This window comes from Gorilla gorilla, chromosome 3, assembly GCF_029281585.2.
Source record: "Gorilla gorilla gorilla isolate KB3781 chromosome 3, NHGRI_mGorGor1-v2.1_pri, whole genome shotgun sequence".
Classification (NCBI taxonomy): domain Eukaryota; kingdom Metazoa; phylum Chordata; class Mammalia; order Primates; family Hominidae; genus Gorilla; species Gorilla gorilla.
In genome coordinates, this window is record NC_073227.2 from 176,668,233 (window position 1) to 176,801,144 (window position 132,912).

Consider the following 132,912-nt stretch of genomic DNA (forward strand, 5'->3'; position numbering starts at 1 on the left):
CAATCAAGTTCCACTTCTCCACTTCTCTTTCTCACCCCCCATCTCCGTGTCCATTACTGGCCATTTTAGTATTGTGAAGTTGATACAGCAGGATTCACTCTTGGAGATGAGAATTCTGGTAAACGGTGGCTTGAACATAGCTTCTGCTTCTAATATTGATAAAAATGATAAGTGGCTTACAATATTAAATGTAATATTAATATTTTAATTTGAATATAAATTTCATAGTTAGAAACTTAGTAACTAAAAGAATGTACAAGCACAAGTTTTTGGTTAAGAGTCTATCTGAATTTTTAATAACTTCATGCAAAATTTTAAGACCTAATCCAAAATCATGGAGCAATTGTGGCTCTTAGAAGTTTAAGTTATTACATCTTTGTAATTCTCAGTTTTCTCATCTGTAAAATGAGGAATGAGAGCCCATATTATTTAACATGAGTCTATGATCAGTCTGAACTTAAGAAAAGTTTATCAAAACCTGTATTCTGTACCTGGACTTGGATACCACCACAAGAGAAATGTGAGGTGGTCATTTATTTATTTGTCATATGCTCAAAATTAATAGTAAAGGCTGAATGTTGAAAGTGGTGACATCATCAGTGGCAAAGCATAGGGATGTTTTGTCTCCTTTATCTACACCTGAAAATGTATGCAGGGAAGGGTATTAATGCTAAAGTAGATTTTATACAAATGGGATTTGCTTGGAAGGACAGGGAGACAAATCGAAACTTGTCAGTAAAATGATTTGAAGGGACATGACTTGTAAGGTTTATAGAGCTGGATAAGTATTATTTAGTTTTGGAGACACAAGCAAAATTCATTCTAATATGAGTTGTCCATGGAATCTACACAGCTATGCTTAGGGCAGTTAGTCATCACTATCTCTCTGAAGTTTGAACACTAGCACAGACCTGTTTCAACTGCTATTATACTATATCAGCAGCTGTGTTTTTTTCTCTTTAAATATACATGTTATTTAATTTTTCAAAAAATTATTAGCTTAAGATTTATTAATTTAAAAATCCTATGCAATTGAAATTTAATGTCATTATTTATTTTTCCCTAGTAAGAACTAATTAGTGTGAGAAAGCTTTGTTAATGCTTATCAGTAAATTAGACAGGAAGAAAATGTCCTTTTTTTTTGCCAATGCTGAAGTTGTTGGTCATAGATAAAAGACAACTGGTATGCTCTTATGCCAAAGTTAAAAAAATATTCTGTTTATTTTTTGATTAGGCCTGATCAAGATCAAATATTTCATACAAGTGTAAATCAAAAAGTGTCTGAAACAGGTCTCAATTAATTTAGAGATTTATTTTGCCAATGCTGAGGGCATACCCAGGGAAAAGAGACACATGTCACAGTAGAATATGTGGCTTGTGCTTTCACCAAAGACGGTTTTGAGGATTTCACTATTGAAAGAGGAAAGAGAGGGCAGGAAGGAAAGAGGAACAGTCAACTACGTACTCAGTCAATCTGCATTTAACATAAGATAAAATAAACATAGATTAGAGGAACAAGTCAAATATACATTTGTCTCAGGGTGGGCAGAGGGATGATCTAGTCTTGTCTTTGTCCTGTACCTGTGAAGATAAGCTGTTCTTTACATTGTCAGTCTCACCCCCAGTGGGAAAGGAGTGCAGTTTCAATCTTCAGCAGTAGCTTCAGCAACAAAACATCTGCTAACAGCAAACTACTCTCTCTTTTAATTTCTACCTCTTTTCTTTACCCTTTTTCTATTTTTATTTTCCCTTTTTCTTTCTTTTCTTTCCTTGTCATTTCCTTTTCACCAGATGTTCACTTTCTCCTGTTCTCTTCTCTCTCCCTATCACACCGCATCTTCTTAGTTCTACTTTTTTTTTTTTTTTTTAACTTATTCGGCTCTCTATAACTTCTTTCTTTTTCACTTCTACCTTCCTTTTACTTTCCTTCTTTTTTCACTTTGAGCACTCCAGTAAAACACTTATCATTCAAAAGGCAACATTTCACTGTGCATATACAGAAACACTAAACAAACTGTATTTAGGGAGGAGCATATATTGTCTAAATCCAGTTTTTCAAAGGCAGTTTCTAAAAACAAAATTCATATCAGAGAATGTAAAGGTTTGGGTGGGAAATGCTGTGTCAAATTGTCAGTTGTCTTTATAACCTGACATGAAGTGTGTATTAATGAATTACACAAAATCAATACAAAACAAATTGCCTTTCATCTTCTCTTATGGGTTTCAGAGCTGTCAGAAGATTCAGCAATCTATAATTAGAATGAAAACAAGTCCAGCTTCTCTAATTTTCTTTTCTATTTCTAACAGAAGAATTGATTCTAGACAGTTAACTATAAAATTCAGTAGTTATTAATTTTTCCACCCAAAAGAAATTTTATGTATCTTCCATTTCTTCTAACTTGTTATTTTTATCTAAGAAACATCTTTATTTATACCAGAGTCAATGAGTCAATCCTGAAACTGCATTATTTCAATGAGGTTAATACATATTGTAGAAGACAGATAACTTTGCGCCTTTTCATGAGCAGTAGCTAAATAAAACATATTTAAAAAAGACATTTTTAGTAAAAAGTATGTATGGCCTGTTTATTCTCATCAAATTGTAGACTTAGTATCTGATCTTAGCTCCACACTCTCTGGCATTCCTGTTTGCTTACTGTCAGAGGACAAGTAACAGCAGTCCTTGGTTAGCAAGGAAAAAAAAAATACCCAATCCTCTCTAGAAATATTTCAAACTTTCTAAAGTAGGATTAGTGGGCTACGAGGAAAAATTATTAGCTCTTGGTCAAAATACAATTAATTCAAAACAGACTTACGTCAGGGCAGCCATAGGCATTGGGTTAAGAAGAGGAAAAGGAAAATAAAGAAATTGTTTTGGATTTCAAGTTTAGGGAATTTATTTCAAGTCTAAAAAGAATAACCAAAGGAACATAAAGCTTAAAATGAAAATAACAGCAGTATGATTCTTGGAAAAGAAACAATATTTTTTCAATACAGTGATCAGTACACATGAGGCATCTACTATACCAACAATGCTATAATATTTATATCGATAAATTAGAGTGACATAGAGCAATGTGTATATTGGACCAGAGTTGTGCTAAAATAAGGCAATGCAGTGCATGGTTAACCTCAGAGAAGTTATTTCACACTGTAAGTATCCATTAAAAACATCAGCGATAATGTCATCAAATTGGCCCTTGATTTGAGCTGGAGCAATTATTCCTACAATTTAGTTTCAATAATTTACATTATTTAGTAATATTATTTTAAGTCAACTTCCAAATAATACATAGGAATGCCAAATTAATGTAGCTTTATGTTTCAACTAAAGACAATAATACATAAATTTTTATGAAATGTTCTATTCCATTAAGAATCTTCTCTGAAGAGTCAATGAAGACATGAGATCATACATGTAAAAAAACATATTAAGGGCTTATTGTATAATTGACCTGTTATATTCTAACTGAAAAATATGGTGTCTCTAAAGCCATATAAATATCTTTGCAGAAATATATTATAATATTAACTTTTTATTTACTTAGTAAATATCCCAACCATTTGTAAGAAAGAATAAACTACTTCCTTTGGGTTTTGATAACAATCTATATCAGAATTCCCAAATTAATGGAACAAAATAGGAAAAAGTACTTGAAACCATAATTTATATTTAGGTATTTGTCAGGAAGCCAGATTCCACGGGTTTTGCATATCTGACCCTTTGGCATCTTCCCACATAATCAACCCTTTAACCCAGACTTGGAGTAAAGGGAATAACAGTATTTTTTTTTTCCCTTCTCTGTTTAACTTGGCTTAACTTTCTGTAGAAACTCCTCTTTCCCACAGCCTAATTCCAAACAAATTGTGATGTTAACAATACCCTTACTGTGGTAATTTCGTCATGTTGCCAGTTAGCCTGATGAAAGGCCAACAATTAGATGTCATTTTCTATTTAGGTGAGAAAGTAATTAGAAATTTCACCTAAGATTGACTTGTATTCTTATTTGTGAATTTCCTTTTTACCCACTCCCACTGAACTTCAGCAGAAATTCCAGTCAAGGGAAAATCCTAACAAAAGACCGTGAGGGAGGTAGTAACGAATGATCTAGAAAAACATACCTTTTTCCCTCATAGGTAACCAATAAGTAATAGGATGCTAAGAAATAGACCACAGATAAGTACTTAAAACTGTAATTTTTTCAGGAGAAATTTGAAAGGGTCAAATAAACTTTTTTGTAGGTCTCTAGTATACCAACAATGCTATATTGATAAATTAGAGCAACATAGAGCAGTGTGTATATGTATATTGGCCCAAAGTTGTGCTAAAATAAGGCAATACAGTACATGGTTGATAAGAGAGAAAATACAAAATAATTTTAAGAAATCGTTACTTTTCCTAAATTAGATGAGAATAAAGTAAGAAACTTATCTGTGATGCTTTCAATAGAAAGTGGAAAATAAGGCCTGACACAGTGGCTCATGCCCGTAATCCCAGCACTTTGGAAGGTCAAGACCCAGGAGTTTGAGATCAGCTTGGGCAACATAGTGAGACCCAATCTCTACAAAAACTAATAAAATAAATTAGCTGGGCATGATGGCACACACCTGTAGTCCCAGCTACTTGGGATGCTGGGGTGGGAGGATCACTTGAGGCTGGCAAGTCAAGTCTACAGTGAGTCACAATCGTACCGCACTCTAGCCTGGGTGACAGAGCAGGCTATATAAAAAAATTTAAAAAAATAGAAAAAAGCGGGCGATTTTTAAAAACGTGGAGAATAGCTAGGAAGCAAGACAATCTGATCTGTATGAGGGAAGGAACATGACACTATTGGGGATGAGTGATTTCAATCATGCTCCAGGTCATCTGAGGTCATTTGACCAAATAGCAGCAACCAGGAAATATTTCAAAAGCCTGTAATAGGGAACGGGGAGTGCTGGGGCTGCAGATCTTTTGGACACAACACGGGGCAAGCAGCAGCCTTTGTGTCAGCATTTGCACATCAAGATTGGGAAACATTAAAGTTTCATAAAATATTTAGATGGTGTCCACAGTGGTGAAGGTGGGGAGTGGTGGGTAACAGGGCTATATGATTAAACATGCTTTAGAAATGCTATTAATTTATCGATGATTTGAAAATTCATTGTGCTAAACAAATGCTTTGGCTTTATTCAATACAGCATTTCTCAAATGTACTTCAGCTAAAAACTTTCCTCCCTGCCACATCCTATACATGCCTACCCCAAAACAACTCACAAGACAATGTATTTTGTCCTGCAAAAATCCATTTTGGTAAATGATGATCTTTATCACTGCTAATTGTTTGAACCAAGGATCAAGTGGATTGGAGAAAAAGATGAGAAATAGTGAGGACTTTGGAGGTCTCAGGATATATTCAGTGGTCTAACACTGTTGATGAATCCTAAGGAAAATATCAAAGGCTAATTCCCCAGGTACTTAAGAATGAATCGGCTGGGCACAGTGGCTCACGCCTGTACTCCCAGCACTTTGGGAGGCCGAGGCGGGTGGATCACGAGGTCAGGACATCGAGACCATCCTGGCTAACACGGTAAAACCTCGTCTCTACTAAAAATACAAAAAAAAAAAAAAAAAAAAAAATTAGCCAGGCGTGGTGGCAGGCGCCTGTAGTCCCAGCTACTCGGGAGGCTGAGGCAGGAGAATGGCATGAACCCTGGAGGCGGAGCTTGCAGTGAGCGGAGATGGTGCCACTGCACTCCAGCCTGGGCGACAGAGCGACACTCCATCTCAAAAAAAAAAAAAAGAATGACTCATAAGGACACTTAACATTCAACCATTTTTAGTGTCCTATGCTGACTGGTAGAAAAATGGGATCTTTTCTTCTCTGTATCCAAAGCAGATATCTGACATTCTTACTCAAGGTCGACAGGTATTTAAAGACTTTTCTTTCTCTCTTTGTTTATCCAGTTAATTGGCTAAGATCTCCTCTAAGGCACTGGAGATTTTCTATTACTGTAGTTCTTCCTGATTTCCCCAATTTTAGATAGGATCCTAGGGGTGGTGGTGGGAGAGAGAGTGAGAGAGAGAAAATAGACCCTAGAAAGATTTATTTGATAAGCTTTGCCTCTTTACACTGTAGCATGGAAAAAATATCTGGAGAGGGCAAAAGCACGTTGAAGATATTACAGTATAGGAAAGGGTGTAACCCATGAAATCTTTTGAAAGACTCCTCTGACTTTCAATGGAAGTATTTTATCGCTCAATCCTGTACGTTCCAAAAGAGTTATAAAATAGCCCAGTTGTCAGCCACTGCTTTTGGTCATTTTTGTTTCTGTGCTATCTCTATATTTCGAGGAACCACACTGTGGCTGGGACATAAATGGCCAATCCTGACACATGTAACAAAAGTATCTTCTCTTTATTGCTGTCAGAGAAAAACTATATGGAAATAATGTCATTTTACTCTTAACATCATGACCTGAAAATAGCAGTCATTTAATGCTGCTGTTAAAAATCTCATTCATGTAAAAGTTAGGAGAGTCGTCACTCCCGTTACTGGAAGATACTGAAAGGCCTCGTAGTATGCATATATGTTCTCACTCATAGGTGGGAATTGAACAATGAGAACACTTGGACACAGGAAGGGGAACATCACACACCGGGGCCTGTTGTGGGGTGGGGGTAGGGGGGAGGGATAGCTTTAGGAGATATACCTAACGTAAATGACGAGTTAATGGGTAGAGCACACCAACATGGCACATTTATACATATGTAGCAAACCTGCACGTTGTGCACATGTACCGTAGAACTTAAAAGTATAATTTAAAAAAAAGAAAATATGATGTATATATTGAGCATTTATTTAGTAGACATGAATCTCTAGTATTAGTCCCTAATTTGTTTATTAGTTCTATGACTGTAGTATCAAGTCCACTGCTCCTTATGATATTCTGATATTTTATTTCTAAACTGAAGACAATAATACTTTCCATGTTAAAATGTAATTTTATGGAAATGTTGTCATGATATGATGCATTTTTAAAAAAATGCAAGTTGATATATTTCTTTAAGATAGTATTAAACCAATTTTGTTGATCCTTTCAAAAAACCAGCTCCTGGATTCGTTGATTTTTTGAATGGTTTTTTGTGTCTCTATTTCCTTCAGTTCTGCTCTGATTTTAGTTATTTCTTGCCTTCTGCTAGCTTTTGAATGTGTTTGCTCTTGCTTTTCTAGTTCTTTTAATTGTGATGTTAGGGTGTCAATTTTGGATCTTTCCTGCTTTCTCTTGTGGGCATTTAGTGCTATAAATTTCCCTCTACACACTGCTTTGAATGTGTCCCAGAGATTCTGGTATGTCGTGTCTTTGTTCTCGTTGGTTTCAAAGAACATCTTTATTTCTGCCTTCATTTCGTTATGTACCCAGTAGTCATTCAGGAGCAGGTTGTTCAGTTTCCATGTAGTTGAGCGGCTTTGAGTGAGATTCTTAATCCTGAGTTCTAGTTTGATTGCACTGTGGTCTGAGAGATAGTTTGTTATAATTTCTGTTCTTTTACATTTGCTGAGGAGAGCTTTACTTCCAACTATGTGGTCAATTTTGGAATAGGTGTGGTGTGGTGCTGAAAAAAATGCATATTCTGTTCATTTGGGGTGGAGAGTTCTGTAGATGTCTATTAGGTCTGCTTGGTGCAGAGCTGAGTTCAATTCCTGGGTATCCTTGTTGACTTTCTGTCTCGTTGATCTGTCTAATGTTGACAGTGGGGTGTTAAAGTCTCCCATTATTAATGTGTGGGAGTCTGAGTCTCTTTGTAGGTTACACAGGACTTGCTTTATGAATCTGGGTGCTCCTGTATTGGGTGCATATATATTTAGGATAGTTAGCTCTTCTTGTTGAATTGATCCCTTTACCATTATGTAATGGCCTTCTTTGTCTCTTTTGATCTTTGTTGGTTTAAAGTCTGTTTTATCAGAGACTAGGATTGCAACCCCTGCCTTTTTTTGTTTTCCATTTGCTTGGTAGATCTTCCTCCATCCTTTTATTTTGAGCTTATGTGTGTCTCTGCACGTGAGATGGGTTTCCTGAATACAGCACACTGATGGGTCTTGACTCTTTATCCAATTTGCCAGTCTGTGTCTTTTAATTGGAGAATTTAGTCCATTTACATTTAAAGTTAATATTGTTATGTGTGAATTTGATCCTGTCATTATGATGTTAGCTGGTGATTTTGCTCGTTAGTTGACGCAGTTTCTTCCTAGTCTCGATGGTCTTTACATTTTGGCATGATTTTGCAGCAGCTGGTACCGGTTGTTCCTTTCCATGTTTAGCGCTTCCTTCAGGAGCTCTTTTAGGGCAGGCCTGGTAGTGACAAAATCTCTCAGCATTTGCTTGTCTGTAATGTATTTAATTTCTCCTTCACTTATGAAGCTTAGTTTGGCTGGATATGAAATTCTGGGTTGAAAATTCTTTTCTTTAAGAATGTTGAATATTGGCCCCCACTCTCTTCTGGCTTGTAGGGTTTCTGCCGAGAGATCCGCTGTTAGTCTGATGGGCTTCCCTTTGAGGGTAACCCGACCTTTCTCTCTGGCTGCCCTTAACATTTTTTCCTTCATTTCAACTTTGGTGAATCTGACAATTATGTGTCTTGGAGTTGCTCTTCTTGAGGAGTATCTTTGTGGTGTTCTCTGTTATTTCCTGAATCTGAACGTTGGCCTGCCTTGCTAGATTGGGGAAGTTCTCCTGGATAATATCCTGCAGAGTGTTTTCCAACTTGGTTCCATTCTCCCCATCACTTTCAGTTACCCCAATCAGACGTAGATTTGGTCTTTTCACGTAGTCCCATATTTCTTGGAGGCTTTGTTCATTTCTTTTTATTCTTTTTTCTCTAAACTTCCCTTCTCACTTCATTTCATTCATTTCATCTTCCATTGCTGATACCCTTTCTTCCAGTTGATCGCATCAGCTCCTGAGGCTTCTGCATTCTTCACATAGTTCTCAAGCCTTGGTTTTCAGCTCCATCAGCTCCTTTAAGCAGTTCTCTGTATTGGTTATTCTAGTTATACATTCTTCTAAATTTTTTTCAAAGTTTTCAACTTCTTTGCCTTTGGTTTAAATCATGCTGCTATAAAGACACATGCACACGTATGTTTATTGCGGCATTATTCACAATAGCAAGGACTTGGAACCAACCCAAATGTCCAACAATGATAGACTGGATTAAGAAAGTGTGGCACATATACACCATGGAATACTATGCAGCCATAAAAAATGATGAGTTCATGCCCTTTGTAGGGACATGGATGAAATTGGAAATCATCATTCTCAGTAAACTATCGCAAGAACAAAAAACCAAACACCGCATATTCTCACTGATAGGTGGGAATTGAACAATGAGATCACATGGACACAGGAAGGGGAACATCACACTCTGGGGCCTGTTGTGGGGTGGGCGGAGCGGGGAGGGATAGCACTGGGAGATATACCTAATGCTAGATGACGAGTTAGTGGGTGCAGTGCACCAGCATGGCACATGTATACATATGTAACTAACCTGCACAATGTGCACATGTACCCTAAAACTTAAAGTAAAAAAAAAAAAAAAAAAAGATAGTATTAAAGCATAGCTTTTCTACAAGTTTAGAACCATGCCAAATGACATTTTTTCCCTTTTCCTCCTCACTGTATCTTTCTGACTCAGCTTGGTCAAATCATAGCACAATTTTTAAACTATTCAGTTCTTAGAAAAAACTCTTAAAGGAAGTAAAGAAAGAATTTGTTCACCCTCAAAGGGCTTCAAACTTGTTTCTATATGTGTAGTGTCCTGGATCATTAAATAATGATATTCATGTTCAAAAGTAATTTAGTATTATGAAAGTGAGGTGATTCTTAAGTTACAAAAAAAAAACTCCCGCATGATTAGTTTTAGTTTTGTTAACTTATTACACAGGGCAACTTTAAGATCATTAAACAAAGACCATTAAACAAGTTTCTTTAGCATTAAATATATGTAAAATTGTGTGTACATATATATATGCACACACAAGTATATATAGTGTGTATATATATGATATATATGATAAAGATATATATATATATAACCAAAAACATCCTACTGAAAGGTTAGTATTCCATGCTAAATACAGAGATTGTTTTTGAGACAGAGTCTCGCTCTGTCGCCCAGGCTGGAGTGCAGTGGCACTATCTCGGCTCACTGCAAGCTCCGCCTCCTGGGTTCAAGCCATTCTCCTGCCTCAGCCTCCCAAGTAGCTGGGACTACAGGCGCCCGCCACCACACTCGGCTAATTTTTTGTATTTTTAGTAGAGACAGGGTTTCACTGGGTTAGTCGGGATGGTCTCGATCTCCTGACCTTGTGATCCACCCGCCTTGGCCTCCCAAAGTGCTGGGAGTACAGGCGTGAGCCACCGCGCCCGGCCAATGCAGAGATTCTTAATGGTAGTCTATGTGGCAAACTTCAGATTTCACAATTTTGTAGAGATAAAGAGATGACGACTTATTGCACCCCTGGAATTTATATGTAGTGAGTTGAAATTATAGAAACTAGTTACATAGAAGTCATAGTCATGTAATCAAGAAAATTTAGACACCATTTATCCATTTATTTATTCATTTTCTTGTCAGTACTTATTGAGTACTTATCATGTGTCCAGCACAGTGTCAGGTGCTAAGAATAAAATGGTAAACCTAAAAGAAAGACTAGAGGCACCGTAAAGCCTTGGGCTGTATTCTGCATGTTGTATGTAGTCTCATGTTGAAGCTGCATGTCAAGTAATTTACTGAAAAAAATAACGTTTCCTTTTAGTGTTTGCTTTATTTTAGATTTTATAATGTTAAAACATTTTTTCAATCTTCTTTGGACTTTAGAGTTTCTTTACTTCAAAGCAATTCAAAATATATTTAACATAGCAAAACAAACAAGACTTTTTACAGAATTGCTGAAAGTAATGTTTTATGAATTTATTGACAACTGTGAAATAGCAACATGCTAACCATCCCCCACAAAATATGGCCAATCTATCTGTAGTAATGGCAAAAGAAAGAAATTAAAGCTATTCTATGTTTATTCATGTTGCCACTAAAGACATATGTAACAAAAACATCATTTCTGATGGAAAAAAATTAATGAAATCTGCTAAAATATATCAAGAAAACTAACCAGTACATCAATATTGATTTTCATATTCAAGAGGAGCATATTTCCTTAATCCCAAATAAGGAGTTTTCAAAGATTAAAAGTAATATTTCACAATTTGGGTATCTGCAAGAATTGCGGGGGGGAATGTTCTCTCAATCATGGGCCTACTTTCATTGATTTTTCTTTTTAATGTCAACAATACTGATGATAAGGCTGGGTAGTGGTACGCACCAGTATTCCCAGCTACTTGGGAGGGTGAGGCAGAAGGACTGCATGAGTCCAGGAGTTCGAGACCAGCCTGGGTGACAAAGTGAGACCCCCTCTTCTCAATTTTTAAAAACTGATTATTAACATAATCCCTTCAAATTTGTTAATGGTAGCAATTTCTTTATTTTTTTCCTGCTGTAATATAACTTATTTCAATTGTAATAGTGGTACAAATTAGGAAGATCATAGTAAAAACCCAGCACATTGTCGTATGTGATGTGTTGGAAGTAATTCTGTTCATTCAGTGGCTATAACAGGTTCCTTCTCCACTAGGCCACCCCATCCCCACCAACACATTTTGTTACGTGTTTGCTTGATTTGCTCTAAGTGCCATGTTTGATTTTCTCACATTTCTCCCCATGACGTTTGTACCCTACCTCTCATACATGTACATCCTGTCCCCGTAACCAAATATGAAGATCTTTAGTATTTTAGAATTGCTTAAATTTGCCTGTATTTATAGCCTCCTTCAATTCACCAGTTACTCATTTACTGATCTGCTACAATGGAACATCTTACCATCCTCAGGCTATTGAACTTGACCCCTTTAAGATGACTGAAGACATTTTTATCTTGAAGTACAGTTCCTTTTCCATCTCTGCCATCCCCAGTATGGAGTCTACTTACAGAAATCAATATCTCTCTAGGCTTTCATAAATAAGATGAAGTTATCCTGTGTGTCATATAAAGTGCTTGGAGGCAAGCAACAGAAACTGATGCTGGCCATCTTAAATATGAAAGACAATTTTTAGCAGAATGGAAGAACTCATAGTTAATGGGAAGCTGAAGACTGGCCAGGAAAACTGGCAGGAATGAAGGGATCTTGGCAGCAGGATCCACAGGCAGCCAAGTGCTTGTGGCTGAAGCAGGTTGATGTTCTCACACCCTAGACACTACACTCATTTCAACCTCTAGATTTCTTTACGCAGGAGTCAAATCTTACTTCTTCAACTAAGAATCAAAGTCCTAGAAAGAACATCTGGTTGGATAAGCCATATAACATTTCCACACTTCCTGCTACTCCCAATCCTGGCTGTTCCTGCAGAATCTCTCTACTTTGGGATTCCAGGAAACTATATCACTGTTATTCAGAGAAGAACACGTCTGGCTGTTCCTTCTCTGCTTCCTTTGCTAGAAGTGCTAATTTTGACCACAGGCTCATCTCTCTTGCCTATCTCTGTATTTTCTCTTCACAGTCACACTCACTGCTTAAAGAGCCTCTTCCTATCTACATCTTTCATCAGTCCTGATTTTTCTTCTTTTCTTGTATCATCATCACTGTCTATTAGATATTTCCATTTGGATACATTACTATCATCTTAAACTCTGTTTATTTAAACCTAAGTTTATCATCTTTCCTCTCGCCTCTCCCAAAAAAGCCTTAGCACTGTGTTACCTCAAGCGCAAGCACGTACATACTATCTGCCTGCCTTCCACCAGGCTGAAAGCCTTGAGCCATTTTTAATCCCCAGTTAACCACTGCTCTAGTTCCTATGTTCTCTTCCAATCCATTCATCTAGGAAATCAGTTTATGAAATTTACTATTCATTAGTGACCTCACGTGCAACATGCCTGGTACTGTACAACAGATCCACTGATGGGCTTCATTTAAAATGTGAACTGCAGTAAGACCAATGAAGTTCAGAAACTATATGAGAAATAGGTACTGTGATAATGGAAAGGAAAGGAAAAGAAGAAAGAAAAAGAAAGGGAAAGAAGAGAGAAAAAGAAAGAAAGAAAGAGAAAGAAAGAAAGGAGAAAAGAAGATAAAGAAAAATAAAACTACCATTTGGGTACTATCGCCACTACCTGGGTACAATGTATCCATGTAACAAACATTCACATGTAACCCCCTGTATCTAAAGTAAAAGTTGATTTTTTTTAAAAAAAAAAAAAAAAGAGAGACAGAAAGCAAAAGATAGAAAAGTCTAAACAAAAGAGTACTCAAAAGTTTAGAAGACTTAGTTTCTACTTCCTCACTTTCTACTTATTAGCTCTAATAATAAGTAAACCATTAAAGTCTCTGGCTTTAAATGTCTTCATCTAAGAGATGAGACATTAGTCTATGTGTCATAAGAGGTTTTCAGGCCTAACACTTTATGACTTTGGTTTAGAAGCCTCTGTTTTCCAGGTTGTGACATTAAAACTAAATGTTCAGAGTCCCTCAGATCAAGCAGAATTCTCAACAAGGCCCAAGTGGTGCTCCAGGGTGCTGGAGGGGGACAAAAGAACATATAATCCTCAATTTTTTCCTCCCCAAGTAATCAGGAATAAAAATACTGAGCCAGAGTTGGGGGTGCAGTATCTGGGAGCCTGGGTCAATTATAATTTAAGGCATCTCTTGCCCATGGACTAAAATGTGTGGCACAGAGGGGTAGTCCAAGATGTCATTTTAGAAAGAATCTGAGTCAAAAGCCTAGATGACCACCCAAACAAACAATCTAAAAGGGTTTGGCAAAAAGAAGGAAAATACATGAGGCTGCTCTGAGCTCTTTTTTTGTGATGTTCAATAAAGTGCAGCCATGAGACAAGACCCAGGAGAGGTACAAGAAATTAATGTTTGGCTGGGCCATGCACGGTGGCTCAAGCCTATAATCCCAGCACTTTGGGAGGCTGAGGCAGGTGGGTCACTTGAGTCCAGAAGTTTGAGACCACCCTGAGCAACATGGCGAAACCCTGTCCTTACAAAAAGCACAAAAAATAGCCAGCTGTGGTGGTACCTGCTTGTAGTCCCAGCTACTGAGGAGTCTGAGACAGGAGGATTGCTTGATCAGGAGATTAAGGCTGCAGTGAGCTTTTATCACACCACTGCACTCCAGCCTGGGCAAGAAAGTGAGACTTTGTCTCAAAAAAAAAAAAAAAAAAAAAAAGGAGGAAAAGAAAAGAAAGTTTATTTTACTCGCATATTCTCGAGAGGGGGTCATTGTATACTATACAGGATCACTGGGGAAGCACCAGATTTAAGTCAGACGGCAGAGGGCAGGAGTCAGGGGGAAAGCATAAGCATTAGTCCAGAGCCTTTACTGGAGTTTCCATAGGGGGTTAAAAAAAAAAAGGCAATGAAGAGAAAACAGTTTAGGCCTGGGTAATAATAATGTCAGTGGGCTCTGAACTATAGGGGTAGTCCCTAGTTGCCTGGTACCTGGCCCTGGGATGATTAAGGCAGAGAAATATTGCCCCCTGGGATGCACAGGCCAGATAGAGGAGGCATACCTCTGGATTGCTGAGTTTGGATGTGAAAGGCACACTCCTGCTTTAGATCTCTGAGAACTGACTAGCTCCAGGAGGGGCAGTCTTTTCCCCAACCAGGAAGGTTTTTAAGATTTTCTGTGTATCATAATATACAGAAAATTAAAAATATATGCAATATAGAAACAAATTTTAGAAAGTTTAGTAGACCTTTGTCACTGGATTTCATGGCCTCAAGCCAAAATATATGACCTGGCCTCTGTGTGTGTGTGTGTGTGTGTGTGTGTGTGTTTGTGAGTTTGGGTAGAGCATTAAAAGTAAAAAGTAAGAGATGTTAGAAAATGTAGGTGAAAATATATAAAATATTATTTTAATGTTTCAAAGAGACTTGACAGTGAAGGAAAAAATATAAGCAGTAGTAAGAGGAAGGTGTAGATTGGAAATAAAAATTTACTGCAAACCTATTGCATACATGACACTTATTCTAGGAAGTCAGTAGCATATAACACAACAAACTAAAACTGTCCTGTGATTTCATGTAAAACGAAAATTGCCACAATTCTAGATTAAAATCTCACTGCCTGACGTCTTTGATAAAAACACACATAATAAAGAAGAGAGAATATAAATAATCCAGATTAAGGAAGATTGTTACCCACCAAGCTTCCTTGAGAAAAAAAATTCTATAGGTTTGCCTGAAATTGAATGGCCCCATTACTGTCTCACATTTGTGATCTTGAGATAAATTGTCCTTTATTGCTAGTGGAGCTGTTACGGGACATGACTACCACAATGAAATTGAACACTTTCAAGGGACTCATAGAACAAAAATGTAATCTAGACTACAATTTATAATTAAAACTTTTCACAGAGCTCTGTAGTTTGCAAATGTGTGATAACAGAAAGTGGCACTGGTATGTGTTAAATGTCAATGATAAGTTTTCCTTTCAGTGTTCCATCTGTTACCACAGTAAAGAAAATTTCCAATTATGGCTCTTGCTTATGCAGTTTTGAAGCTGAAAATCTTTCACAGTATTTGGGGATGTGAGAATTTATTTACTTTTGACTACTTTTCCTACATTTATTTATTTATCATTCTTTCATACAACATAGTTATTGCATAACATTCGTTTACTAGGTACTAAAAGATACGACTAAAATGATAAACAAGAAAGAAATGCATCATGCCCTTGCAGAGTTGGCCATCTAGTAGGGACACAAACAATAACCAAGAAATTGCAGTGCGGTGTAATCAACAATATTAGAAGTACAGAGTGACACAGAAACACAAGAGTGCCATTCAGCCAAGGAATTAGAGATGGATTACTAAGAGAATGAAATCTCAGCTGAGACAATGGATGGGAGTTAGCTGGTCAAAGAGGGGGAAGAAGACTTTCCAAGGCAGAAGTAACAGTAAAAGCAGGCTAAGCCATGCTGAGAAAACAAAAAAGACATCCAAGTCTCAGTAGTTTAGAACTAGAAAGGTTTATTTTGTATTCATTCTATGTCCGTAAGGTTTAACGTAAAACTAAAATTTTCACAATTCTAGAATTATATTGTTCAACATCTTTGATGAAAACACACAAAATAAAGAAGAGATCATGCAAATAAGCCAGATTAAGGAAGACTGTTATTCCTCAAACCTCCTTGTAAAAGCTTCTGTAGGTCTGCCTGACATTGGATGACCCTTACAATCTCACATTTGTAGCCATCATGTGCTGACCACATCTCTGCTCCATGTCTTCTTTCCAGGACATAGGCTGATGAATTATCCTCCATGTGGGACATTGCCTGTCTTGTGGCAGACTGAAGAAAGATCACACTGAATGGCTCTTAAAGCCATTATCTTTAACATGGCTTTTAAAGGTATCCTCCAAAAATGATAGATGTCACTTTTGTTTACATTTCCCTAGGCTAAACAAATCACCTGGCTATGTCTGCAGGACAAAGAGGTATAATATTCCAATGGGCAGAAAGGGACACCACACTGTGAAAAACTGGACATTATGGCAGACTAGTGTTACCATTTATGAATGGCATAAATAAAGGAAGAGTCCCAACGTGAAACTCAGTATAGCTTAAGACTTGATTTTTATATAGCTTGAGCTTAGACAGTGAGGCAGAAAGAGATATAGCATGAAGCTGGGTCAATAACCATGAGCCAGATGGGGCAAGCTCTACAGGCCACTTTATTTATTTATTTATTTATTTACTTACTTACTTAAGACAGGGTCTTGCTCTGTGACCCAGGCTGGAGGGCAGGGGCACAGTCATGGTTCACCACAGCCTCCATCTCCTGGGATCGAGCACTCCTCCTGCCTCAGCCTCTCACATAGCTGAGACTACAGGCCACATTAAAGAGTTAAAACATGATCATAAATCCTTTGGGTAGCCATTGATGGCTGACTGTAATGTGGAAACTGAGTGAGAAACAGGACAGATTGCAAGACGAAGGGCCAGTCAGAAAGTGTAGGCCTAAATCTAGGGGAAAAATCATGGAGACCTGACCTAGATAAATGCAGTAAGAATGGAAAAGGCCCACAGGATTTAAGAAGTGTTAGAAAAACTGAATCATCAGCAGCTGGAGAGTGCGTGGCTATGAGGGATCACAAAGAGGAAGAAATGATGCAGTTCAAGTTTTCGTTTGTTTAGTAAAGGATGACATGAATCCCCATACAGAAAACACAGAGGGGAAGCAGGTGTGGAGGGAAGACGGTAAATTCCTTTTGGAACAGTTCGACTCTGGCTCCACTGGAAGGCATTCAAGTAGAGGTATCCAGTAGGTGGATACACATTTAGGTTGGAAGCTACAGAAGAAGGGAAATCTGAGCTGCAGATACAATGATGGGAGTCATCAAAGTACAGGTGATCAGCAAAGCTGTGGAGGGACTGAAGTCATTCAGGGAGATGGCATGAAAGGAGAAAAGGAGAAATAATAAAAAGATTATGCAGCACAACACTAAAACTTTTTCTGCAGAGAGATTTTCTGGGGCCTTTATTAAAAGCTTGTATTCCAGCCAGGTGCGGTGGCTCACGCCTATAATCCCAGCACTTTGGGAGGCCGAGGAAAGTGAATCATGAGGTCAAGAGACCAAGACCATCCTGGCCAACATGGTGAAACCCTGTCTCTACTAAAAATACAAAAACAAACAAACAAAAAATAGCCGGTCATGGTGGTGTATGCCCGTAATCCCAGCTACTACAGAGGCTGACACAGGAGAATTGCTTGAACCCAGGAGGTGGAGGTTGCAGTGAGCTGAGATCTCACCACTGCACTCCAGCCTGGCAACAGAGTGAAAGTCCGTCTCAAAACAAAACAAAACAAAACAGCATGTATTCCTATACCTTTATTATTCTGTAGGTAGAGGAAGGGCATTTGTTCTTAAAGAAGAGTCAGAAGTCATACTCCTCAAGACCTCCCATAGCATACCACATAAAGTGGTCTGGAAAACAATTCATCAGTGAGTCAGACAGTTTGGGTTTTAGCTCCCTACTTTGCCTCATAGCAACCATGTGTCCTTGGAAAACCCCTTAATCAGCCATGTCTTAATGCTGTCATTTGTACAACGAGGATGCTGGCACCTCCGCTCCATATTGAATCAGGTTGACAGGATTAACAAAGCTACATAATATAGGTGAAAAGCCCTTTGGAAGCTGAAAGATCTTTTAAAATAATTATAGTTAATATCACAATGTTCACTCTAGAGCAGGAGTGGGTGGGGGGGAGTTCCTAAATCTATTTTGAGATCTCATAAAATATGGAGAAAATAGAAAGTCCTTTGCCAAACCTCATAAAAGCAAAACTGACAACATTTCTGACATGACTCATTCTTCCTTTGAAAACTAACTATCAAATCAGATAAGGGTCAACTCATTTTAAATAGAAGCTTAAGGAACATAAACCTTTTTTTAAAGTATTTTCAAAATGAGACTGCTATTCTTTTTCACATTGCTCATTTGGGAGGTGTCTATTAGTTATACATAAGTTATCCTATACATAAAGCTCTAATCTCACCCTAGTCCTAATGTTTAAATTTTCCCTTCAGGCAGATACATTTGTATGGTGGCAAAAGTAGTCAAATTTTCCAATTATGTTTCTCAAATCTTCAGTGATCTTTCTTGTGGTGCTCTCAGTATTAACCAAAAGCTTTGAAAATCCTTACATTTATTTTTTAAATTCCAGAAGATTTATCTAGAGATGAGAGGCATTTGGAGTTAGAATGTTTATACTGTCAATGACTCAAGGAATGTATTTTCTATAACTTACATTTTCAAGCTGTAATTATAATTTTTTTCAACCATTTTTAGCTATTTGGATTACAGCCAGTCTTCACTGTCACTGTTTATGTGTTTGAGTTCTTGTAAACTCTGATTTAGAAACACTCTAGAATTCACTATCCAAGCAGTTTATAGGAAATTTGACTCTTGGTTCGTATGTATGTTAAGTGGTTTTTTATAAACTCTGCCAAGAGTAGGACTTATGCTTTCTGCTATCATCTCTCCACTTTATTTTTCTAACTGAAAACTGTCCCAAACATGAAAACATTTTGCAAGGCTCCATGTACCACAGAAAGTATTACCTATGATTTTTTTTTGAGACAGGATTTTGCTGTCTTGCAATCATAGCTCACTGCAGCTTCGACTTCCTGGGTTCAAGAGATCCTCCCTGCTTTAGCCTCCTGAGTAGCTGGTACTACAAGTGTGTGCCAACACATCCAGCTAATTTTTATAATTTTTGTGGAAACAGGGTCTCGCTATGTTGCCCAGGCTGGGCTTGAACTCCTGGTCTCAAGTGATCCTCCCACCTGGGCCTCCCAAAGTGCTGGGATTACAGATATGAGCCACTGGGACTGGTCATTAGCTATGATTTAAAGGGAGAAAAATAAAACCTTCACTGAACATTTAATTAAATTTCTTTAGGTTTTGTGTGATAGAATGTTAAATATATATATTCAGGGATATATAAATAATATAATTTGTTTTGACTTTTCAGTTAATTTCTAAGCTGTATTAGTCCTAAGGATAGTAAATATTAGGTACTTAGATGGGCCATCACTCACCACCCACATCCCAAACATCAGAAACCCATCATTACACATTTTCTCAATGAGGACTCAGAATGTTTCTGAACACAGCAGCTCAGGCAGCATCTTTTTTTTTTTTTTTCCCCCCCTCAGACAGTGTCTCGCTCTGTCGCCCAGGTTGGAGTGCAGTGGCGCGATCTCGGTTCACTGCAAGCTCCGCCTCCCGGGTTCACGCCATTCTCCTGCCTCCGCCTCCCGAGTAGCTGGGACTGCAGGCGCCTGCCACCACGCCCGGCTTTTTTTTTGTATTTTTAGTAGAGACGAGGTTTCACCATGTTAGCCAGGATGGTCTCTCTCCTGAGCTCGTGATCCACCAGCCTCGGCCTCCCAAAGTGCTGGAATTACAGGCGTGAGTCACCGCGCCCAGCCGGCAGCACCTTTTGATCAACTAGAATTTTCACATAAGTTGACACCTATTTGCCACCCTGCGGCCAACAGTCACGATAAGTAATAAATACCAATAATCATATATATATTTCATCCTACTAATCTACAGCAGACATATCTTATATGGAAATTTTATCTTTGCATATTAAAAATCTTACTTGTGACTTAATTTATGCTACAAGTACTTAGACAACTACCTATTTTTCTATAGGTATTAACACTATGTATAGCATAATAAATTATTACCATTATACCAGTACTCTCTCTATAATCCTTCATTATCATCAAAAAACAGTGGAGTGTCTTCTTTTGAAAGATGTTCACATATACTATTTGAGGGATGGTTACACTAAAAGCCCAGACTTCATCACTACGTAATAGATCCATGTAACAAAACTGCACTCGTACCCCCTAAATCTATAAAAATGTTACAAAGACAATGAAAGTGCTGGGTTTTTTTTTTTTTTTTTTTGAGACAGTCTTGCTCTGTGGGCCAGGCTGGAGTGCAGTGGCACAATCTCGGCTCACTGCAGCCTCGGTCTCCTGGGCTCAAGCAATTCTCCTGCCTCAGCCTCCCAAGTAGCTGGGATTACAGGTGTGTGCCATCACACCCAGCTAATTTTTAGTAGAGACGGGGTTTCACCATGTTGGCCAGGCTGGTCTCAAACTCCTGGTCTCAGGTACTCTGCCTGCCTTGGCCTCCCAAAGTGCTGGGATTACAAGCATGAGCTACCATGCCCAGCCCTGAAGTGTCTTTTTAAAATTGCTAAATGAATTGCTAAAATAAAATGAATTGCTAAATACTTGTAGAGCAATTATCACTATACTTATTTCAAATAAACTGGTAATTTAGCAAGGTAAGAGTATGTTGATTTTAAGTCTCATGTGAACTTTGTTTTATCACTTCCGTGACTACAGTCTATTTTTTCATATTTCTGCTAATCTTTTCATTTCTATTTGTAAAGCAATAACAAAATGGACAGTTATTATGCACCGATGTTGAAAGTTATCATTATTCTTCTAGAACACATCCATTTGCCTCTTATTGAAGGCATTTTCTTATTTTTTAAATATTCTTTTGGACCTCTCCAAATGAAATGCTACTAATTGCATTGTTAAGTCACATGATGTAGCCTTTGAGATTATGCAGATGTGTGTTGACAAAATAACTATTTCAAACATTGTACATGGCCTAGAAAAAAGCGTTTTAATGACTAGGAAAAAAGATTCGCTACGGGAAGCAAGTTGATGGTAAGCAGCTGTTTCTTTTTTAAACATTCCTTCTGTTGGACTACATTTTATATCTGTCTGCCTTTTCAAGTCCGATCTTCAACAGGTTCATCTTAGTCATTATTCATTTAATAGTAAATGTCTGGTAGGATCCAGTTTTGATATGCTTCATCATCTGGTTAGTAGGTAATGTATGTGGTATAGTACTCCTGGCCGGGAGCATTGGACAGCTTTCTTGGAATACACAGTTCTTAGTTGACAGCATGAAATCGAGTTTCAGCCACCATGGACAAATGTGATATCTCATTATCTACAGAACTATAATGTGAGATCTTAGAAATTCAGTTCTTAGAAACACACTCATAAAAATAGTAGCACTAGAGGTGTGTTTTGTACCAGCAAATAATATGTCTCTCTGTAGAGAGTCTACATTTGAAACTTACCTTGAATTAACTTAGGCCTTGTTATAAAAATCTGGGGCTCTTATGTAAATAATAGTTATAATAGCTTATTAAAAATTTACTTTTAACAGGATTCATTTTTTAATTCTTTCTGTTGATAAAATTAATTGAACAAATAAGCTTATCATAGAGAAATTGAGTAGAGAGAATCTTATAGATTCTACTATAGAAAATATGCCGCCACACCAGAAAGGTTCACAATTCCTGGGCTGGATCCTAGTGCTTTTAATCTCTCTTGAATTGCCACATATCTCATTTGGGAAATAAAATGACCTATACTATAATTATATAGTATTGATGAACACTAGAGAGTTTAAGAGGTTTAATTCCCATCATTCAAGCATATTGGTTGGGGAAAATGTATGTTTCCTTCTCAGAGCAGAAATCAATGACTCTATAATTTCAAGATGAATTATATGACATGTAATCAGGATTTTATTAGATAATAATAAAACTGGTGAAATGTCAGCACATAGCAATCATTTAAACCAAGAACAAATTAAATGAAAAGTTTTAATATGTTCACTGATATAACAGAACCATAGTCAATAATTTGATTTCTTAAGTAATAGTCTCATCAATAAAACACAGAAATCTAATATAATGAATAAACTCAAAGCTGTCTGGTGTCTGATATTGGTAAATCAATGATCAATAACTTGGTATTGATGTATCACAAAATACCTCAGGAAGGTCTTCAGAGCATAAAACTGTAAGGTTAAACTGCACAACAAGTAAACAGCACATGTAGTTGACTAATACTCCTGGAGTTGCATAGTTTGCAAACTTCACAACACTTGGCTGCTCTGAGAGCCCATAAATAGCATCATATTAATGTTTTAATCAACAGTTTTGATGATAGAAATGAAATAGTCTGACCATGATATGATTCTCACTTTTATGTCAAGATTAGCTCTAAAACAATGGTTTTTTATTTTTTATTTTTTTTGAGATGGAGTTTCACTCCTGTTGCCCAGGCTGGAGTGCAATGGCATGAGCTCGACTCACCACAACCTCCGCCTCCTGGGTTCAAGCAATTCTCCTGCCTCAACCTCCCGAGTAGCTGGGATTACAGGTACCCGCCACCACACCCAGCTAATTTTGGTTTTTTTTTTTTTTTTTTTTTTTTTAGTAGCAATGGGGTTTCACTGTGTTGGCCGGCTCCTGACCTCAGGTGATCTGCCCACCTCGGCCTCCCAAAGTGCTGGGATTACAGGCATGAGCCACCATATCCAGCCAAAGCAATGTCTTTAACAGTTTGGTAAGAGAAGATTTACTCAGCCCATGTCTTCCCCATTCAAAGTGACTATATTAAATGAGATAGAAATTAAACATTTTAGTTTGTCAAGATCATTTGTGAGTTGTGTTCAAAAGGTTACTAATTTTAGTAAAACACTCCAATGTGTGTGAGATTTGCCTGAAAAATAAATCAGAGTGGATTCAAGGTCATCCCTGCAACAGCGTCACTCTCATGTGCATTTCAAAGTGTTTGCTTCAGTGGAAGCAGAAGAATGACATCATAGCGAGTACCATTAGGACTCCATCCAAGCTGGGCTCTGTACCACAGTCCATAACAGAGGTGGACCCATGGGAACGTGTGGCGGGGTACACATCATTTTCTGTGTGCTAGGGCTGATGAAGAAAGAGCAGCTTTACTCTGAAGAATGGATTGAACTCTCAAATATAGACTAGCTCAAAGAAGTTCATGTATTTTTGTGAAAATGAGAAAGTGGGGAAAAAAAAAAAACACCACAGGCCGGGCACGGTACCTCACTCCTGTAATCTCAGCATTTTGGGAGGCCGAGGCGGGCGGATCACGAGGTCAGCAGATCGAGACCATCCTGGCTAACACGGTGAAACCCCGTCTCTACTAAAAAAGAATACAAAAAATTAGCCGGGCGTGGTGGCGGCCGCCTGTAGTCCCAGCTACTGGGGAGGCTGAGGCAGGAGAATGGCGTGAACCCGGGAGGTGGAGCTTGCAGTGAGCCGAGATCGCGCCACTGCACTCCAACCTGGGCGACAGAGCGAGACTTCGTCTCAAAAAAAAAAAAAAAAACACACCACACACACACACACAAAACACCCTTGAGGCCTGGAGTCACAGGCAGCAGATGTGGCACACCACATTTCTGGTCTGATTAGGTTCCCCCCTAACCACTTGTCAATGATTATTGCAAGGTAAGACCACCTGCTATCTGGGCTACTCATCTCAGATAAAACTTAAAGGGAATGAATTCAGCATTGAAGTTCTAATTCGTGAGTGATTACATCAGCTTTATTTTAATTATCTGTTCAATAAGTATTTATTAATTCCTAATAAACAAGATATGGTCCTTCCCTAAAGAGCTCATAGTGATGTAGCACAAACAGATGCAAAGAAAATACTGCAATATCACATCCTAAGTCCTGCAATACATTTATGAGCAAGCCAGATGAGAAGCGTGATCCGCTTTTGTTCAGGGTTTGGGCATAGAAGGAAAGGCCTCATATCTGAGAGTACGCTAAAGGAGGCAGTAGAAGTGGGGCTGGGACCCAGGAGGATGTCAGTACCAGTTTGGCCTCTCTGATCTTTGGAATATGAAAATAGTAAGTCTCCATGGAAGAGCCTACAAAGAGCTGGGGCTGGGGTTTCCTTACAATACAGCCAGCTTCGTTTACAACCAAGGGTCACTATGCCTTCTAGAAAGAGGCACAGACGTGTAAGGTTGTAGAGCACAACAGGGGTCCAGGGAGATATGGAGGTAGTGGAATGTGACCTCCTTTTCCTCCCTGGACCACTGTACTTCTAAATGCAGCCTAGAGTAAGAGAAGGGTGTTTTGATCCATTGTCAAAAACATGGTTTCTTTCTCCCTATGCTCTTCACTCCAGCTACGCTCATCTCCTTTCGGTTCTTGCAACATACTACGTTCCCGGTCCTCACAGCTCTCACACATGCTGTTCCTCCTGTCAAGACCATCTTCCTTGCCCCGAAACTCCCCTCAATTCTCATGCACACTTCACATCTCAGCCTCAACTTCACTCCCTCTGGGACATGCCCTGACCACATTTCTACCTCCCATCTGAAGAGATCAGATTCATCTTTGAGAAGGTCTCTACTTCTCTGTACTTTCCTTTCATAGCACTTATAGCTGTTCTGAATCATATATTTAGCTATTGTTTCCCCTCTCATGGGCTATGGAGCAGTGGCCAAAATATCAACCTATTTTGCTCATGACTGTATATCTACTGACCTGGCAAAGAACCTAGTGCACAGCTTGTGTGCAAAATATACCTGTTGAGCAAACAAACGAATGGACTCTCATTCTCAGTGCAGCAGAAGTAAAGCAAAAGCAAGGGACTGTTTTTTAAGTTAATTGACATATTGTCTTAGTCCCCCTCCAGCTAATTCTGTACACTGATGGAAAATTTATGATGATTAATTTTTAATGAGCTTTTTAAAATTTTAGAGTAGTCTTAAGTTTACAGAAAAACTCCCACTCCCAGTTTTTCCTGTTATTTACATCTTACGTTAGTATGGTCTAATTGTCACAACTGATGAACCAGTACTGCTGTATTCCTAATAACCAAAGTCCTTTCTTTGTTAGAATTTTCTTAGTTTTTACCTGATGTCCTTTTTCATGTTACAGGACCCTATCCAGAATGTCACAGTCTATTTAGCTGCCTTGTCTCTTCTGGTTCTTTTTCTTCTTTTTTGAGACAGGGTCTCACCCTGCCACCTAGGCTGGATTGCAGTGGCAGGACCATAGCTCACTGCAGCCTCAAATTCCTGAGCTCAAGTGATCCTCCAACCTTAGCCTCCTGAGTAGCTAGGACTATAGGCATGAACCACTATGCCAGGCTAATTTTTAAATTATTTGTAGAGATGGAGACTCCGCGTGTTGCCCAGGCTGGTCACAAATCCCTGGCCTCGACTGATCCTCCCATCTCGGCTTCCTAAAGTGTGGGGATTACACATGTGAGCCACTGTACCCAGCTCAGGCTCTCCTTAACTGTGACAGACTACCTTTGCTTTTGCTAACCTTAACAGCCTTGCAGAGTATTGGTGTTTTTTTGTCGTGGTTGTTTTTGTTTGTTTGTTTGAGATGGAGTCTCACTCTGTTGCCAGGCTGGAGTGCAGTGGCGTGATCTTGGCTCACTGCAATCTCTACCTCCTGGGTTCCAACGATTCCCCTGCCTCAGCCTCCTGAGTAGCTGGGACTACAGGTGCGCACCACCATGCCTGGCTAATTTTTTGTATTTTAGTAGAGACGGGGTTTCACCATATTGGCCAGGATGATCTCCATCTCCTGGCTTCGTGATTCACTGGCCTTGGCATCCCAAAGTACTGGGATTACGGGTGTGAGCCACCATGCCCAGTCATTGGTCACATATTTTAAGGACTGTCTCTCTGCTTGTATTTCCTCATGGATAGACAGAAGTTGCCAGTTTTGGGGAGGAAGGCCACAGAGGGACAGTGCCATCCTCATGGCACCAAGGATATATATTGCCAACACAACTTATCATGGCTGATGTTGTCCTTGACCATCTGGCTGAAGTACTGTTTGTCAGGTGTCTCCACTGTACAGTTACTAACTTCCCCCTCTTTCCAGATGGAATTCTTTGAAAGGGAGTCATTACACAGCCCACACTTAAGGAGTGGAGAGTTACATTCCAGCTCCCTCAGGGTATGGTATCTACATCAATTATTTGGAATTCTTCAATATTGGGCATTCATCTATTCTCACCCACTTATTTATTATTCAATCAATTATTTATATTAGTATAGACTCATGGATATTTATTTTATGCTTTGGGTTATAATACAATACTGCATTTTTTAATCTTATTGCTCAAAAAAAGCCCATTCAGATGGCTCCTTTGTCCCATGAACATAGGTCAACTGTTTGTTTGCTTGTCTTTAAAGCATTTTCTTACTTTCTGGTAGAATAAGATGCTCCGGTCTCATCTTGTATATTCCCTGCCCCAGCCCTGGAATAGCCATTTCTGCATGGAGCTCCGCTTTATTTTGTTAGAGAGTAGAATTAGAAACTCAGATTTGGGAACTAGATGATGATTGCTTTTTAAAACAACTAGTTCAAATTTCAGACTTATTAAATTTATTTTTATGGTGGAGTCAACAACATTGTGTAGATGTTTCCTTAACATTGATATAATATTATGCTTTCTTAATGTGCATTTAGTCTTGATTTTATATGCAATAAATAATAATAGGTAGTACATTAATTTGATTTTTGTGCATGTTTCATTTGTACAGAGACAGGGTCTAGCTCTGTAGCCCAGGCTGGAGTACAGTGGCACAATCATAGCTCGCTGTAGCCATGAACTCCTAGAATCAAACGATCCCCCCACCTCAGCCTTCTGAGTAGCTGGTATTACAGGTGCAAGACTGTGCCTGGCTGGTAAATTTATCTGTGAAGTTATTGTTGACATGCTCCTTTATTGTGCCTACTTCAGTGATATCCTTCATTTCTGAATCTCAAAGAACTCAAAATAGACGTGTTAGTTCTTTTCCAATGCGCCCTCTAGTCTATAGTTTCAAATACTCAAAGGCAAAATTTCTGAAGCAAAATTTCTTGCTTTTTAAGAATGACTTAAGTGTTAAACACTTTTTTTCAAGTGTGTAACATCTACTTTTTCATTTTTGCTGTTCTTTTGATATATCTAACTTGGCAGTTATAGAAAATGTCATCTGAGAAAGAAAAGACCTCTGAACCACTGGCCCCTCTAATGTGGAGCAAAGGAAATTTCTGTTATAAACAGAGGAAGTCAGATGTTTCCTTTTCCCTAACTTCTAAGAAAATTATTATTGCTAACATCTACTCCCACCTAGGAATAAAAGTAATTTAATTCAAATCAAAGAAAATTCCTCATCACAGAAATGTATTTGGTTTATCTAGACAAACAGATGTTAAACAACATTCTCATCAACTTGATGGGGATAACTGCTGTTTGTACATGACATAGGTAAGTATACTTTAATCATTGTGCAGTCTATATTATTTACTTCTAATACAAGGACATGGCTGTATTTTGGAACATATTTGAATCTTGCAATAACTGGACAGTGAGTCTTTATAAATGACTATAAGGTACTAAAGGCAAACACTTGCACAGGGCTTTATAACTATAGGTGCTTGAGTTTTCTCAGAGTTTATTTGCACGTTTGAGAAATATTTTCAAATGATACCTATTTTCAAAAACATTTTAAAAAATTAAAAGTAGGCCGGGCACGGTGGCTCACACCTGTAATCCCAACACTTTGGGAGGCCCAGGTGGGCAGATCTCATGAGGTCAGGAGTTTGAGACCAGCCTGGCTAACACAGTGAAACCCCGTCTCTACTAAAAACAATACAAAAATTAGCTGGGCATGGTGGCAGGTGCCTGTAATCCCAGCTACTCCAGCTGAGGCAGGAGAATCGCTTGCACCTGGGAGGCGGAGGTTGCAGTGAGCCGAGATCATGCCACTGCACTCCAGCCTGGGTGACAGAGCAAGACTGCATCTCAAAAAAAAAAAAAAAAAAAAATTAAAAGTAGCAAAGCTATATACATTAAAGACAAATTAAAAGCTATATACATGAAAGATAAATTATATTTTAATATTTTGTTATTAACTGTTTTGAATATAACATAAATAGGACTTCCACTTTCAGATTTGGTGTGTAAAAAGCTTGGAAGCTGTCACTTCTGCCTTTACAAGAAGAAAAAGCTGACAAAGTGAAAAACAACTACTTTTTTTAGACCCAACAGAAAGCTGAAGTGGTGTGGCAAACCACAACAAGAAAATCTGAGAATCTAGAGGATCACAGATAAGCAGCAGCCACTGGAAACACAAACTTGTAGAAATATTTAAGTGGCAATTTTGATGAATTTGTAGACACTGTGTGTGGCCTAGGGTGACAATGAGGAACTTTTGGGAGCCACAATCTTGGAAGAGTTTTCACACTTCTGTATGAAACTAACCAGGAAACTAACCAGGCTCTCACTGTGAATATTTAAGAAAAATCCCCTCTGGGCTCTGGTAGGAAAAGTGACAGAGAAGTTATTGTGAAATAGTCACAGTGGCTTCTCCATAAAAATGGCCTAGTCTATAGAGAAAAGGATTCACCTTTTTAAGTGAAGGCTTTCCTCCAACTCTAGCCTTCCTGCTTCACATTGGGCAGGGAAAAAACAAAACAAAACAAAACAAAACAAAAAACCATGCCACTGAAGAAACACTTGTGAAAGTCACAGCCCTGAGTCACAGATCCACTCAAAGACTGAAATTTAATTGTGAGAGTATAGAACTCATTCCATCTCCCACACCTCACCTGCACACCGATAGGGTTTCTGTATAATATTAGTGGATTATTGCTGAAATTGCTGCAAGAAACAGGCACTCTCTGAGGAGGAGTGGTTAGGAAGCTCAGAGTCAAGAGAGGGGATAAATACAAGAACAATAAAGGATTTGAAGCCTCTGGCACCTAAAGCTAAAGCACATGTCAATCACAGTTCAATACCAACCCTAACGCAAATCCACAAACTAAATGGCCATTTTCCTCAGTTCCTACTACAAAATACAACACATCTAGCTTTCACCAAAAATTACAAGGCGTACCAGAGAAAGGAAATAACCAAGCAAACAATGAAAAACACAATCTGAAGAAACAAAGCAAGCATCAGAAGCAGACTCAGATGTCAAACAAATGCCGGACTCATCAGATCAGGAATTTAAAACAGCCACAATTAATATGTTAAGATCTCTAATGAAAAAAATTGACAACATGCAATAACAGATGAGTAATGTAAGCAGAGAAATGAAAGATCTAAGAATCAAAAGAAAATGGTAAAAGTCTAAAAAGATGTTAACAGAATAAAGAATGCCTTTGATTGACTCATCAGTAGAATCGGGCCTTGCCAAAGAATTAGGGAGATTGAAGATAGAACAATAGAATCTGTCCAAACTGAGATTTAAAGAGAAAAAAGATTGAAAAAAAAAAACAGAATAGAACATTTAAAAACCACGAGTCAGTTTCAAACTATCTAAAACACATGTAATTGGAATAAAAGAAGGAGAAGAAATAGAATGGAGCAGAAGAAATATCTGAAGTAATAATGATCAAGAACTTTCCAAGGTTAATGACACACTTCAAACCACAGATCCAGAAAGGTTAGAGAACACCAAGAAAATAAATATCAAGGCTGGGTGCAGTGGCTCACGCCTGTAATCCCAGCACTTTGGGAGGCCAAGGCGTGCAGATCACAAGGTCAGGAGATGGAGACCATCCTGGCTAACAGGGTGAAACCCCATCTCTACTGAAAATACAAAAAATTAACAGGCTGTGGTGGCGGGAGCCTGTAGTCCTAGCTACCTGGGAGGCTGAGGCAGGAGAATGGTGTAAACCCGGGAGGCAGAGCTTGCAGTGAGCCGAGATCGCCCCACTGCACTCCAGCCTGGGTGACAGAGCGAGGCTCCGTCTCAAAAAAATAAAAAATTAAAAAAAATTAAGAAAATTTACACCTAAGTATATAATATTTAAGCTGCAAAAATATAAAGACAAAGAAAAATCTTGAAAGAACCTAAGGGAAGTGAGTGAACAATATCTATAGAAGAATAAGGATAAAAATTACAGTGGACTTCTGATCAGAAACTATGCAAGAAGGCCAGGTGTGGTGTCTCATGCTTCTAATCCCAGCATTTTGGGATGCCAAGGCAGGCAGATCGCTTGAGGTCAGGAGTTCAAGACCAGCCTGGCCAACATGGTGAAACCCTGTCTCTACTAAAAATACAAAAAAATTAGCTGAGCATGGTGGCAAGCGCATGTAATCCCAGCTACTCAGGAGGCTGAGGCAGGCGACTCACCTGAATCTGGGAGTGGGAGGCTGCAGTGGGCCGAGATCGTGCCACTGTACTCCAGCCTGGGCAACAGAGTGAGACTTTGATTCAAAAGAAAGAAAGAAAGAAAGAAAGAAAGGAACTATGCAAGAAGAGGGTATCATGAAGTGTTGAAAGAAAAAAACCTGCCAGCCTGGAATTATATATTTAAAAAATTTAACCTTCACAAATGAAAGAGAAATGAAGACTTTCTTAGACAAACAAAAACTGAAAGGATTCATTGCCATCAGAACTATCCTGTAAGACATGTAAGAAGTTATTCAGGGAGAGAGAAAGTGATGCAAGTCAGAACTTGGATCTACATAAATAAAGGACAGGTTGGAGAAAAAATTTAGAAAGTTTTTTTTCTCTTTTTCTTAAAATAATTGAGCTAAAAGATTAACTATTTAAAGTAACATTCTATCAATGCAATGAGTAATTATGGAATATGCATCAATGACAAGAATGACATTGATGTCATAGGGATAGGAGGGAAGAATTGGGAATATTCTGTTATATGGCACCTACACTAACATGAAGTGGTAAAGTGTTACTTAAAGGTAAACCCAAATTAGTTAAAAATGTATGTTGGAAACTCAAGAGCAACTACTAACACATTTTTAAAAGAAATATGATATACCAAGATAGGAGGAAAGATGGAATCATGTAAAATGCTCATTAAAACCAGAAAAGGCAGAAAAAAGGAGGAAAAGACACAATAAAAAATGTAATGAACAGAAAACAATGAAAACATGGTGGATATTAATTCCAACTACAGTCATACCTTGTTTTATTGCGCTTCACTTTGTTGCTCTTCACAGAAAATACATTTTTTTAAGAATTGAAGGTTTGAGGCAATTCTGGGTCTAGCAAGTCTGTTGGCAGCATTTGTCCAACAGCATGTGCTCACCTTGAATCTGTGTGTCACATTTTGGTAACTCTCAAAATTTTTTAAACTTTTTCATTTTTATTATATCTGTTGTCATGATCTGTTATCAGTCATCTTTCATATTACTGTTGTAATTGTTCTGGAGCATTATGAACTGTGCCCATGTGAGACAATGAACTTAATTGCATAAATGTTGTGTGTGTTCTGATTGCTCCTTGACTGACTGTCCCCCCAACCCCACATCTCTCTCATTCTCCTCAGGCCTCCCTATTCCCTGAAACACAACAATATCGCAATTAGGCCAATTCATAACCCTACAATACTCTACGAGTTTTGAAGTTAAAGGAAGAGTCACACATCTCTCACAAATGATTAGAAATTATTATGCTTAGTCAGGAAAGGACATCAAAAGCTGAGAGAGGCCATAGCTAGGTCTCTTGAATCAAACAGCCAAGCTGTGTACACAAGAAAGTGTTCTTGCAGGAAATTAAAAGTGCTACTCCAGTTAACACCTGAATGACAAGAAAGCAAGACAGTCTTATTACTGACATGAAGAAAGTTCGAGTGATCTGGATAGAAGATAAAACCAGCCACAACATTCCCTTAAGCCAAAGGCTAATCCAGAGCAAGACCCTAACAATTCTGCAATTCCCTGAAGGCTGTGAGAGGTGAGGAAGCTGCAGAAGAAAAGTTGGAAGCTGGAATAGGTTGGTTCAAAAGGTTTAAGGCAAGAAGCTGTCTCCATAACATAAAAATGCAAGGTGAAGCAGCAAGTGCTGCAACCAATGTGCAGAAGATGTAGCAAAAATAATTGATGAAGGTGGCTACACTAAACAGATTTTCAGTGGGGACAAAATAGCCCTATTTTGGGAGAACATGCCATCTAGGATTTTCAGATCTGGAGAGGAGAAGTCATTGCCTGGCTTCAAAGCTTCAAAGAACAGGCTGACTCTCTTATTAGGGGCTAATGCAGCTGGTGACTTTAGATTGAATCCAAAGCTCATTTACTAATCTGAAAATCCAGGGTCCTTTAATAATTGTGCTGAATCTACTCTGCCTGTGCTCTATAAATGGAACAACAAAGCCTGAATGACAAGGCATCTGTTTATAGCATGGTTTGTTGAATATTTTAAGCCCACCATTGAGAACTGCTCAGAAACAAAGATTCTTTCGAAAATATTACTGCTCATTGACAATGCACCTGGTCACCCAAGAGCTGTGATAAACATGTACAAGGAGATTAATGTTGTTTTCATGGCTGCTAATACAACATCCATTCTGCAGCCTATGGATCAAGGAGTAATTTTGAGTTTCGGTTCTTATTATTTAACAAATACATTTTATAATGCTGTAGCTGCCATAGACAGTGATTTCTCTACTGAACCTGGGTATAGTAAATTGAAAACCTTCCGGATAGGATTTACCATTCTAGATGTCATTAAGAACATTTGTGATTCATGGGAGGAAGTAAAAATACTAACTTTAACAGGAATTTGGAACATGTTGATTTCAGCCTTTATCATGATTTTGAGGGTTTCAAGACTTCAGTGAAGGAAGTAACTGCAGCTGTGGTGAAAATAACAAGAAAACTAGAAGTGGAGCTTGAAGATGTGACTGAATTGGTGCAATCTCATGATAAAACTTGAACAGATGAGGAATTCCTTCTTAGGAAGGAACAAAGAAAGTGAAGTGGTTGGTTAAGATGGAATCATCTCCTGGTGATGCTGCTGTGAACATTGTTGAAATGACAACAAAGGATTTAGAGTATTACATAAACTTAGTTGATTGATAAAGTGATGGCAGGGTTTGAGTGGATTGAGTCCAGTTTTGAAAGAAATTTTACTATGGATAAAATGCTATCAAATAGCATTACATGCTGCAGAGAAATCTTTCATAAAAGGAAGAGCTGACTAATGAGGAAAACTTCATTGTACTCTTATTTTGAGAAATTGCTGGCTGGGTGCAGTGGCTCACACCTATAATCCCAGCACTTTGGGAGGCCTAGGCAGGTGGATCACAAGGTCAGGAGATCAAGACCATCCTGGCCAACATGGTGAAACCCCATCTCTACTAAAAACACAAAAATTATCCGGGCGTGGTGGCATGCGCCTGTAGTCCTAGCTACTCAGGAGGCTGAGGCAGGAGAATCACTTAATCCCAGGAGGCAGAGACTGCAGTGAGCCGAGATCATGCCACTGTACTCCAGCCTGGTGACAGAGCATGACTGTCTCAAAGGAAAAAAAAAAAAAAGAAGAAGAAGAAATTGCCATTGACCACCCAAATTTTCAGCAATCACCACCCTTATCAGTCAGCAGCCATCAACCTTGAGGCAATCCCTCCACTAGCAAAAAGATAATGACTCCAGAAGGCTCAGATGAGTGTTAGTATTTTGTAACAAATTATTTTTAATTAAGGTATGTACATTTTTTAGACATAATGCTATTTCAAACTTAATAGACTACTATATAATATAAACATTGATATGCACTAGGAAGTAAAAAACTTGTGTGGGTCTCTTTGTTGCAATATTTAGTTTTTATGATGGTCTGGAACTAAACCTGCAATATCACCAAAGTATCTGTATATCAAGAAACACCTTAAATGTGAATTATATAAATATACTAATTAAATACAGTGATTGTCAGAGTAAATGTCTTTAAAAACCCAACTATGTTGTCTATAAGAAACCCACTTTAAATATAAAGACAAATACAGGTTAAACATTAAGTGATAGAGGAAGATATACCATGTTAACACTAGTCAAAGAAAGCTGTAACTGCTATATTAATTTCATATAAAGCAGACTTCAGTATGGGTAAATTATCAGAGATACAGTGGCCTTAGATCATGTTAGAAGGGTCAATTCTTCATGAAGGTGGAACAATCCTAAAGTTGAATGTGCAGAAGACAGCATCAAAATATTTAAGGCAAAATATGACAGAACTGAAAGGAAAAATAGACAACAGATTGTTTAAGACTTCAACATCTTTATTTTGGTAATTAACAGATTAAGGAAGCAGAACATCAATAAGGATATGGTTAACCCTAAATAGATTAACCCCATTAATTAGATTAATTTAATCATATTGACATTTATAAAAGAATCTATTCAAAAATAACAAGTATACATTCTTTGTAAGGCTCTGTAGACCATACACCAAAATAAAACACATTCTTGGCCACAAAACACACACTAAAAGGTTTAAAAGAATATAAATAATAGAGCAGATGCTCCTAGACAGAAATAAAATTAAACTAGAAACTAATAACAGAAACGTCGCTGGAAATTCCCCCAAATATTTGGAAATTAAACAATACATTTCCAAATATGATGAGTCGTGTAAGTCTCAAATGAAATTTAAAAATATTTTTAACTAAATGAAAATCAAAGCTAACTTACCAAAATTTGTTTAGTCTGTGGAATACTACTTAGTCATAAAATGAAATGAAATAATGGCTGTTGCAGCAAACTGGATGGAGTTGGAGGCCTTTATTCTAAGTGAAATAACTCAGGAATGGAAAACCAAATATCGTATGTTCTCACTTGTAAGTGGGAGCTAAGCTATGAGGACGCAAAGGCATAAGAATGTTATAAGGGATTTGGGAGAGAAGTAGGAGATAAAAAAACTACATACTGGATACAGTGTATACCCCTTGGGTGATGGGTGCACCAAAATCTCAGAAATCACCACGAAATAACTTATTCATATAACCAAAAACGACATGTTCTCCAAAAACTATTGAAAATTTTTAAAAAATGTGTAGTAAGGTGAAAGCATGCTTAGACAGAAATTTATACCATTAAATTCATATATTTAGATAAGAAAAATGATTTAAAATAAATAATCTAAGCTTCTATATTAGGAAGCTGAAGAAAGAAGGGAAATTTAAGCCTAGATCAAGAAGAAGAAATGGAATAATAAAAATTAGTGGTGTTATTAATAAACTGATGAAACATTAAAGTCAATAAAACCAAAAGCTGATCTTTAAAAAGACAAATAAAGTTGAAAATCTCCCTAACCAGTCTAATGAAGACAAAAACATTGAAGACACAAATTACTAATATCAGAAATAATAAAGGTTTATAATTACTGATCTTGTGGACATTAAAAGTAATAATGAAATATTATGAATAACTCTATGCCCAAAGTATGGATATACTTAAATGAAATGGGCCAGTTTCATCTAACATATAACTTAGATGAGGTGGATAGATTCCTGGAAGGACAAATTACCAAAATTTCACATAAGGAAGGATAAATACATAACATGATGGGCCTTTATCTATTAAATAAGTTTAATAAATAATTGATAACCTTCAAAAAAGAAATTACCATGCCTAGATGGCTAATTCCATCAAACATTTAAGAAATAAATGATAACAATTCTCTACAATCTCTTTCAGATAATAGAAGCAGAAGGGGTACCTCCTAACTCATTCTATGAGGCCAGTACCACCCTAATACCAAAACCAGATAAAGACACTTTAAGGCAGGCGTGGTGGCTCACGCCTGTAATCCGGGCATTTTGGGAGGCCAAAGTGGGTGGATCACCTGAGGTCAGGAGTTCAAGACCAGCCTGGCCAACATGATGAAACCCCATCTGTACTAAAAATACAAAAAATTAGCTGGGCTTGGTGGAACCTGTTATCCCAGCTACTCAGGAGGCTGAGGCAGGAGAATCATTTGAACCCAGGAGGCGGAGGTTGCAGTGAGCTGAGGTCACGCCATTACACTCCAGCCAGGGCAACGAGAGTGAAACTCAGTCTCAAAAAAATAAGACACTTCAAGAAGGGAAAACTATAGACCAAAGTGTATAGGATACAAACAGGATATTCTGTATAGGATTTTAGAAAAGAAACAAATATTACATTAAAACAAAGAATATGAATAAACTACGGAATTTAGTTAAAATAATTTATCAATAGCGATTCATTGATTTGTACCAAATATAGTTTATGTAAAATGTTAATAATAGGGAAAGCTGTGTGTACGGTATATGGGAACTCTTTATACTAATTTCTGATTTTTTTCTGTAAATATATAACTGTTTTTTAAGATAAAGTATTTTTAAAAATAATCTTGACACTGGAAAAAAAATGAATAAAAAAATGAAAAGATGAGTCTCAGACTGGGAGAAAATACTTACAGATGATATATCTGACAGTACTACTTGCTGGTGAGGATGCAGAGCAACAGAAACTCTTTTTTATTGCTGATTGCAATTCAAAATGTTACATCCACTTTGGAAAACAGTTGGCAGTTTCTTACAAAAATAAACATAATCTTTCTATGCCATCCTGTAATTGCATTCCTACGTACTCAACCAACTGAATTGAAAATTTAGGTTCACATAAAAACCGCATGTGAACATTTGTAGATACTTTATTCATAATCACCAAAAACTGGAAGCAACCAAAATGTTCTTTTAGAAGTTAATGGATAAACAAACTGTGGTCCATCCTGAATACTATGGAACATTATTCAGCAATAACAAGACATGAGCTATCAAACAAACAAATAAAAAACACATAGCTGAATCTTAAACACAAATTGCTAAATGAAACAAATCAGTCTGTATCAAGCTACGTACCGCATGGGTTCAATTATATGGCATTGTGGGAAAGGCAAAACTACAGAAACAGTAAAAACATCAATTGCTTCTGGAGGAAGGTTGCATAGGTGAAACACAGGGGACTTTCAGAGCTGGTTATATGATAGTGTAATAGAGAATGCATGGCAACACGCATTTTCACTAAGAATTTTACAGCACAGAGAGGGAACCTTAATGTATGCAAATTAACATAAAATTATTTATGAGGGTGGGGGATCCCAGAATGGAATGCACAAAATGACACAATAATCTAACTGTATCACAAATGTATGAAAAGGCTTCACTGAATGAGGTCGGGAAAACAGGTGTTGACCTAAGTAACTCTGCCTGGAAACAAGTAGACTGTAAGACTAGGCAAAAGAAACTACATAAACACTGTGCTTTAGTTGATAAAGCTTTTTTTTTTTTTTAATGGGGATACAGATTACTAATACTGCAATTGAGCAATAAAGCAAATGAATGGCAGTTTGTTCCCGCCATTTTTCTCTGTTATTGGTTACAATAAGCAAAGGAAAGGGGCTAGAATAATCCATGTGGTAACGGATTAGAATCAGAGACAGCACTAGGAACTCATGTTTAACTGAATATAGATATAGATGACTAACTATGGAAATATTAATAGATACAGGTATATCCAGTGGTTAGTAAGCACACACATATTTCCTTGTTGTGTCAGCTGAGGGGCCTAAAAGCAACAAACAAACCTAGTAGCAACAAACAAAACTAGTGCCCACATTTTGGAACCCAATATCATTCCTCAATGAAGAGCAACCAAGGCTCCTTGGAGATGCTTGAATCTAGGACTGCAGCAGAAAATATACAACATTACAACATTAGCTTGTAGCAGCTTCTACTGTCAATAAGTAAGGAAGTACTCACAAAACATTACAACAAATGTATGGTCAAGAGACAAAGCTGGAAAATTTTGAGCAACAGAATAAATAGAGTAGTATCAGATTATACCCAAAATATAAAATACATATGGATGAGTCCACGCTGATATAAATAATAGATTGAATAAGTGAATAAATGGAGGAGGAAAAAGCAAATTTTCCTACAGTATTTCAAATAATTGATGTAGATACTCCAGCCTCGAAGAAGTACAGCTTATTTCCTCAGTCTTTAAGTGTGGCTGCACATAGTGACATCATCTCAAACTAGAAAGTATGGAAAGGGGGAGAAGAGTAAATTTTCAGTGGAGAAACCGGACCAACGCTACCTCAATCAGGTGATCAAGGTTAAGATCAACAGGATGTACCCTTGATACGATGTCATGACAATGGCACTTTACCTCTGAGATTCTTTCCAGAAACACATAACCCTCAATCTAATCATGAGTAACGTATCAGACAAATGAAAACGAGGACCATTCTACAAAATACCTGCCCAGTAATTTTTGAAGCTTTCAAAGTCATTAAAAAAGGGAAAGTCTGAAAAACTGTGAAACCCAAAACAAACTTAGAGACATGACTAAATTTAATGCAGTATCCTGGAACAGGAAAAGAAAACAGACAGTTAAAAGCTAAGGAAATGGCCCGGCACGGTGGCTCAAGCCTGTAATCCCAGCACTTTGGGAGGCCCAGGCGGGCAGATCACGAGGTCAGGAGATCGAGACATGGCCAACATGGTGAAACCCTGTCTCTACTGAAAATACAAAAATTAGCTAGGCATGGTGGCATGTGCCTGTAATCCCAGCTACTTGGGAGGCTGAGGTAGGAGAATCCCTTGAACCTGGGAGGCGGAGGTTGCAGTGAGCCGAGATCGCGCCACTGTGCTCCAGCCTGGTGACAGAGTGAGACTCCAGTAAAAAATAAAAAAAAAAAAACCTAAGACAATCCTAATAATATATAAGCTTTAATGTATCAACATTGGTTCATTAATTATATCAAATATACAATATTGATGTCAGATGTAAATAATAGGGGAAATTTGGTGTGGAGTACATCAGAACTCTGTACTATCTTTGCTAGTTTTCTGTAAAACCTAAACCTGTTCTAAAATAAAAAGATGATTTAAAAATAGCATAAGCAACATGTAATACAAATGTAACTGGTATAGTTTCACCAGCTTCAGTCAATTTCTTATCTATTTTGGCTTCTATTATGTAACTGGATGCTTTTTAAAGAATTTGCCTTTATAATACATTATTCTTACATTTAATTATTTATGAAATTACCTACAAACTACTTCAAAATATCAATTTATGGTCTGGGCACATGTCTTTACCAGCTAGTGCCTTCATAGCTTCCTTGAAAGAAAGATATCAGTCATTTTGCATCTGAAAACAGATAAATCATTGCCTTTCAGATTTATCTACATGTTAAAATAAAAAAAATTTTTTTTTTTTTTGGCAATAGGACACATGTATTAGTCTGTTCTCACACTGTTAATAAAGACATACCCAAGACTGGTTAATTTATAAAGGAAAGAGGTTTAATTGACTCACAGTTCCACATGGCTGAGGAGGCCTCACAATCATTGTGGAAGAGCAAGGGATGTCTTACATGTCGGCAGGCAAGACAGAATTTATGCAGGGGAACTCCCCTTTATAAAACCATCAGATCTCGTATTATTCATTACCACAAGAACAGCACGGGAAAGACCTGCCCACATGATTCAATTACCTTTCAGCAAGTCCCTCCCTCCCATGACACATGGGAATTGTGGGAGCTACAATTCAAGATGAGATTTGGGTGGGGACACGGGTAAGCCATATCAATACACATCACTGTCACGAAGCATAGCAGAAGCTGTAAACACAAAGTGGAGGTCTGGCACATTATAATGATTTGTGATCATTAAAATGCAACTACTACTAATAACACTGTATTTCAAAATATTAAAAAATCTCAACAAAGGCTAATCCAGATGTGACAACCGAACAACAGGCATAAATAAAAATGATCACATGTAAAGTGTGACATTCCTGGGTAAACCAGAACAGTTATGCATCATTTAACAATAGGGATATGTTCTGAGGAATGCATTCTTAGTCAATTTTATGATCATGCAAACATCATAGAATGTACTTAGACAAATCTAGATGGTATAGCTTACCACATACCTAGGCTAGATGGGATAGCCCATTTTTCCCAGGCTACAAACATGTACAGCATGTTACTCTACTGAATACTATGGGCAACTGTAACACAACAGTAAGGATTTGTATACTTAAACATATAGAAACACATCTAAACATAGAAAAGGTACAGTAAAAACATGATGTAAAAGATAAAAACTGGTACCATGAATCGAGGTATATTGCAGGCCAGGAAGGTGCTCTGGGAGAGTTGGCGAGTGAGTGGTGAGTGAATGTGAAGGCCTAGGACATGACTATGCTACTGTAGACTTTACAAACACTGTATGCTTAGGCTACACTAAGTTTATTTAATTTTTTTCCTTCTTCATTGACACATTAATCTTAGCTTACTGTAACTTTTTAGTTTATAAACTTATTAAAACTTTTTTACTTCAAGTTTGAAGGTCTGAGAGTGAGGGGTTGGGTTGGGGTGGTGGGCAGGTAATGGTATAAGTCCCAGTCTAAGTGTAAAAGCCCAAAAACCAGGAGTTCTGATATCTCAGGGCAGAAAATGGATGTCCCAGCTCAAGGAGAGAGAGAGAATTCGCCCCTCCATCACAGAGTGTGCCCACTCTCACACTGATGAGAGCAACCTTCTTTACTCAGCCTACCAATCCAAATGCTAATCTCTTCCAGAAACACCCTCACAGCCACACCCAGAAATAATATTTTACCAGAAATATGGGCATCTTTTGCCAAGTCAAGTTGACACAAAAAAATTAACCATCACGTCATTGTTTATTTGCAGTTGATGAATTTCTTTAAAATCGTGATATTCTAACCACACGATTAGATTTCCGAGAAGAGATTGAACATTTTAATAAAATGGCAAACTAGGTTCAGAGAAAAGGAAAATATAAAGAATATGTTTGATTTTCATGTTCTGTATATAGCACAAAACGAAAGGATAACATTATGAGACCATAAATGTTGCAAATGACATAATGGTTAACGTGTCTATGACAAAACAGCCCGGGGAACATTCACCAAAAACTCATGCAACGTGGAGTTTACATAGAAACTGTTCAGTTATTGACAAATATAGTATAGTGTGTTGAATTGTGGCTCCCCAAAAATATTTCCACCAGGAACATCAGAATGTGACCTTATTTGGAATAAGGATATTTGCATATATCATTAAGGTAAGGATCTGGAGATGAAATCATCCTGGATTAAGGTGGCCCCTAAATTTAACAATGAGAGTTTATGAGAAACTTAAACAGAGAAGCTATGGAGACATAGAGGGAAGGTCATGTGAAGATGGAGACAGGGACTAGAGTGGGGCAACTCTAAGCCAGTGAATACCAAGCATTGCCAGCAGCATCGGAAGCTCGGAGGGAGGCTCAGAAAGGATTCTCCCTCAGAGTCTCCAGCGGGAATCAAACCTGGAGATACCTTGATTTCAGAATACTGGGCTTCTGAACTGTGAAAGAAGAAATTTCTGTTCTTTAAAGCCACCAAGTGCACGGTAATTTGTTACAGTGGTCCTAAGAAACTAATACAAATAATGATTTTCATGGAATGGTTTATAGATTTAAGATTCTCTAGCAGCTATCCTAAGGTGGAATGGAATATGAGTGAAGTCACATAGTCATTAAGAAAAGACCTACATTTATCTTGCTGTCTTTAAATATCCAAAACAAGAGGCTGTTCTAATGGAGATTTTCAGTTATCTTAAGCCTAATGCTCATTTGATTAAATTAAGTTGACTAAGATGAATGCTGGGGATCTGAATAACTCAATTTTGCTATCTGTACAGCCTAAGCATTTGTATAATTGTGATATCTCCCTTTTTGTGTTGTGATGAGTAAACGGCCTCTTCAAATGGTGAGATTCATGCCCTATGACCTAAACAAGTTACAGCTTTCTGATAATTGCTTTATTACCAGTAAAATAAGCATTTATGCAAACTTTCCATACTAGTGATAGGCATTTATATAGGTATTTATTTTCACTACCAATTTCTGACTACAGAAGTGGGAAATGTGCAGAAAACCTGAAATTAGACAGAGAACACTTGAAAAATGAGTTAGAGCTTTTCCTAAAATTACAGAAAGCATTCTTTCTTTCCTTACAGCAATTAAAAAGTAAGTAGATGAATTCCAAAGGTTTCTATGACTAGTCAATCTACTAGGAAATTTAAATAATCCTTAAGAGACTTCAACTGTAAGAAGGTACAATGATTTAGAAGAATTTATTTCACTTAGTTTTGTAATAAAACCAAGGTTAAAGTTAGCAAGATCTAAAAATAAAGTTTATACTGAAAGACTCAAAATTTAGATTGTTATAAATCCTATTTTAATTAATATTTTATCAACTCGTTGTAGTTGCCCTTGTTCTTTTACCAAAGTATAACATTTTTAAAGAAATGAAAAATTTAGAATATGCTTCTTCTTGAATTACTGTTCCTAATAGTCACTGTTGCTTGAACTGTTCTTCCCCTCTGAAAGAGATGTGTTAAAAAAAAAAGTGTACAAAGTCTGTGTATTTATTTCCGTATAATTGAAAGAATGTCTATTGGAAGAATTGTCTACCTGTGAAAAGATTGAATGATAAGACAAGTTTTACCCTATAAGTCCTTTTTTTTCTTTTTTTATTTACTCATCTTAACTCCAAAAATTAAACAAACATTATTTGCAGAAGGAAAGCAGATAGCTAACGAGATAAAAATGTTCCCTCCACTTCAGTGTGGTTAAAATAGGTAATATCATCAGATAGCTCATTAAAAGTGCCTGGACATTGGCCATTTACTTTCCATGGCCTGTAGGCTCTAATTATTGTTCTGTAAAAGGGATACAAGTAAGATTGGAAGTCCAATACAAATAAGATTGGAAGTAAGTCTGTTCTTACATGTTTCATCTCTGACTTAGATGACAAACTTCAAGGATAGCAGATATGAAATATTTGGGGCTTCTTAATAGTATTTGTTGAATTATCAAAATGCACAAAACTACAATTAAAGTTTATGGATACAGTCATGTTTTCTTATAAGCTTTTTCCTTGTCTTCTTGGTTCCCTTTATTCTAATACCTAACTTAATTATGTGTGGATTTTAAGAAGTTCTTAATTTTTGTGTTTACGTTCATTGTTGGTATTGTTTGACAGGTTACTATTACAGTAAGAATTTTACTCTTTTCCTCCTAAAACACATCATGAGACTTTAAAAAGAATCTGAATCAAGCGAAAAACATCTGATTTTCTGAAATTTGAAGATACCAATCTTAGAAAACTTTAGTAAATACAATCATACCCTCATACCCTATTCTCTAGTCACCAAATCACTCCTCACCCTTCCCTTCCACACATTCAACAAATCTTAACATTAGAAACTCCTAATCTGCATCAGTCACTATGCTGGCACGCTGTATGACTTCACACATTTAGCCTCTCTGAGCTTCAATTTCCTAATCTGTAAAATTGGACTATTTATACTTCTATTTGGAAAATTACTAGACAGCACTGAATTCTCAATTGAAACATCAACTCTTCAAAATTATTCGTGGCCCTTTATGAGTTCCCAAAGCACCCTCTGAGCATTTCTATATCATTTGTATCATTATGCTGCAATTATTTTTCAAATTTCCTGTCCACCTCCAGACTGTGAAGTCCTGGGGAACCACGATTAGATCACAGTTTTAAAAAATCCCCAGTGGGCCAGGCTCGGTGACTCATGCCTGTAATCCCAGCACTTTGGGAGGCCGAGGTGGGCAGATCACGAGGTCAGGAGATGGAGACCATCCTGGCTAACACGGTGAAACCCCGTTTCTACTAAAAATACAAAAAATTAGCTGGGCATGGTGGCCGGCGCCTGTAGTCCCAGCTCCTAGGGAGGCTGAGGAATGAGAATGGCATGAACCTGGGAGACGGAGGTTGCAGTGAGCGGAGATCACATCACTGTACTCCAGCCTGGGCAACAGAGCGAGACTCTGTCTCAAAAAAATAAATAAATAAAATAAATTAAAAATAAATAAATCACCAGCGGTTAGGTTAACAAAGAATAAAATATAATTGAATCAAGTGAGGAAAGACTGAATAGATAAATTAATATCCATTCATGATATCCATATCATTAATTATATTAATTCATCTCATGGAAAGGTAGAATAAATATTTAAGTGTGTGAAGTTAATGAATATACAATATATTTGATTGAATTAATATTCATACCACTCTAATTAAACTTACCTAATCGAATCATAAAGAAATTGCAATAGAACTATGTTTCCTCTCAGTGCCAACTCTACCTCTCTGTGTTATTCATTATTTAGCCTGCTTTTTTTCTAATATTATCTCTCTATGCCTCAAACTTCTGGTTAATTATCTCAAAGCTGGGGAATTCATTTACAACTTAGATAGGAAAATTTAATAATCTGTAATAAATGTATGAACTAATTGGGCAAAAACAAACTTTTGCATTATTTGTGATAATAAATGTATTTTCAAACTTTGCTGCTGTGTCAGATTGCTGTTAGCAACTCTGCATCATTCTTGCTCCTTTGTAAACTTCCTTTTTCTCTATACTTTCTTTTGCAATGCAAGTAGGGAGCATGGAAAGGACAGTTCCCAGAATCCTCCACCAACAGGGTTTAATTTGGATTCAGAATTTATGTCAGATTTAGATGAAAGAGAACAGGAGAAGCACTGTTCTCCTCTGGCAGCAGAAGACACCTGCAGGGGCAGAGGACCTTGTTGAGATCCGCGTCAACCTCATGCCTGCTGCAGGCAGCTGACATCCTCAAGGGTATGTTCCTCCTGGGATCCCTACATTCCTTCCCGAGGTCTTTCAGTAGTTCTATTAGCATCCCTTTCTGTTTGAAATGCGTAAAGTGATAGGTTTTCCAAACGAAAATGAAATCGGAGACAGTGGTTGTAACCAAACTTAAATATTTCATACTTGAGAGATTTAAGAAATAACAATCTATTGGCCGCACAGCTGACATTCCCTATTCTTCCTACCCTAACCACCTCCCACCAACCGTCCTTCTCTGCTGTTTTTCTCCATAGCACATATTACCACCTGACATCCTGATATTATATTTGTTAATCTTTTTAATCATCTGTTTTGTCATTGTGGAATGCCACAATAATAGGGATCCTTGCTTGTTCCCCAGTTTACAGAATAGTGCCTGGTATATGATTGTTATTCAGTAAAAGTATTTGAATGAATGAATGAATGAATCTGACAAGAGTGTATTTTGCCTCTTTTTGAATGTCAGTCTACAGATAAAAGGGGGCTCTAATTATCACATGGAACATCAGAGCATGCATACTTTAATTTTAAATAAGTCCTTGCCTTACCTGCCTAGCCCTCCAACTGCATTCTTTCATTGTCCTATTATGACCACCATAATGCAAATAGTCTTAACTAGTTTGAAAAGGATGTTAATCAGCCCAATGCTGAGTACTTTTTGTCCATGGCTTCTCATTAAATTCTATTGTAATCTATGGTTTGTTGTAATTTAATCAAGATGAATTCAAAGTTGAGGTTCATAATTTTGATATTTCAGGTGCATAATCTCACTATATGAGGAATTTCTTCAAATGAATTAGAAAAACACTAATACCTCAACCAAGGGCAAAGGACATCAACTGACAGTCAAAAAAATATGGGGTTGTGGTAATAATAACGACTAAATAAACATGTAAGATATTTAAAATCACTTATGAAAGAAATACACTTTGAGATTCACTTTTAATGAAAAATATCAAACATAAATCTTAAAAATAATAGCAACCATGTAGTTCATTCTTTACACAAAACAGATAAGATTATAAATTGATTAAAATATTAAATGATCTGACTAGTGGTATTAGTCACAATTAAATAACTCATTCTCTGAAACCCAAACTCTTGGGAACGTATCAAAGAAAAATGTAGGACATGTGGACTATTTACAAAGTTGTTCATCTGTTTTTAATTATGTGTTGCAAATAACTTCAGTTAGTTTGTAGCTCTTTGCTTTATTCTTTTTGAGGAAAGGAAATACTTAAAGTTTATCACTCTATTTCTTTGTTTGTATTTGACCTAAACATGTTACATATTTGTTGTTTTTTTCCTCACTATTCTTTCTTGGCAGTTAGAACTCCTGATTGGAAATTGTTCTTTCTGTACTACATCTTTAGAAATTATTTTATAGGAGGTATGTTCGTTTTAAAATCTCAAAGATTAGCTTCTTTCCATCCCCACCAACCATTTCTTCAAAGTCAATTTTGCTGAATATAAAATCCTAAGGACAGTAATTTTTCTCTCAGCATTTCTCGCACTGTGAAGATTGTTTTCTTCCACCTTTAATTATTTCTGTTATGCAATTAGCAAAGCTGATAGTCAGTCTAATTGTCATTCCACTGTAGGTGATCTGATTTTCTCTCTGGTTGCTTTTAAGATTTATTTATCTTTGTTTGGTCCTTTTACCAAATGTATTTGTAAGTGGATTTTTAGATATTTTAAAATGTATTTATCATTCTTGGAAATTGTTGGGCTAAGCAGAGGATGGGTGACTGAACTAAATTCTGGAAACTCTTAACCACTATCATGTTGAATATTGCCTTGCCACTAAATTGCTATTCTCTCCTTATAGTACCTTTCAAACGTCTTAACCTCTCCTTCATATTTTAATTCATCTTTTTGTCTAAATTCAGTATTATTTCTTCATATATATTTTCCAGTTCATTAATTTTCTCTTCAGTTTTATCTAATCTATTTAATACATTCATGAAACTTTATTTCTAATTATTGTGTTTTTAATTTCTGGGAGTTCTTTTTGGTTTTAGTTTCAAACTGGTCAAGTCATTTATTTGGTTTCTTTGTTATACTACAAATACATTTTATTTAAATATATATATTAAACATATATTCTGTTTTGAATAATTTCTGCTTTTATAGTCCTTGTTGGTCTGATTTTAATTTCTTTAGTTCTGCTTTCTATGATTTATGGCAGCTTTTTTCCTCATGTATTTGATAACTTCCTTATTACAGACTCGTTTTCCCTGATACTTTATTTGTAGTGATTATTTGAAGCTTATCTTTAAAGTGTATTTTCCTAGTGAGGATTTATGTTTGCTTCTGCCTGGCTCCTGGGGCATTCTCAACACAGACCACTTCAAATACAGTTTCTGCCTGGGGATTTTCAAGCCACAGAGTTAGTATAAATTTCAAATAAAAGACTGTATAAGTAGAGGCTTGTGCTCAGAAATTTTCAGTAGAGATGTGTTTTTTCCCTGCTCCATTATCAGCCAATACTTAAAGAGACAAGGTACTTTGTGTGCAAACACTCTCCTTCCCCACCCAAGGCTATTATTAGTGTGGTGTCATTTTCGATTTGCACAACTAGTTTTGTTTTCTGTCTCCCCTGCACATGTCACCCGATAACCTAGGCTCTAAGCCCACCAGTTATAAGTAGGTGACCTCAGGGCAATTGCCAGACACCATGCTTGCTTACCAATGGCACCCTTTCTCTTTGTTTCTGGTCTCAACACATTACCTTTTCTGAAGAGGCAGGCTGGTTAAGCCTTAAAAGCATATTTAAATTTTTATTCAGCCTGTCAGCTTTTCAGCACTAGGAAGGGTTTCTCTGCACATCCTCCATAGTGTTGGAAAGGGAAAGCTCCTTGCATTAATGTTACAATGAGACCAAAATAGAATACTCTAAAAAGTAATAAGAAAGATTTGGTAAGACATTATTTCTCTTAGGTAATATTGTCAACTGTTTAAACAAAGTATTTTATAAATATGAGAGCGGCAGCCATAGCTGTCATTTTCATAAAGTGAGATTTCAACAAGCCTGCCTCTGCATAATTTGCCTTTTCCCTATGTCAAAACAGAGTTCTCTTTACTTTCAGACTTGAATCAGTTCTTTTTTTAAACCATGGCTCAGGATATGCCTTTTGGCCCTGTCTGGTGAGACTATCATTTAAGAGTATCTCAGTGTTTTTGGCTGCCTTTTACAGTTTTGAGATCTATGTGCTTCCCTTTTTCCAGGAGGAGAAGCAGGCATGAAACACACTTAGGAGCTAGGTTCAAAGAAAACATCTTGACTTCTAAGGCACAGTGAGAATCAAAAGCAAAACTCGTACCCATTCATTAGATTTTTCTGATACAGTTACATTAGCTCATTAATACAAAACATCCCCAGTGAGTGAGTGTCCTGTGAGAATAATGAAAATTTCCTGGGCTTATTTTTACAGGACAGCTTAATTGGTGGCATATGATTTTTCTCATACCATATTTTGCACCTTTAAATTATGAAAGTATAACCTAAGAAGTAGAAAATGTTTTATCTCTCACAATACTTTTAAAGAGAGGGCACTTTAGCAAATAAAGTCTACTTTTTTTAAAAAAGTTCTTTGAAAGTTTACAAACTGTTTTTTTATACAGATGACTCTCTCCTATAGATCAGAAGCTCATATTACTTTGGAATATTTCTTAAAATATAAGGGCTCATGCTCATAGTCTCCACAATGAAAAACAAACCTCTTCTATAATAATTTTGAGTAAATGTGCCCTTCTAAATGTGATGTTCTATTAAGGCTGTTTTTATTTTTTAACTCTATTTCAACTCAGCTATGCAAGACCTCCTGAACTAGCAGACAGCCATATGGTTGAGCAAGATGCTTTGGAGCTTCAACTTCAGGAGCTTTTGGGTTGTTTACATGTCCAGTATCTAAAAATAGAAGATGTTAAAAATTTTCAACTCTCTGTGAAAGGCTTTCATTTAATCAACAATTATTTTTGAATAGGTTTTGCCATGAAAGGAAGCAAGAATAAGACAACTTTTGTGACATTTGAAGAATTGGAAAAAAATCACCTAAGTATATTTTCCTTAATAATTCTTTTTATTAGTAACTTCATTGGATATATTTCCAATGCTTTGCTGACCTTCAGTAAAGTTTCTCTCTCCTTCCCTTCCTCTCTCCCTCCCTCCCCTTCTTCCCTCCTTTTCTACAAATGCATAATTAAATGAAAACACAAGACACCTATGTAGTTAGCCATTCTACTAGGAAATCAAGCTATTGAAACTCATATTCTCCACTAGTCACTTGGTAGCTGAAACTAATGTTAAGCAAAGACATCAAGAGATCAGTTTGATGTGCTAATATTGAAAACTCAAGCCTATTACATAATGGCATCACCAGAGTGCAAACACCCAAAGGCTTCTTCAATAAGATTACAACCTTGACATTTTTAGTGTTCGTGTGATCCTCAACTCTCAGAATGATCTACAGATGCTTGTTAAAATACAGGTTTCTGGAGCCTACTCAAAGAATATGACTTAATAAATCTGAACTGGTGATCTTTATTTTGATAATTCACAAGCTCCTTTCAGAGTAACCAGAATTATTAATACCCCAGGCTTATGAACCAGATTGCCTGAGTTTGAGTCCTAATTTTGCCACTTCCTAGCTGTGTGATTTTAGGAAAGATGCTTAATCTCCCTATACCCCAATTTTCTCATCTGTAAAGCTGACATGATAATAATGCTCACCTTCAAAGGGATTTTAGGGGAAACAGATAGTGTAATGCATACAAAGTGCTTAGAATAATGCCTGGTGGATAATTATCATCCTATTATGTTAACTTATGATTAACGATGATTCTCTCTTGACAATGAAAATGTTAGAACAACAGCAAAGAGATCATTCGTCCTTATTTTGATAATTCGTTTTGTTTGATTGGCACCTGGCATTAGTTTTCTATGTAAAAAAAAAAATAGTAAAGTCAAAGACCCATAAAACACAGACTCTGTCTTCAAACGGCCAATGATTTTGGAAAGTCTAGAAATCTCATAAGAAGCAAGGTAGCGAATGGGTACTAAGCTAGAGGAAAAAAAACAATATTGAAAACAGAGTGTTGTTGAACCAACTTTGAATGAGAGCTTAACTACAGCTATCTTTCCATGGAATTTTTTTTTAACACATCATTTCTTCGTTTGGCTGAAGCTTTCTTTTGAAACTGATCAACTTTTTTGAGATATTTTGTGCTGAAATATCTTGAGTTATACTCAAAAACACCTTTGAACAAGTTTCATATTTATTTTGCAGTAGCCATTAACTCATTCATCTTACTTTTTTATATGACACTGTATCCACTCTATATTTTTTCAGTTTTCCAAAATCATTGAATTTGTAAGTTACCCCTATGGTAGAGTATTTTTGAAACAGCATTAAATATGTCAGGGCCTACAGGATACCATTTTGTTTTAATTCAAAGTGCATACAATTTATGGAATACTAGTGCCTATGTAATGATATCAGGGCTAACTATTGGCAACTAAAAGAGTCAGTATAACTATTATTTTAATATAAGTTAAACATATAGAGGCCTCCTGTATCTAGACATGTAGCAGGCTTTTCAAATATGAGAAATGATAAAATCTCTCAGACTTGCAAAGTAAAAAGACACGTTTACCATGACAAAAGATGACATAGCAAAATTTGCAATGTGGATAGGTTGAGGATTTCCCAGATAAAGTTCTGGTTCTTTTTTGGCTTAACAGTTCTTCCTTCAATCTTTCTCTGTTTTCTCACATTTTACAATAGCAAGAAGAAAGTAGGCTGTGCCTTCACCATTTTGCTTAGAAATCTTCTCATTTAAATATCCAAGATCAATATTTCCACATATCTGTGAGACATAATTCGGCTAAGTTTTCTGCCACCATATACTGACATATTAGTCTGTTCTCACACTGCTAATAAAGACATACCTGAGGCTGGGTAATTTTTAAAGAAAAAGAGGTTTAAGGGACTCACAGTTCCACATGGCTGGGGAAGGCCTCACAATCATGGCGGAAGGTGAAGGAGGAGCAAAACCACGTCTTACGTGGCAACAAGCAAGACAAGTTGTGCAGGGGAACTCCCGTTTATAAAACCATTATATCTCGTGAGACTTATTCACTACCAGGAGAACAGTATGGGGAAAATTGCCCCCATGATTCAATTATCTCCACCTGGCCCTGCCTTTGACATGTGAGGATTGTTAAAATTTGAAGTGAGATTTCAGTGGGGACACAGCCAAACCATATCAACTGATGATCTCCTTTCCTACAACTTCCAATAACACTTTCCTCATTTCCACCTGTATCCTGTTCGTAGCACTTTTAATGTCCATATTTGTACCAGCAGTCTGTTCATGATGATTTAGGATGATTTATGTATTCCCTAAGATGATACAGATTTTCTCTACCATGCCTCTCACTTTCTTCTGAGGCCTCACTAGCAGAGTTAACATCCATATTTCTACTAACAATGTGTTCAAGGCAATCTAGGTTTTTATTTTATTTTATTTTTTATTATTATACTTTAAGTTCTAGGGTACATGTACACAACGTGCAGATTTGTTACATATGTATATATGTGCCATGTTGGTGTGCTGCATCCATTAACTCGTCATTTACATTAGGTATATCTCCTAATGCTATCCCTCCCCCATCCCCCCACCCTGCAATCTAGGTTTTTAAAATGCTGGCTCCACACAATTCTTCCAGCCTTTGACATTGCCCAATACCAAAGACACTTTGACATTTAGTTTCCTATTACTATTGTAACAAATTACCCCCGAACTTAGTGCTTAATACAACACACGTTTATTATCTTACATCTGTGGAAGTCTGAAGTTTGAAATGAGTCTCATTAGACTAAAACCTAGGTGATGGCAGGGCTACTTTCTGTCCCAGAGACTCTAAGGGAGGATAATTTTCTAGCCTTATTCATCTTCTAGAGGCTGCACATATTCCTTGGCTAAGCCCCTTCTATTTTCTTTTCTTTTCTACTTTTTTTTTGTTTTGTTTTGAGACGGAGTCTCGCTCTTCTCGCCCAGGCTGGAGTGCAATGGCGTGATCTCGGCTCACTGCAGCCGCAGCCTCCCAGGTTCAAGCAATTCTCCTGCCCCAGCCTCCCGAGTAGCTGGCATTACAGGCACCTGCCACCATGCCCAGCTAATTTTTTGTATTTTTAGTAGAGACAGGGTTTCACCATGTTGGTCAGGCTGGTCTCGAACTCCTGACCTCAAGTGATCCACCTGCATCGGCCTCCCAAAGTGCTGGGATTACAGGTGTGAGCCACTGCACCCAGCCCCCTTTCTATTTTCAAAGCCAGCAATTGCTTATCAATTCTTTCTAACATAGCATCACTCCGACTCTGACTGACTCTATTGCTTTAATCTTTCTTTTACAAGGACCCTTTTGATTGCATTTGGTTCACCCACCTAATCTGGAATAATATTCCCATCTCAAGACTAGCTGATTAGTAACCCTAATTCTATCTGCATCCTTACTTCTCTCTTGCCATGTAAAATTGCATATTCACAGGTTCTAAGGATTAGCAGGTAGACATCTTTGGAGTGCCATTATTCTACCTACCACTGTATTTACTGCTCACAAACACCAACTCCTTGGCAAAAATATAGTGGACAGCATTTCTGTTACCATCAGAATCTCTTCCAGTTCAGGCTGCTTTGTGAATGTCTATACCAGGACTAGAAATGCATGGACGCCAACCTAATAAGATCTAGTTTTTCTAACTAAAGCTTTACATTCATACAAAAGAGACATTTTGGAGTCTTTGCATCATCTTACTGCAAGTTACCAGTGTAAACTTTAACCAGGTACATTAAAACAAATTGAAAATGAATAATACTAAGAAAAGGAGGAAATAAGGAGCCAGAAGTTTATCTTATTTTTCTTATATTTGAGAGGTTATCCTAATTTGGTAAACAATACAATCCATAGTTTGTTCGTTTGCTAAAAATAAAACAAAGCTCTGCCCCTGACATATATGTAACACTTCTCTCATTTCTACCCTTTTACTGTTCTCTATCTCGTTCTTAATTCCCCTTGGTTTATGAATTTATTATGGTCCACAAAGTCAGTAGAGATGAAACCATTAGTCCCATTACTTTATTTGAACTGACATGGCAATAGTAACCCAGAAAAATAAAGATGCAGGTTCTAAAAATCCCTGAATTTAGAAAGATTCATACGATGTGTTTTGAGGCTTATCATACTTAATGCCTTGATAGTAGACCAGTGCTTTTCAAACTTTAATGTGCATAGGAATCACTTGAGGATTCTGTTAAATGGATAGTCTGATTCAGTTGGTTTAGAGAGGGGCCTGAACCTCTGTATTTCCAACAAGATTGTAGGTTATGTGATACTGCTAATATAGAAACCATACTCTGAGTAGCAAGGATTTAGATACTATCTCTAGTTGCCATTGTCCTTTCATTTGCAAGTGTGAAAGTAATGTACATTTAAATGCTTTCATGCTGTTGTCAATTGTGGGTTGTAGGTACAAGAAAAACAAAGCATCTTGAGAGGAAATAAAAATTTCTTGAGCTTTTCTGCCAGCATCAACATGGCTAAGGAGATTGCTTTACACTGAATAATTTTCCTTGTTAACATTTTTATTAAGTTGTCATGACAACTTTCTTATTCTCCATAAAGTGGAGGAAAGTAGGTTTTAACCCATAAGTCAACTATAGGAAAGAAGATTGGACCTGGAAGATGATGAAATATTCAGGTATTCATTTATCCACTCAGCAGGCATTTTAGTGAATCCCGTTATGAACCATTTTCATTACTAGGAAATTAGGCTGTGAAGATTAGTATTTCCCTAACAACAAGGAACTCTTGTTACTTTTTTAGAGCATATCAAACATCCAGATTACAGAATGTCTTTTGTAGTCACCTTTTGGTGGTTCTAGCCACCCTTATACTTAGATTGGTTGCTTCCTCTTCTTACCCATTGTCTGACAGTCAGAAAGGATAGAGGAGGAAGAAGACAAGACACTATCCAGTTGAGAGTCTACCCTTGGTAAAACTCGGTAGCTCCTGGCAGAATGTACTGGGGTCAAATGCAATACTAATCAAGGAGTTTGGTGTGCTATAAAACTTGAGAATGGTAAAAGTAGAAATTAATGGGTTAAACAAGTCATTTTCCAGAATGAAAGGAATATTGGTAATGGTATCAACAGACGAAGACAACAGCAACAACAAAGTCTTTATACAAGCCTGCAACACGTGACAACTGCGGATCAGGCATCTGAACCCGGCCTATCTTTCCGCCGTATCTTCCTACACTTTTCTTTATGTACTTTTTATTTCTACCAGATGGTATTACTCCTTGTTTCTTGAATAACAGTGCCATGCCTTTCCAACCTCTATATGTTTGCTCACAAGTTTCCCTCTGTCAGAGAAAAGTAAAAACAACAAAAAAGTCCTCTATTTTATCTTTTTCCAAATATGGCCAATCCTTCAAGTCCTATCTCTAGTACTGTTCCTTTATGAACCCTGTCAGACAATATCTCATTTTCTTCTGAATGTTCATAGCATTTACTTAAAAATAGTATGACTTCCCTCTTCCTTTTACTAATGAATTACTGTGTATTTTTTAAGTTTCCTTCTACATCTGAAGTTCTAAATATTCTTAGTGCAAATGTCCTACTGATCTAAGAGAGTATCATGGGTTAAATGTAGAGGAAGAGAAGTTTCTGAGATGGCAGGAAGGCAAAAGTTTCTGTGACTACCCGTGCTTATATTGCTGACTTTCTTAACTGTTCCTGACTTATTTAAATGTATTTTTTTCCTGATTCTGATTAATGTTCACTATGAGGCAAGCACAGTAGGCAAGACTGGGAGAAAGTTTGCAAATGTGATGAGCTTACAAATGGGACCAGATTAGATGGTGTACTTGGGGAAGATATAAAAGAGGAAGATAACCATGAATTGAATTGAAAATGGATCACATAAAGATCATGATTAATTGTTAATTCACAATGGAACAGCATGATGGGATTTTTTTAAGTCAGAAAGGTGACTAAAAGCATAATATCACAACACACACAACGGTAACAAATATAACTAAATGCACTGAACCAGGCAGAAGCCAGACCTTACTGAAAAGATGTAAAATCTCTGTAACCATAAAACCGCATCTGCAAATGAGTAGATTGGCTCAAATCTGAAAACCAGGACAAGAGAGTCATCAGCGCAGATGTCAACTTCCCCAGCAGAAATGTTGGAGTTTTTAACTGTGGAAAACTACAGTTTTTCCAGACCAGTGCATAGTGGAGAAGACATGTTTTTGTTTTTCTTTTTAAGTGGGCCAAATTTGCCTGGAGTCCCCTCCAATTTTTTTCTTTTTTTTTTTTTTTTTTTTGTCCCCTGCCCCTAGGTCTCTGTCTCCACACAGTGACTTCTGGTATGGCGACTGGGCGGCTGCAGAGACCAGGACTCAGTTCCCCTGCCCTAGTCTGAGCCTAGTGGGTGGGACTCAGCTCAGAGTCAGTTTTCCAGAAGCAGGTTTCAGTGCAGAGTTTTCCTACACTTTTCCTGCGCTAGAGCAGCGAGCAGCCTGGAACAGACCCAGGCGGAGGACACCTGTGGGGGAGGGAGCGCCTGGAGGAGCTTAGAGACCCCCAGCCCTGCGTGATCTCACCATGGTGCGTTTTGGCTGCTACTTTCTTTTTCAGTCTTTCGGTGCAGAGAAGGGGAGGAGGCGGGCAGAGGTCTGAAAAAATCGAATGCCTTATGGAAAGGAACTGCAAGGGTTCCTTTGGGGTGATCAAAGAGGAAGACACAGACACAGAGAGACAAAGGCAAGGAGGACTGTCTGGGAGCCACGCGGGCGATACAGTTTCCGAGGCACGCCGCGTCCCGCCTAGCCTGTTGAACAGGTAGACACGAGCGACCCAAGCGTAACTGCCGCTGCCACGTGTGCCCAGGGTGCACTCGCGCGGGGACCGACAGGTGCCACTGCAGGGTCCCCTCTCCCGCTCACCGCCTGCCACCCCTGACGCCTGCTCTCTTTCTCCCTTCGCAGTGCGGATTTGCGAGGCGCGCCCTGGAGCTGCTAGAGATCCGGAAGCACAGCCCCGAGGTGTGCGAAGCCACCAAGTAAGTGGTCGCTGCATCCCCACGCGGGTCGGGGCTCTTCAGACAGGCGGTCCCTCTTCCGGGACCCCGGCTTGGGCTGGGTCTCCTTCCTCTCCTGAGAAACCTTCGGTACGCTCCCAGTTGCCCAGCCCTGGGAAGCCAGCGCCGGGTTCCCACGCTGGGGAGGAGCGAGAAGAAAGGAGAGGACGCCCGAGGGGCCGGCCCAGGGCCCGGGGGACCCGCGGCGCCCGAGGGAGGAGCACTGACGGGGGTGGGCGCCGAGCAGCGCCGCGCCGGCTGCTGAGCTCGCGGGGCCGGGCCGTGAGAACGCGCGGGGCGCGCCGGGGCCGCTGGTCTCCCACGGCCAGGGCGCCTGGGCCCCAGAGCCCATCAGCCGCGTGCAGCGCTGCGGCCTCCAGCGCGCCGGCAGGCAAGCGAGCGGGCGCAGCTGGGGGATGCCTGGACCCCGGAGGCAGCAGGGCTGGAGGCGGCGGCGGGCTTCAGGGCAACTTCACCCGGCCGGCTGCGGCGTGGGTAAGAGGCGCGTCCTCCTCCACAGCAAAAGCTGCGATCGCTGGGCTGCCCAGAGAAGGCAGCCGGCTAACTGCACAGCGGCTCCACGAGGTGTGCGCGTGTGTGCGAGAGAGACAAATGATTTACTGCTTAGCAGTCCCATTTCTGTTTTCGTTAGGACTGTGGCTCTTGGAGAAAGCGTGAGCAGGGGGCCACCACGGTCTCCGCGCCTGTCTGCACCCTGTCGCCTGAGCTGCCTAACAGTGACAATGGTGTGAGGGGCTGCGTTGCAATGTGGTCATGTGATTTCAGGCTATGGATTTCGTGCGTCTTTCTCTGCTCACTGATTTTCACATGGTTATTCTTTCATTTTGCACTCGATAAACAGTTTACATCTTCTGAAGTAAGCCAGAAGATTGTATGGCTCACTTAACGATGACTGGTTGAAGGCATCTTGATTTGGAACCTATGGAAACAGTGCTGAGTTTTAAATAGGACAGATTTTTTTTTCTTTCATTTGAACTTCATTTATAACATATCAATAGTGATGTTTTAGGATCAGTTCTCCTATGGTAATTTCACTAAATGCCTATTTAATGAATTGATTAGATTTCATACATCTCTACCACTTACTAGAACTGTCTTTGTACGAACGTCAAACTTTCCTGTTACATATGGGTAAGCGTAGAAGCACTTGATATAATTTTTTTTTATCTTGGTTCAGAGTGTAGAAGTGGTCTGTTGCTTTTCCTAAAATTGCTATACATATTTTTTCCTTAAGAGTGATCATTTCAGGTACCCTATTATGTACAGTGGTGAAAAGTCAACTCGTTATGATAGCAACGACGATGTAACCAAAATAAGCAACACTTGATTGGTCTGAAAGTTATACATATAAGCTTTATTATTCCTTCAGTGGAAGTTGTCTATGCATTCTGTGCTTTGTTCAGCCATTAAACAACTGGGTCCGTGATCTTCTTCAAGGGGCCGTGAAGTCCCTAAAATTGTATTTAAACATTAGAGTGGCTGCATTTTAAGGGAGATAGTACATAGTCAAATATCCAAAATGGACCTGTGTCCTAATAGAAAATTAAGGACCACGGGGTAAAAACACGTAAGCCACACTTTTTCTTATCAAAACAACAGGCTCTCTACATACAGCCTGCAGACATAGGCTAGAAGGAAAATTCTAGAACAATTAAATGGTGTTACAGTAGTTAAATATTTCACATAAAATCGACCAGATGTATGTATTTTAATGTATTAGGAAACAGGTCTGTGAATGTATTTAGTAGAAATTTGTAATTAATAGATGGGTACCTTATATTTATGTTTATAAGGTATATTTATACTTTATATTGTAAGATCTCTTTCTATTATATGACAGAAAATAAAAATTATATTTTTGTCTTTGAAATCCAATCAAAATATAAAGTACTTATGCTTGGTATAGTGTCTCATAGTGTATGAAATATAAATAGCCCCTTAAAGGTCTTGCTTCTAGATATTCAGGTATTAAATAACATGATTAAAATAGTTTTCTGTCATTCGGAGAATGAGGAAGGAAATATAAAATAATTTTATTTATTTATGGCAATACCAAGAACAAAAGTGTGAAAAACTTCACAATGCTTAGTACTTACAACTCTTATAATTATGTCTTATTAAGGGATCTTTCTTAAGACATTTTGAAAAGCTATTTTAATATTTCACTACAAACAAGTGATAATATTAAAATTAAAGTATATCTATTACAAATACATCAGTAAAATATTTTGTGACCGAATTTTAAGAATTTTGTTATATTTTTCAAATGAAATTGAAAAAAATTAAATGTTTATCTAACATCACTTTTATTGACACATTGATATTGCATAACTTTGAATTTTTTCAGAAACTATACAAGGGAAATTAAATCCTGCATTTACATTTGCTAGCAACTAATGAGTATGGACTGAGGATAATATTTCTTTCTTTACAGGTTAGTTTAAAATAACATGATCTGTACCCCCATAATTTCTAATTAACCTTTTTTCAGAACTAAATAAACATCAAATTAGCCATCAGAATGAATCTCTACAAGTAAGGGGAAATGGAAAGGTAAAGCAACATTTCAGTAATACAAGCCAAAAAGTATGTGCATTAATGGGAAAAATTTTTGGAGGAAGCTGTTACTCAGAATGACTTTTTCTGTCAGATTCACTAAGAAGTTGCTTGGCTTTTATTTGTGAGAATATTCCATTTTGAAGGCACTATTTTTATACTGGTTAATTAAAAATATTTACCCAAGCCACTTTTCTTAAACATTTCTATTTATTACTTTTCTGCACATTTGTAAAAACAAATTTTTCCCCAAAGTATTAATAATTAAAAATATTTTTGTCTCTTGACCATCTACATTCATTCTGCAATAGTTTGTCTTGGGTGTCTACATCTTGACTTGATATAAGAAGAGCTTTTGTCAATGTTTAGTTACTAGTTGATTTACTTTGGGTGAAGTAATTTCCTGGCTATCCTGAATCATATCTGCTTCTTTTATTTTCTTTCAGAACATTTTGAAATGTCTTACCTATTATATATGTAATTTTTCTTCTTCCCTGGGTTCATGCCAATAGGCTTCATCTTCCTATAGCCTCGAAGGCTTACAGAGGATGAACAGAGTTATTTTGGAGGGGTGAAAGAAGAGCTGTAGAGTGGGCTTCCCTCTCAGCCCACAGTAGGAGAGAATGGCTACATCTTAAAACTTGAGAGACTCTGGAGCAGGCTCTTCCTTGCCACAAGAATGTGCCTCACAGCCTGTAGTTTCTAACTTCTGGTATGCTTTCTGGCCATTAAACAATATTTCATTAAAACAAATCCTCCATTTTAAAAATTGAGGCCAAGTCAAATTAATTAACTCACATACCAAGTCATCTATCTCACCATACTAAGAATTAGCAGGAAGTCGACACGAGACAATGGCTTTGAGAGTGAACACCTTCTTAGGGGGGAAGCAAATGGGGCAGACCCATTTCTTAATCCTGACCTTTTTTTCTAGGTCCAGCCTATCTATTTATCACCTTTTGCTATGTCACGTGACATTGAAAGTACCTGTTTAAATGTCCGCATCTCCCATTAAACTCAAATCTCCTTCACGGTATCCAATGTTGGATCCATAGTGCTTGGTGCATAGTAGGTGTCTAAAGAGCTTAACATTGTTGTCATTGTTATTCTTGAATTAAGGCTTGTTTATGCTTTGATGCTACCACATGGAGCTATGGTCTTGGTGACAGAGACCCTTGTGTGCTCTTCCGTCATATAGTTTGTGGCCTCTTCAGAATTGCTTGTAAACTGTTATTTATTTCACCAACAATTTTAACTCTGCTCCAACCCTTAAATCTCTTGCCACTAGACCTACCAGAACCTGCCTTCCCAATGTCAGCTTCACTTTTAATGTTTGCTTTACCTTCCTTGCTGTTGATTTAGCTGGACAAAGAGACATAACTGTATCTTGTAGCCAACTACCAATTGCTTCACTCCAATGTCAGCTTGGAGGATACTTAACAGTGCTGTGCAGCTATTTTATTCTTTTTTAGTTAATGTCATATCAAATTCTCCATGGTGCATATTCTGGATTTTTCCAGGTTTTCTAGTCTGCCCAGATTATCTCCAGACTCTTCATTCTTAGCAGAGGACCATACTTTTTAATTCACAGAGGATGTTAAGGTCAGTTTGGGCAAATTATTTGTCAACACTCATCTTGAATACAGTAAGCATTTCTTTGAACAGCTGTGAGCATAAGAACTCTTTTCTTATATTCAACTATCGAATTTGTCTCTATAATATTTATATCTTTAATTTTTACCTCTTAGAGTATTTATAGAAAATGCTTTTACATCTAACAACTCTTAATAGTGTCTAAGATAATATTCAGTTTCTTCAACCCGTGCTTATTTACCATGGGTTGAGTCTCATTGTTACCAGGGCTTTTCTCTTTTGGATGCACTTCTGTTTCTATTAAAGTGTGATCCCCAGAGTTTAACATAGAGGACTGTCCTCTGATATATTTATCTTCTCTGGATATCATGTAGTAAATCAACCTGAAATCTATTCTACTCTTCCCCCCCCCTTTTTTTTGCACTCATACAACACTGTTTAATTATGTATCTTTTTTGCACATTCTTCTGCAAATACACTTATTTTCCCCATCGAATTTTATGTTTGGCCACTTGATTTGGGACTTTTACAAATACTTACTGCAATTAAATTTAATCATTACCTTTAGTTAGCCTGTTGTTCCAGAAAGTCAAGGTCATCTTGGATTCTGAGTCCTTGATACAGATTAGCCATTTTCACCAATTTAGAGGAATTAACAGATTTGATCAGGATATAATTAACATCTTCATCCAAGTAACTATCTACAGTGCTGAACTGGAACTACCTTTGGCATATTCCTAGACACCGTCCTTTACGTTAGACTCTTGCTTTACATTAGTCCGTAAATTATTCCTCTTTATAAGGCTGTTCAATCAGTTATATAGTCAAATAACTCTCTTTGAAGTTGACATTCCTTTGTGTGACTTAAGAGAGTATACTGAGACAGACTTGGTCAAATTCCTCCCTGAAATGAGTCTCCACTTTCTGCAGAATGGATGTCAAGTAAATGCTATTAAAAACAAAAGGAGATAACTAGGTTAGTTGATAAGGATAGGTTCCTGTGACCTCTCCTTAGCTTGTAGATAACAGCACTTCACATTTTGAATGCTTGCATGCCATGTTTTTAATCATCTCTTTGGAATAGTACCTGCAATTAATGTCCAGCTCTCTAAATTATAGCTGATGGAATCCACCTTCCCAATTTTGAAAATTGAGGCAATGGTTGGACTCTGTCAACACTTCTCTTCATCACAATATTTTTAAAGATGACTTTAACAATTCCTTTATTTTATCCACACATGCTTTCAATATTTTGTAGTGTAATTTCTCCAAATTAATGGATTTCAACTCATTTAGAATATTTGCTATCATTCTACATGCTGGACCTTAAATTTGTTATTTTTAGTTTTGTTCTACTTTTATAAGTATGGGTATTATTTTCTTAAGGAATGGATATGAAACAAAACAAGAGCAGAGTAGTTCTGCCTGTTTGTTCATGTACTGTGATTTGAATATCTTTATCCAGTGCGCTCTTCCTATATCTAGTAAAAATGCCATTATCACCACTTTATCTGGCAATCATAGCAAGAATTAAAAGGACATTTTTTTCTTTTTTTTATAAGCTTCAACTTATTTTATGTCTTATATTTTATAACACTCTTCTTAGAGACTCAGCCACTATTTTGTACTTCTCTCAATAAAGTTTATTATGGATTATGCTTGTCACTGAGGAAGATACAAAGCAAAGTTTATGACACACACTCCTTGACTTGAAGGAATTTAGAGTCTGCATGAACAAAACCAAGAAATAGTCTCAGAATTATACATGTCAGCACTTAACAATGAGCATAATATTTGTAGAATAGTTTTAATAAGTTTTAAAGAAGTTAGGAGAAGGAAGAGAGTTCGGCATGATGGAAATATTGAGTAAGGCTTTCCGGAGGAAATCTAAGACTTAGCTGAGGTTTTAAAACAAGATCAGGATGTTGGACATCATAGGACCTGTAGGATTTAAATGTGGCAAACAGTAGGAAGAGTATTCTAGACAGAGGAAAGGAAAGGATTCACTGCAGGGATCAGATGTGTGTGTGGGTGTGCGTGTGTGTGTTTGATGTGTGTGTGTGTACCCTGTGTATGGCGGAATGGGTAATGCTGAGCCTTCCCAGGCCATAGCTTTGAAGTATTTATTTGTGGAGAACACCACTTTTCCATTTCTAGCTTTTCGTTTCCCCTTGTGCAATCTTTGTGGGGCCCACACCTACACATCTTGTAGATCTCAAACTAAGCTCTGCTTCTTAAAACCTTTCCCTGAACTTCCAAGCCTAAATTGCATGCCTTATTATGTTTTCCTGTAACACATTGTGCTTCCTCTGTAGAATTATTATGATATGAATAATTACTTGCTGAATTTTTACTATTATACTGATACTTGCGGAGAGAGGTACCATTTCTGTTTAGTTCCCCATTTTATACACAGTCATCTAATACAAGTGCTCAATGGCTCATAAGCACTCAGTGAAAACGTGTGCTATGGCCGGGCGTGGTGGCTCACGCCTGTAATCCCAGCACTTTGGGAGGCCGAGGCGGGTGGATCACAAGGTCAGGAGTTCAAGACCAGCCTGGCCAAGACAGTGAAACTCCGTCTCTACTAAAAATACAAAAAATTAGCCGGGCATGGTGGTGGGTGCCTGTAATCCCAGCTATTCGGGAGGCTGACGCAGAGAATTGCTTGAACCCAGGAGGTGGAGTTTGCAGTGAGCCAAGATTGCGCCACTGCACTCCAGCCTGGGCGACAGAGCGAGACTCCATCTAAAAAAAAAAAAGAAAGAAAGAAAGAAACAAACAAAGAAAACATGTGCTATGATGAGCCTACTTGGAACAGTGAAGTTATGTGGAGAATACTTGTAAAAACAAAAAAATGTTTAAAATAAAGAAGGGTTAGATTACAAGTCCAGGATCTTCGTTCTTCATATGCTTATTCTAACAGATTTTTTCTATTTTTAAAATTTATTTCTTTTTACATCTTAAGCTTTTTTATTAAAAATAAAGACAAAAACACACACCTTAGCATGGACTTACACAAGGTCAGGATCTTCAGTTTCACTGTCTTCCACTGCCACATTTCTCACTGGAAGATCTTCAGGGACAATAACAAGCATGGAACAGTCCTCGCCTATGATTACAATGCCTTCTTCTGGAATACCTTCTGATGAAACTGCCTGAGGCTGTTTTACGGTTAACTTATTTTTATAAGTAAAACTGGTACCCTCTAAAATAACAATAAAAGGCATAATATAGTAAATACATAAACCAATAATATAGTACTTTATTATCACTATCGAGTTTTATATACCGTAGGTAATTGTATGTACTATGCTTTTTATATGACTGGCAGCACAGTAGGTTTGCCTGCACGAACATCTCCACAAGCATTTCAGTTATGCATTGTGCTATGACATTACAATGGCTATCAGTCACTAAGGAATGGGAATTTTTCAGCCCCATTATAAACATATGGGAACGTGATTGTGTATGTGGTCCATAGCTGACAGAAACATTGTTATTTGGCGCGTGACAGTATATGCACAGGAATTTTTAGCTGCTTATTTTTCTCCATTTGCAATATCACTTTGCAGCTTCAAATATGCTCATTATAAGCAGTTAAATGATATGTGGTTTTTATTACATTATTAAGTTAATAAAATAACTGACAAGGAGTTTCAGTATTCCATAGTATAACATAAACTTTTAAATTGTGTATTTGTGAGCATAAAGTTATATCAAGATCTTTAGCACTATATATGAAGTATTTAGAGAGTTACAAATGTAGCATTGAAGAAAATTTGGGTAAATGCAATAAAATTGTCAGTACATGAGTTGTAAAGCAAGATATTCATATATTAGATTAGCACTATACATTTGTATATGTGATTAGCAAAAGGCAGGCTTCCCAGCGAAAACAAACATCTTGGGGGAAAATTCTATTTCTTTTAATGTTTTAAAATATTTGTAGTCACTAATTGTAAGTCATATTCCTCTTTGTCCAGCTCTATCCCAAATAACAATTTAATACACCGCAGCATGTATTTCTGCTTCTTTTCTGTGTCACTGGCTTAGAATAATTCATAAGCCCTTGTTGTTTCATCTTATGCTAACAAAAATCCAGCAGTGGTATGTAGGAGAGCTGTGTTATGCCCTGATAAGAGTTTATACTTTGGAGAACAAATTATCCTAATTAAAGTCACTGCTTTTCTTCTCTTCTCTCTCTCCTCCTCTTTGAAGCTGTGAGAATTTATCTTAAACTAGACTGGTTACCACCTATGGCTTTATGGCTTGCCTGCTGGCTTGGCTGAGAGCAAGAAAGTTGTATATGAGGAATATCGCCAGGCCACCTTCCACAAAAATTGCTCTCCCACTTGGTCCTGTCCTAAGGCCTAAATCTCCTTTGGGTTGATGCAATCTTTTGGAGTGTCTCCTGGAGTCAATAAGATGCCTGTTTTACCATGAAGAGCAGCACAATGAAGAGGTTGCCCAATAGCAGTGGTTACTTTTATTATGTTGTCTTTCTGCCTTCAATCAAGAGCATGACACTTGGACGTAGCTTTTTAAAGTAAAGAGAAAAAGGAAACTGAAAGGCTCAGTATGTGGGACATAGATAAGAAAATGAGACCTAAATAGGGTGTATTGGGCAACAATACAGGGCTTAAATAGAAAGAAGAAGACCAAAAGAAAGCAAAGAATGTCCTAAGAAGAGCTGGGGTTTTTTTTTTAACGATTTTGTTGCCTATTAGTTTTCTTCATTCCTGGGGATGGTTGGGACATTTTTCCACATCGGCATGTTATGGCCTTGATTATCTACCTAAATCAAACCAGAGGAAAATCATTTTAGTTTATTTTTATCTTAACATTGGATCTGTTTCAGCGCGTCCTGGAAATTAGTAGTTGCATGTTGTCACCGTCTATTTTGTACACAGTGAAAAGGTATTTGGCTATGTTTCTATTTACATTCACTGTCCTTGATAAATACTAATTGGCCAGTGATTGTAAGTCTCAAGAATTTTTGCTGCAGAGCATGTGTTAAAACTCATTTTAAGTGGTGTAGGAGTCATGCAGTGTTTATCACTTAAGTGGGTAATCTGACAGCTGTATTTTACTGCCTGACTGCAGCTTTATTCTTGATCATTCTCTTCCTTGAGTAGTGTGTTATGGTCATGTTGTCTTAGCTGCAATTAATTCCCAACCTTTTTTTGTTTTCAAGTCTTTGTCTTTTGCATTTATTTTTCTGCTCCTGCAATGCCTTATTTTGTTGTCTCTGCCTTGCTATTTCCTATTTATTCTACAAAGCTCACCTTAAGTGTCACTTTTTCAGGAACATGTTTACCAATGTACTGTACAGGGGCACATGCCGATTCTTCATGTCCCCATCACAACCTGTCATGACATCACACTGAACTGAGTTTGTGTGGTCTAAGTCTGTCCGCCCCAACCCTTACTCAAAACGTTCCTTAAGGAACTAGGACTGGATTGTTTTTATTTCTTTGTTTTTGTTTTTAATCCCTGAAATCTCATCCTTTAGAATGTAGTAATAGGTACCTAATAAATATTTTTGGCATATGTGAATGAATGAATGAGTGAATAAATAATCAGATTAGTTGATGAAAGATTCTAAGGGAAGATTAGGTAATGTGATTATAAGAGAAAGATCCTGAAGAATGCTTGGGAATGGATCCTTTACTCATACATGATTTTGTTCATCAGCTTATATGTAGGATCACAGTCATTTGGAAAATATTAGTCCATTGAAATTTACACATTTTCCAAATGGTGACACACTTCATTATACAGTGTCAAAAGTTAGCCTTCATGACTATCACCACTGATCTCATCAGGAAGTTTTAAGTATTGGATAGCTATAAGCTCACAATGGCAGTCCTAGATAGTGCAGCCGTGGATTGAAAAAGTGTTCTAGTTTCCTCTTTTTAAGCCAAGAATCCAGCCTTAAATATAAGAAGAAAATCAGGCCGGGCACCGTGGCTTACACTTGTAATCCCAGCACTTTGGGAGGCCAAGGTGGGCAGATCACCTGAGGTCAGGAGTTCGAGACCAGCCTGGTCAAACATGGTGAAACCGCATCTCTATGAAAAATACAAAAATTAGCCAGGCATGGTGGTGGGTGCCTGTAATCCCAGCTACTTTGGAGGGCAGGAGAACTGTTTGAACCTGGGAGGCAGAGGTTGCAGTGAGCCAAGTTCGTACCACTGTACTCCAGCCTGACTGACAGAGCGAGATTCCATTTCAAAATATATATATATGTATATATATGAAAAAATCAATAGACTTGGTCTTAAATTAGAATAAATATTAAAATCTAAAATAATAAGTTTATATAAAAAATTTAGCAAAGTGGAATTACTTCTTGTGTTTACATTTAAGACCAAGAAAAACTTCAAGATTTCAAAATAATAAATTATTAGACAATAATGAAATTACAAACATTATAACAAGTATATTGATAGTTAGGAAAAATAATAGAGTTCTGAGAACAAACTGCGTTAATCTCCAAAAATGTACACTTATACTTTAAACCTACTAACTTAGAAAATTCTACACAAATGTAAATTCCATTAGAATGATTACATCATCACATGTCATGTAGTCTCTGGAGAACTCTGCTGCAATCTGTGAGAGAATGAGAATGAAAAAGGTGCATAATATTAGAATATTGTTATGAAAATAGTTCTGACCTTGCAGATCCTCTGAAAAGGTCTCAGGACATCCCCAAGAGTTTGCAAACCACATTTCGAGAAATGCTGCTTTAACTCAAATGTGTCTTGAACAAGGTAAACATAAAGGTTTTTACAATAATTTTATATCAAGTCCAGTTTATAATAGTGAACATTTCTTAGGTACATTTTACATTCCAAGCATTAATACAACTGCATTACTTTAATCAAATCCCTTGAGGAATGTTCTATTCTCATCACTGTTCTACAGATGAAAAAATGGATGATGCACAGAGTAGATAAGTCACTTGCCTAATGTCATACATTTAATTAATAATGGAACCGGTATTTGTAGCTAGGCAGGGTTCACACTTTTACTTACTATGGTAATTACTATGGTAACCTTTCTGCCCACATTGCAAGTTTTCCTGATGATTTGTGAATTACCCAAGTTTTGCTTATAAACAATAGCATTTGTTGAATGTCTAGCATTTTAAGAAACTGCCAAACTGTTTTCCATTCCCACCAGTAGTCTGTGAGATTTCCAGTTATTCCACATTGCCAATAACTCTTGACATTGCTGAACTCTAGAATTTTAGCCATTCTAATGGGTTTTTGTTTAATAACTAATAATATTGAGCATATGAAGAAATGTTTATGACTGTTTATATACCTTCTTTAATGATTGTCTATTCAGATGTTTTGCCCATTTTAAAATGGAATTGTTTATTTTCTTACTGAGTTGGAAAACTGCATATTCTGAATTAAACTCCCTTGCTGTTGTGTGTTACATATATTTTCTTCTAGTATGTGACTTGTGTTTTTGTTTATGTAATAATGTCTTTCAAAGAGCCAAAGTATTTTTTTATTTTGATGAAGTCCACTTTATCATACTCTTTTTAAATATTTCATGTTTTTTTTTCAAATTTAAGCATCTTTGCTTCAAACCTGGTCACAAAGAATTTCTTTTATGTTTTCCTCTGTAAGTTTTATAGTTGTAACTTTTGTACTTAGGTTTACGATTTGTCGTAGTCTGTTTATTTTGCTATAAAAGAATACCCGATGTTGGATAATTTATTTACAAAAGAGGTTTATTTGGCTCAATGTTCTGCAGGCTGTGCAGGAAGCATGGCACCAGCATTTGCTTCCAGTGAGAGCATGAGGCTGCTTCCACTCATGGCAGAAGGTGAAGGGGAGCCAGCGTGTGCAGAGATTACTGAGACAGAGAGGAGATGCCAGGCTTTTGTGTAACAGCCAGCTCTTGAAGGAACTAGTAGAGCAAGAACTCACTGGCTATCATGAGAACGGTGCCAAGTCATTCATGAGGGATCTGCCCAATGACTCAAACATCTCCCATTTCACTCCACATTCAACACTGAAGATTAGATTTCAACATAAGGTTTGGAAGGTTCGAATATCCAAACCATGGCATGGTCCATTAAGATTTAATTTTTGTATATGGTGTGATGTGTGGATAAAAGTTTATTTCTATTTCTATATGGATTTCCAGTTGTTCCAGTGGCATTTTTATTAAAAAACAAACAAACATACTTTCTTTCCTGATTTTATTGCCTTGACACCTTTGTTGTAAACACAACTGTGGCTCTCTATCTCATTGATCTCTGTGTCAGTCCTTTCAAACTGATACCTCACTTTCTTGATTACTTTAACTTTTTAAGTTTTGAAGCAGGTATATAAGTCCTTCAGTGCTATTTTTTCTTCTTTAATATTAATTTGGCTATCCTATGTCATCAATGAAATCTTAGCCTCATTTTGTCAATTTTTACTAAAATGATGGCTGGGATGTTGATTGGAATTGCATTGAATCTATAAACCAGTTTAGAGAAAATTTGTACCTTAACAATGTTATACATGGTACATATCTCTCCATATATTTAGACCTTCCTTAATTTATCTCGTGAATGTTCGTAATTTTCAGTGTAAAAGTCTTGTAAGCCTTTGGTTAGATTTATTGCTAAGTATTTTGTATTTATTAACAGTATCATCAATGAGTTTTTAAAATAATTATTTTCCAGTATTTGTGGCTAGTACAGAAGTTATAATGGAATTTTGTGTATCAGTCTTGTATTCTGAAACATTGCTTAATTTACTTCTTAGTTCTAGTTATTTTGTATATCCATTGGGAATTCCTACATGAACAATTTTAAGTATATATGTGTGTGTGTGTGTGTGCACGTGCATGTGTATGATCCTTGAACAACACAGGGGTTAGGGGCACTGACACTCCTGCACAGTCAACAATCCACATAAAAGTTTTGACTCCTCAAAAACTTAACTACTAATAGCTTACTGGTGACTGGAAGCTTTACCGATAAAATAAACAGTTGATTGACATGTATTATATACTGTATTCTTAAAATAAAGTAAGCTAGAGAAAAGAAAATGTTACAAAGAAAATCATAAAGGAAGAGAAAATATATTTACCATTTATTAAGTGCAAGTGGGTCATTATAAAAAATCTTCACCCTCGTTGTCTTCATTTTGAGCAGGAGGAGGAAGAAGAACATAAGGGGTTGGTTTTGCTACATCTGGGATGGCAGAGGCAGAAGAAAATCTGCATATGAGTGGACCCATGGAGTTTGAATCTGTGTTGTTCAAGGGTCGATTGGATACACACACACACATGTGCACATAAACCTGCAACCTTTTGGTTTTTTGTTTAACTGATTGCAATGGCTAGGACCTAACTTCTGTACAATATTGATTAGAAGTGGTGAGAGCAGGCATCTTTGCTTGGTCCTGAATAATAGTGGGAAAGTGTTCAGTCTTTCATCATCAAGTATGACTCAATAATTATAGTTTTCATAGATGCTTTCTGATGGGTTAAAAAAATTGTGATTGCATAGCTTGTCTCACTTGTCCTCATTATTAGGGTTGGAGTGGGAGTCTCTTGTGACTTTCTGCAATTTAACCAGAAGTCAAAGACCCTGTACTTTGAGCTAATTTTTGTGCTCTGTGTAGTAAGTATTTCTATTTACAGAAAGCTACAAATATAGGTAACAAAAGAAAAGGATTTCATATCCTCACAATCCTTCTTTCAAACTTGCTGTTTCCCAATCCACGGATCTTAATGTAATCTGTACTCAGTTACAGTGTAGTACTTTATCACTATAACTCCTTATTTTCTTCCACTTTCAGTCTACTATTCTTATTCAAAATTTTGCCTTAAAAGCCATAAACATCTTTCTAATTTAAAAATCAAATGATATTTTCTCAGTCCTCCTTACCCTCTTCAGACTTGTGACATACACTTCTTTTCGAACACGTGTCCTCTTTCATATTCATTCTCATTATACTTTTCTAATTGCTGCTTCTCTGTCATAGTCATAATACTTTCTCCAGTCCTTAAACGTGAGGATTCCCTGGAGTTCTAAATTTGGTTATCTTCTCTCTATATATGTAGCCTCTTGATCTTAAACAGTTTTAGTTAAACTCCTGACTATAATGGTTTCTGCTATGGGGAGGAGCACAAATTCATCTCTAATCTGTTACACATTTCTGAAGTAAATACTCCGATTTTCAAAAGCACTTCCACCCTAGATTCCCTGCTAACAGTTCAAGATCCATGTATCTAAAACAAATTCAACATCCTTTCTCTCAGGCCTACTGCTCTGCTTCTGTTACCTGTTTCCATGAACGGCGCTATATCTTTCTACACAAAACTTCAGAGTCATTCTATTCCTCAGATCTAGTGAGTTGCCACATCATGCCAACTTTAATTTTATAATATCTCTAGTAGCCATCTTTTCCTGCCTCTTTCCCACAATTTCCTTCATTTCTTGCTTTCACTTACACTGTTCTTTCTCTGTGGCGTGCCCCTTGCCAAAATCTTAATTTTCAGAACTTAGTCATTTAAAAAAATAAGCTCAAATTGTGTACATTCCAAGAAGGCTTCCCTGATGATTCTTTTGCCACCACCGCCTAAATCTGATATTTCTTATAAACAGTTTTAACTCTCTATCTTTACTTATTCTCGCTTTTTATTGTAGCCATTAGCTATTTAATAAAATTTCTTATATACACATAAGAAAATTCGACTGGGCACGGTGGCTCATGCCTGTAATTCCAGCACTTTGGGAGGCTGAGCGGGGCGGATCACGAGGTTAGGAGTTCGAGCCTGACCAACATGGTGAAACCCTGTCTCTACTAAAAATACAAAAACATTGGCTGGGCATGGTGGTGTGTGTCTGTAATCCCAACTACACAGGAGGCTGAGGCCGGAGAATCCCTTGAAACCGGGAGGTGGAGGTTGCAGTGAGCCGAGATCACGCCACTGCACTCCAGCCTGGGCAATAGAGTGAGACTCCATCTCAAAAGAAAAAAAAAAGAAAAGAAAATTCAGTGTGTGTGTGTGTATATATACCCGACTCACATCAGGCTTTGAAGAAAATTAAAGAAAGGAATATTTTTGTCCTTTTATGAAACAGTAAATTTTGATTGAATTATAAATGGATTTACTGACAACTCATTTTAAAATTTATTTCCAATAAGCAAGACATTTTAGAAACTCTGATTTAGCTTTCTTTTATTTGTATTTTATGTTTTTTCTGGTTCATGTTTTGCCCCCTATATTGATTATAGCTAATAGCCTAATATTAATATATTTTATTGAGATTAGTTAATATTAATTGAGTGGCCAAATGATGGTTGATTCTGTGCTAAGTGTTTCTGATAAGGCAGTCAAGTATAGAAACATGGATGGCTTTTCATTTAGCTGATTTCACAGCAAAGTGCAAAAGGAGGATAGGAAATTACATGAGCATTGCTGATTTCTTTATCAAGCACAGACCTTGGAAATGCATAAACTCTATATATAGTGAGATTTCACTTTTTCTGAAAAAAGTTGAAAAACAACACTAATAATAAGTAAAATAGAAAAAGAGAATATATAGGAGAACAAAAAAAAATGGCTTGTCAAATTGTGTGTCATTTACATAGGTGTGTTTGTGTCTTCACATACAAAGAATCCAGGGAAAATAAATGGAAAAAATTGAATAAATTTGATAATCACAATTTAGTTAGCCTATCTATGTCACTTCCGTGTTTATACCAGATGACTCAGAGCCAGTAGTTCTTTCAATTTCAGCAGAAAATAATTATTGGCAGTCCCAAAGTTGGATAAACTGTGACCTGCATTGGCTGGTTTGATTAAGGCTGGAAAATAGCAAACTTGATTAAGTGACAAAGACAAGATAATGAGGAAAGTTATTTAGAAAATGTGTTTAGAGATTTGAAAAGGGACTAAAAGATAGTTTCTCAAGAAAGTGCAAAAGAAGATGAGAAAATTATGAAAAAGAGTCTGGGGCAACATTTTAGGAACTGTAGACAGTCAAAGCAATTTTATAATGCATGTTAATATTAGCATGATGTATAGACGAAAGGTAATCTTCTGATTGGTCTGAGATGAAGTAGTTATGTTAACCCTCAAAAGATGATGAAGTGTGAAATTTGAATTCAGATAAGTAAGTTTTCAAGTTTTCTCAAAGTATTCCCTGCAGTGGCTGGTGGTCCTCAAAGAAAGGAGGGCTTCTCAGCATTTTCAGTAGAGGAGGTCATCAGGGTATATTGGGTGAACTCAATACACCTATACACCTCCTGAGCTTTGGGGTTTGAGCCACATCACTGAAGTCTGCACTCTGTCATCTGCAAATGGAAGGGACTGCAATAAATAATCTCTAACTCCTCTTCCAGTTCTAAACTCCTATTATGCAAATGACTCTGTCTTTATATTGACTTTTATGTAAGAGGTACTGAAATGAATAGGAAAAATTGTTTGGTATTTCTTTAAATTTTCTCTATTTTGAATCAATTAGATGGCAGAGGCATTAAAAGAATATAGTTGTGGGTTTGGATTTAATGGGAAAAGACTCAGCCTTTCTCAATATGGACTTTGCAAGCATCCAAATGTATACCTGCAAAGTATATGTTCAGAAGTCCAAATTCATTTCTGGTAATGATTCTTCTAAACTAATCATTATGTAAAAACTTGGCAGAATTGAGTTTGTGTTGGAATTTGCCACATGTCTTTTGCTAACCTGATTCCAGCATAAGCATCAAGGATCTGTGTCCCAGTGTTATGACAAAAGTTCATTTCCTGTCTTAAGAATCAGAAAGAGCTTTACTGCTGGTCGGAAAACTAGAAAAGGTACCTGACTGCCCATCAATTACTAATACCTTAGTAGCCTGGTCCCCTGGGCCACCTCCAAAGAAACATCTGCTGAGTCTCCAGGCCTCTAATCTCACACTTAACTTCACTTTTATGAGCCTTTTTTCTGGGGTCATAAAAGAAAATTTCTCTGAGAAACGTACTTTGCCAAAGTTTATCCCTTGGCTTTGTTGTAAAGATCCTTTAAATGTGGCAGAGACACCAACAGCCTTTTTAGCTGCCTTTCAATTCTTCTCTGATGCCTAAAACTAGAGAGGCTCAAAGTGAAGTTTTCAAAGGGAGTTTCCTTAGAGTTCACTGGGACCCTGAAAGCATCTCTCATGCCTTCATTTTGGGAATATCTAAACTTCATTACCTTAATTGACATGCCCAACAACCTGATCTTTCATTTTATTCTTTACACTAATTTAACAGATACAGTTTAGTCTTTGTTTTCCCAGATTACATTTTTTAGTAGGGGAACTTGAATAATAATCACCATGATATGTCAAAAGCTCCTGGTTTCTCAAGGCAGCTCCACAGCAGGAGCTCCATAGTTAGATAGGGTTGGGTTCATTTCCTGTTTCTGCCACTCACCAGCTATGGCCAAGGACAAGTTACATGATCGATGTTTCAGATTCTTCTTGTGTAAAAAATACTAAAATACACAAACACACACTCACACACCCTTCCCATAAGATTGTTGTGAAGATTAAATAAGATAATGTATGTGATGTCCCCAACAGCTCTTTAAAGCAGGAGTCAGTCAACAGACCCCATCAAGGACAAGGTAGTAGCTACTTAAGGCTTTGCCAGTCATGTGACCTCCATAGCAGTTACTCAACTGCACAGTTTGAACACAGTAGCCATAGGCAGTGCATAAATGAGTGGGTGTGGTTGTGCTCCAATAAAAGTTTATTTATGGACATAGAAATTTAGGTCTCATATAATGCTCATGTATCACTGAGCTCCTGGTGTTCTCCTGCATGGCAGCTTAGCTTTGTCTGACCCTCTCAGCCCTGCTCCAGCTTCCGCAGCTCCTCCACCGCCTGAACCTCCTCCATTGATACATCTGTTCTTGTTCTCCTTGCGTTTTTGTTTTTGTTTTTGTTTTTTTTCTCTTTGCTGTTCTTTCTGTAGCCAGGCCTACACTTCTCCATTAATGTGTTCTTGATTAGGTTTCGTAAGATTCTATCTCCGGCGTTGCATAGATGTCTTAATTTTTCATAGCTGCATAAGTTTCTGGTCCTTTCTCTCAAAGAGCTTGGAAAAATTTCCAAAGGCAGGATTAGAAGAACTGTGAGAGTCACTAGTGTCTCTTATTCCAGAATCTTCTTTCCAAATATGACAAGTTAGAGTCCAGCCAGTTTGTCTTTCCCCTACCATTCGGTGAGTTCTGTACTCACAAGGTCACTCATTCCTTCCCATCAAGGATGAGTTGACCTTGGTATCTCCTCATTGCTCAGAAAGGTAATTCAAGTGTTCCACAGGTCAATCCCAGAGACACTTCACTTTTGTCAGGAATCCCTGTGTCTCTTACTTTAACTGGACTCTGGGTGACCTATCTTGTTTGCACAAATATCTTAAAGTGAACATGCCAATTAGTGTCTCACCTCTACCTGCTCACAACCTAAACCTTTCCACCAAACTAACATTGAGAAAGTAAGTAGATAAAAGAATTATTGGCCAGGCGCGATGGCTCATACCTGTAATCCCAACAGTTTGGCAGGCCAAGGCGGGTGGATTGCCTGAGTTCAAGAGTTCGTGACCAGCCTGGGCAACACGGTGAAACCTAGTCTCTACTAAAATACAAAAAAAAAAAATTAGCCGGGCGTGGTGGCGTGCACCTGTTGTCCCAGCTACTCAGGAGGCTGAAGCAGGAGAATGACTTGAACCCGGGAGGCAGAGGTTGCAGTGAGCCAGGAGTGTGCCACTGCACTCCAGCCTGGGCTACAGAACGAGACTCCGTCTCAGAAAAAAGAATTATCACTGAATCCATATTTAGAAGAACAGTTAGCTTATAAAAGCAATAATTAGAGACAAGATTCCTTGTATAACAAACACTAATCATTTCCCAATATGGCATTCTGGGAAAATAAAATCAGATACCACAGGATTTCTATTTAAGTTTGGTTGTTATGAGATTTTGTTTTGTTTTCAAATTTCCACATTGGGAATAATATGAATTAATAAAAAATAGTGAGTAGTGCAATGGCATAAGGCTTGCTTGATTTATAAAATAGTTTTGGCTTAACGAGTAGCAAATGAGGTTTAAAATTCAACATAGTCACCCAATTTTTATATTCTAATATTTCATTAAAGGAATTAGACATGCAACTTATTATGTAATATAATTACATAAGATAAAACCAAAATAGAATCTTTCTGCTCTAAGCTGTGCTGCAAATTCTATTATTTTTTAGTTCAATAAAAAGAACTATTGACTTAGATATAACTTTCTTGGTATATTCTCTAATGCTCGTCAAGAAAAGATTGCTTTCTATATTTGTAGGATAATGAGCATTGGATATATTATCAGAGTTCCCTTAAACAAGTTTTGATGCATGAAAAAAATGGTTTCATAAGTATAAAACATTAAGGAATCTTTCTGAGAAGACAGAATAAAATTGTCAATCATTTATTTAATAACTTATGTCAGCACAATTTTCTTGTAGTATGCAATGAGCATTTACATTTGGTTGTATGTACCAAAAAAAAATTTTAGGGCTGCTCCGAAGTTATAAAGGAGACACTGATCATTTTTTTCCTGTTATAAAAAGTTGCCTAGAGCTCTAGTAGAAGAAGCATCACAGCTTTCGTAAGGCAGGTGACTGAAGACTTGATCCAAGACTGGACTTTTATCTTTTTTTAAAAAATTATGGACCTATGGATGCTAGGCAAGACCAGGCACTTTATATATATTATTCCAAATTCTTAATTTGAATCTGTTACATCATGACTTTACCATTTTATGTGTGAAATAACAGAATTCATGAAGTTATGAAACTTGTCCAATGTCACACTACCACTGAGTAGCATTTGTGATAGTCAACATGTATTCCTCCCATACTGGGTGGCAGTGCTTTTCTAAGTGCTTTCTATTTCTTGCTTTGTTTAATCTCACAACACATTTATGAGATAGTTGCTATTATTATCCTTATTTTTCAGATGAAGAAAATTGAGGTGAAGTTCAGTTAAGAACTTCACTAATGTCACAGAGCTAGCACATGGTAGACGCAGGGAGCAAACACAGGCCATCTGTTCATGTAGCCTAAGCTTTTAACTGCTACGCCAACTCCACTGCCTCAGGGAACAACTGGGCATGGCACCTACATTTATGTGAACCCAACCCTCCAAATTATGAAGTCTCTGTCATGCTAATTATCTGCATGAGACATGAGACATCAGGCACTTAAAAACTCACCATTACAGGGCCGGGTGCGGTGGCTCACATCTGTAATCCCAGCACTTTGGGAGGCCGAAGTGGGCGGATCACGAGGTTAGGAGATCGAGACCATCCTGGCTGACACAGTGAAACCCCGTCTCTATTAAAAATACAAAAAAAAAAAAAAAAATAGCCTGGCGTGGTGGCGGGCGCCTGTAGTCCCAGCTGCTTGGGAGGCTGAGGCAGGAGAATGGCGTGAACCCGGGAGGTGGAGCGTGCAGTAAGCCGAGATCGCACCACTGCACTCCAGCCTGGGCGACAGAGCGAGACTCCTCAAACAAACAAACAAACAAACAAACAAAAAAACTCATCATTACAGAAGAGGGAAAATAAGGGTGTGTGTGTGTAAGTATGTATGTGTGTGTGTGTGTTTATGTATGTCTATGACATCAAGGATGTAGAGGTTTTACTTTACTTCCAGGCCTTCCTGCCTGACCAAAATTTAAAAGAGGAGAAATTATGATGTCATCTAATCATCAAGTTCATTATGTCACCTAAAAGAAATCTATCAATTAGCCCAATTATTTAATCAAGGATTTGTTTTCACTTTAAAAGTTTCATCAGATTATTTTACCTAAATTATAATGTACTCTGTGGAGTCTCAGAGAATGTGATCTTGTTGAGTGTTTCTTCCAGGTTGGTAGGTTGGCTTTTCACCTTATATGCAAATTTAAATCAAACATTGATTAGTGTAGAAGTATTTCTGATATAACACAGTATAGATGTTCTTGGAAAACCTCATATGCTTCAAAACTGTGCACTAAAAATAAAAGGACTTAGGGAAAAAATGTGTTTGAGTGAAATCACTCAATGCTTACGAGCACTAACAAAAGCAAAAAAAACCAAAAAAAACAAAATCCCCAAAATATAATTTAGTTAAAAGATATATTGAATTCTAATGAATACTGCACCTCAGCAATAGTAGGCCTTGACCTAAGGGGAAAAAAGTGAAAGTAGTTGGTAGGAAAGAACTATAAGATAGCCTTGAGTCTGCTGAGTTATGGAGACAAGAGAAAAATACAGGCAAATTGTGCAACAGTACTTCTACGACACAGCATATGGTCAGACTGGGCTAAGAGGAAGAATGGGGAGCAAAGGGGATCTAGCATGCCTGCCATTTTATCCTGACATTATTTCCCTAGCGATAGATGTGCCTGAGCTAATTGACATTCCTGAAATGTACAGTACTTATTTGAAAACAGATAAAAACAAAATGGCTTTTTACAGAGTAAAAAGGAATTACATTTCTTCCTTAACTCATTTCATAATCATTACTATATTTTCAGTAAGTATATTTTAAAGTGACTAAGTCTCTGAGAGGAACTATTTTAGCAATGTAACTATGATAAGAATCATAGAAAAAGATGCAAGAAATTTTTTTATATATTTTAGGGAAAAATGGTTGAAAAGTTTATCTGATTTCCTCATGATCAGCATGAGGCATCATAAGTAGTGATGATACTTAATTTGAAGATGTTTAACTGCATGTATTCAAATTGTAGTCATCACGCGGGAGAGTTTTTAAAATATATTTTAGGATTTATAATCCTAAAGGTTTTTCTCTTAAATTAGTTATAAAACATTCTGTAAATACTTTGATAAAAACTGAGAAACAAAATGTGTTGTCTTTAGAGTTAACCTCTCTGTTTTGGGAGAATCATCAGTATGGGCTCTTGAGTTACAAAAATTTAAGGTAAGCATCCTCCTCTTTAAAAATAGCTTGAGACAGCTCACACTTACATGTAGATGCAGTCCGTTAGGAAGGTAAATGCCCTACTCAGTAATAGAAATTAGAGTGAACAATTACTGGGCTTTTGAACAAAGAGAAATTGCTTCCCAAAATGAGATTTTAACAGGAGAATTGGAGTAACCTAACTCCCACAAGCTGTTATATAATAATATTAGAAATCCAAGCTCTAGGCTTGGTTAAGATTGAATAACCAGAGTCATGGGAAATGTATTATGGACTATTTTGATTGAGCACTATGGTCCCTAGAGTTTTTCCTTGGCTGGGATATTGAGAAGTAAAGTCAGAGGAATGTGTCTTCCCTCTGCTTTGGCCCCCACACCCAGTCAGTATCCCAGGCCTGCGGATTCTCTCTCAGAATTACTTCTGCAATTGATTCATTTTTTCCCCCCAGGGTCCTGTTTTTGCCCAACCCAGATCTACCATCTGTCCTACTCTGACCCATTTTTCATTCTACATTCCAAATAATCTTCTAAAAATGCAGTCTAATTCACTTACTCTCTTGCTTATTAGTTATTTAGTTGATTGCCCTTAGAATAGAGTATTATTTTGTTTAATGCAGTTTGTAGAACTCTGCAAAATCCTGACCTCTGCCTATTTTGTCTCTCACCACAATTACCTTGCTCTCTCTTAACCTCATTCATGCCTTTGCTACACTGGAATTACTTCTGTTCCTAGAACATTGGCTCCCAAGCATGCTGTTCTTTCTGGAACTCTCTTGGCCTGACCCAGCTCAGATGTTTCTGAGAGGACTAGGTTCAGATCTCTGATTTACATTCCCAGAGCACTATATCCCTCCCCTTTTTGCAGCAGAGGCCACCCTTGGAACTTGGAACATCAGAAATAGTTTTCCTTCTGGACTGTAAGTTCTTGAGAGCAAGGGGTGTTCTTTACACATCACTCTGACCTTGTGTCTAGAAAAATGCCTGGCACAGAGCAAGACCTTCGTAAATATTTGTTGAATAGGAAGAAAAATGAACAAGTGCATGAATGCGTGAATGATGTAGAAGACAGTCCAGTGATACCAAAGAATCTATTGGAATCAAAATTATTAAAAAGAAAATGCAGATGAATGGAGAATTTATGTTAAAAGCCAAAAGAGTCTTGAGCTTTGACTTTTAGGCATCATCAAATTTAATAAAGAGATATCAGTAACATACTAAAGCAAAAGCCAGACGGTTTTAAACTTAAGAATAAATATTGCGGCATTATTCACAATAGCAAAGACTTGGAACCAACACAAATGTCCAACAATGATAGACTGGATTAAGAAAATGTGGCACATATACACCATGGAATACTATGCAGCCATAAAAAATGATGAGTTCATGTCCTTTGTAGGGACATGGAGGAAATTGGAAACCATCATTCTCAGTAAACTATCACAAGAACAAAAAACCAAACACCGCATATTCTTACTCATAGGTGGGAATTGAACAATGAGATCACATGGACACAGGAAGGGGAATATCACACTCTGGGGACTGTTGTGGGGTGGGGGGAGGGGGGAGGGATAGCATTGGGAGATATACCTGATGCTAGATGACGAGTTAGTGGGTGCAGCGCACCAGAATGGCACATGTATACATATGTAACTAACCTGCACAATGTGCACATGTACCCTAAAACTTAAAGTATAATAAAAAAAAAGAAAAAAAAAGAATAAATATGATGTAAGGAAATGAACACAGCCCATAAAGCCAACCTTTCAAAAAGAGTAATAATAAAGGGAGAATGGTAGTGCTAGAGAGGAATAATGGGATGAAGGAGTCTGAGATTTGTCTCTTTTTAACTTTGTGGCAGAGAGAATTGGACATGCTCACCAATTTTTCTACTACTTTGTCCTGCTTTCCTGATATACCACAGGGAAAGTTCTATAAACATTTCCTACTACAAAGTGAAAAGAAACCTATTTTAAAAGACTGGTTTATGGGATTTTATGTAATATTTTTCAATTTTTGAGAAAGGAAAACTTTCTAAGTTTTCAGTCTACCTGAAAATTAAGCCTTTTTCCTTATTTATGAAAATAGTTGTTACAATTTGTACTGAAGTATACAAACTTTATCCTTACTAAGGCAATTTGCTTTTAAGTTTTCTCCTCCTTTTGGCTACTCTTAAAAATCTGGACTTTCAAGTTTAATCTTAAAAAGCTCATATTTTTTTAATCACAGATATTGGCATGTGCAGGTACCAGGTGTGATGGTAGACATTTGATACAGCTAATTGCTTTTGTGATGGATACATAATTTTTAGGCTTGCCTCTTCCCTGTAACTTTTTTCGATTTTTTTATTATTTATTTATTTCAACTTTTACTTTAAGTTTAGGGGTACAAGTGCAGTTTGTTACATAAGTAAACTTGTGTCATGGGAGTTTGTTGCACAGATTATTTCATCAGCCAGGTTTTAAGCCTAGTACCCATTAGTTATTTTTCTTGATCCCCTCCCTCCTTTCACCCTTTATGGTCCAAAAGGCCCCAGTGAGTGTTGTTCCCCTCTATGTGTCCATGCGTTCTCATTGTTTAGCTCCCACTTATAAGTGAGAACATGCGGTGTTTGGTTTTCTGTTCCTGGGTTAGTTTGCCCAGGATAATGGCCTCCAGCTCCATCCATCTTCCTGCAAAGGACATGATCTCATTCTTTTTTATAACTACATATTATTCCATGGTGTATATGTACGACATTTTCTTTATCCAGTTTATCATTGATGGGCAATTAGGTTGATTCCATGTTTTACTATTGTGAATAGTGTTCCAACAAACATACGTGTGCATGTGTCTTTATAATAGAATGATTTATATTCTTTTGCGTATATACCTAGTAGTAGGATTGCTGGGTCAAATGGTATTTCTGTCTTTAGGTCTTTGAGGAATTGCCACACTCTCTTCCACAATGGCTGAAGTAATTTACACTCCCACGAAGAGTGTAAATTAAAAAGCATTCCTTTTTCTCCACAACCTTCTCAGCATCTGTTATTTTTTGACTTTGTAATAATAGCCATTCTGACTGGTGTTAGATGGTATCTCATTGTGGTTTTTGATTTGCATTTCTCTAATGAGCAGTGATGTTGAGCTTCTTTTCATATGATTGTTGGTCACATGTATGCCTTCTTTTGAAAAGTGTGTTTTTCTAACTTTTCATCTGCTCCTTAAGACCTGCTTTTGGAGAAAAGTGTATCAGTGCCAGAGAGTGTGGTAAGGGGTGTTTTCCTTACATGATATTGTTACATGTCTACATGATCTTGTTACATGTAGTAAACAAGATGTTCATGCTTAATTGAATTCTAGGATGGGCATGGTGGCTCACGTCTGTAATCCCAGTGCTTTGGGAGACTGAGGCACGTGGATCACTTGAGGTCAGGAGTTCGAGACCAGCCTGGCCAGCATGGCGAAACCCCATCTCTACTAAAAATACAAAAATTAGCTGGGCATGGTGGCTGCCACATGTAATCCCAGCTACTTGGGAGGCTGAGGCAGAAGAATTGCTTGAGCCCAGGAGGCGGAGGTTTCAGTGATCCAAGATCATGCCACTGCACTCCAGCCTGGGCGACAGAGTGAGACTCTGTCTCAAAAAAAAAAAAAAAAAAAAAAAAGTTCATGCTTCATTAAATTTTAAATTCTAGAGTTTAAATGATTGAGGGTTGCCTTACTTGCACAATAATCTGTCCCTGTTATTAATACTAAGCCAGTAGCTGGGTCATTATTCTCACCACGGCAAAGTTAATCACTCACAAGTAAAAAGAGAGCGAGCATTAAGTTTATTTGGAGGCTGTTTAATTATCAACTTTTGGAATGAGAAGTACCTCTTCAAAGTTTCTGAGAACATATTATTCCACTTCTTGCCAAGGCCTGTCGCCAAATTTATTATTTTAATTTATTTGTTTTTCCCTTACCATGTTACTACCATCTCTACAACCAACTATGTACTGAATTCACCAACTGACCAAACCATTTCTGAAGTTACTGCTAACGTTACCCATAAAAATCATCACTAGTTTAGTTGAGGAACAATCTTTTGCCTGCCAGGAATATTCTGTATTCCTGGCAGGCAAAAGCAAGACAAACAGGTTTCCAAGGTATCAACACTGCGTGCATCTGCTTCATAGTGTAATTTCATCAGTTGAGCAGATGAAGAATGCTAATTAGTTTGTTTATACATATGTAATTTAATGAGACTAAACACTTAACTATCTTAAAGTAAGCACAACTTACTTCCTGTTGGCTGTTTTTGCTTTAATAAAAAACACTGTTTGGCTTATTTCCTGGAAATTATAGTACCGTGCAGTACAGGAAAAGAAATTATTTCAAGGAAGGTTGACTGGTCAATTGTATTCTACTGCAGCTGGATTCGGTAGGAATATAAGAATTAAAATATTGGGCTTGGGTACCAGCGTTGAAATCCAATGTGAATGAGAGAGTTAAGTTTAATGGAAAGATCTATTATAAACTATATTATGGCAAACTTCTAAGTCCAATACTAAAATTCTAATATATACCAGAATAATTTGTTTTAGTAATAATTCTATGCCATCCTCAGACCTAACCTATAATCTTCCATTTCTTATTGTCTTCCTTTTGTTTTTATGTATCCTTTTTTGCTAGTTATTGTAGTTAGATTTTGTATAACTGAAATAGTGGCATTCAGTTAATAAAGCTCTTTTCCCTGAAAATTAATACAAAATAGTGGTACTATTATTTGTATAAATAGTTATTTAGTATTATCTATTACACTGTTTTTGATTACTTTGAAGTTATTCAAAAACTGGATCCCAGCCAGGCACAGTGGCTCATGCCTGTAATTCGAGCACTTTGTGAAGCCAGGGCAGGAGGATTGCTTGAGCCCAGGAGTTAGAGACCAGCCTGGGTAACATAGTGAGACTTTTCTCCACTAATAATAATGAAAAAAACTCTCCAAGCTCCCCAACCCCAACCAAAACTGGACCTGTGTAGGCTGTTATTTTTGGAGAGGAGTGACTAGAGGAGATGAGGAAATAACTTTGCTCCTGTAGTCAAAATTATATTTTAATTAAAATGCTTTAGTTAATATACTCGGTTTTCTACAACCAGGGGTCAGCAAACTACTGGCTATGTTCACAGTCTGCTTTTACAAACAAGGTTGTATTGGAACACACCTGTGCCCATTCATTTGTATATCATCTCTGGCTGGCTTCACACTGCAATGGTAGGGTTGAATACTTGCAATAAAGACCATGTAACCTGCAAAGCTGACAGTATCTATTCTCAGGCCTTTTACAGAAAAGGTTAAAGCACTTTTAAAGCTTAAAGCTGATCACTGATTCGAAGCTTAAATCAGAAGAGAAGTTATTAAACAATAATAGAATTATGTTGAGATGTAGTAAAGACTAAGAAACAAATATTTATTACATTAAGTCCCAAAACAAATGTGGGTAAAATTATTAGATATTTAGGTTTTGTAGAACCTAAGTAATCATTCCCCCTATAGCCATATTACCTTTGGACCACTTCAATAGTCTATTGAGGTAGACCACTTCCATTCTATTCTGGCAGAACAAATTTTCTACTCATAAATGCATAGGATTTTCCTTTTTCCCTTCTTGAAGTTCCATAAATTATATATGAACATAGATTTTGTTTATAACTTTAGGTAACAGAGCCCTGGCAGCTTCTTCTGGCCTGCCAGCATCCATAATCTTCCTCTATACCTAATGTCCCATGACGTCCCATGGGGATCAGATACTGAATTTAGCTTCCTTGTTTGTCCCAGTTCAGAAAATGAGTTGTTCATTGTTCTAAACTTATTAGATGACTTACATGTGACAATTTACAGGCTGTTGCTTATGGGAACATATTAAGGGGATTGAGGAGCATAGAAAATAAAAAAAAACCTAATTGAACTTCAAATCTAAAGATTCAAATATAAGGCTGAATCTTGGATGTTTCAGATACCACTAGCCAATGAGCAGGAAATTATGTTCCTCACTGAATTTTAATATAAATTTGTAAACCATATTTTGAAGATAAAAATCTATTCTTTGTTGATAAACAAAGCCCGATTGTGTAGAAACTGCTCTAATTTAGTAATATTAGTTTGGAGTTATAGAAAACACATTGGCTTTGGAGTCAGCTGAATCTGCATTTGAACCCTGGTTCAGTCATTCTCTAGCATTTCAAATGAGAGAAAACTACCTAAACTTTTGAGCTTCTCACCCATTGGGGATAATAATACCCGTGTTACGTGGTTGCTGTGAGGATTAATTGTAAACATAGAGTTCCCAGCACTGTGTCAGGCACATAGTACTTAGTACATGTGGGGATTAGCAAATATGGGTTCTTTTCCACTCTTTGTTTTTCTTCCCGAAGAGTAGGAAATAGCTGGTAGACCCAGTTAATCAAGATAATTAGTATTGTTGATGAACTGAATTCACAACTTGACAGTTCCAGTAACAAATAGCTAATGATAAATGGGTTGTGAATTGTGAGAGAATTTACAACCACAGCATCAACAAAAACAAAAGTACTGGGGGAAATATGCTGGAATGGCGATGCTTATGATTTCAGTGGGAAGTGGGGTAGTCTTTGACTCACTGCAGTCTAGATTTGGATCCAGAGACCCCTGCAAATCCCATGGTATGTTCTTGGGGATCAGGAGTTCTGATGTTTTTTCATTTTGATGATAATATTTTTAAATTGCTTTACCATTTAAAGTGATAAAATTTTTCTTTTGCCATAATCATCTTCATTGAACTTTTTTTCATTGAACTTTTTTTTTCTAAGTTGGTGTTTCAAATCTGAAAACATGTACTTGGAGATCATTATACATATTGTTTTCCTTTAGGTATTTTTGGAAGCCATTGGTTTTTTACTGTTCTGACTTTTCAGAAAGGAGAGCATAATGAGAATGTAGTAGTACAAGCATTAATAAAACATAAACTTAGATGTGGCTTTTGTCGTAAAACCGTGGTGTTCCACTCTTGTGAAATCAAACTGGACCAGATGAGTATAAAAAATGGAAATCAGTAGTTGATGCTAAGAACATTTTGGAAAAATATATTTTATTTTAAAAGTTAAAATAGTAAGAGGAAGTATTTTGCTAATATTGGGAAATTCACACATATTAAGTAAAGATCTTTGCCAAATGTCCTGCTCATTTTATAATTGGCATTTCCAGCAGAAATTTTTTAACTTGAGAATGACATGACTATTGCTTTTGCTCACCTGTCTTTTTCTGTTTTCATCCGTGCATAAAGTCACTCCTCTTTCTGTTCTGACTTTTTGCTGCCCATAGACATCCCAGTTACCAGTGTCCTTGAATTGATAGTGGCTTCTGTTTGTCAGTCTCATATAAGAACTACAGCTCATCAGGAGGAGATCGCAGCAGGGTAAGAGACACCAACACCATGTTCTGCACGAAGCTCAAGGATCTCAAGATCACAGGAGAGTGTCCTTTCTCCTTACTGGCACCAGGTCAAGTTCCTAACGAGTCTTCAGAGGAGGCAGCAGGAAGCTCAGAGAGCTGCAAAGCAACCGTGCCCATCTGTCAAGACATTCCTGAGAAGAACATACAAGAAAGTCTTCCTCAAAGAAAAACCAGTCGGAGCCGAGTCTATCTTCACACTTTGGCAGAGAGTATTTGCAAACTGATTTTCCCAGAGGTGAGTGCTTGCTCTTTAGATTTTGAAATTGTAATACTTTGAAATTGTAGAAGAATGTTTTTCTAAGGAAAATTTAAACACTTCCTTTCTCACTTTCAGGGCTACAATAAATGTAGAATATTTTCTTGAAACACATAAAAATATTCTTTTAAAGCAATTGTGTTCTTAAGTTGTGTTTTATCTCAAAATGTTTATGATCTTGAATTCTTTTCAAAAGAACACTGCAGTCTGACAAACTTTATGATTCTGGGCAACAGGCTTAATGCCTCTTTACCTCAGCTTCCTTATCCCTAAAATGGAAATAATAGTAGTACCCACCTTCTAGAATTTTAATGAGTTTTAAGTGAAACCATCCATAGCTCTTGCCATAACATAAGCGATCAGTAGTTGCTAGTTATTATCTTAAAATTAAATTCTTCAAAGAATAACTTATTTTCTGCTCAGGTTTTCTCTCCTAGTTTTAAAGAGCATCATACGTCCCCTGCCAATTTCAGAGTTGTGGAAGTCTCCCTTGGCCGCTTGCTCTGATTCTGAAGTTCTGCTCAAACCAGTCTTGACCTTCTCCCTTGGGTCGGAGTCATGAGCCTGTGATTGCCTACATCTGTGTGTTATTAGGTCTCACACTTCTTCATATAGCCCTGCAAGCTGCATAGCATAGTGTCATGTTGAGATCTAGAGCACCTTCTGTCAATCCACCTTGAAGGAAACTTCTGGGAAGAGGACACAGACCTAAATAAATAGAAGAGCAGTTGAAGGTCTTCATGATGTCTTCCTCCCTCTGTCAGTCTTCATAGTTTTATGTAGATTTGCTTAACCTATGAATTTGGCTGGACATTGACTTAATCAGACACCAGCTAACATAATACATTGATAATTTTTAATTGACTCAATACCAACCCTCTCCTGTGTGCAAAGCACCAAAGAAACACAGACTGGCTGATTTTCAGAACTGAAAGGAATTTCACAGATAATCTTGTTTCACTCCCAGGAAGTGCTAGGGAAGTTCAGTGACTTGACCAAAATTACACAGCTTTCAAAGGGTAGAGCAATTAATTCCTGCTGTAAACAGTCCAGGCTGGAATGACTGAGAAAGAAGAAATTGAAGTTTGAAAGATGGATAAATTAGACTTAGCAGAAAGTTGAGGGAGTTTATTTCAGATATAATATTAACACAATAGTACTTTGGCAGATAACCTTTGAAATGGAAATGTTTAATTATTCTTACCACACTCTAGTTGCTAGACAGCCAGCATTGGCTAGGATAAGGGATATAGCCCTCCTCAGGGAGTTGGTTTGTGGCACAGTCTGGGAAACAATCGGTGCTCTCATTTCCAAGGACAGAGTGAAATGAACAGAAATGAACCGAAGGTGATGATGAGGAAGCTGAGATAGCTTCTGTGTTTTCCCTGAATCCTGTCCTTACTATGTTGGCTTTATCATTTTGTTTGGTAAATTTTGAATTTCTGCAATGGAAGTCATACACATATTGGACTCTTTTTTAAAAAACATTATGGTTCACCTCCAGCCTGGGCAACAGAGCGAGACTCTGTCTCAACAACAACAACAAAAAAATTCTGGTTCACTTGATGGTGCCACCAAAAGTTCCACAGGCTTCCTTCACTCTTTTTCATTCATTCTTCTTTTCGCCCTTCTGGCTGAATAACTTCAAATGACCTCTCTTGAATTTGCTGATTCTTTGGCTTAAGTCTGCTGTTAATGCTTTCCATTGAGTTTTTCAGTTCAGTTATTCTTTCATTCCAGAATTTTTACTTGGCTCTACTTTTGTGGTTATCTCTTTGTTGATATTTACATTTTGCTCATGCATAGTTTTCTTATTTTATTTAGTTGTCTGTGTTTTCTTATAACCCACTAAATTTCATTATATTGAATTTGTAATTCATTGTTCTTCATTTCTTTAGGGCTGGTTACTGTAGATTTATTTATTTATTTATTTATTTATTTGGTTGTATCATATTTCCCTGATTTTTCCTGTTCCTTGTAGCTTTGCATTGGTGCCTGCACACTTGAGTATGCAGTCACCTCTTTGCTTCTTTTCAGACTGGTTTGGACAGGAAAAGACATTCACCAGTTGGCTCAGCTAGAGATTTTGAGAGCCTCTCAAACATTTTCTATGGATGTGCATGTTCCATTCCTCTCTTTTCCTGCTGAGGGAGAAGTTTCTGGGTGGTGTGCCTTCTCCTGATCCTGAAGAGCCATACAGGCTGCTATAAACTTCCCTTCTCTTTTTCCTAGGAAAATGTACTGAAAGACTAGGATGCAATACCAAATTAAAATTGTATATAAAAAATTTAGTAGTCTATGTTGTTTGTTCATGAGTTTGTAAGAATAAGCATTAAGATTTGACTACAGTGTCATGTAACAGAGAGGGCAAGACTATAGGAGATGGAAGACGTATGTTTGGCATTAGTAACTAAAACTCCTCTCCAACTGAGATATTATCGTTATGGCAGTAAATGTTCCAGTGTTGAATACATTTGAGCTGTGTAGTCCTCAATCTAGATGACTTCAAACATCTACTTACCTTTGATAAATACTTGTTATGTTTTTTTACTGATTATTTGTTAAGTTTATAGATTTAATGCTTAGACTGCTATTTAGTGTCAGTTGTATTAATAATACAAAAGAAGATACTTAAAAGAGCATTTGACATCACAATTTTTGTTTTAGATAATCAGAATTAACTTCCTGGTTATATTTTTATTAGTGAACAGGTAAGTATAAAAATGTATTATCCTTAGCAAATGTAACATGTGAGAGGTCGTTCCCAAGTAATGGAATACTAGAGTTTTAAAAAGTCTTCTTGATCATCTAATGCAAACTTATCATTTCTATTTTAAGAAATAGAGACACATAAATTTAGATCTCTTGCTTAAAGCAAAAGATAACTGGAGAAATGGAAAACTCTCTGCATTTCATTCACAACCCATTGCTCTTCATAACATAATATAACATAATATAATATTGTTTGCTCTTTTTTCATGGGTATTGTTTCCCAATAATTCTGTAAGCTCCTTCAGGCATACTGTCTTGAAGGAGCTTTTAATGGAGCCACAGTCAAAGCAAATCAGAAACCACTTACTGAATTGAAATAATTGAATTGGATATGCTTACATAAATGATAAGATCCCAAATCAAGCACCTAGTAAGAGTAGGATTTGAAGAGAATCACGAGGTCTGTAGATGTGTTCTAGAATATTAGGTTGAAAGAAGAAAAAGAAACAGTATTACAATTTATCTTATGAATTAAAATATTCTTGGTCTAGAAAAACGTTAAACACTGTAGGAAAATTAAAAAGCCAATGAAAATAGTGACTTATCCATAAACCACACCAATGATATTTTTATTAAAATTCACATTGTTGACAGCAATGTTGCATCAAATAGCAGTTTTTCCTGAAGTATTCATATATGGTATATTTGTGGCAAAAGTACTTGTTTTAATAATTTAATCAGATCTATTCTTTGTGAAGCCAAAAGATAATTGTTTAGTCAAGAGAAACAAACTTGAGAGCACTACAAACTATTTGCATTGGGGAACAAGTGTCCCCTCTGTGAATCAGAAAGTCCACAATCTACAATACTTCAGGTTCCAGTGATTGTACAAATAAGAGGATCTGTTCCTCCAAAATTCAAAATAAAGGCTTTCCCAAATAGTAGGGCGTTTTAGTGATAGACAACTAAAAGATTTACAAAAGACTGCTACACAATATTTACATATATTGAACTGTAAGGAATGAATTTGGAAGGAAATATTGGATTTAGTTCTAAAATCTGAAACCAAAAATTAATATATAGAATTGTTGGGGTATGGAACAGTCCTGAAGTGGTTGATTTTATGTCATGAGGCCCTGAGGTTGGCTGTGTGTGACAGATCTCACTTATAGTTGAATCCTGCTTATAATTTTATTGTGGACTCATTATCTCAGGGTCAGGATATATCACAGGAGGTACAGCACCAAGGTAGGAAACTCGATGCACCAGCAGCCTCTACCAATAAATATTCTGCCTGGAAAACATGTGAGTTCTGTCTCTTATGGGTTTTGTTTCGAATTTACAAAATTTTTCCAGAAGAGCAATGGTATAAGATGAATGTCAATTTCCACAAAAGCCTGTTCACTCATAATATTGGTCAAGTATGCTACTAATGCTTTGCATGGACTTTATTCCTGTTTTTCTTTAGGAAAATAAGTTTTGATTCAAAATGGAAAGCCAAAAATACATTTGCTCCACCAACCTTAGCAATTGGAAGGGGACCATTTCTCCTCCCCTCTTACAATGATAGTGTATACGTTAGGAGGAAAAGACCAGAAAAAGACATTTCTGGTGGCAGTAGGAAGGAAATGAAAGACAAATAAAGATCTTGACTAAAAGGGTAAAAGAGTATACCCAATGGCTTAATCAGAGACATGAAGAGGAGTGGAGTATCTCCAGTAGCATTGATGAGGAAGAAGAAAGCATTCTTCAGTGGCAGAATTGGTTGGGTTTTCTTTCTCCCTGGCCCACAAAATGTTCCTGGTCAGGGCGAGCATGGTGGCTCATACCTGTAGTCCCAGCTACTTGGGAGGCCGAGGCAAGAGGATCACTGGAGCTCAGGAGTTCTTGGCTGTAGTGAACTGTGATCACCACTGCACTCCAGCCTGGATGACAGAGCAAAACTCTATATCCAAAAAAAAAAAAAAAAAAAAGAAGTTCCTGGTTCAGGAAGCAATTAATATATATATAAACAAATATAATTGAAATAGTTTACATTGGAAACAACCTAAATTTGTTTGTAAACAAGCTAAGAGAGTAACACCTTTATATCTGGCTTTATCACTTCACAGATAAAATTTTATAGATTAAGCCTTCAAGACTTTGAATAGCTGGCAGGTGGACATCATTCATTCAATAAATATGTATTGAACATCTCCTATGGATAGGTACCATTGTAGGTTTTGGATAGAGGGGTAAGCAAAACCGACACTCTCTGCCCTTTTGGAACTTCTATTGTAATGGAAGAGACAGATTATGAAAAATTTACAAAGTTGGCGAGCAAATGCTACGAAGAAAAACTGAGAGCTCAGGCACAAAGGCAGCAACCCTTATTTTATTAAAGACTTCTTTTTTCATATGAATATATTTTGCAGGAATGAATAATTCATAGCCACTCATGCTTTCATGGATTTGTATCCACATTAATACACTGTTAACTGGAGTAACTTTCTACTGTACCAAGTAGATGGTTCTTGAGATATTTAAACATTTCAAGCACCCTGGCTGATTTACTTCATGTATAGTGTCACTAATTTAATGTTACCTTCCTTTTTCCTTGATGAGAAAGATGTCTAGGAAATATGCCCATAGTTTCTTTCTTGAACATGTTTCTCAACTGCCCTTTGCCTTTACATAGCTCACCAAGCCCGACTCAGAATCTGCCCTCTGGATGCGTCTTCCACCAGCTTTTCTTTCATCCTGTGGCAGATAGTATCCTTTCTCTCTATATCTGAACAGTCTGAAAAATTGTTCCACATTGTAAATTTAAATTCTCTTTAATTTTTTTCAGCAATTGTGTTTTCTTTCAATACATTTTTAAATTTTCTTTCTAAGCTTTGTATGTGTACATTTAAAACTAAAAGCCCTTTTCATAACTCATGTCATTAAAACAGAACCTTGCTCTATTTTGGTTTACTCCAGTACCTCACTTGACTGGTGGAAACTCTACAAGAGATATAAATAGTTTTTAAGGAAAAAGGAATTTCTTAACTTGGGACAGCAAAAAATTTTTCACTTTCCTCTGGGGAAACTATAGAAAGAATCAATGGTTCTATATATATAATATATAGTTTTATATATATATCTATATATACACACATATATAGTAAGAGGGAGGTACATACATAGATACGTATGATTTTTACATGGAATATATAAAAATGGACAACACTGCTTATCAATGCTCTACTTTCCACTTATTTATTAGAGACAATCAGCTGTTAAGATAAATTAATAGCTACTCAACATGTATTTATTAAGCATAAAAGCTTACATGCAAATGTCTTACAAAATAAGAAAACTCATGAAATTCTCAGAAATCAATAAAAGAAAATAAAACCATAAGTATTTGATGAGGATTATTGGTTCAAAGAAAGGAAATCAGTATAAGCCAAGGTAAACCCAAGGCTCATTTCAAATAAATGATCAACTAACTTTGGTGACAGATTAGATTTAAGAGATCAGAAAACGAAGAGACAGAGATAACTCCAGAGTTTGCTAGACAAGAAGATGATATGAATGTATAGTTAAGGGCAGAGAGTCACTGGGGCAGCTGGGTGTGGAGTTTGTCAAAGGAACAGAAATTTGCTTGGCTTGGTCCATGCTGAGATTGAAGTATTGGCCGCCTGTCCAGAGGGATTTCCTGACTCAGAGGAAGTGATGCCCATGGAATCCTATATTGCAGAAGACCTAACACTACCAAACTGAAATCTTCTGTTTGGGGTCACACTGAGCTCAACTATTCTGTGGCTGTCAGTGAGACCACCACCAAAGGCTAAACCTGTGGGCCACAACACATATCCAATCTCAGATTAGTCTCAGCACATTGCTTCTTCTCCAGTTTGAAAAACACATAGAAAATCACTTCCAGTTTCCAAAGTGAAAATTCATAACATTTATCATTCAAGCAATTGTATAATGTGTTTTATTCTCAAAAATAAATCTTCAGGATGCATTTTTAAATATATAATTTCAAACAAATTATTATATAAGGGAATGTTTAAAACATTTCTTTTGAACTTTCAGTTTGAACGGCTGAATGTTGCACTTCAGAGAACATTGGCAAAGCACAAAATAAAAGAAAGCAGGTAAGTCAAACCACTTTAGTTGTGTGAACCTCTTATTACAATGACTAATACTGCTGCTAATGGCCAGCACTTACTGAATGTGTCAACCCTTTATTGAATCATTGTGGTATGTCAGAAACTGGACTTAGTACTTTAGCTGATACTAATTTCAAAGTAAGTGCATCTATTTATCACATTTTATAAATGATTAAACTCAGGTTTATATGAAGTGTTTACAATCTTATAGCCGTTTAAGGAAAAGACAGAGCTGGGGTTCGAGCCTGGGTTTTTCAGAGCTATTATTTTAAGCATGTAGTTATAAACTGCTGCTTTAACAAGCTCCTGTAAGGCCGATTCTTTTGTACTAATTGGTAACTTCTAAAATATTTAACAGGTAAGTCATGGATCCCAAACAATCAAGACTTCCTGCCTGAAGGATGCTGCCAAAGTTTTGAGCAGGGTCCCAGCAGGTACCCCATCCCCAACACACATCTCAACAACATGTTAACACTTTAGTATCTGCATCAGGAGGAGGTAGAAGGATCAAGGGCTTAAGAGGAGGGGGACTCAGGGTTCCGGGGGGTAGCAGCTGTTTATTAACCCTTAGGGAAGTGTTTCTGTATTCTCCTAACTAGTTTGGTTGCACTGCAGAAGAACATCAGTTTTGTTTATACTTTTTTTTTAGTATTCTTTGAAATTTTCCTTTAAAGCATTTCTGAAGAGGCTTAATATAAAGTTACTTTTTATTTTTTATTTTTTTTTTAGAAACAGGGTCTCACTCTGTCATCCAGGCTGAATGCAGTGGTGCGATCATAGCTCACTGCTGCCCAGAATTCCCGGGCTCAGGCCATCCTTCTGCCTCAGCCTCCCAAAAAGCTGAGATTACGGGCATGGGCCTAAAGTTACTTTTTTAAAATTTATTTTTATTTTTTTGAGACAGGGTCTTGCTCTGTCGCCTAGGCTGGAGTGCAGTGCAATCTTGGCTCACTACAACCTCTGCCTTCCTGGCTCAAGCCATTTTCCCACATCAACCTCTCGAGCAGCTGGGACTACAGGCATGTGCCACCATGCTCAGCTAATTTTTGTTTGGGTTTTTGTTTTGTGGAGACGGGGTTTCACCGTGTTGCTCAGGCTGGTCTCAAACTCATGAGCTCAAGCATTCACCCGCGTTGGCCTCCAAAACTGCTAGGATTACAGGCATGCGCCACTGCGCCTTGTCTCTAAAGTTACATTTTTTAAATCTGATTTATTTAGTGAATCAAATACAATTTAGCACATTTACTGCTGACAGAAAATGTAATAGGGGCCAGGCACGGTGGCAAATCCCAGCCCTTTGGGAGGTCACGGTAGACAGATCACCTGCGGTCAGGAGTTCGAGACCAGACTGGCCAACATGGCGAAACCCCGTCTGTACTAAAAACACAAAAATTAGCCAGGCATGGTGGCAGATGCCTGTAATCCCAGCTACTCTGGAGACTGAGGCAGGAGAATGGCCTGAACCCAGGAGACAGAGGTTGCAGTGAGCCGAGATTGTGCCACTGCACTCCAGCCTGGGCGACAGAGTGAGACTCCATCTCAAAAAAAAAAAAAAAAAAAAAAAAAAGTAATAGACCCCGTTTTTGATTCCCTGAAATTTCAAGGATTATTTGGTCTATAAATAATAGAATAAATACTGGTGTTGAAATTTGCAGAACTGAACATTGAAGTTTTACAAACCAGTGCTATTGTCAGGAATGTTTTAACAATTCATTCATCTGTCTCCTACTCATGAGTGATCATCTGCTCTGTGGATCATATGTGCTTGATTTTCCTTGCTGACTAGCTGGTCCCAGACTGCAGGCAGCAGGACCAAGCCAAGAAGGGGTCATGGACAGGTCCAGAAGGAAAGAGTGTGAATCTATGTGTCTGACAGAAGCTTTGTTTACACGAGTAATATGAGAAGCATTCCAGAACACCTCTGACCTTAATAACCAGTCAAGCTGATAAGATAGCCTCAAGTCTCTCACTGTGCTACTGTGTCTGTCTGCTTAAGTCCTTGGCAGCCAGTTAACTCAAAATTTATTCTCAGGGCTTTGTGTTCTGAATCGTTCCTACAGCTTCTTGCAATACTCAGTTATGATGTGTTTCCAGCAGTGTGTCTCTTAAAATAATCTCAAAACTTAAGCCAACAATAATTATTTTTTTGAAATTTTTAGATTTTTGTTTACCACTTCCCTGATTTCCTTAAATATAAAAAAAGAAAACTGATTATAGTTTTAAATTGTCTTGATGAGAACTATTCAGTTGTTGAAACAAGATTTTTGCTCATAAGCCTGCCTGCTGATATGTTAAGTGGTTCCTCTGTGCTTTTTTTAGTTTTGGGGTATCCTCTTGTTTAAAGATTTTTTACTTCACTTTCTTGTTGGTAAGTCACTGCCGTTTTTATTGCTGTCAGTTTGCCAACTGCTGAACACAACTTAACTCTTTTTTGTGCTGCTTATTTTCTTCTACGAATTGACGAACAAAAATCCAATATATCAACCAATAAACTGCCCTTGAATGAAGGACTAGAGCTGCCCCCCTCCTCTTTTTTTTTTTTCAGTGAATGAGTGTTAGTACAGCCATCATGTCCCTCAGGATTGGTTGCCCAGAGAATTCTTGCTTAGTTTCTTTTTCTGGGATCTTTTGATCACATCATTATATGTATGAACTCATGCTGGTGTGTGTGTGTGTGTGTGTGTATTCGTATGAGGCACACATGTGTTTGCTGGTGCATGTGCAATGCTTACACCCACTTGTATTTTTTGAAGGTGAGGGTAGGAATTGTAGTTTAAATTGCACTATGTGCTGTTTGGACAAACTAAGCTTCGCTCGTTTGGCAAATTTTGTCATAATCACTCATCACTATCAGAAATCATCACAAACAATCAGGCAAACATGAATCAAGTCGTGCAGTTAAAACTGCAAAAAAATCTTATCAATAAAAAAGCATGCTATTATAGTCTCAATTTCTATGCTGTAAAACAAGTGCAGTAATTGCATGAAGAATAGGTTTCTTTCATTACTAATTTTTTATACAAAATCAAGGATTAAAGTTTAATATAATGATATCTGAGAGATAAATACAGCCTTAAACTAAGAAGCAAAAGATTCTATGTATTTGCTTTAGGAAAGTATATAATATTACTTAAAAGTGAATTCTATCTGTATGTAGGTTTTTCTTGGTTATCAGAATTACCATCCTCTTCTTGGCCACTTCACATTTGAGGTTGCTAGCCAGGGAAGGTTCTCTTGAGTACAGAGTCTCCTTGACCTACAGTGGAGTTACGTCCAGATAAACCCATCGTAACTTGAAAACACCCTAAGTGGAAAATGCATTTAACACGCTTAACCTACTGAATAGCTTAGCCTTGCCTACCTTACATGTGCTCAGCAACTTAAAGTAGCATAGAGTTAGGCAAAATCATCTGGCAACACAGTGCACTGTAGAGTACCAGTTGTTTACCCTCACAATTTCATGGCCACATGAGAGCTGCCACTGCCACTGCCCAGCATCACACGACAGCATTGTACTCCATACCTGTAGCATGGGAGAAAATCAAAATTCAAACTTTGAAGTACAGTTTCCACTGAATACTTACAGCTTTTGCACCGATATAAAGGTAAAAAAAAAAAATCCTAAGTCTGAGACTGTCTGTATTATTCTATGTAAAGTTCACTTTAAAGGTAAATATTTCTTATGAAGAATAACAAAACATTCTATGTCATGTATATTTTGGGGTTTTCCAACATTGTTCTGGATGGTATATGTCGTTGCTCCTTTCTCATAAAATTGATAGTCAAGATTTGCTTCTACGGAAAAGGGAATTTAAACTATTTTCTTTCTTTCTTTCTTTTTTTTTTTTTTTGAGACAGTCTCCCTGTGTTGCCCAGGCTAGAGTGCAGTGGTGGCTGATCTCGGCTCACTGCTACCTCTGCCCCGCCAGGTCCCGGTTCAAGTAATTCTTCTGCCTCAGCCTCCCAAGTAGCTGGGATTATAGGCACACGCCACCATGCCCAGCTAATTTTTGTATTTTTGGCAGAGATGGGGTTTCACCATATTGGCCAGGCTGGTCTTGAACTCCTGACCTTGTGATCCACCCACCTCGGCCTCCCAAAGTGCTGGGATTACAGGCGTGAGCCGCCGTGCCTGGCCTAATTTAAACTATTTTCTATCGTTGTTTCTGTATATTATAATCTGAACTTTTAGCATGTATTTATAAGTTTATAACTTAAGATATTGAAATATTTCCAGGAAATCTTTGGAAAGAGAAGACTTTGAAAAAACAATTGCAGAGCAAGCAGTTGCAGCAGGTAATAGAATTGTTTATGTAATTAGAAAGTATGCCATATACCTGTAGAACTCACATTTTCTCCAAAAATATTCATATTTATTTGTTGGTGACTCCCAGTATGAAGTGTTCAATATTATGTATTCTGTTAACGTAAAGAGTAACTCTTTTTGATACTATATGTTTTTGTTTGACCTAAAACATTTTCTCTGTTTATGTTTACTTGCTGAGGAGTAGATAAGGCTAGATGGGAAGCTGACTCACAGATATTCACAGGCTTTGATCTTGAACCTAACTAACTGTTCCTCATTTATACATCAAAAATTCTACTCAACAAGGTAAAATAAAGAATGCTTTTAAAGGTTAGGAGCAGTCATGGGAAAAAAGTTAACAGTATTCTCACATTAATGATTAGTTTGAGAGAAAAAATTGATATGTGACTTTGTCTTGCTGTCCTTTCCAAAGTTTCAGTACGTGAACCACGAGGTTGCATCTTTCTAAAAGTATAAGATATTGATAATAATAATAATGACTAACGTATATTGAGCCCCCCCAGAAGCAAGGCCCTATTCTGAACATAAGCCCCACAACAGTGCTATGAAGAGGGCACTATTCCTTTTCCCACGTTACAGATAAGAAAAAATGTGGTACTCAGAGTGTAAAGATTAAAGGAGATTATAGAAAGGGAAGATCATACAGAGCACCCTTGACATAACTAACTCCATCTTTAAAAAAGACTCCATTTTGTATTTTGTAGGGCATTTTGCCAACAAAAATAGCATGTTTTATTTAATAAACAAATTTTAAGAAATGAAAACTACATACAACAAGATAAAAACACAAACACACTTTTCCACTATCAGTTCTCACCAGAGGACTCTGTAACTATAAAAAATTAAACCTTCAACAACTCAAAACGGTCGTCCTAACTGACACCTTCTTACATTCACTCATGATGAAAACTGGACATCTGCCACCAAAGGCTCTGCCATCTCAAAGAGTCTTTCTTATAAGACAGCCTGACCCAAACCAAGACTCCTTTTGTCTTCTTCACCATACCCACCCTCCTTTGTTAATTCTTTCTCCTTTCTCTTTTTCCTTTTGATGTTAAGTGTTACTTTGTTACAAAATATTTAACCTATAACATTTATATTTTCTATATTAATTAAGCATACTATTATGTATCGTTTACAATACTAACTGACTTGTGGAGTGACTTGAGCCTGTGTGCCTGCAGCTCTAAGAAACAAGTAAACAGAAAGTACTAAAAAAAACTGCCTCTTGGCAAGGCACGGTGGTTCACTCCTATAATCCCAGCACTTTAGGAGGCCGAGGTGGGCAGATCACCTGAGGTCAGGAGTTCGAGACCAGCCTGGCCAACATGGTGAAAAACCATCTCTACTAAAAATACAAAAATTAGGCAGGCATGCTCGTGTACACCTGTAGTCCCAGCTACTCTGGAGGTGAGGCATAAGAATCACCTAAACCTGGGAGGCAGAGCTTACAGTGAGCCGAGATCGCACCACTGCACTCCAGCCTGGGCGACAGAGCAAGACTCTGTCTCAAAGAAGAAAAAAAAAAATTGCCTCCTTAAAAACTTCATGTAACTCATGGCTTTTATGATAAAAAATAATATTAATAAAAGCCTAACATTGTAAAAAGTCACAGACATACAGAGGCTTATTTCTAACCTTATAGCACTCGTGAAAATGCTATAGATAGTAAATTATATATTCCAAGCAGACATTCATTCAGCTAACACTAAACAACAAGAATGCGATTTTATTCAGGAAAAAAATGCTTTGTAATCATTTCTAGACAAAACTGAGTTTCATGCCAGTAATTTTAAATTAACTTCCGTGTCTGACCCTTTTGCTGCTGGAAACCCTCATAGAGGAAGATCCTCTTCATGAGGATGGATTGCTTTTGTTGTTAACAGAAAGATTGGAGGACTTCTGCCAAAATGTACTTAGTACTGGAATTCAAATTGTTCTTTTGTAGTTAGGTTTCAGGGAGATAAAAAGTTGTGTATTATACTCAACCGGTCATTCTTTTTTAATGAACTAGTTTGGGATTTTTCTTCAGTTACTAGAATTTTAGAAGCTAACCTAGGTAGATAATTTGGATATAGGGGTTTCATTTTGGTTGGAAATGTTATTAGCAGATATAAAGGGAGCTAAATCAGCAAATAACGCAAGTTGAAAATAGGAATAATGGCACAGCTTTACCAAGGTGGCATATTTGATATGGCAGAACATGTATTATGTGATTTCAGGAGTTCCAGTGGAGGTTATCAAAGAATCTCTTGGTGAAGAGCTTTTCAAAATATGTTACGAGGAAGATGAAAACATCCTTGGGGTGGTTGGAGGCACCCTTAAAGATTTTTTAAACAGCTTCAGTACCCTTCTGAAACAGAGCAGCCATTCCCAAGAAGCAGGAAAAAGGGGCAGGCTTGAGGACGCCTCCATTCTATGCCTGGATAAGGAGGATGATTTTCTACATGTTTACTACTTCTTCCCTAAGAGAACCACCTCCCTGATTCTTCCCGGCATCATAAAGGCAGCTGCTCACGTATTATATGAAACGGAAGTGGAAGTGTCGTTAATGCCTCCCTGCTTCCATAATGATTGCAGCGAGTTTGTGAATCAGCCCTATTTGTTGTACTCCGTTCACGTGAAAAGCACCAAGCCATCCCTGTCCCCCAGCAAACCCCAGTCCTCGCTGGTGATTCCCACATCGCTGTTCTGCAAGACATTTCCATTCCATTTCATGTTTGACAAAGATATGACAATTCTGCAATTTGGCAATGGCATCAGAAGGCTGATGAACAGGAGAGACTTTCAAGGAAAGCCTAATTTTGAAGAATACTTTGAAATTCTGACTCCAAAAATCAACCAGACGTTTAGCGGGATCATGACTATGTTGAATATGCAGTTTGTTGTACGAGTGAGGAGATGGGACAACTCTGTGAAGAAATCTTCAAGGGTAAGGAAAACATAATACTATGTTGAATATGAAAGCTATTTCATATTTAAGAGCAAGAAACAAAAGGGTAAAAATATATGCATCACTTCAAATGTTTGATAAAACATATTTAAAACAATGATAAAAGAATTGTAAAGCTGTAATAAACTGAAAACAAAATTCTTTCTGCATTTGTTTGCTTACTTGATTCATTACTCCAAAAATATTTATTGAATGCAGTCTGCCTTTTAATATCTTTATGGAATGTTTTTTAATGAAATTTGATAAATGTTTATATAAAAATATGTTTTCAATTATCAAATAGCTGACTTAGGTTGAATAATAAGAGGTATTGTTTTACAACAAACAAAAGTCACTTGTTTCTTGTAGGAGGCAACTAAATGGATTTTTAATCAACATTTAATAGACATGAAAAAAACAAATAATTTATTTGATTAATTGTTACCGAATGTGGAAGTTAAAACATATTCTGTCATCTCATGGTAGAGAACTTTGGTAATTATTTAGTCTCAGGAAAGAAAGTTTGCTAACTCATAGTTGATAATACAAGCAAAGCTAAGAGAGAAGTTTCACACATGTATAACTTTAACAGAAGCACCATTTGTTCCCCAAAAGGAAAACAACTTTATTATTGTTTTTCTATCATAAAAATAATAAAATATATTGAGATGTTTAAAAAAGGAGTAATATTGAAAGGTGTTTATTGTAGCAAAAAAATGAAAAACTAATTATATACATTTTTTGTTTAAAACAAAAAAATGCTATTTTACAACTGCTTTTATCACGAAACAGTGTATTTTGTGCATCCTCCCATGTCATTAGATATAGGTCTATTTGGCTTTCTTGGAGTCTTAGTGATATCCCATCATATGGTTGTGCTCTACTTTATTTTATTTATTTAGACGGCGTCTTGCTCTGTCGCCCAGGCTGGAGTGCAGTGGCGTGTTCTTAGCTCACTGCAACATCCAACTCCGGGGTTCAAGCAATTCTCCCCGCTTCAGCCTCTCGAGTAGCTGGGATTACAGGCATGCACCACCACACCCGGCTAATTTTTGTATTTTTTAGTACAGACAAAGTTTTGCCATGTTGGCCAGGCTGGTCTTGAACTCCTGACCTTGGGTGATCCATCCGCCTCGTTCTCCTAAGCTCTACTTTATTTAACTAGTACCCTATTGAAGGATATTTGGGTTGCTTTTGGCTTTTTGCTGCAAGAACACACATGCACATCTTTGTCCACATGTGTGCAAGGAAACCTTCTTGTGGTCCAGGATGATCACTTGAAGCCCCATCTCTCTCACGACAGAAAAAAAATATTAAGATAAAAATCTTACCTTTGGAGGCTTTTTCACTTCCATACCTGCCAGATGGAGCAAGTACTTATGGGAGAAGTGGGGAAGAGAAGAGAAACATGCTAAAAGAGAAGGAAGCCAAAAAAATAGAACAAAGAAAAAAGTAAGAGGGAGGGAAGAAGGAAGAAAGGAAGGACACATTTTCATGACTACCATATTATACAAAAAATAGAACTTCAGATTAATCAAGTGAGACCATTAAGAAGAATATAGTAGCAAAAGCATCAGCACGCTGCTTAGTGAGAAAGCCTTGAAGCAAGAGCGTTTTGTATTGTTCATTGTAAATCTTAATTTCTGTGTAGAGTATACTCTAATATACTCTTCAAACATCTGCACGCATTTTAGAACTCATAGAAAATGGGAACTATAAGAAAGCAAATTGTTCCTTTTCAGCAGGTTTAAACACAAAGGGTTTATTACTGTATCTACTTCCCCTTCTTTTGTCTCAGAAAGATGTGGGAAACTTGAATAAACCACAATTGGTTATCCTTTCCTTCATAGGTTATGGACCTCAAAGGCCAAATGATCTACATTGTTGAATCCAGTGCAATCTTGTTTTTGGGGTCACCCTGTGTGGACAGATTAGAAGATTTCACAGGACGAGGGCTCTACCTCTCAGACATCCCAATTCACAATGCCCTGAGGGATGTGGTCTTAATAGGGGAACAAGCCCGAGCTCAAGATGGCCTGAAGAAGAGGCTGGGGAAGCTGAAGGCTACCCTTGAGCAAGCCCACCAAGCCCTGGAGGAGGAGAAGAAAAAGACAGTAGATCTTCTGTGCTCCATATTTCCCTGTGAGGTTGCTCAGCAGCTGTGGCAAGGGCAAGTTGTGCAAGCCAAGAAGTTCAGTAATGTCACCATGCTCTTCTCAGACATCGTTGGGTTCACTGCCATCTGCTCTCAGTGCTCACCGCTGCAGGTCATCACCATGCTCAATGCACTGTACACTCGCTTCGACCAGCAGTGTGGAGAGCTGGATGTCTACAAGGTAGGAGTGGACCAGGGAAATGATTGTTTTACCAGCAAACTCACTGGGGAACAAGCACTGTGCCTAGGACCTGAATTATAATGCAACAGAAAGGCCACCTCTGTAGGGTCTTGCAAGCCCAGTCCTGGGAGCAGGTATGGTGCATTCATTATGTGGGTGTTTTCCAGCCAGCAATAGCTCTGAATCTGCCCAGAAACAGAGATAATTGTTCTGGGAGGACTGCCACACTGTCTTCTCAGAGAATGAGCAGAGAATGGAGGGAGGATAGGGTGCTCAAAGAATGGAGGATGGGGTGTAGGACCTGTGAATAGGAGAAGTTTAATAGTCAGTGAACCTGCCACTTCACTGTGGAAACCGAGTTGAATTATTAAGTGTGAGATAATTCAAAGTATGGCTTATACAAGGAAACATTATTCTTTGTATCTGTAAGAGTAAAGACGCGTGAGGATTATAAAAATTGCCTTTAAATAGATTACTTCAATATAGAGTTAACATGATACTTTTCATGGCCAGTTAACAGAAATCAAAATCACCTACTTAAGCCATTTTTGCAGCTTGGCCAAGGGCGGAGACATTTGAAAAAGAAAGACCTGTCTTCAAATCTTGTTCTCTGCCTTACTTGCTTTGTAAACTGACCAAGTTAAAAAACCTTTCTCATCACTTCTAAGACAGAGAAAATAATGTTCACTCACAGAGTTTATACGCATGAATAACACACATTATGTCCCATAATCTTCATGAACAGGATTGTTATAAAGATTATGTTAGATAATACATGATATTCATCAGTCATGCAGGATGAGCCAGGCATCATTGTAGGCACTGGGGTTGCAGCAGTGACCATCCCTGATACCTATTTTTTTTTAAATGTAACTTCTATTAGTAAGAGAGCTAATGAAGAGATTTCAAGTTCTGCCTGCTGCTTTAGAATTAAAAGTTTTTACTGATTTAAATTACTTTGCTTTCTTTTAGACATTGGCACTAAGAATAAAGCATATTTCTCATTTGTATGGCTTGAATCATCTTCTTAATTTGCCACATAACAATCCGACATTTCAGAGCTGAACCCAACAGGAAATAAATAAATTATTGTGGAAGAAACAAATATTATTCATGATAATACATAAGCTCTTGTCTTGTTTTGTTCTAGATGCTAGAAGTAAAACCTTACTTTTAAAAATTCCTAACAGGAAATTCCAAACAGAGCCATGATTCCCTTGGGGAAAAAGAGGTCCATGTATAATTACAGAAAAAATAATTGGCTTCAGTTACGTTAAGTTTGATGGCCTTTTGTGGAATTTACTGTATTTATTTGTAGCCATTTTCTATATTGAGACGGTCTCATCTCTTAGAATTGTGAGAAGGAAGTCTTTCTTCCTTGCAAACTGCTGTAATTGCTAACAGAAGTAGCCCTCTTCTACTTTTGGTTATTTCTATCAAGGATATAGGGTATAGTTTTTAAATATCCTAACAAGCATTTTGAAGCTATGCTCCTCACTGTAAGGTATAAGGACAACAGCCGCAGAGTTCCCTGATTAATCCAACTAGAGTTGTAGCTAGATAGTAAATTACCTTCTATGCCAGCCCTCATTTCTACTTTTTTTTCACTTCTGATTTTGCTTGAGATTACTTGGAGATAGCTGAAAATAAATACAGAAGGGTTTCAGATACACAAAATGTATAATCATAGCCTACCCTATGAGTGCCAATGGCTTTGAAAGAATTAGTCAGCCTTATTTATTCCAAGACTGGATTATACGAGGGCTTTATTTAATTTTATTTTCTCTCTGTCTTTCTGGGGTTTTTGGCCATTTTTCTGTTTCTCTCTGTGTTCATTTACCCATTGTTTCAGCGAATATGTACTGGTTATCCAGCATTTGCCAGCATGGGTGGGCAATGGCTACAGAGCTAGAGGGTACAATCCCTGTGAGGAAAGTTCATATATGGAGAGGGAGAAGAGGGCACAATGGGGCAATGCCAGACTTCCATATGACGTGACGAAGGGCTGCAGTGTGCACAAGGGGCTGCAAAAGCAGATATGGTAGGCCCCTAACATCAGGTAGGGGTGGGGGTAGGACTTCTTCTAATTAGCATATTTATTGAGCACCTGTGATGGCCATCATGATGAGCACTTCTTATGTACTCATTGCTGAGAAAAAGCTTATGGGTGGCATTGCCACCTGGTTCATTCATTACTGGGCACAGGTAATGTAGGAGTCAATAAACTAGACAAACTCAAAGGGCTTACATATGATTAGGGGAAAGAAAGACAATAAACGGATGAGTAAATTTATAGTATTTCAGTTAGTATAATAATGTGAAAGAAAAATAAAGTAGGTTAAGGGGAAGAAGAAGGGCAGTGGGTAAGGGGTGATTGCTATTTCTTAGAGGGTGGTAGGAATCAGCTTTTCTAATAAGGTGAGGTTTTAGCAGGGACTGAAGGAAAGGAGGGACAACCAAGTGGTTATCTGCAGAGAGATTGCTCCAGGAGAAAGGAATAGCAAGTGGGAACATGTTTGATGTGCTTAAGGGATAATGGAAGGCAGTGACATTGGAACTAAGTGAGCAATATGGAGAATAAGAAGATAAAGTCAGAGATTAGGAGAAAGACAGGTCAAGAAGAAACCTGGAGCCATAATAAGGGTATCAGCATCTACTCTGAGGGGAATTTCTGAAGATTTGTGCCTCCTTTCTTTTTTCTTTTCTCACCCTCATCCTTTCACAATTGAGGCTTTGCGTAAGAATAATAGGGTCTTATAGTTACAATAAACATTTGGAGAAGAAGAAAAATGCAGCTCTTAGAATTAGGGGGTTATTTCTGGACTAAAATTAACTATCTGCTTTTTGCAGCCAGCATCACAGACAGATAAAAATTGACTGTAACGACAACAATAATGATGATGATAATGATAAGGTTAATACTTAGATTTTTGATAATAGCTTGATTTCCAGTGGTCTTTCAAACACCACCGTTATTTTTACCTGCTGGTTCAACATCTTGGTTTCTATAATTGTGATTAGTATCCATTAGACATGTAATTGCTATGAGGACCCCAAGGGTCCTTTAGAAAAACCGTTTCTCTTTACTCTTATGACTATTAATATCTTGGTTTTACATTGCACAATTTTACTGCATTGATGTGACATTTATTGAGTAGTGACTTGAGGCAAAATACTATTTTATGATGAGGAGGATATAAAACGAGTAAATGATCCCAACATCTTTAAACAATTTATTATAATTCAAAAATATATTGTTTCTACAAAAACTATCTTATATGGTGAAAAAAAAAGAGATGAAATGATATGATGAGTCAGTGTGCAAATCTGGGAGTAGAAGTCAACTGTTATTGTGTTCATAGGACTGTACTGCCTCTCAGTGCAGTGCCTCAATGCAATGGGTCTAAACCTTGTGCATTTCCTGAAAGAGAAAGCCATTTCTGGGTGTATCTGATTAACCCTGATCCTCCAGAAGGCCTGAGCAATGAGATTTCTGCTATGTGACTTAATTTCTTCTATCCGATGTAGGCTGTGATTCTTCCTGAGCATTTATTTATAGTATGGAAAATATATTATGTCTAGGTGGAGACCATTGGCGATGCCTATTGTGTAGCTGGGGGATTACACAAAGAGAGTGATACTCATGCTGTTCAGATAGCGCTGATGGCCCTGAAGATGATGGAGCTCTCTGATGAAGTTATGTCTCCCCATGGAGAACCTATCAAGGTAAGGCAGATGATATATTGTCCAAAAGATGTCACAAGAGCAAATGCGTATAGTTGATTACCAAAACCATGGTGTATCAGTTGGGGGTTAGTTGAGAGAGAGAGAGAAAGCAAAATCTATATAGAGAACACAATCTTCTCTAACTTGTTTACATTGGAAGAAATGTATTATAGGGTATTAAATGGCTTACAGAATCATTGAGAGGACAGAAGAACCCATCTATAAGTTGGGCTTTCAAAAAATGTTTCCCATAGTATAGGGATTTTCTATTGTCAAAATAAAATGGCTCCTAAAGGCAAACTTCAGAACAACTGCATTTTCAAAAATCTGGAAGCTGATTCCAAAACTATCCTACCAAAGCCACAGGAAACTGCCATGTTCAGAAAGCTGCTGCCTCTTCAAAACCACGTCTACTGTAATAATCAGCAAGATGGCAATCCTGCATCATGACTTACAAAATGAGTGATGGGAAAATGGACTCTCTACTAAGCATGCTATAGAAAACACAAAGGCTTCCACAATCGTTCTTGAGTTATAGTGGAGATTGTGCCTGCCAAATCTCATGCAACTGCGCATCTGATTTACCAAGCCTAACTGCATTTAGAAGCTGCAAGTTAGTTTAGAAAATGTAGTTTTAGTTTTCCAGCCCCTGGAGGAGAGGATATTACATTTGAATGGATGTTGACTGTTAATTCACCAATATTTTACAAGGCACATGACATTTCAAAATTTCTAGATGAGCCAGATTCCAGACTAATATCTCACCACACATGAGGAAATAAAGTTAACATGGTAGGCATTGGTTTAACAGATAGAATATAAGCAGATTACCTTTATTTGTCTCACAGTGAATCTGCCCCTTAATTTTTATAGGACAGTCCTCAGTTGACTACCTTCAGAAATAAGCCTTTGAGGTATTGTAAAATCTTATCCGGTATGCTGTAAAACATATAGAGAAGAAAGAAGAAATTTAAAAACAAAACTATATTTGGAGATTTACCCTTAACTCTCTTTAACCGTAATAGAAGCCACATGTTTAAGCCTTCGTAACTATTTTCTAAGTCTATTGTCATCCCATTTATAAATTTAATGGTATAAAATCACAAACTTTTATTATGCGTGGATTCTGTGCATCAGAAATTTGGATAAGTCATAGCAGGAATACCTCGTCTGTGCTCTACAATCTATGGGACCTCAGAATACCGAAATGGGTGAGGGTGCCTGGAATAGCTGGGATTGCAACGATTGAAGCTGGAGGATTCATTCCAAGGCTACTGCTTCACTTACATGTCAGATTCCTTGGTGGGGATGGCTGGAAGGTTGTGTTCAGCTGGGATTGTTAGTGTTACATGTGATGTGCTAATATGTATTTTTTATGAGGTGGTTCACGTCCCACTGAACAAGACTGGTGGAAGCTGCATGACTTAGTCTTGGAAGACACACAGCAACACTTCCACTGTACTCTATCAGCCAGAGCAATCATAAGTCTGCCCAGAAGAGAGAGGGCTCAGAGCCCATGAATCAATAGGAGGAGTGTAAAATAATTTGCAAATATGTTTTAAAAGCATCACAATACCTGACTTTTACAGATTTATTTTCGATAATTGCATTTTTTTAGAGGAGGACTATATATTTCTTTCTGTTTCTAATTTGTTTGAGGGGGCTTGTAGCATCAATGTAAATGTTAAAAATATCTAGACTATTAACAACATTTTAAGTGATTTTCACACTAATACATTTTATAATTAAGATGTGTATGTTTGGGGTGGGGGAATTTATGGCATTTTTGTTATTTGCAGAAATGTATTTTTAGATTTTTCTAAGTTGGAAGAATTATTTATAGCTAGTTTCAAAGATAGTTACCTGGGTAATGATAGGTTAGTTTAAAAGACCTATAAAGGGAATCATTAATCATACCTTTTTATGCATACTAACCTGCAGTCCTGGGAAATATCTGACGTCCCTAAAAGATACTGGTGAAACATCACAGAGGCAGAGTGGAGAGTATTTTTAGTAGGGAAACTTTAACATGTATCAGAAAGGAGCATATTGTGACTTAAACATCGTCTCATTTAATCCTTATAATAACACTTTAAAGAGGCATCTACACTGGCAGACATGAGCAGTCAAGTCTCCTATGTGTCGGTATTTGGAGTCATGTCCATATGACTTCAAAGCCCAGGTTTTTTCTGCTTCTTGCCCTGCTACCTCTTGGTATAGAATTGAAGTGAAAGAATAGAAAATATTTTCTTTTTTTATTTTTCAAACTCTATGCTTTCCTCTAGCACGTCACATGTGCAAATCATTCATCTATTCACTTATTCCTATTGATTTCCTCACTAACATCCATCCAGTCAGGCTTAGAAAGCAGCAGGTGGGTTGGCGACAGAGACCAGTGGGCTGAGTGTAACCGTGAAAGTCAGTAGGTGACAAGTGAACACGGAAGCAAACTTCTAGTACCCCTCCTTTCCTAAGCCTAGAAGCTTATGATGAGAAATGGGCTATGCCACAAGTGGTCCCAAATAGAAGATGCCCTTAGTAGGTTCCCATTCAAACTTTTTCCGGGAGCCAGAATTCTGCCTTTGCCTTTCATTATTTCACAGGGAAGTCTGTTACCAGTGAAAAGAGGTATGCTCGGGGCACGATGTGTGTCTTAAACACGTTGTGTTTTAAATCTTGCTGATGAATTTGAAAAGCTCTGTAAGAAAATGTTAGGGTTGAGAGATTCAAAACTGGAGAAGGGGGGGAAGGCAGCACGGCGTGGAAGGACTAGGAGGGACACTTGCCTTGTCTGCATTGTTTCGGTTTTTACGAGCAGAATACATTTACATTTTAATTATGAAATAAGATAAAAATGCTATGGTAAATTTAATATATAATAAGCTGGAGTAACTAAGTATAGGAAGAAAAACTGGATTAACCAGAAGAGTGCTCACAGAAAGCAAAAATTCCTCAATCTAAATATGCTAAAGTCGTAGTTGATATTTATGAGCAGAAGAGCCTTATTCTATCTATCGATCTGTCTATCTATCTATCTATTACTTGCTATATGTGTAAATTAATATTCTCCTAAAAGAGACAAAGCCAGATATATAACAGACATCTAAGTTTTGCTTGTTAAAGTAAAACTTTGATGAAGAAAGGTCTTTAAAAATAATCAAACCCCTGCATTTTATAGGTGAAAACATGATCGGAGGGAAGTAAAGAGACTTAAGGAAGCCAGACTACCGGTTACTAGTAGAGCTTGTTAGAATACAAAGTTCCTGATTCACAGTCTAGTGCTTTTGTTTGAAAATTTTGTAGAACTCATATGACATCTTAAAAGTAAATGAGTCTGGAAAGTTTCTAGCAGATATCTGAAATTAGTTATTAAAACTAGACATAACTGAATTCTTCTGATTTCTAAATTATATGTAAGTTACTGAGTTCTTGGTCTTCATTCAAAATGCATACATCTAATACAACTTTTTAAAATGGTTGAGTAAACATAGAGTTTGAAAATAATGAACATGGTATCATCATCATTTAAAATATCTCCACTTTAGCTTGTTTTGTAGTAGCAGTAATTTAAGTGTTTGTGAATCCTTTAAGATCATCAAGTAATCAGAACTTTGAAGATTCCATTGTTAAATATCCTGCTTTGGCTAGGCACGGTGACTTATATTTGTAATCCTAGCCCTTTGGGAGGTTGAGGCAGGAGGATCATTTGAGCCCAAGAGTTTGAGAATCAGCTGGGCAACATAGCAAGACCCTGTCTCTACAAAAAATTTAAAACTTAACCAGGTGTGGTGGTGCATGCCTGTAGTTCTAGCTACTCAGGAGGCTGAGATGGGAGGATCATTTGGGCCCAGGGGTTCGAGGTTACAGTGAACTATGATGGTACCGCTGCACTACAGCCTGAGTGACAGAGCAAGACTCTGTCTCTAAAAAATAAATAAAATAAAACATTCTGTCTCAGTGGCTTTCCAAATCATTGCAGACTTCCAGAATTCCTAAAATTTTGCCACAACACATCCCAGACTGCCTCTTATATCTAGGCGTGGCACAAATCTGATCTTTCATCAGTATGGATTTTTAATTTCATGTATATAGACATTGTCATCGTCATTGGACTCAAGTACCTTCCACTTTCTGCTTCCTCTGTCATTTTCTGCTTAAATATTACAATTTCATTTCCTCAGTTGTAAGTCATTAGAACAGTGGGATAGTGTTTGATACTTTGAGGTAAAATGTCTAAAAGATATACTTAATATCCTTAGAGCTAGCTTCATTTGCCCTTCTTTGTCAGTGTTTGGGAAAACGATTCCAGGAGTCCAGAAATTATGTCTATCTCACTTGAATGAGAGGTGGCAGTTTCACATAAACAGCTCATATCCCCCTTGCTATGTTGCTGTGGTAACTGTGATCCCTGTGCATGGAAACTTGTTTCAGATGTTGAAGACAGACACAATTAAGATGGTTTGTTTAATAAACCTAAATGGAAAAGAGTTAAGAAGTGTGACTATTGATTCTGCACTAGTAATTTTTAATTGCATGTGAGGAGTAGAGGGAAGTTGGCTGAAGGTTTTGAGGAAAGGGGTGGTGTCCTGAGGGTGAATGGTAAAATAATTTAGACGGTATTCAAACGACACTGACAAGTAGGAAGTATTTTACCAGTGACTGGGAACATCATGTTATTTTTTGCTTTCAGATGCGAATTGGACTGCACTCTGGATCAGTTTTTGCTGGCGTCGTTGGAGTTAAAATGCCCCGTTACTGTCTTTTTGGAAACAATGTCACTCTGGCTAACAAATTTGAGTCCTGCAGTGTACCACGAAAAATCAATGTCAGCCCAACAACTTACAGGTAGTAATTACGTTAAACACCTAAAATCTCTTGTTTTTATTTATATACAATTGCCATTTGCCCCACTGATTTGATTCATTCTTCATAACTTTTTTCTTCCTTAGTCATAAGGAAAAAAGAAACGTGATAACTTCTATCATCCTCACTTTAACTTTTTTACACTGCTTATTATGCAGGCAAGTCCTAAGAATGACCTGCCTGAGGTGTTTGTGGCCCAGCCATAAATCCATGACAGATATTACATAGTCTTCCATCATTCTTCTTTTAGAAGCACATATTAATACTCTCAGTATGTTGATAGGTGTTCTGACATCAACTAGTACACTGCAGTGCAGTTCTGGCAGTAACCACCCAGACTGAGCAGTCATAACCGCAAGTTACAGGGCACAGAACCCAACAAGCCTGCCCTTAATTCAGATGCCAGCCACCCTTCAGGACCTAAGTGTGCATTTAGACTGACTGAGCTACAATTTTGGGGGTTCCCATGAACCTCTCAAGTTAATAATTAGCTAAAATGACTCACAATACTTAGGGAATTGCTATACTTACTATTACAGTTTTATTGCGAAGGATACAAATCAGAACCAACCAAATGAGGAAACAGATTGGGTAAGGTTTCGAGGGTCCCAAATGCAGAGCTTCCATAGAATCAGAACTTATCTCCCTCCAGCCACATCAGTGGGTTCACAAGCCAGGAAGCTCCACCTGATTGAGCTTTGAGTTTGGTGTATGGAGTCTTATTGTTTTCATTATGTAGGCATGATTGGTTGAATCATTGGCCATGTGATTGAACTCAGTCACCACCCCCACTCTCCTCCCCAGAGGTTAGGCTAGCACAAAACCCCAACCTTCTACCCACAAGATTGATTTTTCTGGGGCCCTGCCCCCATTCTGAGTCATCTCATTAATATAAACTCAAAAGTGATGCAAGGGCCTCATGGAAAACAGATACTCCTATAACTCAAAAAATCCAAGAGTTTTAGAAGCTCCCTCCCTGCAATCAAGGACAACAGCCAGTCAAATTCCCTATCATACAGGGAAGAATTGACCAGAGGAAAACTAGCTGGTCATCGAGCACTTTTCAAAGATTGCAGTTTTATGGACTGGCAGCAAGTGTTAACACGGTCAGAGGAGCCGTGTGTCATCTAGCATCAGAAGAACCTTTATTTTCACTGTCGCCTTGACAACATGTAGTATACAGCCTGAGTCAATAAAATCTACCATTTTGGTATCACTTATCCACCTTTAACCGGAAAATAAACCAATCCGTGTTAAGTAGAAATATATCTATCATGTACATTTTGTCTCATTATATTGGAAACTCTTAAGTAACAAAAAAGTTTTTCAGATCTATACAGTAGCTAAATTACACCAAGCAAGTCAGCTTTCCTATTCTCAGAGATAACTCTTTAATAGCATCTTCTCCCTTCTTCTTCTGCATTTATTTATTTATTTATTTATATTTTTTGAGACTAAGTCTTGCTGTATGGCCCAGGTTGGAGTACAGCAGCTCAGTCTTGCCTCACTGCAAGCTCTGCCTCCCAGTTTCAAGTGATTCTCCTGCCTCAGCCTCCCAAGTAGGTGGGATTACAGGCGCCCGCCTCCACGTCTGGCTAATTTTTGTATTTTTAGTAGATACTGGGTTTTGCCGTGTTGGCCAGGCTGGTCTCGAACTCCTGACCTCAAGTGATCTGCCCACCTTGGCCTCCCAAAGTGTAGGATTACAGGCGTGAGCCAATGCACCTGGTCTTCTCCCTTCTAAAGGCACCAGCATCCTTTCCTTTCCAGCCCAGACTCTCAGTTGATAATCTTGCCTCATATTTCACCACCAGAATAGAAGTCAGACAGGAGCTTTGCCATCTTTGTGCTGTAGGTTCTCTCAGCAGAGCTACCCCAGTACCCATCTCCTCCTCCTTCTTTGTTCCCATTACATTGGGCCAGCTCCCCTCCTGCCCCTGGTTGATACAGTTTTACTCTGAGTGCTATTTCCTCTCACCTTCTCAATAACTTTTCTGTGGAAATTAACTCTCTATGATCAATTTCTCTTTGATGAAATGATTATTCCCAACAGAATACAACCATATCTATTAAAGCTCTGAATTGAAAAATAAAAAATTCCTTGTTTCCAAGTCCGGCTTCTGCTACAATTTTAAATTTCTGCTCTGTTTTATAGCAAAACTGAAAGAAGTTGTCTATACTCACTATCTGTATTTTTCCACCTCTTATTTTCTCTTCAACTCACTCCAGTCAGTGTTTACTCCACTCAAACGGTTCTTATCAAGGTCATCATTGTGCCCTGCTAAAATAAAATCACTGTCAGTTTTCTCTCCTTATCATCTCAGAAGCATTTGAATAGGCTGAGAACTCCCTCATTTAAACATTTTCTTCTTTAAATTTTTGGCACCACATTCACCTAGTTTTCTCACTACCCCATGTCTACACCTTCTCAGTGTCTTCTCTTGGTACTCCTTCCCTACCAAACCTTTGTTGCCGTGCCCAGAGCCTCTGTTCCTGTTATCTTCTGTATCTGAACTTTTATGACTCTAACTATTTTTTTAAAAAAATCTTTAGCCCATCCTATGATTCTCTGCAGAGCTACAGACTCATATATCCTATTGAATATTTCCACTTGGATGACTAATTCACATATTAAAATGAACTGGACCGAGTTAGAATGAGTGATTTCACACAGACTGATGAAACCCACTTCCCACCCAGGCAAGCTCACCAATCACCTTAAAATGATATCACCATCCACCTAGTTACTCAGACCATCGACCTTACAGTGATCATTTCTTCTCCTCTCTTTAAAGAGACACTCCTTAACTATAGCAACAACCTTCTCCTCACATACCCTCTCATTATCCTATTTCATCTTCTCAGTTCACACCTGTATCTGAAATTGTCTTATGCAGTATTTATTTATGTGTTGATTGCCTGCCTCCCTTTGCAGAATGTTAGCTTCCTGTGGTACACATTCTATATTCCCAGCTCCTAGATCAGCGCGTGAAACACAGAAGGAAAGCAAGAAGTATTTACTGGTTAACTGTTGACTCCTGAATATGAAAAAAACTCAGTATAACCTGAGAATTGGAAAAATCCCTGGGGTTCATTGTAATGGTAATTGGCCTATGGTCCTACTGGGTATAATAGGTAGGGATAAGAATCCATGCCCTGAGATAATATGATTCTACTCTGTCTGTGGGCATTAAGAGGGATCATCCTATTAAGCAGGAGTCAGTTGCTCATCCTTTCACTGACACCTGTGTTTCTCTTTCAATGTTAAGTGACGTGTTATGTGTATAGGTGCATACTGAGGAATCCTACCTTAAAACAAAACTTCTACATATAAAAAGCATATTTTCCTTTTTCTTCTATATTGATTGTTTTTAGCAGTATGAAACTAAACTTTTTAAATTCTTGCATTTTGTATCTCAAAGTCTGATGGTCTTGAGTCATGTCAGGGGGCACTGATATTAGCTACTTATTTTTCTTCAAAATATAATTCAGGATCTCATGTATTTCAGCAGAGGACCACAACATGTTGACATATATTTCTGACAACAGGACAATGCTCATGACTTAAATCTTAGATTCACTATATTGGCAATGTTACTAGAAATGCACATATAGGTTTTTATAGCATAGATGGTGTTATCTTTTAAATAAATTTTTTATTACTGTGGTAACACATGCCCATTTCAGAAATTTGACAAAATTAGTAAATTATAAAGTAAGTAATAGGAATAAGTCATAATCTCATTACCCAGAGATAGTAACTATTAACATTTCTGTCTTTGTTTCAGTTACGTTTACATGCACATACATGAATGACATTGAAATTTTAATTTAATTTATATTGAGCTTCAGCTCATTTGCTGAAGTCATTTCTACTTTTTATAGACAAATATGATGTAGCTTTTTTCCTTTTGTATTGATTTCAATAATAGTTTACTTTCTTTTTATTCTCATATATGAGATATTTATGTCTTGCCTAAGGGAAAGCAGTAGTTAATACTGTCTTATTTAGGCAAAATATAAATACTTAATGTTAAATACTTTTAACAACATTTTAAATTCCTTTCTTTCAGAGATACTTCACTTTTCTTCCATATGCTGGGAAAACTTAAAATAATATAAATAAATTTCAATTAAACAACCAATGCTTTGGGAAATTTAGTCAACAGTAGGGGCATAATTTTAGTTTTACTCAAACTATAGTACAAGAAGCGGCTGCTAAAAAAGGTGTACAAGCACAAAATGCAGTTTTCTTTGGAGAGTTTTATTGATGATACATTAAATTCTGGAATGATATTTCTTTAATAATAAAATAATCTGTTTAATATTGAATATAGCTTCCATGATATATTTCTGAAATACAGGTAAATTTAGGACACAGAATACATACCTATACCAAAAGAAAACCTGTATCTTCAAATTTCCACTTCCAAATTCTAATCAGTGATTCAGAGTGTAGCAGTGTAATGACAGTTATACACTCCTGTTTTTTAAACATTGTCAGGAGTTTTACTTTAATTTTAGGGGATAATATTCGGCATTTTGTTTGCATTTTTGAAGTAAGGAAAACTAATAGAGGCTAGTAGAGACTACATTAGATCAGTGAGTCAGTGGATCCAGGTCTACTACATTAGTTCCAGGACAGTGGGTCAATTTTAGAGGATTATGTGGTGATCCAGGGATCATTAGAAACAAAAATGGCAAGTGTGGAGGATGCATGGATGCTGTCCAGTGTGTGGGGTAAACAGGCCTAGAATCTCTTATTCGTAGGACAAGTCTGAGCACATTGTGCTAGAGAAGCAAGAATTGACTTCTGTAAGAAGAAGGAACAAAGTGAATAAAGGAATATAGGAAAGATAACAGAGAATTGGAGCATTGATGCAGTAATTTGGGGAAAAATGGTGTCTGGTGAAGAAGGTGTGGAGAAAAATGTCCACCTATGAGGACATCTGGGCTGTTGCTGCCTTTTTTGGGTGTTGCTATCATCAAGCTTTCATCGAAATGGCTTGTTTTTCTAAATGGTTTTTCTTATATATTCTGATTTTTAAAAAAGACAATATAATGAACATTTCAAACTCCATAGCATTCTGTTTGTCTGTTAAGTGTCTTTAAAAAGCATAGAAGTTGTCTTCAGAAGACATGCCTTAGAGTCCCACAAACAGCACTTACCAGACGTGCAATCTAGAGCAATGCCCTTAATAAATTCAAATGATGCACTTTAAAGCCACTTCTAAAGGCTGAATATATTTATATAATACATTTAAATAAGAGATTATAATTGTCATTACCGTATTTAGTAGGAAATGTTGGGTTGCTGTAGATAGAAAAAATAATAGATAAATTTTTTCAATCACCTATAGTTTTATACATTTTTATTTATTAGACTCTTACAGTTGCATACATTTTTATATTTAATTTTTAAACATATAAAAAAACAAAGCAAACAAGATGACACTCATGTAGCCAATACTAATATTTAAGTATCAACATTTTGCCATGTTTCTTTCAGGTTTCTGTTTTATAAAAACAATAAAATAAAATGTAAAGTAAATAGATATTAATATAATAAAATATAAATAGAAACTCTTACATGGTCCCTGTCACACGCTCTGACACAATGGATCCTAAGTGCTTTATAGCTTGTAGGAGCTGAGAATATGTACTCTCTGCAGACAGTCTCCCAAATACAGATGCATGTTCAGCAGCTTCTCCACAACTCATCAACAAGATGTCACTTCTGCTTTCCAGGAAGGAAAATGGGTAGAGAGAGACAGGAATATCACTTTCATTTAGGTCCTGCCAGACAGAAAAATAAAGCCAGAGGAAAATAGATTCCCAATGAACATATCCATATCCTTTTAAGACTTGCCTTGAATCCACTCAGTATTATGTTTCTGAGATAGTTTCCTTGATAAAATGTAAATCTAGTCATAAATCTAGATTATTCATTTTAACTATTGCTAATGGAGTGGTTTGCTGGTAAACCAGCTTTGGAGGATGAGGTAGAGAATCCATGATTCCAGCATTTGCCAATTTCTGTGGTGTTACTATGTCCACTCTGGCAGGTTTCAGGCTATGGATGGCTTAACTGTCTTACAAAGTTCCTGAATTTTAACAATTGGCTCTCACAAGCCAGTATGAACCAGATCTAGCATGTTACTATATGTGCATGTGATATAATGTGTATTCTAGAGTATGAATGAGCCAGACTCTATCTTCTACCCGTGGTTAATTAGAGTGTATCCAATTTTTCATTATTAAAAAAAGTGATTCAATAGATATCTTTATACACATGTCTTTAGATAATATAACTAAAAATGGTATTCCCAGGTCTAGGCTATACCCAGTTTCAACTTTACCAAGCATTAATTGCTGTTCAAAATGATTTTACCAATCTATGCTCCACCAGCAGTGTATGAAGCGTGCTATTCTCCAAGGTGATATTGTCAGACTTACTGTTACCAATATGATAGGTGTGGTGTGATTTCTAATTGATGCTTAGTCAGCTTTTAAAAATTGATTTATTCAATTTTCACAACTGTCCTAAGGAATATGTACTATTATTATCCCCATTTTAAAGGCTGGATAATGGACATCTGTGCTGCTAGAGCTATCAGACTTTGAAGCTTATACTTTTAATACTGTCTAATTCTATACCTTTTCGTTATATATTCTCAAATAATAGTCACTCAAAAATATTTATAAATTCATGACTAAGGCATCATTTTCATTAGTATTATTGTTTAGCAGATTACATATTTATTGATGTACTGATGAAAATTAAACTGTCATTCTTGAGACAGATTTCTATTCAGTTGGTTTCTTCAATACATAGACGTTGTCACAGTACCAAAATCTAATTCAACATCATCATTCTATTTAACGTAGACATGACATTACAGACTAGTGAGTAGAAGACCATGGTCTGTTTGGGTAAATATAATAAATGCTTTTCTGTAGAAGTCGGTTGAGAGCCCACAGCCGTGCAACATTTTTCATCTATGGCCTGAATATTAGGTTAAAGAGAAGGCTTATTAAGTTCTCATTTGATGGAAAGCTAGGGAAGCAAATCGAAAGAGATGCCAATAGCTTAATCAGTAAGATTAGAATTTAAAATAGGTTTAGCATAATGAACAAGTAGTAAAATAGCAAACAATATAATTTGGTAAACAGATGAATTTCAGGAGAAAAAATATTGCTAATAACGATTAGTAAGTAGAGTGGTGATATGTACAATTAAATCTCATTTGAGTCCTACTAATCTAGAATTCATAAAAATTCTATTTGAAAGATTCAAAAGTTGTTCTCACATCATTTTTGTCATTGTAATTTTGGTTCACTATTTCTTGCCCATGATTACGTTTTATGCCCACAATTAGCATAATATTTACAAAATTAATGAATTGATAAATGGACATCTTACCTCTTTCAACTCAGGAAATCTTAATACTGTTATGGTTATGTGTGAATACTTTGCTACTATTAAATCTTTGGATTATTTTTTCACTACTGCAAATTGCACTGTTGTGTGGATATTATTTTTGCAAAAATATTTTATAATTTCTTCCAGTGTAAGTGAAATACATTGACACAATTTTCTTGTTGTGAGTTGATTCTTCATTGTACTTCTGTGAAGATGTCTGTTAATCTCGTTAAACTTTTTCTGTCACTCACACCTAAAATCACTGGTTTATTAATATTCTCAGTAACATTCAGTTAGTTATGTTGTGTTCTTTTTTTGAGTGGACAAACATTTATGTCAGTATTATATTTTAATATTTTCAGATTACTCAAAGACTGTCCTGGTTTCATGTTTACCCCTCGATCAAGGGAGGAACTTCCACCAAACTTCCCTAGTGAAATCCCCGGAATCTGCCATTTTCTGGATGCTTACCAACAAGGAACAAACTCAAAACCATGCTTCCAAAAGAAAGATGTGGAAGATGGCAATGCCAATTTTTTAGGCAAAGCATCAGGAATAGATTAGCAACCTATATACCTATTTATAAGTCTTTGGGGTTTGACTCATGGAAGATGTGTAGAGCCTCTGAAAGCACTTTAGGGATTGTAGATGGCTAACAAGCAGTATTAAAATTTCAGGAGCCAAGTCACAGTCTTTCTCCCATTTAACATGACAAAATGTACTCACTTCAGTACTTCAGCTCTTCAAGAAAAAAAAAAAACTTCAAAAGCTACTTTTGTGGGAGTATTTCTATTATATAACCAGCACTTACTACCTGTACTCAAAATTCAGCACCTGTACATATATCAGATAATTGTAGTCAATTGTGCAAACTGATGGAGTCACCTGCAATCTCATATCCTGGTGGAATGCCATGGTTATTAAAGTGTGTTTGTGACAGTGTCGTCGAAAAAAAGGTTTTTGAATAGAAATTACATTCTTTGACACCCTCAGTTCTTTCAAACTTTCAACTCTGCATTTTATTGCATTTTCTCATTTAACTGTTAGTATATGTTTGAATATAGGCTGACTTTTTTTCTCTATTGCACTTTCTTCTTTTTTTCTTTTTAGAAAATAAGCAATTAGGGGTTAGATGCAATATGAATATAAAATAGTTCTGTAAATACCAAATATTATTTTTAGTTCTGGAAGTTAAAAATACTCTCCATAGTAACGTGTGTTATAATAATAAATATTTCTTTTGTTTGACTTTTTTTAAATTCTACAATGGTAAGAGCTATTTTAATCCATATTAGCAATTTAATTCCTATTAATTCATTTTACTATCATAATAGCAAAGTATTCAGAATAAAAGAGGTTTATATCTTCTATTAAAATGCAGTAATACTATTCAAATCTAATTTAGCTGGAAGCAACATGGGAGTAAAGTAATCATCCAGGGGACCCACCATAAAGGACATTGGTAAAACATTTACACACGTAAACACACGTGCAGGCACACTTGGAACAATATGGACCTACTTCAGCAGACATCTTCTGTTGCCATGCTGAGCCATTTAAAGTTTTAAGAAGAAAATCTAAGTATGGAAGTAGAAAATAAGACTTGTTCTTTTGGTGGATATCTCATTTTTCTTGAGTATTTGTGCTGAACATTTTGGTGTATGTCTATGAACTAAGAATCAAGTTTTTGTCTCATTAAATATGCATATATGAAGTGTTTTTATTCTACTTGAAATATCTTGATTTAAAAAAAACGACTGTTAGTACTGATGAAGCAAATGAGGCAGTGACTACATTATGGAGATGTCTAAGTATTTTTTCCGGAACTTCAACTTTTTCTTTTTGTTTTACATAAACATTTAAGCAGCTAGGAACTTTTATTTTTAATTAGGTCAGTTGAAGTTCTCTAGTGAACAAAAAAATCTACATTTTGGTTGGAGATAAAGATTTGATTTTAAAAACAGCTCGAATTTAAAGCAAGAAAAAGGTGAACGTTATAGTTTTAAAATCAATATTAGCAGAGCCATAGATAGGCTGAGCTCTTATTTGGGGTTCTGAGAAATAACTCAGTTTAAAACTTCTTTAACTGCCTCCATTAGTACCCAGGCTAGCCCATGGTGACATCAGGGATATTCATTACTGATTGGCCTCTAGTATTCCAAGGGTACTACTATAGATATTACAATGATGCTGTTTACTAAGTGATAACCCCATATCTTACAGGACTGACTTTGACTCAATAAACCACTCACCCTATTATTGGAAAGTGCCATAGGCCTTGAGAAAGTATAGTTACATCCTCACAAATGTATGAAGTTAAGTCACTACTTACAAGGAAAAAAAAATGTAAATACATTTTTCTTTCTGGAACCGAACTCTTATTATGGGGAAATAATAGAAATAAAGAAAATGTAAAAGCATGAAATGGAATGTAGTCTTGATCAAACATTTCAGCAGACCTCAATTTGCTTACAATCTGTACTCAAAAAGTTTATAATTCAATCAGAATTCAAAAAGTATTTTGTGTGTTTGTGATGTATTAGCATATACACAAAACAAATGAGGGGAATGTATATAATCTTGGTGAAAAGTTGTATGGGAGTTTTTTGTACGATTCCTGCAACTTTTCTATAAACATGGCATTATATCTAAATAAAAAATTACCAAAAAACATATTTTCACAGTGAATTTAAATCATCTGTGATAGGTTCCCCAGACCAGCCTACAAAGGCCCATTAAATACAGAATAATATGTGGATCTTAAAGAGGATGAACATACATTTCTATGACAGAGTCCATATGAAATTCACAATTTAGATGCTAAAAAATTTAAGGAATTTCTTTTTTTCTCTATCTTATCTGCTTTGAAGCATAGCGATTAAGGAGAAACTTTTCAGATCCAGACCACTGATGGTAGCCAGAGTAGAGACCCTGGAGCATAGATTCTTGAAATAAATAAGGGGCCCACGTCAGAGCTTTGAGGTATTGAAGATGGAAAAATAGTGGACAAACAGCCTGTAATCAGGTTGGGGATTACGGGTACTGAGTTATGTTGCCATTTAACTATTCTAAAAAATAAGACTGGGTCTCAAGACTGCTTCCCTAACAGACTGTTTCTCCTGAAAATGCAGGGGCTGTTCTTTCTGTTCTGGTTATATAGTTTCCATTCATGGCTTCTTGTCATGTTGTTTTTTGTGTCGAGTACACTATATAAATTAGCTCCTTTTACATATTTCTCAGGCAAGCGCAGAGTTATACTGAACTTTTCTAAAGATGCTTTGCATCAAGAAGCAAAGGGAAATACAGAATTAAAATGTTTCTTTCCATTTTGCTTTGTTTTTCTATATCTATCTAGACTTTGTAGGAAAATGCAAAGCGTATATTTAAGAAAACCTAAATAAGAATAGATTCATTTACTCATTTTCATTTATTCATTCATGAAGAATTTATTGAATGCCTACTATATGCCAGGAATATTGCTATATTTTTGAAATTTAAGGATAAAATATGGCCCAATCTATCAAGAAAGGAAAGTGAAAGACAAATGTAAGACATAATTACAACATTCTGTGGGAGCACAAAGTAGGGGACTCAGTTCTTAGAGAAGTCTTTTGGTCTTAGAGTTCATCAAGCAGAGAAGGGGAAGTACATGGTCCAGGAAAATAAATCAGCACACAAAGAGATGGGGTCTTGAGGGTGCATAGCACATTCTGGACAGCCAGTTACCTGGGATGAGTTGGGAGGGAGGAGAATAAGGACAAAAGACCATCTGGGCAAAAATCACGAAGGGGTATGTGTGTCATGTAAAGGTGTCCCATGATAGTTATTAATATTGCTATTGTAATATTAATATATAGTAATTAACTACACGTGACACAGCTTTACATGACCTTAAATAGTTATCATTACCATAGTAGTAATATTAATAACTACAATAAGAGCCATTATTATTCACTTGAGGCACTTGTTCAAAATAGATTTTAGAAAAGAAAAAAAAAAGAAGCAACATGAGTAAAATTAGATCCATTGGCTACTGACTCCCTCTCCAACAGTTTTAAAGCTACTAGATAAGAGAGGCATCAAGTCTTAAAGGAAGAGAATGGTATGATCAGATGTGTGTTTTCCAAAGACTATTAGAAACAGCATGGTTAAGGATAGGGTGGATATTTACTTGCACAGGCGACTGAATGAACATCTGTTTATACATCAAGGGAAAATGATTCATTTTATATCCTGGATATTTTACCATAAGTATGAGCATAAAGCTGGGATGTCTGGCATTGGAATTTTATGTCACTCTCAAGGCTAATTAGTCTTTCAGATCCTTTGGTAGGGAGGAAAGAAGAGTTGCTTCAGCATTTTGACTAACCTTTCTTCCGAATTTCTTCTCCCTGATATTTCCAGCCACGCCAAAGCAAAGACTTCCCAGCTCTGTCCCAGGTTAGGTTAAAAGAAGGCATAGGATGGAAGAGGGTGGTCTGTGGTAGGCCTAGCAAATGAAAGAGATGAATAAACAAGAGCGTCTAGTCTAACTAGTGCCTGAGGAATAGACATCAGTCCTCTGAGATTACCCAGCTGGAAAACTGCCCAGATGGAGCTTTACATGCAAAGCTCCAATGAAGTCTAGTGCTGTATAATGCTTTAAATCCACCATCAAGCCCTTGTTGATGCAAATGTTAGTAGCCCAAAGCAGAATGGGTTAATGAATTACTGCAGTGGTTTTAGGTGCATGGGTTTGACCCACATAAATCATTTTAATAAGTAAAATTGAATCTTTGATACATATTTGTTGAGGAGCTTGTCAGATCACTACCTTTCACTGAACAGTAAAACATGGATCATTTATTTTACCTCATTTTGCACTTCAATGCAATTTCACTCTTTAGGTGGTTGTACTTGGACAGTTAAATGAAGACTGTCTTTAAGGGTGCAGGGATGGAGAACACAGCGTATATGAGAGGTGGGAGGTCAGAGACGCCTTGCGATTCCTGTGAAGAGGGACTTACCATCTCCTCCAAAACAGAAATTCAGTGCTGCAGAGACGGTAGCAAAGTGCAGTTCTCTTGTTAAAACACAGGCTAAAAGCAGTGACTGCTTAACTTATTAAGCAGAGAAAACCAAAATGTCATTTTCAACCAAAATTGAGTGTTAGAGTTTATGGTCTCTGTTATGATACTTTTCAAGACCTGGGAAATATTTGTATCCTTTAGTGAAAAGGGGAAGAATCAATTACTGAAAGCCATAAGCTTACAGTAACGGAGCCAATTAATCCTTTGTCATCTTTGTTGAGTTTAGTTTTCTTCTGTTCTTAGCACATCAGCTAGTAGATCTTTGATGAACTGTTGCTCCTCTTTAAATGTTTCTTTTATTATATTGATGATGTGCACTCATTCAGTATTCTTATTTTAAGCTGCAGTAATCACTGTACATTTGATTGCCATCTGTACTTCCCTTGAAGCAGCTTTGCTTATTACAGCCACGCCTGCATCTGTTTTGACTAGCCCACATAACCTACACATTTTTCATCCAAAGCTATCCCATTACCTTATTTATGTCCATTTATTTTCATATATAGTATCTGCTAAAATAGTAGCAAAAGTTTTATCAATGTGTAGATTTCAATCAGAAAAACCTAAGCAAAAGGAAAAAAAGGTGATATTCTAAAAGCCACACTTCTTTTATCACCAGTGCAGTTTTTTCCATCATCATAAACTTAGTTTTATGAAAATGTTAATATCTTGGATTTAAACATTGGGGTAGAAATCAGGACAAAATTTAAATGTCACATCCAGGACTTAATCTCAGATATTCTGGTAGAAAATATTTAGATAAGGTTGTGGCTGTCTGTCAAGTTTTTAATTTTTTAAATTATATAATGTCAGAAAATTAAATCACAAATGAGCCTTCCAGATTGTGAGGAAAATTACTTGGCTGAAAATGACTTTGCATAATGCCCAAATCTTGAAGTATCTGCTCAGATGTTTGTTCCATCTGAAATGCTGCCAAATCCATCTGTATTGAGGAAAGAGCTATGAGGTAGTTTCAGAGAAAGTGAAAACAAAACAAAGCAAAACAAAAATGCTATTACAGAAGTTGGACAGCCCAATGTGTTAAGTATTATACACCTGGAACAAGAGCAGCAAAACTGAAGCTCTTTGGAAAGTTATGGCAACAGTGGTCTGGGAATTCTGGGCCTTTAGAAATAATCATTCCCAGTGATACAGGGATGTGCAGCATCCAGACACTGCTTAATCACAGTGAGCTGCCATCTTCCCTGAATAAGTTGTATCTTATAACATTGAAGTGAATGAAAATGTATTAGTATTTGAGAATTTACTATTCCTTCACCTCCTTGCACATGTAAATTAAAGATGTTTTGGAAAATATGAGAACTTGATGTTCACTGCCCTAGAGCACTATTCTCCAACCTTTTAGATTCCTGCAATCTGTTAATAAAATATTGTAGGACAACAACTCTGTAGACTGACACATGCTGCTCTCAATCCATATACTACATATTAGGACAGCTTTTCTTTTCTAAATGAGCATGAATATAAATAGAAATTCTAGTATTTTCTTCACCTACCCCAGTGAATCATCTTTATATTTTACTTGGGAAACTGCTACAGTTGGCTAGTGGGTCTTCACTTTTATCGCTTTGAGAAATGGATAAAAGACATAGACTATCACCCCTCCAAAAATGTGCATATGGCCCCATACAAGACACATGTACTGCCAGTGCTTGGGGAACTCACTAGAATCTACTCCTAGACCACCCTAGTGAAGTACCATAGACCATATTGTCTAGATGAGACAAAATAATAAATTTTGACTAAGAACTTACTGTTTAGAGAGAAAAAACAGTAAATAATGTTCAAAATGAGAAGACAATAAATAACTGACAAGTCTGTGATTTTTGGGTTAGATGAGACCACTTTTGATTTTTGAGGAATAAAAGGAGTTAGTTTTTTGGTCCTGATGTGTAAAATGATTCATGGGGTTTCACATACAGACAAGTAGTTTTCTTTTCAGCAAATATTTAACATATCTCTCAATATATTTTTCACCAGTTTTTGGTAAATATGCATTGCTATAGGTATACCAAGTTTTTTTTGTTATGTTTAGTAACTAATTTCATTTTTTCTGTATATATAAATATAGCTATTGGACCCTGCATTGAAAACCTTCTTAGTACTAACAACACTCCTTTTATTATTACCTTCATAGTTACTTTAAATGACATATTTATTTCGAGTTTTACTTCTGGCTGAGTTGCAAAGTCTATGAGAATGTTACCTCCTGTCTCAGAAGCTTGTTAGTTATTGTGCCACCTAAATATTGTAATAAAAGTGTTTAAATAAAAATCTTCTTAAAATTTAAAATGAGTTATGTTTAAAAAGAAAAAATGAACTTTATATCAAGGAAAAACACCATTGTCCCAAGTTATACGAATATATTTGCTTTGATGTAGGTCTTGCTACTAAAGAGAGAGAAAACTTCCAACGTAACAGTGTGGAAAACCAGGATTAACAACTATTATGTCAGGCATTTGCTCTGTACAGGTCAATGTATTCAAATCCCTTTTCAAAAAGTTGTTGTTAAATAGTGTACTAACATAATCAAAATACATTTATTTCTAAAGCTCCTATTTCCAACAAAACTCATATTATACATAAAATCACAATTGTTTTAAAACCTAAATTTAAAAAAACATTTTTATTTCTATTTATAAAAAACAAAATTAAAAAGTCTCAGTTTTTCAAATCATATATAAAGTCAAACTTTGTAGAAAACACCAACTTTAGAAATAAAACTGTGCTTGGCTTATCCAAGTGTAGTGACTTATAACAGAAACTGGGGGATAAATGTGTCTCCATTGCGCTCTGTTGGGAGACAGTTTTCTATTGATCTCCTGAATGTTATAGAGGGCAGGGGTACCTACTGCCTTTGTTTTATATTATCTTTTCAAAGATGTCTGTATAGCAAGCAGCCTTAGAAGACAGAGATAATGTCTCTCCCAAGAACAAAGAGCCGCCAGGCTTACTGCCCATTATAAAAGATTTGTGTTCCTAAACTCAGGATGTATCTTCTGGCGTGCAACTCACTGTGTGCAGGTGTGGTTTATTTATTTTCACATTGCTGTGTGTGACCCAGTGAACCAGTGCAAGATAACGCTGATACCCTTGGTTAGGTGCTATAGTTGTGTGAGTCAGTGAAGTTCTCTTTCTCTGACCCAGGAGTCTCACGTCTTCTGCCAGCATCCGTGAAATTGTGGCAGTCTAGCTGTTTAACTTGCAGGTAGAGTAAAATCTCAGACCCTTCACAATTATTGACAGTTTGGAAATGAGGTTGGGATGCTGACAGAAACTTGGCTTCCTAGAAGAGAAAGAGTAAGGGTATTATGAGCTGATTAATGTGATTGGAGGAAAAAGTTCATGGGAATCGATGGCAAATGTGGTAACCAAATTATAAATCAGCAGAGTGAGAAATGGTCCCCAATTTTATCGCCTGCTATTGAGAATGAATTCAGAAAACATTGCATCTCAAGCATCAGAAAGTAGGTTCAAAAGCAGTGGCCTAAACAGTGGCTTGGTTGTTGTTAACTCTCACTGGGTGAGCAGATTCTTCCTCCACTGGGTATCAGCCTCAAGTCTACTCCTCAAGCCTCAAGTCAATGAGATAAACGATTGAGGTTAGACCTGTAGCCCTGGAAAATTCTTACAGGTCATAACCTATAACCATCCTGGGTTAGAGGAAGGTTCTGACCTTCTTCAGACAAGAGTTACAGATATATCCATTTTAAAAACAAAAATTAGTCAAGTAATTATTTTAAATGGACAAATAAAAATTGTACATATTTTTGATAAACAGCATGATCTGTTGATATACGTATACATTGTGGAAAGGCTAAGTCAAGCTAATTTACATATCCATTGCCTCACACACTTTTTTTGGAGAGAACATTTAAAATCTGCTCTTGTAGCAATTTTCCAATATGCAGTACATTGTTATTAACTATAGTCACCATATTGCACAGTAGATCTCCTAAATTTATTTCTCCTAAGTGAAATTTTGTATCCTTTGACCAACACAGTGTACATTTACACTGACCACAAAGAAGAAAATATATGGCCCCTATGAGCAGAAACTGAGTAAGTTATTAGAACTTGGCTAGTTCATTTGAGAGATGAGGGCAATAGATGCATAACACTTGTTGAGGAAGAATGGCAACAGCTGGGAAGTCTTACAGCTGAGCCCTTCTTGCAGTCTTTCATGCCAACCTTGGATTCTTTCAGAGATGACAGTTAAAGGTCTCAGAGTGTTTTTCAGTAGGTCCCGGCTCCAATGGGAGTTTTGTCCCTTTTGGAGAGATTTCTCTGGAGCTGACAAACTTCCACAGGAAAGCATACATAAGGCATTGTTATGTTTTCACCTGTCCCCACAGAAGTCATAGCCTCAAGTACCTTAGAGTGTGTCTTTATGTGGAATAGGGTCATGGCAAATATAATGAGGTAAGTTAAGATGAGGTCATACTAGAGCAGGGTGGGCCACTAATGCAATATACCTCGTGTCCTTATACAAAGGAGAAATTTGAACATAGAGACACACAGGAAAAACATCATGTAAAGATGAAGGCAGAGAGTCAGTGTTACGTGGATATACCCAGAAACACTAAATATGTTCAGCAAACCTTTAGATGCTAGGTGGGAGGCATGGAACACGTTCTTTCTCAACAGCCCCCAGAAGCAACCAATGATGGTGACACCTTGATCTTGGACTTGCAGCCTCCAGAACTAAGAAACAATAAATTTCTGTTATTTAAGTCACCCAGGCATTATGGTTCATTATCAAGGAAACCCTAACAAACGAATACAGGCGTTGACTAATCTTTGGGCTTTTAATGCCCCTGAATTGGGTATGCAACACTGATGAAAGCGACTCACTGGAGAACGAGAGACTGACATTGTAGATAAATTGCTGAGGTCAGACCTGTAGCCTTGGAAAACTCCTATAGCACTTGCATTTAAATTGGACAAGAACTTAAGCATATTTGCTTGATAATGAGGCACCAAATGTCTCAGATTAAGGTGCATCCCTTTTAAAAAAATTATCCCTGTGCCAGTCAATCCTGTCAGGTGATGGGTAGAAATCCATGCCCACAGTCGGAATACAATGCTGCTATGGCTTCCTGGTCAAGGGACCCCCAAAGCTGAAACAGATGGTGTCAGTTATGAGGACTGTGCCACCTATTAGAGTGTTGGGCAGGTCGAATACACTGCAAGTTCATTTGGTTGAGCTGCCTCTGTGTGCTCATAACTAAAAGTAAGTGCTCCTCCCTTATTGGTGGAAAGCTACTCTCTACATCTTACACCTAACACATCCCTCTCTCTCTACTCTGATCTCAGCTACTTTAAGGAGATAAATGATTGGAGGTGAGGTCAAGCTCTCCCTGCCTCCAAGTGGAATCAAAGGCCAAAAGCAACTACCCAAGTAGAGCTGGGGGCAGAGACTTTGGGGAGGGGAGGGAATCATAATTTTATGCCTCTGTTGTATACTGACACCCAGGGCCCTTGTCAGAATGGGACACACAAACTTTCCATTAATAGAGTTTGGTCAGGAATTAGAGTAGGGAAAGGAGGCAAGTGTGACCTTCTGTTTGTGGTCTTTTTGGCCAATACAGTGTATTATTTTTTGTCATATCCATGTCTGAATATACATTAGAAATTGATGTGCTCATACTGCCTTATCCAGGAAGTGGTGGAAAATTCTCCTGATCAGTAACAGCAGTAAGTAGATAAGTGCAAGCACCAAAGGGGCCCCACAACCCTCATGACCTTTCTGAGATACAAGTCTCCATGTCTGACAGTCTTGGTGATTGGAGCCTCTGATAAAGGGGGTCAGCCTTCACCCAGAAGTCTTTGTTGAGGTCTGTACTCATCACCTCCTTGACACAGCTGTTAAATCACTTTGATGTAAAGCCTTTTTGGCTTGCTACTATGCCCCTTCAAAACAAAATACCTGACCCATAAAAGTCTTGAGACTCTCCAGCCTGATATTTTCATTTTGGGTGGGTTGACTCAGACTCAATGATTAATAAGATGGAGAGGGCCTGACAATCCCTACTTGGTAAGTGGAAATAGTATATTCAAGAATGCAGCTATCCCACTGCCAGCAGCACCTTGTCTTAACATAAAAAGTAGCTGCTATCACTCTGGGGAAACCTTTATTCATCATTTTGCCATTTACAGCAAAGCTGCTGGCTCAATGGGACCTTCAACTCAAGATTTTTCCTGTGTGTCCGTGCCTCTTTCCCTGATGGTTCAGCTAACCTGAAACACAATTGTGTCCTATTTTTACTTATTCTTAGGTTGTTGCTAATGTCCTAGCTGTTTGGTCTGCTATTTGGAATACTACATATTGGTAGGCTAAAGGCACCCATTTTGGGGATCATGAACTCTGGAAACAAATTGCAATTGATTATGTCTGTATTATTCATGTAAATTACAACGGAAAGGACCTGTTCTGTAAGGACACTGGCTGGATCATGCTGCCCAAGTGGTAGTACAGCTTGAACAGCAGCCTGGACCTGTTTCACTGTCTTTTCTTGTTCTAGGCCCACTCAGAACTAGAAGCTTTTTGGGTTACTGGATAAATGGGTTAGAGCAACATATCCCAATACGTTGTCTGCAGAATCCAAGCAGACCCACTAGGCCTTGTGCCTGTTTTTTGGTCATAGAAGGGGCCAAATGCAATAATTTATCCTTCACCTTGGAAGGAATATCTTGACATGCTCCACTCCACTGGACCCCTAGAAAGCTTACTGAGATAGAACGGCTCTGAATTTTAGTCCAATTTATTTCCCACCCACTGATACATAAATGTCTTACCAATAAGTAGAGAGTAGTTGCTACTTTTGGCTCATTATGTTCAATCAATATAATGTCATCAAAGTAATGGACCAGTGTAACATTTTGTGGAAGGGAAAGGTGATCAAGATTTCTGGAAACTAAATTATGACACACAGCTGGAGAGTTGATATACCCCTGAAGTAGGAGAGTGAAGGTGTATTGCTGTCCTTGCCAGCTGAAAACAAACTGCTTCTGGTGGGCCTTATAGGCAGATATGGAGAAAAAAGGCATTTGTCAGATTAATAGCTGTATACCAGTTACCAGGAGATGTGTTAGTTTGCTCAAGCAATCAAACCACATCTGGTACAGCAGTGGAATTGAAGTAATGACCTAATTAAGCTTAAGATAATCCACTGTCATTCTACAAGAGCCGTCTGTCTTCTGCACAGGCCAAATAGGAGAGTTGAACAGGAATACGGTGAGAATCACCATCCACTATATCTTTCTTCTTTATATTGGCACTAATTTTTCTAATCCCTCCAGGTATGTGGTATTACTTTTGGTTTAGTATTTTCCTAAGTAGAGGAAGTTCCAATGGCCTTTCTTACCAGGTCTTCATTCCATACGTCAGGGAACCAATGTGGAGCTTCCTCCAGCTGTTAATTATGTATATGCCAATTATGCATTCTGGAACTGGGGAAATAACCACGGGATGAGTTCGGTGATGAAATGGACCCATTGTGATTTAAACCTGAGCTAAAACTCCATCGAACACCTGACCTCCATTAGGACATACTCTAACTAAAGGACCACAGTGACCTTTCAAGGCTCTCAAATCAATATCAATATCTCCTTCCCCAGAAGGTCTGATGATTTCCTTTTCCCCATTGCACAACTACCCTGGTAAAAGGCTGGAGGTTCCTTCAGGGAAGAATGAGAGAAACATTACCAGTGTATGTTTTTGGTGGTATACTAAGTACATCCTCAAGGGGGCCAAGCATTCCCTTCATTCAAGGGGCTCTGACTTCATAAACTGGCTCAAATCTGGGAATTGATTGAGGCCCATGATTCTCTGTTTTTAAGATTCAAGTTAAACTTTTGTTTGCTTAACCTGAAAATTTTGGCTTACATATGTCAGGTAAGAATTTAGTAGGCTTCCTATCTATTTCATTTATAAGAACATCATGATTAAGTAGCCAATGTTATATACATCTACATGAGTCACACTATTCTGATGGATGCTTTGACTCTGCTCTCTATTAAGATTACCACATCTACTTCGCTCTTGGTGGTTGAGTACTGCCACTTGGTCCCTGTCACTCCAGATTTTATTACCCTCATTGTCTGTAGGTTTCTTAATTCGGTGACTGCAGATCCCAAAATAAGGCCTGGCCTACAGAAAAGAGAAATTACAGAGCCCTTCAAGGATGCCAGTGCTCCTCTCACAAATTTATTTCTCACAGTACTGGCGAAAGGTATGTCTTCTGGACACTGCCAGTGTCAGTGAGTAGGTCTTACACGACAAATCCATTCTAACGTTTCAACCTCCCTAAGCCTTTGAATCCCTTCTTCTACATTAAACCAAGGAATGTCTGACATTTCCAGTTCGCTCTCTGTGGGCCATCTTGTGGTCCAAGATTCAGTCAACCAACCAAAGAAACTTTTAGAGCCCTTTCTAACTCCTTAAGCTGCGACACTAAATGCAGAATCTCTGCATAGCGAGCCCATGTCAATAAATTCAGCCTGATCCAACTGTACACTGATTCTACCATCATCCCACATGCTTCATATCCATTCTCACCATATTCCCTGGATTTTTGTCTGCACAAATTAGAAAACAAAAGTGGTTCTTTTAGAGTGTGATGCACGTCCTCATGGGTCATATATTGTACCTCACGTTCAGAGGCCTGCTAAAACTAGAGTCTAGTCATAGGTCTAAAAGGAAAGAGGGATGGTTCAGATGGGCCCTGAGAAGAAACAGCATTGTCTTGCATAGCAATGCCTCAGAGAGACTATTACCATTTTGTCAGGTAATGCAGGGTTAACCCCTCAGATAAGGATGGAAAGCCCAATACAACTGGGGGTGAGGATGCCACTGTCATGGAGGGCTGGGAGGCCACTTTGCCAGGGGTTAGGGAATTAGTTCCACTGGGGCTGGGGAGGCCGCTTTCAGTGGGGGTTGGAAGACTTCTTCCACTGGCAAAGAAGACTCATCGGAATTTAGGGACTCAATGTCTCCACCTTCATCAGGATCTTTGCTCATGTCTTTATCTTTAATTTACAGAACCCCATTCTTTCCAATTGATGCCCTCACTTTAGTGTAGAAATCCTGCAAAGCTGGAAAGTCAACTTCATTGTAATTTAGCCAGTTGCAGAATGAGGTTTTGTGTTTAATTTTTAGCAGTTTCAGTCCTGTGGCTACAGGAGATAAGCGTCTTTTTCAGGGTACCCATAGAAGCTATTTGATTATTTATACGGCTGGGAATTTGAATCCCTGAGCTCATTCTTTTTTGTGCAACTTTTCCAATGACATTAGGACAAACCAGTCTATGTCGTTATATGCATTAGTTTTCCAGAAACGTTAAAAAATACCGTATACAAAGTCTCCCACCTCCTTACTTCTTATTAGTGGCTCACTGGAAGCATATAGTGCAGGTATTTTGCATATCTCTATTG

General features: G+C 37.3%; 1 protein-coding gene across 6 annotated transcripts; it reads left to right on the top strand.

Moving 5' to 3' along the window:
* The first annotated feature begins 55,993 nt into the window (after positions 1-55,993).
* On the top strand, positions 55,994-121,062 carry GUCY1A1 (guanylate cyclase 1 soluble subunit alpha 1). Of its 6 annotated transcripts, XM_019025840.4 has the most exons (10): positions 55,994-56,067; positions 85,539-85,632; positions 85,718-85,905; positions 92,704-92,765; positions 97,018-97,076; positions 99,330-100,039; positions 101,890-102,375; positions 105,958-106,101; positions 110,792-110,946; positions 118,750-121,062. In XM_019025840.4, the coding sequence occupies exons 6-10, from the start codon at positions 99,659-99,661 to the stop codon at positions 118,949-118,951; spliced, it is 1,368 nt and encodes a 455-aa protein (XP_018881385.2). In that variant the 5' UTR covers positions 55,994-56,067; positions 85,539-85,632; positions 85,718-85,905; positions 92,704-92,765; positions 97,018-97,076; positions 99,330-99,658; the 3' UTR covers positions 118,952-121,062. The 6 variants fall into 6 exon arrangements, with proteins under 6 accessions (XP_018881385.2, XP_004040588.2, XP_063561689.1 ...); XM_004040540.5 differs by having other exon boundaries at positions 85,539-85,905; XM_019025837.4 differs by having other exon boundaries at positions 56,000-56,067; positions 85,589-85,905.
* Positions 121,063-132,912: the final 11,850 nt, after the last annotated feature.

Bases quoted from the DNA above. Each gene is read 5' to 3' on its own strand.
- GUCY1A1 (XM_004040540.5), top strand. From the start codon at position 85,651: ATGTTCTGCACGAAGCTCAAGGATCTCAAGATCACAGGAGAGTGTCCT. The intron at 100,040-101,889 runs GTAAGGAAAACA...TTTCCTTCATAG, and splicing joins CTGTGAAGAAATCTTCAAGG to GTTATGGACCTCAAAGGCCA. The intron at 106,102-110,791 runs GTAAGGCAGATG...TTTTGCTTTCAG, and splicing joins CCCATGGAGAACCTATCAAG to ATGCGAATTGGACTGCACTC.